General features: G+C 32.3%; 3 protein-coding genes and 1 pseudogene across 4 annotated transcripts; 3 read left to right on the forward strand and 1 right to left on the reverse strand.

Moving 5' to 3' along the window:
- Nucleotides 1-6,831: 6,831 nt before the first annotated feature.
- Nucleotides 6,832-21,658, reverse strand: LOC127714880 (sodium/glucose cotransporter 4-like). Its single transcript, XM_052220920.1, has 14 exons — nt 21,379-21,658; nt 20,359-20,430; nt 19,535-19,639; nt 18,574-18,633; nt 18,072-18,176; nt 16,862-16,967; nt 14,284-14,364; nt 13,704-13,918; nt 13,216-13,351; nt 12,612-12,719; nt 11,074-11,393; nt 9,944-10,165; nt 8,422-8,545; nt 6,832-7,114 (listed from the first exon to the last, which is right to left on the reverse strand). Exons 1-14 carry the CDS (start codon nt 21,454-21,456, stop codon nt 6,900-6,902), a joined length of 1,947 nt encoding a protein of 648 aa, XP_052076880.1. The 5' UTR covers nt 21,457-21,658; the 3' UTR covers nt 6,832-6,899.
- A 9,374-nt stretch (nt 21,659-31,032) lies between these two features.
- Nucleotides 31,033-39,068, forward strand: LOC127715752 (uncharacterized; annotated as a pseudogene).
- Nucleotides 39,069-45,609: 6,541 nt separating this feature from the next.
- On the forward strand, nt 45,610-55,962 carry LOC127714868 (sodium/glucose cotransporter 4-like). Of its 2 annotated transcripts, none has more exons than XM_052220902.1 (14): nt 45,610-46,021; nt 47,072-47,143; nt 47,710-47,814; nt 48,783-48,842; nt 49,544-49,648; nt 50,631-50,736; nt 51,210-51,290; nt 51,672-51,886; nt 52,182-52,317; nt 52,740-52,847; nt 53,173-53,496; nt 53,785-54,002; nt 54,644-54,758; nt 55,669-55,962. In XM_052220902.1, the coding sequence occupies exons 1-14, from the start codon at nt 45,944-45,946 to the stop codon at nt 55,881-55,883; spliced, it is 1,938 nt and encodes a 645-aa protein (XP_052076862.1). In that variant the 5' UTR covers nt 45,610-45,943; the 3' UTR covers nt 55,884-55,962. The 2 variants fall into 2 exon arrangements, with proteins under 2 accessions (XP_052076862.1, XP_052076861.1); XM_052220901.1 differs by having other exon boundaries at nt 45,615-46,021; nt 54,644-54,767.
- Nucleotides 55,963-57,718: 1,756 nt separating this feature from the next.
- LOC127715753 (sodium/glucose cotransporter 4-like) lies at nt 57,719-84,399 on the forward strand. The gene is made up of 14 exons (XM_052221903.1): nt 57,719-58,439; nt 59,024-59,095; nt 62,210-62,314; nt 62,998-63,057; nt 64,146-64,250; nt 65,652-65,757; nt 69,317-69,397; nt 70,081-70,295; nt 70,944-71,079; nt 71,947-72,054; nt 72,600-72,919; nt 80,176-80,397; nt 83,209-83,326; nt 84,166-84,399. Exons 1-14 carry the CDS (start codon nt 58,362-58,364, stop codon nt 84,390-84,392), a joined length of 1,953 nt encoding a protein of 650 aa, XP_052077863.1. The 5' UTR covers nt 57,719-58,361; the 3' UTR covers nt 84,393-84,399.
- The last annotated feature ends 19,600 nt before the right edge of the window (nt 84,400-103,999 follow it).

The following is a 103,999-nucleotide window of genomic DNA, read 5'->3' on the forward strand; positions in this document are numbered from 1 at the left end:
TGTAATTTTCTGTTAGAAGTAACACAACGGAAAGTATTTTGTCATCTGTATAACAGTGACTACCTGTACTATTGTAGCAAATAATCTTTCTTGAGATTTAGAAATAATGATTATGTCATATATTTCTAATAGATATTAATATTATTTTCCGCTATAAATATGTTGAATAACTGTACTGGTAGAGAAATAAGGATTTCTTTTTAGAAAGTCACGTGTTTGAGGCCAGTCATTGTTCATTACAGGACTTAAATCGTCATCAGTCAAAAAAGATTTACATTATTTAGCGCTCAAATCGACATTAGTTAAAATTCAAACTGCTTTTTGTATTGTTAAGGGACTTGTTTAAATAAAGGGTCAAACAGGTACCATGCACAGAGTAGGAAATACTTATTCTTCCGGGACACATGATTTCAACCCTAAAGTATGTAATCATTTTACAAACAGTTATGGATATGCTTCCTAGTAATAATCCTAATCCGTTTTTCTTATACTGGTTTTTACTTAAAAGCAGCTCTGTCGCTACCTTTGGACATTTCGACATCGAAATCATTGGTCAGAAATGTACTGACTAGTCCGACCTTTGCAGAAAATTTGTCATAGATTTGAAAACTAGAAACCCGCCATAGATTAGGAAACTAAAAAAATTGCCATAGATTAGGAAACCAAAAAGTTGCCATAGATTAGGATTCTAAAAAATCTGATATGGATTGGGGATAGAATGACGTCATATTTACCATAGATTAAGAATCTGCCATAGATCTGGAACCCACCATAGATTTGAGTCCTACATATATTATGAAAATAACGCTTTATAAATTTGGTGTGTCCGAAACACTTTTTTGGATTTACCTTCACCAGGAACTCTTCAAACCCCAAATTTGGAAACCAATGATGTTTAGGTACTTGGATAAACGAGGAGCTATATAACCAAAGGGACTTAATAAAAATAATAGTCAAATGCATCTAAGGTCAACTTTGTCTTAAGGAGTTTGAATCTTTGTTGTTCTTTGTTTCTTTAAAATTATAATTTTTTTCTTTCAGTTTTAGTCCACAATTTTTAGTATATACAAGTATGTAACATTTTCTTTCGAACATTTCTTCACGTATTCTATAAAGATGAAGTAAAAAAAAATACGATTGCAATTTCGAATATCTCTTTTCAGTGGCATACTACATTCAGGCATTTTGAACGGTGGAAATAAAATTTTTATTAGACAATTGCTTAACTAAGTATTGTTCGTGTATTTAAAATGTTAGTGCAAAGATGACGTTAACAAAAAACAAATAACATAATTATCATGAAACATTATGGCTTATGTTTATTTACCCAAAGTCCAACTGCCAAGACAACTCCAAAATACACGGCAATGGTGACATAGTCTTCCATTGCTAACATGTCCACCATATTTGGATCGTTTTAAGTAGGACATTTCTTTGTAAATTGTGATAAGGAATTATAGGTCTAGACACATAATGCCATGTATATCTATCATCTAAGTTCTGTTACAGTTAAGTAAAAGACAATATTCGATGATCAAAATGATTACCTTAAAAACTTAAATGAAATTGTTCTATTAAGGTAGCACAATACAAAAGCAACTAAATTTTATCAAAATTTCATTTTCAGCTGTTTTTGTTACTTCTTATATTCCAAAACCACAGAAGAAAAATTTATTTAAATATCTTGCACTGTTAATGAGATTTGATGATAATTAATTTTATAAACAAATAGACGTGTCTGACTGATACAAGATAAGAACATGTGGGCAGTACTTTGTGGTTAATCAATAGAATCATTTGATAGCTTTATGACCACTGACCAGCAATACAAATTACAGTTATGAAAAAGAGGTGGATTAGGGATTTATGGAAAAATGAAGATAATGAATTCCAAATAAAAATACATTTCTGTATTGGAGCTGTCAGGAGAAAAAAACAAAACAATAATTTGGAGATATAGAGGCAATCAAAATATAAATATACAGATATTAAACAAATGTAATTGTACAACAATTAATGTTTCTGATGTGTATACTAAAATTTCGTAAAGAGAATGTTTAGATATGAATCCTTTTTAAAAGAAAATACAAATTAAATATTTCATTTTAAAACTGTAAAAATGAAAAATATCTACTTTGTGTAAAACACCATTCTGACCATTTTGTCAGTGTATACAATTATAATTCTAGAAATCCCCCATAGCATCCTCTAGACTGACCAACTGACAATTTTGTGTCCACACGCAAAACTTACTTTTTGTAACAATGAAAAAAACTAAATATATTATTTTATGTACTAAATGAATAAAATCCATATTGAAAAAAGTAAATGCAATGCGTAATTAAACTTCTGAGATCATTAATAGTAAAGGTTTATCTTAGTGGGAGGAGTTTTGACCATATCAGTAGCAATTGACTTCCAGCAAGGTCAATAATGATATAACATCTCATGCCAGATCTGATTTCTGATGCATAGGGTGTGCATTTTCTTCATATATTTAGAATTGCTGAAATGGAAAATTATGCTTTCTTACTTGTCAAAACCTAATTGATTTATGATTAAAGGCCAATCCTGAAGTATCCCCATGGTACATGTGTAAATTATATTGAAGTTAATGGGGTACAAGTAGGAACATCCTCATTTATTCAATTGTGACACATTCATTTTTGTAATGAAAATGTAGTTTTAAATGAATTTAGCTCCTAGATGGGTGCCCCTATATGCTTGATTTTCACACATGTTGTTCCTTGACCAGTTATCTTCAAAAGGGTGTCTCAGATTTCCAAAAACATCTATAGAACAAATTTTATACCCAATTAAATTTAGTGATCTCTTATGAATTGAGGTTGCAAACTTCATTGAAGGTTTGTGAGAGAATGAAATACAATAGGAAAAATCTGAGACTTCCTTTTGGAGGTCAAACTGTGTTATACAAGAATCTATAAAATATTTTGGGATGCTATGAATAACAAAGAAGCTAATTTCATTCAAGTGTGGACATCACAATATAGCAACTAATTACATAATAATTAATTATGTAATTATTATGTCATAATGAAATTATCACCATTTGAAAGATTAATCTTTCTTCTTTCTTTTGGTACCTCATTTATAAAATTTAAAGCTGGATGAACGAAATTACATCAGTTTAAAGTTGTCTGATTGGGGGTGAACAAATCTTTGTATTGTGCTACCTTAACTGGTTTAATTCGGAATTAAATATGGGTTTACTGTGCGTATTGCTATGTGTTTCTTTATTCTACATTGGCTAAAGGTTTAGGGGGAGGGTTGAGATCCCACAAAACATGTTTAACCCCGCCGCATTTTTGCGCCTGTCCCAAGCCAGGAGCCTCGTGCCTTTGTTAGTCTAGTATGTTTTTTTAATTTTAGTTCATTTATATGTTTTGGAGTTTAGTGTGACGTCCATTTTCACTGAACTAGCACACGATTTTGTTTTGGGGCCGGCTGGGGACCGCCTCCGGGTGCGGGATTTTCTCGCTGCATTGAAGACCCATTGGTGGCCTTCGGCTGTTTTCTGCCCTTTGGTCGGATTATTGTCTCTTTGACATATTCCCCATTTCCATTCTCAATTTTATTATTATTTCACCCTAAGAATAAAAGGAGATGTAGGATATGAGTCAATCTATTCCTTATGAAGAATATTGAACTGATCATGAACACGTAAGATTATAAAAAATATACTGCTATGACTCAATTGGTTATTCGGATCCAAAGATCGACAAGTCATTTGTCGTAAACAAGAGATTCCTATGGTATTCAACATTAACAAATTATCCATATCCAAATAAAATGGAACTAGTCTCCTTGACTGTTGTGAAATAAGGTCGTAACTTAATACCGATGCGCTGAAAAAATATGATGTCTATAAGAGTAACAGCATTATAATTAAATATTAACATACACATATAAAAGACAAACTTACAATCAGTTGACGTCTAGAGTTTTTGTTTACGGCAAGCTAGATATCGTTTCTTTTTTTTAAAAAATAAACTTTGGTTAAGCCAATGAAAGTATTGTAGTATGACTGGCTATTGTATGAGTATTTGATCCGATGAACACCAAACTATATACCATAAATTACATGGCTAATATTGTGTACTTCATGAAGACGTTTTACTTGATATGAATTTGAGTTTTTGCAGTTGTTCTCTTTACAAACAAAAATATTTATCGGTTTCATCTTGTAGGTATCGAGGCTTAATATTCTCTAATACAGCTTGACACATTGGCAATTTCTATATAATGAAGGTATCTATTTATTGTGCAAACCATACGTTTGACATTCTGATATACTGTAGATTTTATTTGAAAGTTTTTAGTGAGGTAAAAAGTAAAATAACAAAAATACCAAACTCAAAGGAAAATTAAAAACGGAAAGTCCCTTATCAAATTGCAAAATAAAAAGCGCAAACACATCAAACGAATAGAAAACAACTGTAATATTCCTGTCTTGGTACAGGCATTTCCTTATGTACACAATGTTGGATTAAACCTTGTTTTATAGCTAGATAAACCTCTCACTTATATGATATTATTCTGTTTATTTTGATAATCATGACAAATCTTTATAAACCTATAACTAAAATAATAACATTAACTTTGATTTCATGTTAAATAAACTCATCATAGATACCAGGATTGAAATTTTATATTTACGCCAGACGCGCGTTTCGTCTACAAAAGACTCATCAGTGACGTTCGAATCAAAAAATATTAAAAAGGCCAAATAATGTACAAAGTTGAAGAGCATTGAGGACCAAAAATTCCTAAAAGTTTTGCCAAATACAGCTTAGGTAATCTATTCCTGAGGTAGAAAAGCCTTAGTATTTCAAAAATTCAAAGTTTTGTTAACAGTAAAATTATTAATTATGAACATATCAATGATAACTCAAGTCAACACAGAAGTGCTGACTACTGGGCTGGTGATACCCTCGGGGAAATAAATCTCCACCAGCAGTGGCATCGACCCAGTGGTTGTAAATAAACTCATCATAGATACCAGGATTGATATTTTTTTTTTACGCCAGACGCGCGTTTCGTCTACAAAAGACTCATCAGTGACGCTCGAATCAAAAAATATTTAAAAGGCCAAATAAAGTACAAAGTTGAAGAGCATTGAGGACCAAAAATTCCTAAAAGTTTTGCCAAATACAGCTAAGGTAATCTATTCCTGAGGTAGAAAAGCCTTAGTATTTCAAAAATTCTAAGTTTTGTTAACAGTTAATTTATAATTATGAACATATCAATGATAACTCAAGTCAACACAGAAGTGCTGACTACTGGGCTGGTGATACCCTCGGGGAAATAAATCTTCACCAGCAGTGGCATCGACCCAGTGGTTGTAAATAAACTCATCATAGATACCAGGATTGAAATTTTATATTTACGCCAGACGCGCGTTTCGTCTACAAAAGACTCATCAGTGACGCTCGAATCAAAAAATATTAAAACGGCCAAATAAAGTACAAAGTTGAAGAGCATTGAAGACCACAAATTCCTAAAAGTTTTGCCAAATACAGCTAAGGTAATCTATTCCTGAGGTAGAAAAGCCTTAGTTTTTCAAAAATTCAAAGTTTTGTTAACAGTTAACTTATAATTATGAACATATCAATGATAACTCAAGTCAACACAGAAGTGCTGACTACTGGGCTGGTGATACTCTCGGGGAAATAAATCTCCACCAGCAGTGGCATCGACCCAGTGGTTGCAAATAAACTCATCATAGATACCAGGATTGAAATTTTATATTTACTCCAGACGCGCGTTTCGTCTACAAAAGACTCATCAGTGACGCTCGAATCAAAAAATATTAAAAAGGCCAAATAAAGTACAAAGTTGAAGAGCATTGAGGACCAAAAATTCCTAAAAGTTTTGCCAAATACAGCTTAGGTAATCTATTCCTGAGGTAGAAAAGCCTTAGTATTTCAAAAATTCAAAGTTTTGTTAACAGTTAATTTATAATTATGAACATATCAATGATAACTCAAGTCAACACAGAAGTGCTGACTACTGGGCTGGTGATACTCTCGGGGAAATAAATCTCCACCAGCAGTGGCATCGACCCAGTGGTTGTAAATAAACTCATCATAGATACCAGGATTGAAATTTATATTTACTCCAGACGCGCGTTTCGTCTACAAAAGACTCATCAGTGACGCTCGAATCAAAAAATATTAAAACGGCCAAATAAAGTACAAAGTTGAAGAGCATTGAGGACCAAAAATTCCTAAAAGTTTTGCCAAATACAGCTAAGGTAATCTATTCCTGAGGTAGAAAAGCCTTAGTATTTCAAAAAATCAAAGTTTTGTTAACAGTTAATTTATAATTATGAACATATCAATGATATCTCAAGTCAACACAGAAGTGCTGACTACTGGGCTGGTGATACCCTCGGGGAAATAAATCTCCACCAGCAGTGGCATCGACCCAGTGGTTGTAAATAAACTCATCATAGATACCAGGATTGAAATTTTATATTTACGCCAGACGTGCGTTTCGTCTACAAAAGACTCATCAGTGACGCTCGAATCAAAAAATATTTAAAAGGCCAAATTAAGTACAAAGTTGAAGAGCATTGAGGACCAAAACTTCCTAAAAGTTTTGCCAAATACAGCTAAGATAATCTATTCCTGAGGTAGAAAAGCCTTAGTTTTTCAAAAATTCAAAGTTTTGTTAACAGTTAATTTATAATTATGAACATATCAATTCTTTAAAATTATTCTAAAGAATGTTAAACAGTTTAAATGAATGGATAGAGACTAACTCTTTCGAAAAGCAAAATATAAAACATATACACAAATACAGGTCGGATATTTTTATTTCCAGAGATAATTATCTATATTGTGCACTAACTATATCACTTTTAATAAATAAAAACACTAATAGAAAAAGCCAATTAGAAATGTAGTAAATATCGCAACTAATATTGCAGCAATGTTTAATAATTTTCGATAAAGTGGCTTCTCCTCTAGTGACGTCATTTTTTGACGCAATTGTAGCTGTTCTTCATGAGTCAGGTATTTTTTAGAATCTTCCACTGTTCCACAAACCCAGTCTTTGCAGGCTTTTCTAAGTCTCTTTCTCATACCATCATCTGTGGAAATAAAATGGTGCCATGATATATTCTTGTTTTATCATATGTGTACCGGTATATTGAATACATCTGTTGATTTTTGATAAATTTTAATTGTTAATGACTTTTCGATAAAAACGAATAAAAGGTGATGTTAAGTCAATCTCTATTAAACCGACATCCCACAACATAAATAACCAAAATACATCTTTAAAGTATAAAAGGCCTCGGTTGCCGAGAGATCTAAGTATTCTGTACCACTAGCCTATCAACACTGATGTTGTGAGTTTGAATCGCGCACGTGGCAGGTACACTCGACTCCAATCTTAATTGACTAGGTTGTCAATAATCCTGCCAAAGGTTGGTGGTTCTCACCCGGCACTCACGCTTCGTCCACCAATACAAACTGACCGCCACGTAATAGCCAATAGTGTTGAATGGGGGCGATAAACACCAATCAATCAATCATTCAATCTTTAAAGTAACATTTAGTGGACAATAGACAATTGTCCATGCATTCAATATGTCAAGATCTGCATCGCCCTGAGGCTAATAACTGTATGTTATTATTATTTTTTTTTTTTTTAAAGTAAATAACTTTTATTGCACATCTGCTGTTTTAACAATTTACTTGGATTACAGCGTTAGTCCAAGTATTCCTGTTATTAGTTACTGAATTTCCAGGGAAAAAGCTCAGTAAAAAGTTATCAATTAGTATAAGTAATATTAACATCTACATTCTTTTAAATACAGTGTATACATATATAGTATAGAATTCCATGGTATAAATCACGTGTTTACGGAACATCAATTTGCTTTCCGTTAATAAAACAGAAACTGTCAATGATCTGCCGTCAATTCCAACTTCTATAAATAACTAAAACAAAACAAAAACTATTAAATTAATTAAAAGATAAAACACGACATAACACATCCACTTAAGAGGTTCCATTAAACCTCTTGGTAGGAGATGTTAACATTCGATATTCAATCAATGACTTTTATATCGAAAGGCTGGCAGTATAGTCACTTTTATCTTCACTGTCGGAATGAATCTGTATTGTTAGTTAAAAAAAATCTGACTGTTTAGACTCAATATTTAAAAATTCACTTTGTTTTGTCAGTTGTTGTTATTCCCTAAATCGTGGTTTTTCACAAGAAAACTATTAACCGTTACTATAACCTTTTGAGTGTAAATGTTATTTGTATTATCAATGTATCATTGTTGTGCATTCAAAAGTAATATTGCTATATGATGTTCATACCATTTTCCTAAACTACAAATTTGATAAAAAATAATCAATAAGTCTATTAAAATATGAACATACTTTCGGTACCGTCGTCGTTTTCTCTATTCTTCCTTTCTTTTTCTCTCTCGTCTTCTTCATCGTCTTCTGACGATAGTTCTGGTTCTTCTTTGTCATTTTTTGTCCAAAAGGTAACACGTCTTAACTAAAACATCCCATTGTACATTTTGTATATGTATTACACACAACGAAAAAAAATATTTCATAATAGAGGAATGTGATGGAGTCATTACTGAGGGCCCGCATCATGCAAATGAGTATATTGTGATTAAAGTCTTAACATTATCAAAACATCTAATCAAAATCAAAGAACAATAAGGAACTACACATGATGGCAAACAAAATCCGTCGATTAATAAGACTTTTCTGACAAATGATATCAGAAAATTTGCGTTCACAAGGCTCATTGTTGAACGATATCCCCTCCGCCACAAAAAAAAGTCAAAGACCTTACCTTATGTATGAATGTTCTTATCAAAATGACAGTACGATATATTGTCAACAACACATTTTAGCAAAAAATCCTACTAAGTATAAAAGTTTTCTTCAATAAGGTCTAAGAGGAGAGTTGCGTTCAAAAGGGAGAGAGCGCATGACGGATGGACAAGCTGCTTACTTTAGGCCATCATCCGATTGACAAGCGGGAGCCTCAGTATGGCTATTGAAATTGGATTCATTAGCAACTCATCAAAGATATGTTCCATTCACGTACTCTTTCCATCGTTTATAACTGTCATAGAGTATCATAACAAGAGCAACTGATCAGGTGTAACTAATTGTGCCGGAACTGCTTAACCTTCTTAAGCACCTGAGTTCGCACCCAGATTTTGTTGGTTCGTATTATACTCAATATTTAATTTTCTTTTGTTGTTTTGTTGTTTTGTCGGCTGTTTGTTATTTTTTTGTTGTTATTTTTCTCGTATTGCATCTTTAGTTTTCGGGTAGTATTTTGTTGATTGTTTTTCATGTGTTCGTCTTTAGACAATATAGTTGTTGGTTTTGTTTTTCATGTGTTCGTCTTTAGACAATATAGTGGTTGGTTTTGTTTTTCATGTGTTCGTCTTTAGACAATATAGTTGTTGGTTTTGTTTTTCATGTGTTCGTCTTTAGACAAAATAGTTGTTGGTTTTGTTTTTCATGTGTTCGTCTTTAGACAATATAGTTGTTGGTTTTGTTTTTCATGTGTTCGTCTTTTGACAATATAGTTGTTGGTTTTTGGCTTAGGATTGGCTTCTCTCCTCGGTATCTTCTTACTTTGATATCCATTTATCTCTAATGTATTTGCTGATTTTATCTTTATTGGAAATACTGTTTTTATTTTAACAGTATTAAACTAAACTGTGTTCTTAATTCATCATAAAAAATGAGGTGCAAAGACTACTGTTAAAATAGACACAAAAGGTGTCAAACGGTGAATCCTTTTGATCAGCATAATGGCTATCAGTATTAATTAATTTAATATTATTTTCTTGTTTATTACTTGTTTCCTTGAAAAAGGTAAAATAAGATCATACTTTATATAAAATCATATACAACTACATACTTTTCTCTCAGGTCTTGGTTTTGTGAGTATGCTGATTACAAACATAGCAATAAAACTAAATATGGCCAAGATGGCGGCAAAATGCAGAAAGTCTACATCCTTGACGATAGCTGGTCTATTATCTGGTTCTGCACTACCACACACCGGCGCTACATAGGTGAAGTCTAACGCCATTCTCACGATGCCAACTATTAAACTTAACATCAAACCCCAAAATGCTCCCTGGATAACATAGAGTTCAGAGGTTACATGATAATGATGATGATGATAACGACGACGGCGAAGACGATAACGATGACGATGTCGATGATGACTATCATAACGATAGTGATGATGATGATGATGATGATGATGATGATGATGATGATGATGATGATGATGATGAGGATAACGACGACGACGATGATGATGACGATGATGACGATGATGACGATGATGATGATGATGATGATGATGATGATGATGACGATGATGATGATGACGATGATGACGATGATGATGATGATGACGATGATGATGATGATGATGATGACGATGATGATGATGACGATGATGACGATGATGTTGATGATGATGATGATGATGATGATGATGATGATGATGATGATGATGATGATGATGATGATGATGATGATGATGATGATGATGATGATGATGATGATGATGATGATGATGATGATGACAACGATGATGATGATGATGATGATGATGATGATGATGATGATGATGATGATGATGATGATGATGATGATGATGATGATGATGATGATGATGATGATGATGATGATGACGACGACGACAACGATGATGATGATGAATGATTTATTGATTTGTTTTTTCGTCATTTATAAACTATGTCGTTTTGGTTGGTGTGAAATATATTTAGATACATGGTATTATACACGGTTTATATATTGCGAAAGGTCCACTTCAACATAATGTCATCACCCGACGGATGCAAACACAGAGCAATTTACTCTCTTTGAGGTGCTTTTCACAATTAACTTTTTTCAAAAGCTGAAGTTTGAATAAATATATAAAAATCTTCAATGCCACTTGTTACAGATTGTTGATAACACCTCAGTACCTGTTTACTTTCCATTTGAATACAAAACATGTATCATACTTGCCTGTTCCGTTAATCGTTTCCAGAAAAATGCAAGAAGAAATAAAACGCACATGGGTGGTATCAAATATGCCCGGATAGCCTGCATGTAAAACCAGAACATTCCTCCCTCTACAGCTTCTAAAATAGGTAACCAGATTATACTAATGCCAACTAGTATCAGAACTGTTGCCCTGCCAACAATCATGAGTTCAGCCTGAGAAGCTTGTTTCCGGAACTGGCGCCATATGTCCATAGTCATAATTGCGCTTGCGCTGTTTAAAATGGATGTAAGTGAGCTCATGAGAGCTGCTATCAGGGCGGCCAACATCAATCCTTTTAAACCTAAAATAATATCAAGCAAATCAATATCAATATACAGAAATCTAAAAGGCACCATCAAGGCTGCTAACAGAGTAACAATCATTAAATCTTTTGTATCTAAAAATCCGTTACCTTTGTTTCACATCTTACTGACATTTTTACAAGTCTGAAATAGGCATTTTTTGTAATCGGCTGTACTGGTTTTGACTCGACCATTATGAATTTGTCTGAATTTTATTAGATATTATTCGACTGTAGTCTTAACCATATTAAACCAAGCTTGTAATTGACCTTTACTTGACCATTTCTTAACCATGCTAAAGAATCTGAATCATACTCGACTCAAGTCTGAACCATACTGAACCAAGTATGAACCATCCCCGACCAAGTCTGAACCATAATCAACTAAGTCTGAACCATACTCAACCAAGTCTCAACAATCCTCGACCAAATCCTAATCTATATCTCTTATTTCTTTTATTTAGAATGACAATGAGTTAAAACTGTTTCATCCTGGCCGAGTACGAATTCAGACTTTTTGGTATGGTCAAGATGAGTACAAATCAGTAAGTATGGTTAAGATAGGTGTCGAGGAGTATTAAGTATATTTCAGACTTATTCAGAATGGTCGAGTTCGCCCATTTCACAATTTAACTGGTTCTTTGTGTAGTGTTTCAGAAGAGCTAGAGATGAATGAAATATTGATACATGTATCTATATCGTAAACGGGAAGCTTAATACCAAAGTATTTGATAAAAGAGATGATTTTTCATTTCCTATTGTTATTTATCCATTTTTAGATGGTGACGTTCCCTTGTCACCATCTTATGTTGTTTATATATCTCAACTTGTTCGATTCGCTCGTGTATATGTAACAACGTATTTGATTTTAACGAAAGAAATCTCTGTATTACTGAAAAATTATTACACCAGGGTTTTCGATATCACAAACTAGTCAAAACATTTACTAAATTTCATCATCGGTACAAGGACATCATTCGTAAATATAAATCAATATGCAGACATCTTATACGTTCAGGTATTTCACATCCAATCTTTTATGGTAATATTCTATACAAAGCACAAAAATGTCGACATTCACCTCAAAAGCTAACGTCTTGTTTGAAATAACTTAGTTCTAGGCAAAAGTATAATACCATAAAACACAGAACAATAAATTTATGATTTGTACCATTTTAAACAACATGGAATTCATCCTAGTCACTTATATATAATTACCTCTCGGCAAAAGTCGCAGTACCAGTAATGAATAAGCGAAGTTACTACATCCTGCTGCATTGTTACAGAACTCTTCACATTTTTTGGGATCTGCACAGGCTATTTCATCTGTAGAGAACACGAACATAAACGGTTAATAAAAACTGAAAAATACACATTGTTCATTTGGTAACAGGACAATAATATCATCATCTATGCGTGCTTAACAAACCGCTTCGTTCTCTTATCCTCTACATATATTTGATCTAATCAAATTGACTGCTTATATATCAATAGTGTAGGAAACAATATAGGGTTGCAATAAACAGTTGTTTCACGTTATCAAAACGTAATTTCTGAACAATATCTAAAATCATTTTAAATTGAGTATGGCAATGGAATGCAATCAGACTTTATTCAGTACTCGAATAAGAAAAAAAAAGGTCTATTTTTTTCTTAAGGTACTAACATGTTAAATTGTTTGAAAACCCAACAACAAGAATACATATTCAGAGTAAAGTCACTCGGTTATTATCTAAGAGTTATTATTTACATCTGTGGAATCTGGAGTATAAGATAAGAATAATAAAAAAATGCTACAGAACATTTTATATAAAATCCCTACCTGGATATAATATTCTGCTTATCATTCCGGGAACAACAAACAAAAGAAGTCCTGTTATCTTCAGTAAAGCACCAAACAATGACCCAGCTTTAGCATGAACCATATTCTTTGCCGATAATGTCCTTTGTACTATCAACTATAACAGACAATGTAGGCATCACAAAACATTCGTTGGAGGCAATTTTAAGTATTAATAAGTGAAAGAGGATTTTCTTGTGTACATTATTGGTTCAACTGTTTACAAAGTAATTTCATATTCTCTGCTTTCAAAGTAATAAACAAATGAATCATCAATAAAAGAAAGAATGAAAATGATAGATTTCTGATAAAGTGAATGAATTTTTACGGGCATATTCTAAAGTCTAGAGATTAATTTGTCTATAAAAATAGTTGGCTTAATTTAAACAAATAATAAAACATTATTCGTGTCTCCATTCCAATTTATTTAAGATATCTTTCCTAAATAGTGTCTATCAAAGAAGAAATACTTGGTCCTGGCACCAAACATAGAATCCCAGGAACGATAATCCTGTCAGAGCACCTGTCCACGGTATATCGCCCGTCTTTGGGCTTCTAAAGATGTGCAAAGCGTCTTCCCTTGGCATACCACAAGAGTAAAATGACTGATTAAGTAATGTGTAGTTAGCAGCACTGTTCATGTACTTCTCCATCATAGCATTCCAACCCCCTACCTCTATCATACCTTAATAGAAACAAAAACATAACTACAATTTAAACATATACAATTTTAAATGTTAACATGAATTGTTTCGATCAATGGGACTTGATTAAATAAGTTGAAAAGAACTTTATTGACAATACTAGTATTTTTGGTTTCATGTTGCATTTTGCTTTTCTAGACTGTCATACACCGTTTAGTTCAACTGAACAAAAAGTGATGTTATCATAATTTATGAAAACAAATTGTGGTCTTCTGTCAAGTACTGTCTCATAGATATTTTATTGTGATTAGAATAAAATTAAAAGTTTACTTTTCAAATGACCAATTAACAGAAAATAAATTATGAGACAAAACAACCTTTTTTGCAATCACTGACCATTACTCACTCAAAATAAAGAGAACCGTTGCACTCGCAACCAATATAACGCACTGTAAAGTGTCTGTATATATGACAGATGCCAGTCCTCCTACAAACAAAAAATGTTCGATTGTCTCATTGCAGATCTTATTCATTCATATTTTTTAACAATTGTTTTGTATAAAAAAATGAAAATAACACCTTTTAAATTTTATGCGTCTGAATCACTTTTCTGGCTCTACCTTCATCAGGAAAGCTAAACTCCAATTATTTGAAAGTCAGGGATACATGGAAGAAGTATCGCACCATACTAATTTTTCTCACAAACCAAAATATTGTAAAATTTAATTTCATTTGTGACTCCAAGAGTATATACACAGTTCAGTTTATATTGAAAAGATCACAGGCAAAACAATAAAAAATATATTGTGAAGGAACATAACGAATTCAGTACAATGTTTGTTACACCCCACTTCTATTGTTATACTTCATAGTTTCTGTTTCTGAAACAAGAGTAAAGTGAATAGATCTATTGTTACGAATAAAAATGGATTTTGACCACAGGGTGTGACGAGCGTGGTTTCTGGAAACCCCTGCTTCTACATCCTGAAAACACAGTCCATTGTTATTCATTACATTAGAAATTGATTATTTTTAAATAGCACGAACATAAGAAATTACCAATAGTGTTCACTACAAGTTGTTTCAAGATATTAAAAAAACACATTTTAGGAAATTCCAATTGCGAAAAAAATATTAAGCATCTATTTTGAATAAAAAAAAATCCTTTAAGGGAAAAATAATTTTATTGACAGCGTTGAAAAACTAAATAAAATTGTTCGCAATTTGCAAGAATTTTTTTCTTCAAAAAACCATAACCCCCCCCCCCCCTTGAAGTTAAAATGGTTGCTCCCTAAATACTTTTTGAAGGTAAAATTGTTGATCCCAGTCATATGTCTCTATTCTAAAGCATTGATCTTTAAAAAAAATCGATGATTCTTACTCCCGGATCCCCCACCTGGATTGCCCCAAAAAAGGGAATTCCTAAATATTCAATATGTATTTTTGTATATTGAGCGTGTCCAGTCGTCGGGTTTCTAATCCAGACACACCTATCCCTCATGAATGTCTGTTTATTCTCGAGAAGAGTGGTGGGTGGGGGGCGGTGGGGGGTGGGGGGGGGGGGGGCGGGGCTCTTTTTTATAAAGCCGTAACATAAAAAATTCATTTTTGATTACCTTCATTAAACTGATACAGGTAAGTACTTTGGGTTATAATATTGCCTTTATCTTAAGTCTCTTCTACCAAATCCAACGCTTGACTCAAAATGTCGTCCGTCTTATACCCGTCCATATTGACAACTGCATACAAGGAGCATGATGTATTTTTTTTTGTAATAAGAATGCACGAAACGGTCAACCTTGAACTGCTGATCCATATTAGAACCAGGATTTAACGGGAATATGCAAAACAGCAACTTTGACATTTGTAAAATCTACTCACTTGTCAAAGTTTGAACGAACATAGCCAAAGTAAGGTTACTAGTGGGGTTTCATATAAAAAAAAATGTTTTCTTATAAATCATGGTTTTATTTTGTCAATAAATATGCTATCCGTTCTTTTTCATTTAATAATCAATGTTAACAAATATAGGGTTTAGCATTGGGTGTAAGTTAGTTATACACCTCGGGATACGGCGTGTCTGGATAAAAAACAGCCGGCGGGGTTTCTTATCCAGACACACCTATCCCTCGGTGTATAACTATTACTTAAACAAGGGAAGTCTTGGGTCCAAAAAATGAAAAAGGGTTTACTTTGGATGATAACAAGTAGAAAAGTTCAATAGCACAATTCTTTTTGTTTGTGAAAAAAAAGAGAAAATGTGACAGCGGTTTCAAAAACGCACATATTTACACGAATCACCGATTTTGTACGTCTTCTTATTCATCTTGGTTCAAACGTTTTTTTCAAACATTTTTGTTGTTGTTGTTGTCGTCTTTGCCATTCCTGATTAAAAGCCTGAGATAAATCATAGATTTAGTATACTTATCTGGGATATAATTGGTCTTGGTGTACGTCAGAATTCGATGATTTATCTCAAGCTTTGCAATAGGAATGGTACTCTTTGATCGGTATTTTGTGTCTTTTGTCTGTATGTTAGTTTTTTGATGTGCTTCGTGTAGATCTGGCGAGTCAAGCCAGTTTGTTCTTATGTTGTAATGTTACATTATTATCCCAGATTAGAGGAGGTTTGGGCGCTCACAAGCATGTTTACGTAAATGTCCAAAGTTAGGAGCCATAAATTGTAAAGTGGCATTTTAATAATAATCTAAAAGGGTATATTGATGTGTAGCATTTTAAAAATTATCTTACAGGGTATATGATAGCTCCTTACTGGGTTCATCAACGGTTTTCGGTTATCGATTGGGTTCGTGTAGCTCCATCTCAAGTGTTAGTGTAGTGTTATGTTGACAGTTGATTGTTTTGTTGTTTTTTGTGTGTCTTTCTTCTTCTTCTTGGCCATGTCGTTGTCTGTATATTTTTGTCTTATGGTTTTGATTGCCCCTTACTTTTTTCTCCCTATTTTTTAATTGTATGTATCTTACCTACTACAGTATAAACAGCTGTTACAGCTAGGATCACCACAACACTCAAATACATATTCCAATCAAGTATGTGTTGGAGAAAAATTGCACCAGAATAAATTTCGATCTAAAAAGTACCAAAAAATACAATATATATTAAATTATTATTAGAAATAGTGCACCAGAACGGATTATACCCCGAATGATTTATGTTAAAACTGTTTTATAAGTGTACATATTTCATAGTTGAATTGATGTTTTTATTTTTGAAAGGCTATTGTGATAAAAACGCACCCGGAAATACCAGAAAAACAAGGGTCAAGTCTTATTTACATTTAAAGCCATTTTTTAAATAAATGTTATATCTAAATTCAGTGGTGTTAAGGCATTTCGCTTGTAGTCAAATAAGTATTGAGGGTTAACCACAGATTATCAAACATCTACTGTACGAAACACATTGAAAACAAAATCGATATGTATTTCGAATGAAGTGCCAGAACAAAATATTATATCAACTTAAGTGGGGACTATACTATTCGAAAATTGACTGTATAACAGAACAGGATTTATAATTTCAATTTCTGACTGTTCACAAAGATACGATCAAAGTGACAGTTATAGTACAAGGCCTTATGAGGCTAGGCAATCTTATCTGAAAATTAGGATAAACAACCTTGTGACGTATTCAAATCATTTTCAAGTTGCCAAAGAATGATCCGCTTCGAAGGTCTCGTCTTGATTTTAATAAGTCGTGGTTTCGTCCTTGGTCGGGTCAAATAAATGACTAATAACTAGTATTTTATACCTCTTTCATTACCAAGTAGCATTTAGGAAGAATAGCTTTTATGCTATCTACTCTACCCTCCTTGGCTCTGCGGATCGAAGTTAGAATAGTGCGTTTCACTGGGAAGGCTGTTACTTTTGCCTAGCACGTTCAATGACTAAGCATGCTGATCTGGTATAAAGGAGGATATAATTAATTTACATTATTGTGTTATCTTCCTGAATATGTAAAAAGTAAAAAAATGTAAGTAATATTTGCCACTGGGCGTCAAGCACTAATGCATTAACCTACCTTGTAGAAAATATATATTCAGTCAGTACTAGCACGCTTAAAACATAAATTTTCATAGAAAAATATAATAGCTTTTTTAATATGTTTTTTTTTTATCATCAAATTACATAATTTCACTTATGAACACTACAACAAAGTATAAATGCCTTAAATTACCGTTATATTAAATAGGACATATCCAATGAGTGCATAGAATGAGGAGTACATTCGAATTCTTTTCCCGCCAAATCTCTTTCTGAGATACTCTGGCATAGTAAAAGCCTGAAACGAAAGATATTTGAGGGTTATATGAGTCTTCATAATAGCTAGGACGAACAGTGACTGGTGTCTTAACAGTGAGTCAATCTATAAGTCGTTTTGAGTCTTTAATAAATGCATTCATATAAAACATTTCTCATATAAAGTCCAAATATATTCTTTCCACATGTTTCCACTCATTTCGTCTGAACTTTATTTTCTTCGTTTTGCTCCTCTTGATTTTTCTTTATCTTCTGCGTATCTTCAGTTTATATGTATCATTCTGTTTGTTTTTACAAATTGGGTTAAAATATTTCTTCATTTTGATGAGTAAGGAACCAATACATAATGTTGAAAATAGGGGGTGTTGCAATACGTTTCCCATTCTCGTCTATAGTTTAATTCTTATTTCTTGTCTTACCCCACATGATATATAAACAGGCACACATATCCATCCCAAGGCAATCAGAAAAAACACAGCCTGCAATGAAATTCATAATTTTCTTATAGCAATGCTTTAGGGGTCACAATATTCATCTTGACTAAAATCGTTCAATGGAAATTATCTGTGCAAGGCAAAATGAATATCACGTTGACTCTCGGTTCGTCTTTATTTGCTTACACATCATTGTAAGTGTATTACATTGTTAAAATTCCCAAAAAGGTCAAGATATAGAGAAGAAATAAAATACCAATCCGAACTTCATTATAATAATGTCTCTTCACGATGCTCGGACCAAATTCTTTCAAAAGTCAAAGAGCAGATAAAGCCAAAAAGAACAAAAATAATCCAAACCAATTCAAGGAATCACAGCTATGCAATGACGGAGATACATTCCTAAATTTAAAATTGTATTATGTTTTTAGAAGCAAATTGCAATACAAAACAATATCCGAATTTTCATGCCAGTAAACCGGAGTACTGGCTACTTGGTTGGTTATACCTCCGGGGACTAACAGTTCGCCAGCAAAAGTATCAGGATAGTAGTAACATTTACTGTACCAATTAAGTGCAGTGTCGGTATTATTTTGATAACTTTAGTTTAAATTTTTGTTGGTCAGATTTATCGATAGTGGAAGGACAGACGCAAGCAAAACAAGTGGTTATTAGTTTTTTTAAAGGCATACTAAGAAACAATAAAAAAAACTTCATGACTTAAAAACGCAAAAAAAAGAAAAAGTAAAGATCGAGAAGACGCTTATCATCCAATAATTTATAGTAAAGACCATACAACTGATGCTATAAGCTGGACTATATTTTCATATTTATGTCTACAAAATATGTAAATCAACACCAAAAGTAATTAAAAATATAACATATACGAAATTAAAAAAAGTTAAATAATATCAATATATCATATGGCAAGATATAGTAAACTAACATGCCATTCATAGATAATAACGGCAAATCCTGAAGCCGCTGCTGTTCCAGCTAAACCAATAAACATTGGAGCTCCTATATCACTAGCATAGATTGATGCACCGACCTATAAGAGACAGACTTTATAGTTACACATATATATAGGTAGTATACTGGTAAACTAACTCTGCCCTAGTACATATATTATAAATTGGACAACAATAAACGTTAAAGATCTGGTATTATCGGAATCGTCAAATAAGACACACAACGTACACAAGACAAGCGTGTACGATTTGTTACTACTAATAACGATCAGGAAAATGTACAATACTCAAGTGACAAATCAACAGTTTGCAAATCCATCTCACCTCAAAACTACCACAAATGACTGACACTATGATTCCGTGGTGTTGTTTGCAGTTTTATAATACGTTTACATTGATTTAACATACAGCGGCAAATTCAAGCCGTAAAAACCTCTCTATTTGTTGAATCCTGTTTACAATGAGTTGTAGATTAACAAATTTTGATACGGACTTGTGGACGACGACACTACAAGTAACAGAAGTTATCCGTAGGTGTCCCCTATCAGGACGCTTTCACAAACACAACGATGAATGGGATCGAATTGGGGGATACTACACACCAATGCTTATATGAAGTGTTTTATGTTTCAAGAAATTTTGTTTTCACTTGCATACTTTTCTTCACATTTTTTATGCCAATATGAATAAGATCTGATAACACCTACATTAAAATTGATCTAGGTTAATGAATAACACTTATTCAACACAAATGTTGTAAAACTACGACTATCGATCACAATAAATATTCACAACTTACAGGTATCCAGTGCATTGTTTTTCCCGCCAAAAAATATCCAGTTGCGTTTCCTCTGTTTGGTCGAAATGTAGACTGAAATGTGTATGATATAATATTCTGTCAATGTTATGAATATCAGAAATCTGTTACGGCTTTTTTATCCTAATACATAAAAATAAATTTTTACAACTGTTATAAACTTCCCAAATTTTAAAGAAAGAGCTAACTAACTTAAAGACTTACAGTATAAAGTGCTGTCTCTGAATTGAATTGTTCAAACTGTTTCATATCTAAATCTATTGTAAGTTCTGATTGTGTTACGTATTTTCGTTTTAGGTGTGGAATGAAAAGAAGAATGCATGAAAACAACGCAAAATATGCTTCAAGTTGTGCAAGTTTCAGTTTTACACGTACATGTATATATACAACATTATTTATTTTGTTTGCTCAAAGGTAAAATCCAGGATTACGATCATTACATATAAAGGTAACAATATGAATTTATGAAGTTTTAACATTTATACATAGCATTACTAAGAAAAGTATAGTATTGTGTACGCAGTAATACAAACAGGTTAACAAATCTGTCATCAATATAATCTTATAATCTGAAATTTTCACTAAGTAGGTACTTGAATTATCAAAGCTTAATGTACAACATCGCTGCATGGATGAATTGAACAGACATTTAACAGTCACTGCTTGGTGAATGTGTATCGCGGATGAATTTGCTATTAAATTTTGTTCCTTTTTTTATCATATCGCTCCCCACGTATTTGATTACTAATACATCCCTGACACTCAGATGTTTGAGTTTGGGCGGTCTTGATAAAGGAAATCCAGTGCAGTGATTTGGACGCATGATGTTTACAAAATGTTATTTTCAGTTACAAATGTGAGAGGAATAAAAAGTATCCAAAAAAGACAAGTATCCGCTTGGGATTTAGGCTTAAAATAACAATTATACATATTTAGTTAAGTTGCATCTATAACATTTATGCAGAATTAAGGAATGTCATGATCCTAGTTAAAGTTACTTACCCACAGCCCCACTGCCAAGACAACCACAAAGTATATAGCAATAGTAACGTAGTCCTCTGTATGAAGTGTTTCCACCATGTTTACAAGTACAATGAACTCCTATTTGCACCGTGTTGTTACCTTTCTAACTGTCATTTTCAATTCATCAGTTTTGATTTTGAATAGTCTTCCTTTATTTGCTGTACGCTTTAGAAACTTAGAATATAACGACGGTTCGTGTTACTGAGACACTTTTTTTAACTGGTAAGTTAATATATGATAGATAGCCCAAGTGAATTAAAATTCAAATATTCAGGGACACTTGTACTTGTGCATGAATATATATATTAATAAACAGGTAAACGTGTTCAGGTGTAAAAAATAACAAGTACTAATTAGTAATAATGTTTCGTACAAAAACTAAAAACAGTACCGAGAAAACCGGTTCTTATGAGGATATTTTCTAATATGAAATTGTAAATATGCAGACACTTCATGAGGAAAAAGATGTGTTTTGCTTTTAAAGTATGTTTAATATTAAAAACGTTCAGTCCAAAATTAATTTACGCGACAAACAGAAGAGTTCTATGTATTACCATTAATCTAGAGAGTGTGAAATCGATTATTTCCTGCCTTTCAATGTTGTTCTAAAGTCAAAAATTCAAGTGGACCAGTAAAACGAGCAACAATGTAAGATTTCTCTATGGACATACAAATCGCTAACCTACCATTTAAATATAAACGAAAATTAATAGATATAAGAAGATGTGGTATGAGTGCCAATGAGACAACTCTCCATCCAAGTCAAAATTTATAAAAGTAAACCATTATAGGTCAAAGTACGGTCTTCAACACGGATCCTTGGCTCACAACGAACAGCAAGCTATAAAGGGCCCCAAAAATTACTAGTGTAAAACCATTCAAACGGGAAAACCAACGGTCTAATCTATATAAAAAAAAACGAGAAACGAGAAACACTTATGAACCACATCAACAAACGACAACTACTGAACATCAGATTCCTGACTTAGGACAGGTGCAAACAATTGCAGCGGGTTTAAACGTTTTAATGGTACCAAACCTTCACCCTTATCTGAAACAATAGTGTAACATCACAACATAGAAAGACACACTATAACATATCAATTGAAATGGCTTAACTCAATCAAAAGACATATTAACACCAGTGAACATACACTGAACAAATAAATTTGATCTATGATACAATGTAAATACAAAATAAATAAACTAAGGGAAGAATAATTAAAGTAACATGTTATACCGCTGTGAAATGTTAAACAATTTAAGAAAAACAATATGCTTGAACAAAAATATCAGCCATTTGCAATTACTTTAAACACAGGAAAATGAAAATAATTTTGTTGTAAGTCTTGAAATATACTCAATATCAAAGTAATAGCAAAAGTGAATTGCCTTGTAAAAATTGTACTGCTACATTTTTCTTTTCTACATAAATAATTAAATGCTATTTATTTTATTGTAGATGCGATATTTTTTTAATGTAGTTGCGGTATGTTTTTATTGTAACTATACGTTTCATGTTCTATGAGGTAGCAGTTTTTAGCCCACCTCTTACCGTCAAATTGAACTGTTGTGATATCTTTCGAAATTCTAAATTGTTCTTCAAAACATGTTTGTATTAGATAAAAGTCATATGGCAGATTTGTTTCACATGTTCCGTTAATTGGTAGCGTTTGATTTTGTTAGTTTGTATGGACTGCTCCTTTTTGAATTTGCCTTGGAGTTTGATATTTTTGTTATACTTTTTTATATGTGAAGAATAAAGTCAAGTCATCTTGTTTAGACCAACCCTAGTTTTCGTTCAAAAAGTGCATTTCCGGTATCCTTACTACATGTAAGCTGTATACATGGTGTTTAGATCCTAAACGCAATTCTAAATACATTGTTTGCCCCTTTTTTTTAACATGTTTAATTTCGTAACATGTTCAGTTCGAAGAAAGTGTTAAGGTAGTATGTATGGCACGCGGGAACCACATAAATGAGATAATCACAGTTTATCGGGGATAATGATAGATTATCGGTCGACCATTATAGATGTACGCCGTAAATTATGATTATCAGTCGTAAATGCATTTACGAAATTATCGTCGACAATCTATCATTATCTATGATAAATGAATTAAAGGTCGACAATCTATTTTAAATGAACGCGGGAACCACATTATTGGATAAGAACAGATTAACGGGGGATTCGTTAATGCATTTACGCCCTGTTTTCAATAACAATTCATATGTACCCAATCACAATGCGTAATCGACCATGCTTAATAATTTCATCCAATCATATCCATCGATTCAAATGACAACATTTTCAAGCCAAATGGATCGTCTAGCTAGTTATCACCAACCGTCATTTGCATGAATTGATAGTGTTTAAGAATTGAATAATTGGCTTTTGGTGAAATTAATACAAAATTAATATGATGCAAGTTTAAAGTTATTAATATTTTTACGTTTGCAACAGACAGGAATCCTAGGAATAGTATATTAATGATAATATTACTAAGTAAATAAATTATAACTGGCACTAATTTCGTATATAATTATGGCAATCCGTTGTTGCATTTATTCTCTATTTATTAATATTAATTTTACATTTTATAATATTAAAAAGTAATTTCTTGATATAAATAAATCTAATTTTTAATATAAAAAAATTTCAGTCGGATATATTAATATTTTCAAGGATTTGTATAGTAAGTCTTACTATTCAAATCCTTGATATTTTTAAATGCGTTTTTAATATCATTTTTTAATATTCAAAAATCGACATCAATGTAACCGTTGGCCTAACTGACGGATTTACCGGGGACACGTGCAGTTCAACAAAAACAAATTCTAATATAATATTGTATTGCTACTGAATCTAGAGAGGAAGTTAATCACAGCTTGATTTGACTTCTTAACTGGCCGTTAATTAACCCCAGCTTCAACATGTGTGATTTGTGACAACTTATCGGTAGATGTGTCAATATTGACACTTGTGTGTTATGTCTCTTTTCAAAAGATTTGATGTAAACTATTTACATGTACATTGATTGGGAAAGTACGAATAATTTTATTAGTTTTTAATACAATATCACAGTTTAAGATCGATTAACAGGTGATATATTCTGATCAGGAAAGAAATGACTACTAACAAAAATCTGTGTTTTGTACAAATAAGTATTTAGTGCCAAGAATGTTAGTTTAGTTTAAACATATTTTATTGTCTAAATATACAATATGATTGGATACAAGTTATAACAACTTAAAATAATCCTCTCCAAATAAGTACAATATACAAAATTTCAAGATGACTGCATATATATTTCAGTACAATATGAAAAATATATACAACAAATATATTATGTTAATACAGTAACAGTTGGATACGAGTACACTTTAAGAGACAGCAATATTCATAAAAGAATCTTTTTGTATGGCGTATATAACTATGTACATTTCTGAAAAGGATTGTGTTTTGTTCTACACTAATTTCGTCTGTTCCAAATAAAATATGTTCTATGGAATTAGCAACTAAGTGTTGAATGTTTTCAGAGAACTGGAATTGATTTCACAAAAAAACTTATCACTAAGATTGATCGTAAGTATACTGAATTGGGTGTCTTTTGCCATCTTGGATTGTAAATAACAGAGAACCTAAGGTCCAGATTTGCAATCAAATTAGCAAAATTTGATGAGGAATGCAGAAAACTAATGTGAATTTTCGTTTAAAAGAACAAATTTATAAGATTTTAACTTATAAATATTAATATTTTTTCAAGCGAAGATTATTTTTGCTTGATTTTTAATGTTTTTAAAATAGCATTTTAAGGGGAGGTAACTCTGAAATAGTGCATTTTCTGAAGGAATCTACATGAAATTTTGCTATTTTATATTTTAGCCGGAAAAAACGTACGGTGACCCTATCTTTTCTTTTGATATTCTCAAAGCATTTGCTAAAAACTATCTTCTCGTATTTTATTTTACAATTCTATCATTTAGTTTAGCTTCTAATCACATAATGATGTTTTTTCCTGTATAATCCATACAAAGTGTGTCATTTTGTAACAACCTGTAGCTTGAGAAAATGCTCGGTTACCTATCATTTTTATTATATTTTTGAACATATCACAATATATACTACGTTTTGGAAAAGTATGAACAAATTCTATCATTTTTAATTTATACTCCCATACCACCTTAAGGATTGTGTTTAGAATCATGTTCAGCTTAGAAATTAGTGTTTCAGGCCTAAAAACTTTTAATTCTAAAACACATTTAAAAGTGTTTATATTCAAGACATGTGTACATTTAATGTGTTTACTTGGAGATGTTTTTAGATAATATCATAATTCTAAACGCGAGTTTTCAGGCATGTTAAATAGATGATAGCTGGAAAATAAAACTTACTTTAAGTAATTGAAAAGAAAAACGATTCCTAGTTAACAACTACAAAATTATGTTCTTACTTTCCACATTTTAACCTATCGAATGCAGTTCTTAGTATTTTCAATCTTCAATAACATTACATTAGATATAGATTTTCTAGATATAAGAGGGCGAAAAGGGTTAGTATAGGTATTTTTTTCTCGACTCTATGTAGTTATGGAGGCGTGCTGTTTCCAGTGGCGTCGGCGGCGTCAACTTTAAAAAAAAAATTGTGATAAGGTAAGTTTTTTAAAAGGGGTTCACTAACGATAAGTCAATAGATATTTGGTATGCATTTGTATTAGCCTTGACATATTTTTATGGAGATTATACGGCCTCGCCCCCTGAACGATGTTTCATTGACTGTGAAAGTTTTGCATCACTTACAGTTAAATTTTGTGATTAGGTCAGTTTAAGGAGAACCATTAACAATTATAGGTCAACGTTATTTGGTATGCGTTAACAGCATTATCATATCTTATTTCAAGGGAGATTATTTGGTCCTGCAACTCCAGTCATGTTTCATTGACTTTGAACGTTTGGCATAGTCTTCATAATAAAGTATTGTCATTTTAATTTCAACAATTGCATTGAACTATTAAAATTACATATAGACATGACAGATGATACATATATCTGTGTCAACACTTTATTATTCTAGACTGACACTATTCAGAATTTTTTTTCCACCGGAAGTTGGAAGGTAGTAAATGTGCAATATTGATGGGAAAACCCAAAACTGATCGACGCGCAGAGGATATCGAACATCTCTCTACTTCTTTATAAGCGTATAATTGGTTTATTATACACGTACATCATCTATACGAAATTTCAGTGAAATTTTGCCTATCATGAATGATTGTCGACATTTCTACTTTGTTTGGGTGTATTGTGTCATATTATTTTTTCATATGAAAAAAAGTATCGCATTTCTATTAGAAAAATATTGCATTGGAAAAGTGTTTCATAATAAAAGCATATCTCTATTATATTAGAAAATTTTTAAACGTCGCACTCATAAAAGAAAATATAACATTATTATCCTATTACAAGTAATTATGGCGTAGAATGCAATCGAATAAATTCAATGGCCATTCCACCGTCTTTGGTACATCATTGTCAAAGTATTTGGACACCATCAAAATTACAGATCATGCAAGTAGGTTTTATTTAATGCAAACACATATTGACTCGTATGAATACAACTCATTTTGGATAAAATGTTCAAAATACATGACAAGTTGTATATACGTTTGTCCTGTTGAATACGTCTATGTTTTAAAAAGAATATACAAGTACTTTCCGATGAATTTTATTTTATTCCTACAAATGTCAACAATCGTCTGAGATTTCCCCACCATGCATCTCGTTTACCAAAAAAAATATCGCTACTCCACATAAGAAACGGTTTTCTCGATTCGCACTTTCCATAGACTGAGGATGTTAAGTTGCACTGTTATAGTATAAAATCTATTGCTTATTTTTTATGCAAGATGATGATGATGGATGACTGCTTTACGTCCAGCGGCAAATTAATATGCATATTAAGGACGAGCAAATGTTAATGTTATATGAAAATTTACCCTGCTTTGTACTAGACCGACACCGTGAGCCGGATTTTTAACGTGCTAGTTCACAAGGTAACAGTCCGCAGGAAGACATGTCACCTTACCCGGATACAGTATTCTGACTCCGAGCCGAACAGTCTTTGCTCTTACTCCTTAATGCCGCGTGCTTATAGCGGAGAAGCAGCAAATACCAATTTCAAAGTCTTTGGTTTGACCCGGCCGGGGTTAGAACCCAAGACCTCCCGCACTCGAGGCGAACACGCTACCCCGAGACCACCGAGACGGTTTTTATGTGAGAAATGTCAGTAAATATAAAGACAAGACGATTTGGTATGATTGTCAATAGGACAACTCTCCATAAGACCAAATGACATAGAAATTCACAACTAGGTCACCACTTTTACTTTCACTGTAATACTTCCCTTTCATATATAATTCAAGTCGATTCTTTTCTATGTTATTTAACTATAAAGTTATATTTCATTTTTTATAACGTTGGTAATTGTTTTGGAAGATAACACAATTTTATTATTTCGCAGCTTTCTGGTGAAAAATGTAAATAGTGATGGAGGAGTCCGTCCGTTTTCTCGTTTGTTCGTTCGTCCTTTCATCCTTCCGTCCCACTTCTGTATCCGCAACTGCTCCATAAATGCCAGATAGAATTATTATACTTTCATGATGTACTTTTGGACATCCCGTTTTATTTCTTCATCCAAATGAATTTTGCGGATTCCCTTGGAATGGCATGGAATTAGTCATATCCGAACACTACAGTACACATTTTGTGTCCGTTTTTTTTTTTTTTTCAAGTTTTTTTTTTTAATCTGAAAATATTAATCATTATTTAATGAAACTTTCTCACAATCTTTATGTTACCATACACTATTGTGCGCTCCCGTTGAGTTTTTATCTGAATTATTGTTTAGGATTTTCCTTAGCAAATTCTGGCTTTTGCCATTCATTGATCAGGGGTAAGAATTTTGTATTCACATCTCCCTCTAAATCCCTTATTTGAATTTATTGAAAACAGAATCACAACCATATAGTGATATTGGGCACCTATTGCTTTCCACGCTTTTTTTTTATATGCACCGCTTCAAATATTTCTTGCATGTGGAGGCGGCGTACCATTTTGTGAGCTAAGTGATTTTTTTCTACGTATATGTTGATTACCATTATTTGTTATAGGCATAGATGAATGCAATTTTATGTAAGAGTAAACACTGTAAACAATTGTTTAAAATCATATATTATGCACATTGTTCAATTACAGCATTAGAAACAAATTTTAGGCATGGAATTGAAAGAAAGTTTGACCCAAGGACATGTCGTAAGGTCAAAACATTTCCAATATGATCGACAACCTGCAAGATCGCCAAAGTAGACGAAAATAAAAAGTTTTGACATGGGCAGGTAAAACAATAATGTGGAACTTACATAACTTTTTTCTGAATATTACAAAATGGAAACCAAGTATGACAAGATTAAACAGGATAAATGACACGGTTTACACTTCCATCGATTTCATATTTCATTCAGCTTTAGATCTATTGAAATTCAACTTTGTACAAATGTATTTTAAACAATAAAGTGAAAAACACATCGAGTAGAAAGTGACGTGTACATGTACTACAGTCAACAATCGACTGTTTTTGAGTGAAAAAATATCGGATGGGCATTTTTCAGCAGCAAATGTGTTGACAATTTTGCACAAAAACAAATTATTTAAATGAAGGATCCTTTTATCTTTTCTATATATGCTAGTTTGCATCATCGAAAATATACTACAGAACTAGTAGTCCTTATCTTGCAACACCTCTCCGTAGACAAAACGAAGACTACTGGATTCGAGAACTAGGAACAGCGACACCCTATGGTTGCAATGACAATGATAGATGTTCTATCTAGTCCTACGTTCAGGTTACCGATTGAGACTCATCACCGACGGGAGCCTATGGTGGAGCAGGAATCAGCTTACACTTCTGAAGCACCTGGTATCACCACAAGCTTTTTGTGAAGGTCGTGTTGCTCAGTCTTTATTTTCTATGTTGACGTGTTTTTGGAAATTGTTTGTCTTTTAGTCGTCTTTCCTTTTTTTGGCATGATGTTGTCAGTGTCTCCTGACTTATGAGTTTCGATGTCGCCTTGGTATCTTTCATCATCTTTTTTAATTGCAGAAGAAACTAGATCAGTTGTCTATATCTTAGTACTATGTTATTAAGTTTATAAAAAAATCAAACAAGTAATGCAACCATACAAATGTATACTCCTGTCCAGAAAATTGCACCATGCAGTCATGGCAGAGCTGATAAATTCTTCAATCATAATTAAATCATCGAATAATATACATCATTGGTCGGGTTGTTGTCTTTTTGACACATTCCCCGTTTCCATTCTAAATTTTATCATCATTGATTGACATTGTAAATAAATAGTACAAAGTTCTCCATTTGTACCAAAATGGACCCTAAAATGGTTATACCTTTTCTCAAACGATCCTAATTTTTTAATAAAGGAATGACCGAATATTCACGTTATAATTTGTCGTTAAATCGACTTAGCTTACTCTTTATAACGACTTAAATAACTCGTTATAACGACTTAGCTTACCCGTTATAACGACTAAGCTAACTCGTTATATCGACTAAGTTACTTGTTATAACGACTTAACTTACTCATTATAACGACTTAGCTAACTCATCATAACGACTTAGCTTACTCGTTTTAAAGACTAAGCTAAATCGTTATATCGACTTAGATGACTTGTTATATCGACTTAGCTAACTCGTCATATCGACTAAGTAACTCTTTTTAACGACTTAGCTAATTCTTTATAACAACTAAGCTTAAGTCGTTATAACGACTTAATGTAATCTTTCAAAACAACAAAACAAGCACAAGGTGTTCCCGGAAGTGTTGTTTTGTTTAAGATATGAATCACTTTAGCAACAAATAAACAAAGAACGGAGATATGGTTAGCTTATACAAAGTTATCCTCCAGCTCAAAAACTTAAAGTTTTTGATAACCATATTTGTTTTTATGTAAATGGATTAGTTATGCATCTTGCATGGCATTTATATGTGTCTAAAATGTTTTAATGCAAGCATTCTGACTAATCGCAAAATGTGTTGTGTTTCAATGCAAAGAATCGCGATTATAATTGCAAAAAAATGATTGCGTTTAATCAGAATGAAATAAGGTTTACAAGTGTCAAGTGGCCCGAATAATTAGCTTATAAAAACTTAAGGTTTATTTCATTTCATTTTATTTGTTTTTATATAAATGAATTAATTTAGATAGATTAATATTGAATTAAAATATTAAACAGAATTATAAACTTATGCTGCTTTATCTCACTATGTTTAGTTACACAAAAACAATTTTCTTTTTATTTCAGATTCAGAAGAATGGATCGAGAAATTATTTGTCGTTTTTATTTTGATTTGAGATTAAGTTAAATCTTGGATCCTCTAGTCCGTGTTCGAGGTGTTTTTATTAGCATGGCAAATTTGAAAAGGATATTTCGAAAGGTGGGATCATTTAAACGTAAATTGTATACAGATCTTTATCCAGGAGCGGAATACATCAAACAACAAGTGGACCAAGGTAGTCAACTAAGGTATCGCTCTATACATTTAAAGTGTATCCAGAATGGAATGGGTGTTCCGAGAGATACAGTCAGTATATTAATGCAGATTTTGGACCCAATAGGACTGAAAACAAGACTTAAACGTCGTCTCCTAAGACGAAAGTATTTTGCAGCTGGTCAAGATTTCTTTGGCATGTAGATTCAATTCCAATGGGGACTAACTGTGCACCACTTATTGCGGACCTTTTTTTGTATTGCTATGAGTTACAATTTATGACAAAAATCAGCAAAGACCCATCGAAACAACATCTGATACACAAATTTAATAATACTTTTAGATATTTGGATGATATTTTGGCTCTCAATAATGACGACTTCAGTATGTATACTAAAGAAATTTATCCTGTTGAACTTACTTTAAATAAAGCTAATACTAACAATGACCACTGCCCTTTCCTCGATCTTGATATCTATATCATTAATGGAAAGCTTAATACTAAAATATATGATAAAAGAGATGATTTTTCATTTCCTATCGTTAATTATCCATTTTTAGATGGTGACGTTCCCTTGTCACCATCTTACGGTGTTTATATATCTCAACTTGTACGATTCGCTCGTGTATGTAACAATGTTTTAGATTTTAACGAGAGAAATTTATGTATTACGGAAAAATTATTACACCAGGGTTTTCGATATCACAAACTAGTCAAAACATTTACTAAATTTTATCATCGGTATAAGGACATCATTCGTAAATATAGCTCAACATGCAGACTTCTTATACGTTCAGGTATTTCACATCCAATTTTTTATGGAAATATTCTTTATAAAGCACAAAAATGTCAGTATTCACCTCTGAAGCTAAAAAAACCTTTAAATAGACTTATTAAGAAGGGATATAGTTACGATACTGTTGTCAGGTCATTAAAGAATGCATATTTTGGCGTTAATATTGATTCACTTATAGGGTCTTTGCATCGGCACTAAACACATTTATTTAAAAACCAGTTGTTGGCATGACACGGGTTATGTTCTTCTCATATATGTTATGATGGTATGATACTAAACCCCTAACGGGAAGGATTGTGCCTGATATTCATATGATGAAGACATAATCTTTCAATCAGTTTAATTGAAGTCTGGAGCTGGCATGTCAGTTAACTGCTAGTAGTCTGTTGTTATTTATGTATTATTGTCATTTTGTTTATTTTCTTTGGTTACATCTTCTGACATCAGACTCGGACTTCTCTTGAACTGAATTTTAATGTGCGTATTGTTATGCGTTTACTTTTCTACATTGGCTAGAGGTATAGGGGGAGGGTTGAGATCTCATAAACATGTTTAACCCCGCCGCATTTTTGCGCCTGTCCCAAGTCAGGATCCTCTAGCCTTTGTTAGTCTTGTATTATTTTTAATTTTAGTTTCTTGTGTACAATTTGGAGTTTAGTATGGCGTTCATTATCACTGAACTAGTATATATATTTGTTTAGGGGCCAGCTGAAGGACGCCTCCGGGTGCGGGAATTTATCGCTGCATTGAAGACCTGTTGGTGACCTTCTGCTGTTGTCTGTACTATGGTCGGGTTGTTGTCTCTTTGACACATTCCCCATTTCCATTCTCAATTTTATCATATAATACTAGTAAGCTTAGACCATCCGGCATTTGCATTAATGGTTGTATTGACGGTTTTTCAAGACATCTAACAAGGTTAAACGCATATAACACAAGCAATGCTCCTAAGGTTATAGTTGGCTATTATATGGAAGGAATCAATCGGAAACAGTGTCCACACGTAGTAAGAGAGAATATGGGAACCGAAAATAGTCACATTGCACAAATGCAGAAATTTTTTAATTGGGAGAGAAGGGAGCTTTATATATGGAAAAGTACAGGAAATCAGCGTATCGAAATGTTTTGGTCCTTTTTCCGTCGACAGTGTTCTCAAATTTTGATCGAAACTCTATTAACTCTTAATAATGATGGAAAATATACAGGAAAATTTGCTTCTTAAATCTAGTACCGGTATGAAGATTACAAGCACTTGACTGTACGAATTTCTGCAGCATTGATTGAAATGCCATTATACAAAAACACACTTTTTAAAGTACAATGACACTTTTGATCGACGCTGCACAAATTCGCCAAATAGGGTTTAGTGCCTGTTAATATGGTATAGATCTTTAAATGTTATATAAGTTTCATTTAGACTTTAAGCCTTTTTTTACATCTTAAATAGTTTATAAATGCGTATTATAAAAATTCAAAACATGTAACTAGTATCTGCTTTTAGAAAACAATTCTGAATTCTGTCGAATAAAGTGAGTTTATTGATTGATGGTGTTTAATGCCACTTCGCTGTGTTATATCATGGCGTGCAGTGTTTTGGTGGTGTAATCCGGAGTAAACGGATAGACTTGTAACCACCAATCTTCGACAGGAAAACTGGCATTCATTGTCTATTAAGATAAGAGTCGAACGCGCCTGCCTCGATCAGGGTTTAAACTCTCAACCTCAGTGTTGAACAGCTAGTTATCGGTGTAGTTAATCACCTTAGACCCTTCGGCAACATACATTTAAACCTACCACCGCGGCTCCTTCCAAATTATGAAATTGTGAACCATTAGTTTCAACAAAAAGCCACGTATAAGTTATAAATATTTCATATCTTTTGAATAGTTTTGCGGTGTTTCGTAAATTATACCATAGCTTTTGTTGAAACCCTCGGCAATAACCTCACGAGACGAAGTCGAGTGAGGTTGCCGAGGGGTTTCAACAAAAAACTATAGTATAATTTACGATACACCGAAAAATTATCCAAAAAATATGAAATATCTGTTTTAACCTATCGCATCTTTAGCTGTTAAAAATTGTATATTCCATATATTTTTGGTTGTTTACTTTAAACATAATTTCGATAAGAATAAGTTAAATAACCCTTTTCGGACCTTACACACAAAGCTCCGCCTACTTTCTAAAATAAGCACGGGCTTCTGAAACCGCGGGAATATCAGTTAGACTTGATTTTTCGACAGCGATGGATACACATTAACATTGGTGACGGATAACGTTACAGACGAAAACATGTTGAAGGAATTAGATTTTCTGGATATGGACGCAAAATAAGTCACAGATTTTCTTATATTTGGAAGTTTTCTGGAATCCCAGATTTAGGGCTAGTTTTTTAAATTTTATCTAAACGTTCGAAATGTTTTATTTTTTTTAAATATTAATTTCTAATAACGAGGAAATTAATTTCGCAAGAATCTTTCTGAGAATTTGGATGAATCATTCCACGTTTTGATTTGTACCAGAAGCTAGCTTTTACAGTAAAGTCGTACATTAATTAAAAGGGATTTCAAAATGATCACGATTATAATCATATGTTCACTATAGGTAATTTTTACAAAAAAATAAGCTTCATTTAGAGTAACCAAACGCTTATTTCTAATTTTAACGGTCCAACATTATTGGCAACCTCGTTAAGTCTAGGTGTCAGCAGTATAGAACAAATCTGTGCAATTCCAGGTTTTTGAAAGGGGGATCCATCAAGCCAACATTTTGAATAATACTTTAAAAAAGTATAATGTATTTACCATATATGAAGCTCCTTAAAAGGGGCGTGCCCTTGTTCCATCTCCCCTAAAAAAACGCCTCGGCAAATGTAAACCTATACATGTAGCTGTACAGTGCAGCCTATGAGGATACAATCTAAGTATACATTTCAATAACTGAAAATCAACTGATATTTTCCAGTTATATATATATATATGTAATCTTCACAAATTTATATATTTTTTAAACTTTATTCGTTTGTTTTGAGAGCGAATTTTTGTTCATTTAAAAATATAGGACAACGGAGTTGGTGTACGTGGGTTCGATTCCCACCCTAGGCATTCATTTATATTGGCTGGTGCAAAGCGGGCAGTTTAGCTTAGTGGCCCCACACTGACTCTGTTGTTCCTGTGTCAAATAATTCAAGAGGCCACGGCCATGTCTTCCTATCTTTCTTTTTCTTTTCGAAGACCATATACAACATAAACCATGGTATAATTGTGAAAATTATACTATAGATATCTATGGTATAATTTTCGGTTATTGGGATTTATACTCGGGTTGCATTCCCATATGTTCCATTGTACAGCTATAGGTTAATTTTAGCTTATTGGATTTATGAACCCAATAAATAAAGATGTCAGTGCTAAAATTGACGAGTTAGTAGGCCACGGTGTATCCAGTGTCAGTGAGATGCGACGTCATCTCAAAGTTTTTGTCAATGAGACATTGTTTTCAGGGAAGACTTTGCCATCCATCAATGATGTTGCATATTATCCCACAGACACCATCATTAGAAAGCACATGTATATGGCACAAACGAAGTTAAAGTAAGAAGTTTATAATAATTTGTATGAATTATTTGAAAATTATATGAGAATTATGTACATGTATTTGAAACAGTAGCAAATTACCAGCAAAACCAAGAGTCTGACAACAATCGATTATATCCCTATCAAACCCGTTAATAGGTTTCACTTAAATACAGCAGTAGGGATTGTTGGACTTGGATTGTCTTGTACATTTTGGTCGCGTCATTTTCCCCATGAAATTCACCGCTTTCATTCTTTATACCATTGAATATTTTGTTGTGAAATTTGGTATGTGAAATAAAATCATATTAAACATCTTTCACCTTTCCTGACAAGAAGTTTATCATACCCCGCTTTTTAAAGCTGGGATATATACTGATGGGGAAGTCCGTCATTCTGTCCGTTCGTTCGTCCTTCCGTCTTGATGGTACACTATGTTTCACTTTGAATCCGCAAACATTGCCTTATATCCGCAACTTCTCATTTACCACTTATCAGAATGAAATGAAACTTTCTCAGATTCCTAATCATGTAATGCCATTGTGCACCTTCGATTTTATTTAAGTAAAAATAAATTTAGGTTTTCAATTCAGAATCATGGATTTTGCGAGAGGCGGGCTATAATTACAATACCTCTATTTCTTGTATTTGAAGTTCCTTTTTGGTTTAATTTATGCCCTCTTCAACCTTCAATTTCGTATCTTTATTTCAATAGATATTCGAAAATAGATCAAGAAAATATGTTACAGTTGGTTGCAGAATGGCAACAACAAAATCCAGCTGATAACTTTGACTTTATGCCAGCAGCCGAAATTCACTCTGGTGAAAATGGAGTTTGCCTAGAAAACATAGAGGAAATAGAACAAGATGACAGTGATGAGGTGTATACTTCTGAGAAATCAGAAGCTAGCAATGCCTTCTTTTTTTGTCATCTGACACAATTTCAAAGGCATCTGTTTCAAAGGTAATCTTTATAAACATATAATATTTTTTGCTGCAGGATAAGTTCTTAACGTTAATTTATAATTAAATAGTAAGACTGAACAAAATATGTAGTATGAAATTCATAATATTAAATTTGAACAGACAAACTTATTTAAATGCTACCAGTTGAAAATTTTGAAACGGCAATTTAGTCCATTATTTAAAACTAAACAATCAATCTACAATAAGTATTGGTTTGATAAAGTACAATGAAGTAAAAAACAACATTACAATAAATTAGAAGGTCCCTTTAAGGGTGTTTTAGAATTATGAGAGCCATCTCGCATATAAAACACATATGGTCATTTTAAAATGTTGGAAGGTGTGTTAATGTTGCTGTGTGTAATAGCATCATAAGTACAAGTTTTCTTACTTTGAACTTTAACAGCAATTTGTACACTGATACAATGATAAAAAAGTTCTATCAGTGAAGTAGATCGCATACCATCTGAGATTTGCTTTCACATTTTACTTAGAAACATAACCATGATAACAAGTTATTTAATTTTAGGTATGGAAACTCACTGTGCATGTTAGGTGCTACCTACAGGACAACAAAGTATGCTCTTCCTTTATTTTTTCTTGCTGTTAAAACCAATGTTGGCTACAGTGTGGTGGCAGAATTTATAGTCCAAAACGAAACACAGGCGTCAATACAGCAGGGCTTAGAAACAATTCGAAGATGGATGGCAGAAGACACTAACGTACCCAATGGCTGGTCATGGAAACCCAGATTTTTCATGACCGACTTTTGTGAGAGGGAAGATTTATGCCATCGAAACAACATTTCCTTGTGTGTAAATAATTCCTGCTCTAAATATGTGTGTTTTAACTCTGAAGTCAATTTGACACATAAATGTAAAAGGTGGCAGAAATATCCCTATTTTTCTATTATTTTTTATAATATTGCTACTTTTTTTATTGAATAAGACCATTTACCACAATCTACAGCATGCCGTTTTAAACAAACAGTCTTTTAACACCCATACACTCCAAACCAGTTATTTTTATATGGGACTATTAAAAAATGTACATGTCAGATCTTAAATTTACAATCATAATATTAATTTGCTACTTTAATAATTATGATATTTTTTTTCATTTGAAATGGGAAAAAATGAAACTTAACTCAATCACAAACTAAAGTGTATTAAAAGTTATGAGCTCTTGGAGACTCATAATTCCGTATAAACGTAGGAAAATGAACTTTTGTTTGCCCCTGTGATGTCCTAAGATTAGTTTATAATCTCTATTTTTTGTTTTCTTAACCAAATGTTATGAAACTTATACACAATGCTTATCACCACACAACACAGATTAAGGTTGAATTTAATCAGCGTGACTTTAATGATTCTAGTGTTATGTTCCTTTATAATGTTTTATGCAAGCGTGGGCATCTGTGTCGCATGTTATATAAAATTGGACACATTCTTCATTTATTTTATTTTTCAGAAACGTTCGTTTTCCTCTGTGACTTTCATAGAGAACAGAGTTGGACCAGATGGATAACCAAAATTAGTAATGGGGTATCTGGTGCCAAAGACAAGGTATTGGCAATGCTCAGGAGGTGTGCACATGCAACTACCTTATCTGAATTTGACGATGCTGTTTTGCGTCTTAACCAATCATTTGAATGGAAAAGCAGTAAGAGGTTGCAAGATTGGATCAATAAAACGTGGATGCCTGAAAAAAAGGTGCAGAAATATATTCATCATAAAATTTTTTTCTTGATTGGAACTTATGAAAAATTATATTGAATGATACAAAATGGAAATCTTTGCGAATGCCTCCGTTTTATAACATTCATTTAATTATTTCCTATATTGTTTTGTACATTTGCACAGTTACACAGTGTTATTTGTTTTGTGTCCTGTTTTCATTGGCCGTTGTAAATAATAAATCAAAACAAGGTGCCAATCGAAGAAACTTATTGGAACGTTTTTAACTTCTGATTTCCATGAAATCGTTACCTTAAAAGCAATCCAAAACGAGTAAAAGATAAAGTAATAACGTCAATTTCAATAATTACTCGATGACATGTGTAACATATTGATATAGTGATCAATATTCTTGTGTAATTGAAAACAAGTTAGTAATGAATATCAATATGTTAAAAGACCATTAAAACCATAACCAAGGAGTAAACAAAGACTCTTTAAACCAAAAGACATTTAAAACAGTAAAAAATAAATAGAAAACAACACAAATTCACCCAAAACCGTGAGTGAAATCAGATGCTCCGGAAGGGTAAGCATTTCCTGCAACGTATACGGCACCCGTCATGTTATTTCTTTGTTCATTCCGATAATAATAGAAGGTTATTATGACTGATGAAAAATATCTGATATGATTTCTGACACACTTTTGTTATAATAGCCAATCAGCTTATGATGGCGACTGAAAATTTCTTGAGTGATGACTTTAATTTGACTGATGTTATGAAGTTGAGAACATATTCCACCAACTAATCAAACCATTTTTTAAAAAAGGAAACGTACAAATAATCAGACTGGACAATTCCTGTGACCATGTTATGATGGGAGTACAATTACCATTGTTTATGTTTCAGAGGTGTTCTTGGGCATTTCGAAATGGAAAAGGCTTGTTAGTAAATACTAACAATGGCCTGGAGAGACAAAATAAGACTTTTAAGTATAAATACTTAGAAGAAAAAAAAAAACTACAGTATGTCCGGAATTGTCACAGTGCTTGTTCAGGAATACCTGCCTGGGATGATAATGAGGTAATATTTTATGTTCATCACCATGTACTTCAGTTTCTCATTTTTGAAATCATAAAGAAAATAATTTTCCGACACATTATAATGATTGGTCTCGCCTTTGTTGTAATTATGTATTTCTGTTGTTTTCTTGTGTTTGGTGTGTTTCCCTCGGTTTTGGTTTGTTTCACGGATTTGTTCCATCTTTATCGAATTATGGCTTTTTGAACAGCGGTATACTACTGTTGGCTATATAAACTATACTTGTAGGATTTCATTAAAATGTTTTAGTGGGTTTGATCTTTTGTTTTTGCAATTGAAGAATGCATTGTAATGCAATAATTCAATTAACATTCAATATTAAGTTTGTATTGAGGGCCACAAAACTACAAATGCCTAAAAAGCTACTATCAAATGTTATTCGTGTATTTAATTTTTGTAAGTCTCATGATCTTTAAATACCGAAAGAGCTCAACCTATCACTTTTGATGTACGAAGAATGTATTCTTTTACATCAGACCATATCGTGCTTTTGTATTTTGTGTTCATATGATAACTGACATATATTGTAAAATGTACTTCCTTCAACTATTCCACCCTTACAGGGACAAAAGTTAGATCATACATTAGAAAATTAAATTGATTATTACTACATACAGTTGTTAATCGTCATGACTTTATGAACATGATTTCATTATTTTAAGCGGATTTTTTATTAAATGTAAAATTAACTACTGTACTTAGTATAAATAATATTATTTTTTAAAGTAAAACATCTTTGTCAATTACAAATGTATTTTTTCTAACATCTAAACTTATTTCATAACAGGTTTTCAGTACTGGTAAGTCTAAGATGTGGTGTTGGATGAAGCTTACATATTCTAATATTGGCACATACTCAATGCATACTATGTCCACCTGCTACTATAGATCACATATATCTTTAATACTATTAATTCACATGCTATTCGTGTGTTTTTTATGTACAAATACATACTATTTCATCACTCATGATTAGGTAAACATTTACTTGGCTGGAGAGTTGTCTCATTGGCACTCATACCACATCTTCTTATTTATATTTACTTATTTCATTCCCAAGAAAGTTTTATTAATTCTAATGATAACAGTTCAACAATAAAGTCTTTCCTTCATTTGTTTTTATACTTATGTTGTGGTTGATATATCTTATTCCCTAATTTTCTGGAAAAGGGTCATTGTTCTTTCAATTTTGCTCAGAAAATTATTGATTAAGTTTACAATTTTACAAATTAAGTACTACATTTAAGATTCTTATAAAAATTAACTCATTAGCTAATCCTTTTCAGTTACATCAAAGACAATGCTACATCAATGGAGACAGTAGGACGACAGTATAATGTACATGTTCCAATTTTTTTAAAGGACAGACCATCTACTTTCATCAGAAATTGTATGGACAAAATGAATTTGGCTAGTGCAGTGGATGCTACAGATGTGGAAAAGCTATCTACTACTTCATTTAAAGTAATTATTTTGGCTTCAATACCAGCTCTTGATGCGTTATACACAACAATGGTTTTTGGCATACAATTGGTTAAGCAAAAGCCTATCTGGTATTGTATGTGGTATACCAATGTTCATTGATATAGGGACTCAGCTTATTCTTCACATTAAACCAACAATAATATATAACATATAATAAATGTGTTCGCCATGTTTGCTCTTGGAAAAACGCTCACTTATAGTAACGCATGTAACAGAATTACATTTTAATCATATCAGTTATTATATCAACATATGTTTTTCTAAGGTTGTTTTTTCACATATATATATTCATTTTGTGTTTCGTAGTGTAGAGTGGCGTCCATTATCCGGACATAATATACATTAATATTTCAGGGCCTGATCAGGCCCGGGTGTAGGATTTCTCGCTTCGTTGAAGACCCATTGGTAGCCTTGAGTATGTTTTGTACATTTTGGTCGTTGTTGTTGACTATTTGACACATTCAGCGTTCCCAATCTTTATAATATTTATTATTTACATTTATCTATACCTGTGTATTCACAAATTTTTAAAGTGCGATGATATCAAATTAAAACCAAATACTAGTTAAAAGATGTTGCCATTTTGTACATGAAACTTTAGGAAATGTCATTCATAATAATAATATCTCAATCTGTCATTGCACATACACAAAATGTGGAATTGTAGCCCGGAGTATTACTAGATTTTTTTCAAATGATCGGGCGGTCAGTTGAAATAATTCTAGTAATATATACTCATAACCAATACGTATCAAAGGTACACAGCTTATATTTTTATCTACAAATTTGTAAACGTTGAATACAGTTATACATTATATTTTTAGGTAAAGAGTCAGTCAGGAGAAATATCTGGGTATTACGAAGTTCATTTCAGACCCCCAAAATGCGAATGCCACTCTTGGCAGTGGAACTTGCTACCATGCAAACATATGTTTGCAATTATGCAACACTATCCAGAAACAACTTGGGAAAATTTAAGTGAAGAGTAGACTGTCACCATTTTTTAATTTGGACAGAGCGGTAGCATCTTTCGCAGAAAGGAATGGAGCAAATCAGAGTACTAATATATTGATGCCATTGATGTATCCACCAGTAACGATGATACCGTAGAAAATGCAACATTCCAGGATTTAGCTAGACCGAAAACATTTAATTCCAGTTTAAAGGCAGCAGTGTTTCATGTAGGGAACTAACAGGTTTAATAATTAACTGTACACATCTCTGTCAAAACATCAATGCTTTAGATCACCTGTCAAACATGCTGGAAGAGGCAAGAGCCTACATTAGCGGCAATATTTATACGGATGGAAATCTTGCCCTTGAAATAGACACGTCCTCAAGAAAACGAAAAGCCAGACGACAACAGGGTTCCAGCCGAAAGAAAAAGCCGAAATCGTCCTTGAAGATATCTAAAACAATTTCCAAAACTAAGAGAGTTGGTATTGCTGTAGAGAAAAGAAAACAGCCAATTCGGGTTCAACGTCAAAATCAGAATGAGTATAATCAGACCATAGTAATTGATGGTCTACGTTTTCTCGTTGTATTTTATTTATGTATAATTAAATTGAGAATGGAAATGGGGAATGTGTCAAAGAGACAACAACCCGACCACAGAGCAGAAAACAGCTGAAGGCCACCAATGTGTCTTCAATACAGCGAGAAAATCCTGCACCCGGAGGAGTGCTTCAGCTGGCCCCTAAACAAAAATGTATACTAGTTCAGTGATAATGGACGTCATACTAAACTCCGAAATAAATAAAAGAAACTTAAATTAAAAATCATACAAGACTAGCAAAGGCCAGAGGCTCCTGAATTGGGACAGGCGCAAAAATGCGGCGGGGTTAAACGATGTTTTGTGAGTTCTCAACCCTCCCCCTATACCTTTAGCCAATGTAGAAAACACACAGCAATACGCACAGTAAAACACAGTTTAAAAGACTTTATACGCTTTTAAACAAAAATCCATGTAATAAAGTCTGTGCGTTGTTTTATACATTTATTAGTTTGATTGGCCACAAATTCGAAATTGACTGTCAAATGTAACAAAACAACTTGAACAGTATTGATGTGTTATATGTACAATGTAGCATTCTCTTTCTCTGGGAAAACAGGGGATCCTGCAAACCGCCAAAGGGATCCTAAAAGCCCTATAGTATATACATGATGAACAAACAACAGGGGAACCTACAGAAGGTCCCATCTCAGATGCATAATTTTTAAACAACAGGGAATCCTGCAGACCGTCCAGGGGATCCTGTAGAACGCCCTGTAGTATATATATGAAAAACAAACAACAGTCGATCCTATAAAACGTCCTATAGTAGATATATAATGTTCAGACAACAGGGGATCCCGTAGACCGCCCAGGGGATCCTTTAGAACGCCCTATAGTATATACATGAAAAACAAACAACAGGGGATCCTATAATCGTCTTATAGTAGATATATAATGTTGAGAAAACAGGGGATCCTGCCGACCGCCCAAGGGATCCTGAAAGCCCTATAGTATATACATGATAAACAAACAACAGGGGAACCTATAGAAGGTCCTATCTCAGATGCATAATTTTTAAACAACAGGGGATCCTGTAGACCGTCCAGGGGATCCTATAGAAAGCCCTATAGTATATACATGATAAACAAACAACAGGGGATCCTATAGAACGTCCTATAGTAGATATATAATGTTGAAAAAACAGGGGATCCTGCAGACCGCCCAAGGGATCCTAAAAGCCCTATAGTATATACATGATAAACAAACAACAGGGGAACCTATAGAAGTTCCTATCTCAGATGAATAATTTTTAAACAAACGGGGATCCTGCAGACCGTCCAGGGGATCCTTTAGAAAGCCCTATAGTATATACATGATGAACAAACAACAGGGGATCCTATAGAACGACTAGATATATAATGTTCAGAAAAAAGGGGATCCTGTAGACCACCCAGGGAATCCTGTAGAACGCCCTATAGTATATACATGAAAAACCAAACAACAGGTGATCCTTTAGAACGACTAGATATATAATGTTCAGACAACAGGGGATCCTGTAGACCGCCCATGCGATCCTGTAGAAAGCCCGTTAGTTGTACATAATAAACACACAACAAAGGATCCTATGAAACCTTCTATAGTAGTTCCAACATAAACAAACAACAGGGGATCCTGTAGACCGCCCAGGGGGTCCTGTAGAACGCCCGTTAGTATATATACATGAAAAACAAACAACAGGGATCCTATAGAACGGACTATAGTAGATATATAATGTTAAGACAACAGGGGATCATGTAGACTGCCCAGGGGATCATGTAGAACGCCCTATAGTATATACATGAAAACCAAACTTTAAGGAGTCCTATACAATGTCCTATAGTAGATAAATAATGTTCAGAAAACATGGGGTCCTGTAGAACGGCCAGGGGATCCCGTAGAAAGCCCTATAGTATTAACATGATAAACAAACAACAGGGGATCATACAGAATGTTCTATAGTAGATACATCAAAAACAAACAACAGGGCATCCTATAGAACGTTAAATAGTAGATACATCATAAACAAAGAACAGGGGATCCTATAGAAGGTCCTATCTTAGATGCATAATTTTCAAACAACAGGGGATCCTGTAGACCGCCCAGGGGATCCCGTAGAACGCATGGTAGTATATACATGAAAAACAAACAACAAAAGATCTTATAGAACGTCCTATAGTAGATATATAATGTTCAGACAACAGGGTATCCTGTAGGCCGCCCAGGGGATCCTGTAGAAAACCTATAGTATATACATGATAAACAAACAACAGGGGAACCTATATAATTTCCTATCTCTGATGCATAATTTTTTAACAAAAGGGGATTCTGTAGAAGCCCTAAAGTATATACATGAAAAACAAACAACAGGGGATCATATAGAACGTCCTATAGTAGATATATAATGTTGAGAAAACAGGGGATCCTGCAGACCGACCAAGGGATCCTATAGAAAGCCTTATAGTATACTAGTTTACATGATAAACAAACAACAGGGGAACCTATATAAGGTCCTATCTTAGATGCATAATTTTCAAACAACAGGGGATCCTGTAGACCGTCCAGGGATCATATAGAAAGCCCTATAGTATATACATGATAAACAAACAACAGGGGATCCTATAGAACGTCCTATAGTAGATATATAATGTTGAAAAAACAGGGGATCCTGCAGAACGCCTTATATACATGATAAACAAACAACAGGGGAACCTATAGAAGGTCCTATCTTAGATGCATAATTTTCAAACAACAGGGGATCCTGTAGAACGCCCTATAGTATAAAAATGCAAAACAATCAACAGGGGATCTTATAGAACGTCCTACATTTTTTTTTTTCAATTTGCCTACATCAAAGTACTCTTTTAAGCGGATAATAAAAATACTATTAACTCCATAGTATATTCAAAGCCATGGGACCACGTGCATGGGACATTTGCAGGTCTTTACAACATAATTAAGGCACCACTACTGTTTGTCATATATATATGAAATATCATGTATTTTAAAAAGGAAACTGTATTTGCTTAAAGAGGGCACATTGATTTATGCTACTGTAATGCGGTACATTTTCTTATTTTTCATGTGATAAAAAAATAAATAAAGCAAATTCACCTGAGTGTTACATGAAAGTCAATGATTTTGCATCTTTTGTTTAGATAGTTTCACATGTTGAGAATATTCTATTTGTAGCATTAGTATTTTCGGAATCGTTTATAAATAGCCTATAATAGAATATGCATAATTCATGAATCGTGACGTAGGGCGGTCTACGGGATCCCTTCTTCCGATATAAAACAAGGAATAATAAACCCTTTTTATAAAAGATGGATTGGATCGGGGTTCTGTGTACTCACATTATTTGTACAACTCTCCTTACTCTTGGGAATTTTTGGATTTTCCGTGACCTAAATGGTTCGAGAAAATTATTATTTTTATATATAGTATACTGAGTAATAAGCGGAAAAAATGAAATTTTACAGTATAATAGTGCAACTTAACTTACTATTTTTAGTTTGTGTATGGTTTACAGGGACAACAATACACAAGTACCTGTTATTTTAACAATTGAATACGTTTACCTGTTCATATATTATATTCTTGCACAAGTAAATACAAACGTGTTCCTGAATATTTGAATTTTAATTTACATGGACAATCTATTATTAACTGACCAGTTAGTCTCAGTAACACGATACTATAAACGATACCGTCGTTATATTCTAAAGTTTCTGAAGCGTAAAGCAAATAAAGGAGGACTATTCAAAATCAAAACTGATGAGTTTAAAATGACAGTTAGAAAGGTAACAAAACGGTGAAAATAGGAGTTCATTGTACTTGTAAACATGGTGGAAACACTACATACAGAGGACTATGTTACTATTGCTATATATTTTGTGGTTGTCTTAGCAGTGGGGCTGTGGGTAAGTAACTTTAACTAGGATCATGGCATACTCTAATTTTTCATAAGTTTTATAGATGTAACTTAGATAAATCTAAGATCTAAATCCCAAGAGGAAGCCTGTCTTATTTTGGATACTTTCTATTCCTCTCAGCTTTGTAAATGAAACTAAATTTTGTAAACATCCTGCGTCCAAAGCGCTTTACGGGATTTTCCTTTAATAAGACCTCTCAAACCCAAACATTTGAAAGTCAGGGATGTATCAGTAATTGAATACGTTGCACGCTATATGACCAAAAAGGAACATACATTTAATAGCAAATTCATCCGAGATAAATTTTCCCCAAACAGGGATTACTAAATGTCTGTTCAATTCATTCATGCAGCGATGTTGTACATGAAGCTTTTACAATTCAAGTACATGCTTAGTGAAAACCTCAGATTATAAGTTTATATCAATGACAGATTTGTTTACCTCTTTGTATAACTGCGTACAAAATATTATACCTTTCTTAGTAATGCTATGCATCAATGTTAAAAAACTTCATACGCTCATATTGTTACCTTTATAAGATTTGATCGTAAACGTCGATTTTACCTTTGAGCAAACAAATAACAATAATGTTTTAGATTCGTGTAATACTAAACTTTCATGGATTAAAACATATTTTTCGTTTAATACATGCATTCTTTTTTGATTCAACGCCTAAATTGAAAATACGTCATACAATTAGAATTTATAATAGATATACAAAAATGTAGATATAAAACAGTTTGAACACGGTTTCACTTTGAGTCTTAATTCTTTTTTTCAATGGGAAATTCATATCAGCGGATAAAAGTAAAATAATAAAAATACCGAACTCCAAGGAAAATTAAAAACGGAAAGTCCTTTATCAAATGGCAAAATAAAAAAGCTCAAACACATCAAACGAATGGAAAACAACTGGTTTAAATTCAAGGTTTAAGAATTGTAAATGTATATCCAGATAGTTTGTTTAAAATCAGTACAAATTATAGCTTATATTATTATTCATAAATTTGACAGAATGCTATATCTTAAACTTTTCAGTCTACCTTTCGACCAAACAGAGGAAATGCAACTGGATATTTTTTGGCGGGAAAAACAATGCACTGGATACCCGTAAGTCGTAAATATTTATAGTAATACAGCGTCTTAATTTTACAAAAGCTGTCTTGAGTTAGTGTCATCCATTAACCTAGATTAGTTTTAATGTATGCGTTATCAGATTTCAACATAAAAACTCGAACAATAAAATAGGAAATATGTAAGGGAACCAAATGTTTCTTTAAATTAAAACAAAAGTCATTTCCTTTAACCACTTTCATTGTTGTTTCGCCTAACAGCGTCAAGCTGGAGTGGCACACTTTGATAACTTCTGTCGTTGTAGTATGTCCTGATAGCGTCCGGTGCGACACATATGGATAACTGCTGTCGTCTTGTGTGTCGTTGTCCACATCGTCCGTGTCACCATTAATTTGTTAATCTGCAACACCTTGACAACGACTCGACCGAATTCAACATAAAAAGATGTTCTCATTTGAAAAATAGGGCGTTTTATATATAAATATGATTCCGATAATGTCAGACCTCTTACGTTTATTGTTGGCCTGTTTACAATTTTATGTACTAGGGTAGTTTCAGTTCATCAGTAAACTACTACTACATATGTCGCTTATATATTGTAGGTTGGTGCATCAATCTATGCCAGTAACATAGGAGCACCAATGTTTATTGGTTTAGCTGGAACCGCTGCTGCTTCAGGATTGGCCGTTACTATTTATGAATGGCATGTTAGTTTACTATAAGTTGTCATATATTATATGAATGCTTATTGACTTTTTAATTTCGTATGTGTTATATTTTTCAATTACTTTTGGTGCTGATTTACACTGTTTTAGAAATAAATATAAAAAATAAGCAAGCTCATGACGTCAATTGTATTGTGTTTGGCTATAAATTATTGTGACGATAAGCGTCTTCTCAATCTTTGATTTTTAGTTTTTTCGTTTTAAAATCATGTAGTTTTTTTTATTGTTTCCTCATGTTTGGCTTGCTTCTGTTCTTTCACTATCGATAATTCTTACCATTAAAAATTTAAACTAAAATTATCAAAATAACACCGACACTGCACTTAATTGGTACAGTAAATGTTACTACTACCACTGAGTCAATACTTTTGCTGGTGGACTGTTAGTCCCTGAGGGTGTTACCAACCCAGTACTCCGGTATGAAAATACGGATATTGTTTTGTATTGACATTTGCTGCTAAAAAACTTAAAACAATTTTAAATAATGGGCTGTATCTCTATCATGCTGTGATTCCTTGTTCGGGTTTGGCTTGTTTCTGGAATAAAGTTTTGACTTTGAAAGATGGCCTCGAACATCACTATTGAGACATTTAAAATCGTCGAACTGCGCATCTGGTGCAGTAAAATTGGTACCGTTAATGTTATTCTCACATTTAGAAACGTAGTGAATATCTACCACCCACAAGAACACATTTTCATGTGTCATTTTTAAATTTGGATTGACATTTTATTTCTTCTCTATATCTTGACGTTTGTTGGGAATTTTTACAATGCAATGCAATACACATGCAAGAATATATAATAAGCAAAACATGACGACCCGAGAACCAATAAAATTAGTACTCTTGAATAGTTATGTTCCCTTACACAGATAATTTGCATTGCAGGATTTTAAGATAAGATTTGTTACCACGAAACCTTTGCTAAATAAATTATGATTTTCATTGCAGGCTGTGTTTTTTCTGATTGCCTTGGGATGGATATTTGTGCCTGTTTATATATCATGTGGGGTAAGATACGAAACAAGAATAAAACTATTGAACAAGCTGGGGAAACGTATTTATCGTATGACACAAGTCATTATTAAAGTATGCTATTAATTATATATGTACGTGTTCGGATACATTTAGTTCATTGTGATTATATACATACATAATATATCTTGTTAGGTAATCTTTCAATTAAACAGTTTATTATACAGCATACAAATGTGAATTTATTGACATGACAAGTTTACAAGTTAGTCGTAAGTGTAATAAAATCAACTTTATGTATTGGTCCCTTATTCATCAAAATAAAGAAATATTTTCACCTAATTTGTAAAAATAAAGAGAATAATACATATTAAACAGAACATACGAAGAAGATAAAGAAAAATCATTAAGAACTAAAAAAAAAAAAACAAAAAAAAGAGGACAAAGAAGTTCAGAAGTAAAAAAAGAAACGTTGATTCATGTGATAAAACGAAATATTATATTTTGGACATTTATGTGAGACATGTTTTGTATGTATGCATTTATTAACGTTTTCTAGACTCGAAACGATTTATATGTTGATACATTGTCAAGACACCTGGCCATTGTTGAAGACTTTATGTTGCCCTCTAATGTGTTTCGTTAATTGTGTTGTTGGGTTGCTGTCTCATTGACGTATACCAACATCGTCTTGAATTCGCAAATAAATAACTGTATACTCTAATCTCTGATTTCAGGCTTTTACTATGCCAGAGTATCTCAGAAAGAGGTTCGGCGGGAAAAGAATTCGAATGTACTCCTCATTCTTTGCACTCATTGGATACGTCCTATTTAATATAACGGTAACTCAATGCATTTATACGTGTTACATTTTCATAGGTGGTGTTCTTGAATTTGATAATAAAGATATATATTCTGTAAAATTGGTTGATGCATTTGTGCTTAACATACAGTGACAAATATTATATATTGATCGATATAGCATAATGATGTAAATTAAATATAATTATCCTGCTCTATACTAGATAAACACTTTTATTCATTAAATATGCTAGGTAAAAGTAACAGCCTTCCCAGTGGAACTGTTTAATTTCAAGTGCTCCAATCTCTGTTTTTCTTCCTAAATACATCATGGTCATGAAAGAAGTATACATGCTATTTTAATTATTAGTCATTTAATTTACTCGACCGAAGATCAAAACCACGACATATCGCAGTTAAGGCGAAACCATAGAAGCAGGTATTTTTTTGGACAATTTTGAAATACATTTGAATACGCTATAAAGTTGTTTACACTAACTTTTAAACATGATTGAAAATGGGCATAGGACTTGTACTATAAAATCCACCTTGATAGTACCTTTGTGAAAAGTCAGAAGTTGTAATTATAATCATGTTCAGCTTTTCAGTCTGATTTTGAATAGTTCCCACTTAAGTGTATATAGTACTGTTCCAACATTTGTCAATTAATATTATATAATAGCAAAAAAATGATATGAGGTATCCATTCATGGCACAAAATCAGTTCAAGCACATAAAAATACGCAAAATACATAGGAACATTTCATCGGTGTTCTTCATCCTAATGCCACAGTGGAGCCTTCGACACGGAGAAGAACCTTTCCTCACTGCAAGTTAATGAAGGTCCCTAGCACCGGTTTGAGCGGAATTCTTTGCAAACTGACAATCACGCCACAAGTTTGAAATGAAGAACATAGCCATTGAATAATATCGATAAAATAAATCTGGTAAAGAAATCAAACATTGACCGTCATAATTTAGCCCGAACAATCAAAATAAGTATTTGTTTTTAAACTTTTTTAGATCGAAATTTATTCCGGTGCAATATTTCTCCAACACATACTTGATTGGAATATGTATTTGAGTGTTGTGGTTATCCTAGCCGTAACGGCTGTGTATACTGTAGTAGGTAAGAAATATACGATTGAAAAATAGGGAGAAGAAAGTAAAAGACAATCAAAATTTTAAGTCGAATAAAAACAGACAAGACCATAAGTATTTACAAATGTATAGCAATGAAATAGTTATGTTATGCTTGAATTAAAAAATTAAAAAACGATCCAAACAATATTCAGTGATCTTACTATGGTGTTAAAATGCTACACTTTACCAATGAATTTGTTCAAAGTTTGTTTGGATTGTATTTAAATTTGTATGCTTTTTAAACAACATTTAATTTACATTAACAATTAGGATGTGGTATCCCTTTTTTTAAGAATTCTACAAGTACAGCCAAACTTAAAAACCAAATCTATGTATCTATGAAAGAATTGAGTAAAAGTTTAATATATTTTTTTATTTTCATTTGTTATACAAAAAAATGTTAAAAATGTGTCTTTATATGATCTGCAAGGAGGTAATTATACACTTTTTTGTTTGTAGGAGGACTTGCATCTGTCATATATACAGACACACTACAGTCTGTTATATTGGTTGTGAGTGCAACAGTTCTGTTTATATTAAGTGAGTTATTGATAATGTTACAAGACCGGTTGTTTTGTCTTATCATTTATTAACTGTTAATAGGTCCTTGGAAAACTAACTATCACAATGAAATAATTCATGAGAAAGTATTTGACAGAAAACCACAATTTTGTTTCAGTGTATATGGAGACATCATTTTGTGTTTAGTGTTGAATTTAACGGTTTATCATAGTTTAGGAAGGCACAATGCAACAGGAAACAAAGAATACTGGTATGGTAAATAAACTGATTAAATCAAGTCCCTATGATCGAAACATTTTAAAAATGTTATTACATGTGATAAAATCAGAAATCTATTTTACATTTGCTCCAATACAAAAGAAAGTGTTGTTATGCAAAAAGCATACTTCTTTCTATTAGGTATGATAGAGGTAGGAGGTTGGAATGCTATGACAGAAAAGTATATGAACAGTGCTGCTAACTACACATTACTTAATCAGTCATTTTACTCTTGTGGTATGCCAAGGGAAGACGCTTTACACATCTTTAGAAGCCCAAAGACAGGCGATATACCGTGGACAGGTGCTCTGACAGGATTATCGTTCCTGGGATTGTATGTTTGGTGCCAGGACCAGGTATTTCTTCTTTGATAGGCAATATTTAGTATTAACATCAACTAGGTTCAAACTTAAATAATCAGGAATGCAGAAAGAAATTATGATTTAATATGTATCAGTATTCTGTTATGTATCAGTATTCTGTTAATTTCATTCATTCTTTCTTTTATAATGAATTCATTAGAGTATTACATTGAAAGTAAAGAATGTGCAAATATTTTGTAAATAGTTGAACCGATAAGAAGAAAATCCTCTATTAATTTTAATGCTTAAAGTTTGGAAATGTTGTGTAAGGCTTCATCGTCTGTTATAGTTGATAGTACAAAGGACATTGTCGGCAAAGAATATGGTTCATGCTAAAGCTGGTTCATTGTTTGGTGCCTTACTGAAGATTACAGGACTTCTTTTGTTTGTTGTTCCTGGAATGATTAGCAGAATATTATATCCAGGTAGAGAATTTATAGTAAATGTTATACAACTATTTTCCCCCTGATTCTTACTCCACTAATGTACATAATTCTTAGATGTATATAACTGAGAACCGTGAATATATATTATTGTTGTTTTGTTTTTAAAAAAATGTGTACCTTGAAACTTGTTCACATTTTTTTTCTTATTCGAATACTGAATAAATTCTGAATGAATTTTTAGTACCACACTCAATTCACATTTATTTTAGAAGTGATTCAGAAAATTATAGGATATTTTGAAAAAGTGAAGCATCTGTTCATTGCAACCCTATATTGTTTCCCTTTTTTTTAAATAAGCTTTTAATATGATAAGATCAAATATATGTAGATGTTAATACGTATACTGTTCTTCTGAAACCAAATTAACAATATATAATTTTCAATTTACGTGTTCTCTACAGATGAAATAGCCTGTGCAGATCCAAAAAAATGTGACGAGTTCTGTAACAATGAGGCAGGATGTAGTAACTTCGCTTATCCATTACTGGTACTGCGACTTTTACCGAGAGGTAAGTGACTCGGATAAATACCATGATGTTTAAAATGTTAAAATGATGAATCTATTATTCTATTTTATGATATGAAGCTTTTGTCCAGAATTAGTAAGTTTTAAACTAGACGAAAATCACTTTTCATATGCGAAGTCTCCATACAAACATGTCAATATTTCATCACCTCTAGCTCTTTGTAAACACTACTACAATACAATGTGCATGCTTTGTACAACATATGTCTTGTTATAAGTAGTAACTAGATTTGAAACAACGATAAAGGATGTTAGATTAAAAAGATTGTTAGCAGCTTCGTATTGATTAGCTTGATGTTATTTTTTAGGTTTGAAAGGACTAATGTTGGCCGCTCTATTAGCAGCTCTCATGAGTTCACTGACATCCATTTTAAACAGTGCAAGCGCAATAATGACAATGGACATATGGCGTCAGTTCCGGAAACAAGCTTCTCAAGCCGAGCTCATGATTGTAGGCAGGGTAACAGTTCTGATACTAGTTGGCATCAGTATAATCTGGTTACCTATCTTAGAAGCAGTAGAGGGAGGAATGTTCTGGTTTTACATGCAGGCTATCCGGTCATATTTGATACCACCTATGTGCGTTTTATTTCTTCTTGCATTTTTCTGGAAAAGACTAACGGAACAGGCAAGTATGATACATGTTTTGTATTTACATGGAAAGTAAACAGGTACTCGGGTGTAATAAGACAATCTCTAAACTTTGCCTTTGAACATTACCATATATTTAATCAGGTTTGTTTTCCAAACGTCGGTTTACATTTAAAAGCACCGCAAAGAGTAAATTCCAATGTGTTTGCATCCGTCGGGTGATTAACATTACACAAACGCAACTCTGTGATGTAAATTTAAACAAAAAAATTGTCACATCATCATCATCATGTAACCTCTGAACTCTTTGTTCATTGTTTTCCAGGGAGCATTTTGGGGTTTGATGTTAAGTTTAGTAGTTGGCATCGTGAGAATGGCGTTAGACTTCACCTATGTAGCGCCAGTGTGTGGTAGTGGAGAACCAGATAATAGACCAGCTATCGTCAAGGATATAGACTTTCTTCACTTTGCCGCCATCTTGGCTATATTTAGTTTCATTGCTATGTTTGTAATCAGCATGTTTACCAAACCAAGACCGGAAAGAAAAGTATGTTTATCTAGTATCATATTTTGCTTTGTAAGGTACATAAACGAGAACAAGAAAATAATATTTAATTAATGAATATAAAAAGCTGTTCTGGTAATTTAAAGAGGTAAACCGTTTAACACTTGTTTGTGCTTTTTTTGTCAGTAATCATCCCATCTCATCTTTTCATACGAATAAATAACAACATTTCGTTTAATAATTGAATCCGTCAATTTAGATATTGCATTTTGCATCAAGATATAATCAGCAAATGCATTTAACATAATGATGGATAACAAAGTAAGAAGATATCTAGGGGTAATCAAAAAATTAGAAGTCAAATACCGAAAACACTGATGTAGAGTCCAAAAATACCACATAGAAATCTACAGAATATGCAAAAGAAAAGAAAAAAACAAAACAAAAACAAAAAACAGACAAACAGTTGACAAATCACAATACTGAAAATAAAGATTGAGCGATACGAAACCCATCGCAACTGGGGGTACACTCAAAAGCCTAGGAATGTTAAGCAATTCCTACTTAACTAGTGAAAACCTGTCATGTACTCATGTTGTGATGGTTGATTATAGTAATAAACAAGGGAATAAGTACATGAACGGAACAGAATAAGATGTAATATGTACTATGCAATGTTTCAGTTAAGACGTGTTACATTTTGGACAAAAAATGACAAGGAAGAACCAGAACTATCGTCAGAGGACGACGAAGAAAACGAGAGAGAAAAAGAAAGGAAAAATAGAGAAAACGATGACGGTACCGAAAGTAAATTGATATTTCAATAGGCTTATTGAAGATATTTAGTAAATTTGTATTTCAGAAAAATAATACTTTTACTTATCTGTAGAGTATAAACAAATAAAAAGTCGTTTTTGGGACATCGTATAGCAATATTACTTTTGAATGCACAACACTTATTAAACTGATAATATGAATTAGTCATTGTGCGCTCAAAAGGTAAAGTAAAAAACACAATCCATGAAACAACAACAACTGCCGAAACGAGTCTTAATATTGAGCCTCATATCGTCAGCCTTAATCAAATCAACTACACAGGTCCCTGCATTGTAGTTACTGTATTGTCCACTTTAATTTAAATATCCCAATCCTTCATTAAAACGTTTCTTGCTTGATAAGATTTCGAAAGTTCAAAACATATGTCTATCATAAAACCAAGATACAAAGTAAATCCTGACGTAAGTACTGTAGTAAACATTGTCAGCCACACCGTCAATGGTTGTCATCGTTCATGTCATATCTTTTAAGGTTTTATTTGTCATTTGGAGAACTAAGTATTGATGACAATTTCTGTTTCTTTTTAATCTATGTACAACTTATTTTAAGACTGGGAACGATCTAGATCATGACATGTTGAATGGACACCTGTCTAAGAATGGGAACGATCTCGATAATGACCTGTTGAATGGATACCTGTCTATTCTTGATAAAATATCATGTTAACCTCTAGATATCGTTTGGTTATTTGTGTCGTATGACAGCTGTCTAATAGACTTGGAAAAAACATCTTCCTCTATTCATTATTGTCATAATTTTCTCAGAATAGTAATTAACAATTAAAACTAAATTATTTTTAAAAATTTAGTAGTATTCAATAGTATTACGTATTTATACAAACCCATATCATTACACAATTTTATCTCCACAGATGATGGCATGGGATGGAGACTTAGAAAAGCCTGCAAAGACTGGGTTTGTGGAACAGTTGAAGATTCTAAAAAATACCTGACTCATGAAGAACAGCTAAAATTGCGTCAAAAAATGACGTCACTAGAGGAGAAGCCACTTTATCGAAAATTATTAAACATAGCTGCAATATTAGTTGCGATATTTACTACATTTTTAATTGGATTTTTCTATTAGTTTTTTAGTTTTTTAAAAGTGATATAGTTAATGCACAATACAAATACTTATTTTTGGAAATAAAAATATCCGACCTGTATTTAACATTGTTCATATGTGTTATATTGGCGTTTCGAAAGAGTAAGTCTCTGTCTATTCATCTAAACTGTTTAACCTTCGTCACTTGAGTAACCTTGTTATGGAATCAAGGTAAATGTTATAATTTTAGTTAGAGGTTTATAACGATTTGTCATTATTATCAAAATAAACCGATTGTTAAGCAACACTTAAAACTTTCGCATGAAATCTACAGCTTATCAGAATGTCAAAAATATGGTTTACACAATAAATGGATACCTCCAAAATGTAGAAAATGCAAATGTGTCAAGCTGTATTGAGAATATACCTCGTGACCTACAAGATGAAACTTTTTTTTTTGTAAAGAGAACAAATTGCAACTTGCAAAAAAACACAGATTCTCAAATACAGAGTTATGTTGTCATGAAGTACACAATGTATGCCATGCACAAATGTTCATACGCTAGAAACTTATGGTATATATACTGATGTTAATGAGGTCAAATAACTATACAATAGCCAGTCTTTCTGCGATGCTATCATTGGCTTAACCAAAGTTTAGTTTTGAAAAAGAGAACCGATATTAAGCTTGCTGTCAAAAAATCTAGACATCATCTGATTGTAAGTTTGTCGTTTATCTAAGAGATAACTGTTTTGTATTTGAAGCTTTGCTGACGTCCATCGGTAGTTTTACTGTCGCAAATTAAGTTTACCTGGCGACGCGTAGCGGAAACAGGTAAACGGATATTTGCGACAGTAAAACTAACGATGGACGTCCGCAAAGCTTCAAATACAATACAGTTATCTCTTTTATAATGCAAAATAATCAAATCATTCAATTTTAGTCATTATTTCGGTGTAAAATGTTCATTAAACGAAAATTCCACGAAATGATATTATCTTCTTTCGCACCCATATCCAGAAATCAACGCCACTTTGCTTATTTGAATATTATACTAAAGAAATCGGATACGGGTCACGGAAATTATATTGAAATGATAGGGAATTTTGAAAAAAAGTGTCTGTTTTAACGTTAATTTAAGTGATAAACAGGTTGCGGGGACAGAAAATAAATATACACAACAATATACACCATTTAGACGAAACATAATGACTGTCGTTGCAAAAATCAAGGTTCCTGAGCTATCTTAAAAATCGAAGCGAGAGGCTTTTAACATTGCAGTATAAAATACAGGCTAAAATGGCTGAAATGTCAAATTTGCAAACTTCGTGTTGAAAATTGGCTAACAAGGTCATTACAAAAACAGGTTCGGCGGGGATGAAACTTGAAACTTGAATGTCCAAAGAATAAGCAAGTCCCAACCTTGTATGTGTAGTCGTTGAACTCTAGGTTCCCACGTAAAGTTAAAATGCCCCTATTTCAAGAAGAATAAACTCACGAAAACACGAAAAATTCACTAAATTCGCGTTCATTGTTTTGATTTTGACCGCCTGAAAACTTTACGGAAATATCAGAGTGATTATAAACAAGGACTCTGTGACGGGCAACTTATAATATCCGTGTTTTAAAGATTTTAATGATATCAAGCCAGTCCAGTTCAAACTAGTATCACGTGGTACAATTCTCATTTACATATTATGAATATTAATTAGCAAAAGTACTACTAATTTCTGGCTATGGCAAAAATAGATGACGTCATATGTATGTTTCCGGTGTCAAACGTAACACCGGGCGTGTAATGGCTTCTTGTCCGCCTCAGAATGTAATGAGGTTTGATAAAAAGAAGATTTCTAGGTGCAAACACTGAGTTTTTTTTTGTTTTTTTATTGGAGAATTTACATGCCTATACATTCCGGAATTCAAAATGTCGGCTCCCCTTTGTTACAGACAGGGAGATAGAAAATTTTGCGTTGATTGTCATCCAATCAGAACCATTGAAACAAAATAAATGCATTAGAAATGTGTATGTTAACATATCATTATATTGCTGGCAACATATTTCTTTTTTCAACGTTACGACCTTTTTTCACAAGAGTCAAGGAGACTAGTTACATTCTATTTGGATATGGATAATTTGTTCATGCTGGATACCATTGACATCTCTTGTACGACAAATGACTTGTAGAACTTTGAAATAATCATTTGTGTTTTTATACATTATACTTTTTGCATCATACATGTTCATTTTAATATTCCACGAAAGAAATAGATTGACTAATATCCTACATCTCCTTTTATTCATAGGGTGAAACCCTTTTTAATTCCTAATTAAACCAGTTAATGGAACAATTTCATATAAGTTTCGATATCGCGTATGAAGGTTATCATTTTGATTATCATTGTCGTTTACTTAACTGTAACACAATTTAGATGGTAGATATACATGGCATTATTTGTCTAGACCTATAATCACTTATCACAGTTAAAAATAAAAATGCCCTACTTAAAACGATCCAAATATGGTGGACATGTTAGCAACGGAAGACTATGTCACCATTGCCGTGTATTTTGGAGTTGTGTTGGCTGTTGGACTTTGGGTAAATAAACATAAGCCATAATGTTTTATGATAATTATGTTATTTGTTTTTATAAACGTCATCTATGCAATAACATTTAAATTACACTAACAATGCTTAGTTAAGCAATTATCTCATGAAACTATTTTGTGTCTAACGTTCAAAATGCCTGAACTATGTATGCATCTGAAATGAGAGATTCAAAATTGCAACCGTATTGTTGTTTTTAAATTGAGCCCTTCCGTAGAACATTTGTATTACTTCATAATTATAGATTACGTACAGAAATGTTCTAATACAAAAGAAAATGTTACAATACTTAATATACTAAAAATTGTAGATTAAAACTGAAAGAAAAAAATTAAAATTAAAAAAAAAAAGTTCCAACCCGCAGAGACAAAGTTGACCTTAGATGTATATGGCTATTTGTCATATAGCTCCTAATATATACCAGTACTTATACATCCTAGGCTTTCAAATTTTGTATTTGAAAAGATCCCGATGAAGGTACATCCAATAAAGTGCTTCGAACGCACCAAATTTATATAGCGTTATTTTTATAAAATATATGTAGTTACATATATAAGCTTTATTCCATTTTATAGTCCACATTTCGTCCAAATCGTGGGAATGTTACTGGTTATTTTTTGGCGGGAAAATCGATGCACTGGATACCAGTAAGTATTTTAGATAGGCAAATTTTAAGAATTAGAATTATTTCCTTCCTGCTCGTCTTAAAGCTCCATAAACATGTTAGTGTGAATTTTGATTGCATTACTACGAAAGAAAATGTGTATCAGCCAAAGGGCAAAAAGCTATATAATAAATTTCACTTTTCTTGTTCTGTACTGTTTATTATAAATACACAGTGGATCTATAGTATACAATGTGTTTCGTTTACTGTCAAAGGATAGCATAAATAGCTAATAACTTTTCCAAGTCTAATAGAAAGGGTAATATTTATATTTATCGCTATTTTACGAAATTTTCCTTTGATCTTGCTGACTGATAATTTCCTTTCTCAGCGGAGTCGAGTGATATGAATAATTATCGCTAGAAACTAAGGGGGCACGTGGCGTTGCTAATGAAATTGACATGAAATTGACAACGTCGTCATCTAGGTAAAATATCGATAAACAGATTATCATTGGTCATCTCAACTCGATTGCTTTTCTCACTTTCGCCGTACCGGCTCAAGCGAGAAAATCAATCTCGTTGAGATAATCAACGATAATCTATAAGTATTTAAATTTTTGACACGTAGCGAAGTTGTACCCTCACGATCGAAAGTGAATCATTATGCTGATGTAATTTGGTTATTCTAACCATCTCATATAGAAAAAAAACGGATTTGTTCATTTGCATTTGTACAGTTTTACAACTTAGGACTGACTGGGTAATAAAAATATGGTCACTTAGGTCTTCTTCCGACTGGCAGTAAAATCATTGCCATAGTGGGTTGTGCGGGATGTAAAAGTACCGTCCGGTCTGTCTTCGCGGAGAGAGAGTCCCACACTCTCTGCACGTTACGAACCCTTGCAACAACTCTTTGGTGGGTTCATAGGTGGCCTGTTGCAAGGCCAAATGTCTGTCCCTATCCGATATACCCTCATTTTACATGCAGTCCAAATTTTCCGACCTTCATCCCGGGCGCCCTCTATTACAGGACCTACCTATTTATTGTTAATTTGTTCTCGTCCTAAACATCCATGACATATCATCAACTGGTGTTAAGCAACCACAAATCAATCAATCAATCAACTCACTTTAGTAACTGTTGCAGTTTACACAATATTTTTGGTATTTGGTATTTTATATTGTAATCTTGAGCTTGGAATACAAATGTTTAATGTCTTTAATTAGGTAAATGTAATATTTTTATCAAACCTCTGACTGAAATAAGTACAAATGTAATAGTATTATGTAGTGAAGTAGAAATTACGACATTGTATAACTTGTATACTGTGTGTCAGCTAGGGTTTCAATTATTGGCTCATTGTACAAATGAAAACGTATGATTTAAAATTGTCTATCATGCAGGCCTAAGTCCAAATCATTTAACTTAACCCCACCCCATTGTAATGAGCGTTGACATCGTTCGAAAAAAAATCCTGATGAACAGAGCTTCAGTGTTTGCGTGTAAATTGTACCTTTTATAGTTACTTTTTATATATCACAGCTTCAATGTTAGTGTGCAAGTTGTACAAAACATTTCTTTTCTTTAATATTAAAGCACAAAGGCTTATGTGTAAATTGTACAATTAAGGTTGGTTCCAATGATTTCCTTTCTTTGATATTAAAGCACCATGCTGATGTGTAAGTTGTACATTTGATTTTACGTCGATTACTTAGTTCCTATCTTAAACATCAATTGAAAGCTTCAATTTTTGCGTGTGAATTGCATATATACATAATAACAAGGAACATGATCTCTTAAGAGCTCTTTAACCGACTGATATTAATAAACAAAACATACATGTAATAACATCAGATTCATATACAACACAAACATACAGACAGCACATACATGTATTAATCATGTTAATACATAGATATCACATGCAAAATAAAAGCTAAGCAAGATATATATTAAAACAGATGTCAAATATCAGCACATAGTAACACACAATATGTGTATCCAAGTAGCACATGCAAAATTAAACACTATAAAGCACAAGCAAAAGACTGCAAGCAGCAACAGCACAGATAATGCATAAGCAAAGCAAATAAATATTAAATAGAAATAACTGCAAAGAATAAAAAATAAAAACATAAAACAAACAGCAGGCTTCAAGGTCAAGTCATGTGGCAGCAAGGAGTTACATTATTTACAAGAACTGCAGGTACAACTTTCTGAAAAACACCAGGTGGAGACAAAATTTTTGAACTGGCCAAAAGGTGATAAGCTCCTTGCCTCATTTGGCAAGGAGTTCCAGAGTCTTGCTGCCTCATAACTAAAGCTTTTCTTACCATACCTTGTTGTTTTTGGCCGTGGTATATCCGCTATGCCTTTGTACCTGAAGTTATATGAATTTTCTTTAATGTGTATTAAATTATGTAGGAATTCTGGACTTGATTTATTAACTATTTTATAAGTCTCTAATGCCATGGATCTCATTCTTCTGATTTTTAGTGCTGGGAGCTTAGACTGTTCAAGGAGTGTATCGTAAGAATTTTTGTAGTCATCATAAATGAATCTGAGTGCTCTTTCTTGTATTTTTTCTATTTTCTTTGTGTTTTGTTCACTGCAGAAGTGCCAAGTGAGAGGACAATAGCTGAGGTTTGACAAGATAAATGAGTGGTATATTGTAAGTTAAGAAAGTCTGGTGAGATGAGTGCCGATCATTTCAGTACGTTTAGTTGTGCGGCTTTTTTTACATATATTTGAAATGTGAGTGTTGAAATCCAGTTTAAAGTCTATTGTTACACCTAGAAGTTTCACCTTATCGTCACATTTTATGTTGAATCCATTTAGGTTGAAGACCATATTTTGAGTGTGTGTTTTTTTTACCTATGGCAATTGCCTGGATTTTTTCTGGGTTTGCCTGCATTTTGTTGAAAGAGAACCATGATATTAGGGAGTTACTATCTTCCTCTAAAGGTTTTATTACTGATTCCAAAGTAGTACCTGATTTAGAGAGGGTGTTATCATCAGCATAATTATATAAATCACAGTGTTTGACAAAAAGAAAGATGTCATTTATGAATACATTAAATAATACAGGGCCTAATATAGATCCCTGAGGAACACCTTTATAGAGATTACTTTACTTTACTTTACTTTATTTCAGGTCGGTGCATCAATCTATGCCAGTAATATTGGAGCTCCAATGTTTATTGGTTTAGCTGGAACAGCTGCTGCTTCCGGGTTGGCTGTTACTATTTATGAATGGCATGTAAGGTTTGGTTGTGAATACACTACATTTCTTATGAATGAACATAAGGTCGCATGGCCGGCAAAATGGACCCCTCCTCCCGGTCGCATGTATTATGTATTGATTGAGACATAGAAAATTACATACTTTTTAAATCTCGGATTTGAAGGGCAACAACAATATTAATTGATGAGTCTAGAATTTTCCAAAAGTAAACGGGAAATCTTCAAAATATTTTAATCTGTCAATAAAGTATAACTTGAGGTAAATGGGTAATAAGTGGCATCCTTTGTCGCAGAGAAATTACAGTAAGTGTTAGGTGTTTTCTGTATACATAACTGCAGGATGTCTTGAAGACAGTATTCTGTAGTATTATCTATACTCTCAAAGAATTCGGTTCGTATAGTCTAGATTGCATTCAAACAGAAACGCCAGCATTTTTTATCTGCATTTTTTGAAATATCAGACCTTCTATTGTTTACAAATTTTCATATTACCATTATTTTAATTGAATACGTGCGTTATCCGTTACGCAGTCGAAATTAACCACTATTTTTTATCTTGATAATAAAGAGAATATTTTTGTTCAGAGAAAAAAGTCCTCCTTAAGCCACTGCAACACTGCAGCACAAAGAATATGTTTTGTTTGTTTGTTAAGCTTTCATTGTGTCATAATATAAATATATTATTTTCTTTACAAACAGGCAGTGTTTATACTGATAGCTCTGGGTTGGATCTTTGTACCAGTGTATGTATCAAGTGGAGTAAGTTGTTTCTTTTCGATACCAAAAAATTACTAGATACTAATATTGTCTAGTAACCGCACAAAATCGATGAATTGCTGTTGTTTTCGTGAAAACTTATCCATCAAACAAAGTAACTACAAAATGTCAAAAATAAATATATAATACAACAGTGAAAAAGAGAGAAAGCCTGACACGGTACACACATTTTATATACCGAAATAAACATAATGAAATACAAATTGAATAGTTGTTTCTGAACTTCAAAGAATAAGAGTCTGATTGTACAACTTCTATAATGGACAAAACGCCAAAACAACTATGTTTATGATAATGTTAAAAAAAAAACAAAGAAACAACAACAAAACAAATAGTTGAAATAGATACATGTAAATATTATATTACTTTGAAGTTCGTTACTCAAATGTCGTCAGTTTACCCAAAGAAAAGCAGGGAGTGTCAAGTAAAACGACATCGTAAAACCTGTTACGGACATTTGGGAGAGCTCTATGACTAAGTAAACAGTCGCGTGTTAGGAAGGTGAAACACTGAAACACAGAAATGATGAATCAGTCCGTGATGGGGAACGTAGCCGTTGTGATTATTGATTTTAATCTTAACTCAGGAGAAACTTAAGAGTTGAGAGTATGACAGTATGTGTCTATACAGTCAATAAAGACACCATGCTCTGACATGTTGTGAAAAGGCTATCTTGACCTTGTGTTGTTCGTTGTTCGTTGTTCGTTAATTGTCTTTGTTTTTACGTCGAAGGAGTCGAGTGTTGGTGACTGATGTGGTGCATTGTATTTTGATTGAATTGCCATATTATTTTGTGTTATGAACACAAAACGCTCGTCTGGCGTACAAAAGTATAAGCCTGGTATATTTTATGAGTTTATGAAAATTAATTTAAAAGACGCAAGTTTGACACAACTGTCATTACCAATCTCGATCGCAGTTCGTATTTAAAATCCAACCTTGGTTTGCATTTATACACACCTCTGCCAATTCAGACTTAGAAGCATACTTTTTGTTCCACTGTTAATGTTCAGCATCCTCACAAATAGATTGATATTTTTTGTTAAATTAACATGACCATTCAATTACAGGCGTTTACTATGCCGGAATACCTTAGGAAGAGATTTGGTGGAAAACGAATTCGAATGTACAGCTCATTTTTTGCTCTTATTGGATATATTTTTTTCAACATTTCTGTAGGTATAAGTAATTTCTAAGATGGATGGAACTATTTTATACGGAAGCGTATTAGCGCCACACGTTTTTTTTTTTTTTAATATTTCTTCCTATGTTTGCGTTATAACGCAAACATTTGCGAAATAACGCAAACCTTTGCGTTATAACGCAAACCTTTGCGAAATAACGCAAACCTTTAAGGAATAACGCAAACCTTTGCGATATAACGCAAACCTTTGAGGAATAACGCAAACCTTTGCGAAATAACGCAAACCTTTGCGTTATAACGCAAACCTTTGCGATATAACGCAAACCTTTGCGAAATAACGCAAACAGTTGTTTTATTTTATTTCTTATTTAAGTTTCAAAGGAAGCAGCTGTTATAAATGGAGGAGGCTGCATATATTAAAATTTATCACCCTTTGTACTCATTGCAATGTAAAATGCTTGAGTGTTTAGCACACATCATGGGATAATAATGAGCAGGATAATACATGAATATATATATATATATATATGTTACAAAGAAAATTGAGTAAATTGAAGTTATACCGAAGAAAATAAAAAATCAACCCCGCTAGTGTAGCCGAATTTAAGTATACTTCCGAAGTAAGCGCTCGTTTGAGCATTGTGTAAGATTGGTTAGATTCAAACCAGCAACCCTTTTCCATAAATGTATACTGTTCCCAGGTTGGGAGGGGGCGGTGGTTGCAGCAAACCTTTGCGTTATAACGCAAAGGTTTGCGTTATTTCGCAAAGGTTTGCGTTATAACGCAAAGGTTTGCGTTATAACGCAAAGGTTTGCTCCAACCACCGCCCCCTCTCAACCTGGGAACAGTATATCTAACATTACAATGTTTGTGTATTATAACGCAAAGGTTTGCGTTATTTCGCAAAGGTTTGCATTATATAACGCTAAAGGTTTGCGTTATAACTCAAAGGTTTGCGTTATTTCGCAAAGGTTTGCGTTATAACGCTTCCGTAATTTTACACATCATGTATCGAAGCTTATAATATAAAAAGATTACATTTATTTTAACTTTAAACAAATATTCAAATGCATGAATTATTACGTTTTGATGTAAACAAATCTCAGGTTATGAAAATCCGATTTATTTGTATTGTATTTGTAGAGCAGCAATCAATCAATCAATCACATGAAAATTAAATTGGAATAATGAATATGATGAATATGATGAATATGAAAGCTAACATTTAAACAGGAATAAAGTAGAATATAGAATAATATATTTTATTTTTCCAAATTACGGAATCCATAAAGAGCATATAAATCAGATACAACGATTGAAGTAATTGGGTCAACAATTGATTGAATACGAAGGTAATGCCTATAAATGTGATGATATTTTGAACAATAAAAAAATATTAAATAGACAAATGTTTCTGTTTAATTACTGCAGGCAGAGATATACTCAGGAGCGATATTTCTCAGACACATACTCAAATGGAACATGTACCTTTGTGTGGTAATCATATTAGCTGTCACAGCTGTTTTTACTATTGTTGGTAAGATAAATTGCATTGTTCGACTGATTAATTATATTATACTGGAGTGAAATATCCCGGTTAATTGTGCAATTTTATTAGTTACATAGTGTGGTAGTGACCTAATACGATATATATATGGGGTCAGTAAATTCCATATGGGGTGAGAGCGAAGATATGGAATTATTGACCCCATATATATCGTATTAGGTCACTAGCACACTGTGTAACGAATTTATCTTACCGACTATCTTAACATGTGTCATTTAGACTAATGCCTTTTCAAAGTGATCATTTCTTCAATATAAAGAACATACTTCCATTGGTCTATACACAAACATATGCCAACAATAACAACAAGTTAGCTTGTTGCTATCTGCATTTTATTTCAATCGTTCATCATCAATGGCTTTGTTTGTTGAAACGTTTCAGATGTTTCATCAACGCCGTGTTGTTTTTATAAAGGGACGTAACACCACTACCAACCGTGTATTAAAATAAGCCACGCCTACTAACCCCATATGAAATATACACGGTCTCCATGTGGTAGCTTTTTACCAATGATATTCCTAGAAATGTATAGGAGGTAAGATAAGATTGGTTACCTAACAGGGGATGTGAGCCCATATCCCCTGTGAAGGAAAAACAAAGATAAAAAATGATAACTAGTGTTGAAATTAGGATATTCCAGTATAATATAATTGTTATTCAGGCTTCATGGCTGATACGGACTCATATTCCCTGTCAATGCCCTATACCCCTTCGCCTGGCGCCCAGGAGATATGAAACACTGACAGGGAATATGAGCCCATATCCCCTGTGAATAATATATCTGTATATTTAAGGGGTGTTTCCTTTAAGGAAAACAAAAGAAAATAAATCGAGTGTCCTTATTTAGACGTAGACTTTTTTTATTTTTTAAATCCAAAAGTACACCTTGTGTCTGTAAGGTGACACATTTAAATGTCTATCAATCAAGAATATATCCATTAGATAACATGTCCCACTTTAATTTGCATATATTTTAAAAGTTCAAATCATACTGAATATGTGAACTGTGCTACATTTGTTTACGTTTCAAGATGGTGTGATTACAAGTTCATGGTAACCTTAAAACCTGGAGTTGAACTTGGCACGGCACGAAACTGCAAGGACGGACGCATACACATAGTCGGAAAAATAGATACCATCCCTTTTAATCGTACGCGGGGTATAAAAACTAAAGGCTCTAAAGAGCCTGTGTCGCTCACCTTGGTGTATGTGCATACAATGTATCAAACAAAGGACACTCTCCAACATTGTAGACGAGAATAGACTTCATGACAAAAATCTCTATTTTGTTGATCTTGTATTACTGATCTTTTAGTCTGTTTAGTTTCTCTCTATTTTCTTTAGTTTTTGCTCAAAACACAAAAGAGCGTAAAAACAATTCTCATTTAAGGGCAATCACTCCTTTAAGAGTGACAGTCTACTAACTATATCGGCAAAATTTGACTTTTAATAGATCTTGCCTTGCTGATCATTTTTGTGATTAAAAGTGTTTATTTATCTATTATAATTCAAATCATATAAGGCATAACGGAAAAAAATGTTTCTCTCTAAATATCATAGTTTTCATGATAATAGGCAAAAATGAAAAAAATGGTAAAATTTGTCATTTATGGGCAATAACTCCTATAAGAATGTGTCTAACAGTTTTGACGTATACATATGGACAATTGGTTGAGCTCATTATTCTGAACATTTTTGCTCCTTTCAGATTTTGTCTGTTTATAACGGTTAAAAAAATAATAGACAAAACTTGCATTTTACCCCTATGTTCTATTTTTAGCGATATCGACACATTTTTTAAAACTATATACCCTAATGATGATTGTGGTCAAGTTTGGTTAATTTGTCTCAGTAGTTTCAGAGGAGAAGAATTTTGTAAAAGATTACAAAAATTTACAAAAATTGTTAAAAATTGACTATAAAGGGCAATAACTCTTTAAGGGGTCAATTGACCATTTTGGTCATGTTGACTTATTTGTAGATCTTACTTTGCTGAACATTATTGCTGTTTACAGTTTACATGTATCTCTATCTATAATAATATTCAAGATAATAACCAAAAACTGTAAAATGTCCTTAAAATTACCAATTAAGGGGCAGCAACCCAACTACGAGTTGTCTGATTTGTCTGAAAATTTCAGGGCAGATAGATCTTTACCAGATGAACAATTTGACCCATTATCAGATTTGCTCTAATTGCTTTGGTTTCAGAGATATAAACCAAAAACTACATTTTACCCCTATGTTCTATTTTTAGCCATGGCGGCCATCTTAGTTGGCGGACCGGGTCATCGGACACATTTTTTAAACTAGATACCCCAAGGATGATTGTGGCCAAGTTTGGTTAAATTTGGCCTAGTAGTTTCAGAGGAGAAGATTTTTGTAAAAGTTAACGACGACGGACGACGGATGCCAAGTGATGAGAAAAGCTCACTTGGCCTTTTAGGCCAGGGGAGCTAATTAAGCCTTTTAAAATATTTATTCTTGCAGGCGAATGAGCATGGCCTTATTTTCTTACAGTTCTTGTCCAATTCATTCATGATCGTGTTGTTGTTTTGTCTTATGATGATATTAATCATACTTCCATAGTGCTGCTCATGTTCTGCTGTCACGGCGATGTCATATATTTGGCCTTTTAAACTTTTTGATTCGAGCGTAACTGATGAGTCTCTTGTAGACGAAACGCACGTTTGGCGTACACAATTTTAATCCCGGTATCTATGATGACTTTATTTATATAAGTTGTTGTTTCGAAAATCTCGGTAACAAAAATTTTTTGCAAATCTCTTCTTTTTTTCACAAAGTGTGGCAACAAATCTATATTAAGTTGTGGAATGAGTTTTGATGTGAATCCATGATAAACTTAAGATACAAGTCGTAATATTGAAAAGAAATAAAACAATATGTTTAAATTAAAACATTTTTCCCATTCTACTATTTTTTTACTCCTTCTACTAAAAACTTAGTACATGTAAGTTAAACAATTTTCTGTTTAGATCTATGAAATGTGTTAAAATATATCAAACTTTTTAAAAGATCTTGAAAATATGAGAATAAAAACATACATGCCTGTCCGTTTTTCAGTATTGAACAAGATATTGAAAAAATAATTAAATTAAATTAATACCATTTGGCTTCTTGTACTTAATTGTTAAGGATGTTTGCTGCTCGAATTTTGTTTGCCAAAAAATTGCCAAATGCATTATTGCCTAGCAACCCATTTGTATATTATGTAAATACTATTCCTCATGTTTTTTTCTGTGCGTTGCATAAAACGTTATTGCAGAGCAACCCATATGTATATTATTTTACATTTCTTTCTTCCAATTAATTTCATATGGAAATGAAGATTCTTCTCGCGTCGAAAAGTCAAGATCTTTGAATGCTTGTACCTGAGAAACAAAAAGATTTAAAAAAAAAAAAAACCATGAAAGATGGATTATATCAATTTGTGAAAATAACTTAGTTGAATTTGAAAGAAATGTTGACTATTTTCGTAATAACAGCCTGTGGTAAATTTTGTTTGTAGGTGGTCTTACAACTGTAATCTACACAGATACTCTACAATCAGTTGTTCTCATCATCAGCTCCATTATATTATTTGTCATTGGTAAGTGGCGTATGCATATTTGTCAATTGTGGATTGAGAATATATTATGTAAATGTAGAAATAGAGAAGTAGACACCGTATTCCTCGTTGTACTCGGACCAGAAAGCAAACATGTCCCAGGTTAGGCGAGGGTTGGTGGACAGTTGTCTCATTGGCAATCATACCGCATCTCCTTTTTTTTTTATATGAACAATGATTCCCAACTCACAATCGGTGGCATCGGATTTAACGTCCCCAATTAAAGCTACCAGCTGACAAAGCTACGTATTTAAACGTCCCGAACAGCTAACTCAAACGTCAAAAACCATCCATCAGCACTGCTATTACCGTTAAAAATATGTAATCCAAGAGCTTGTCATTGATTTCCATTACCACAGAAGTTTCTTTTTCGTAATACAGAGTATTAATAACGAAATGGACTTCTATAAAAAAAAATTTAAAAGACGGATAAAGAAGTAAAAAACTGTTTTGATTTACTTTCAAAAAATAAAAGATAATACATTTGTATGTGGTATATGTCAATGAAATAGCAACTCAACTAGTGTACACAACAAAAACAACTAATGACTGGATGTCCGCATGCAGTCTGTCTTCCAAAGAAAACAGCTTCCTAGATTAAATAAAGCAAAGAGTGAAAGATACCAATGTTTTAAGAAAATTAGCATGATTAATTTAACCTGCAGGTATAATACAGGTCGGCGGCTGGAACGAAATGACGGAAAAATATATGCACAGTGCTGCAAACTATACACTTATGAACCAGTCATTATACTCATGTGGAATGCCTCGTGATGACGCTTTGCATATATTCCGAAGTGCTACGACTGGTGATATTCCATGGACTGGGGCTTTGACAGGATTGTCCATTATGGGACTTTATGTTTGGTGTCAAGATCAGGTTAACAACTTATTCTGAATACGATAAAGAATTGTCGTTCTTATTTTTAGAATATAAAAAGATACTAGATTAAACCTTATACAATAGATTATAATTTGTAACACATTGAAAATATGGAAAATGAAGGTATGTTTCATCAACGGTTACCTTTTATACACAGGGTAATCGTCAACATTTGTACCTCAGTGTTTTTTTCTTTATGACTATATTTGATAGAAAGTCTTATTTATTTCAATATTGCAGTGTGTGAAGGATTGATTTATTGGTTGTTGTTTGCTTTACGTCCAATGGCAAATATATGTGAAGAAACACGATAGATTACACAAAGCGTTATCAAGAAACTTTTCATGATGTGGACAGACGGACAATTATATTGCGAACAGAACAAATAAACACAAAAAACCACAAAAACCACAAAAGACCCGGAATGTACGTATTACTACTCCCTAAAACTACACAATTAGAGGATAATCCTGATCATACAGAACCATAACCACGAAGACATTCACAACGACAACAACAAAATGTACAGATGTAATGCTTAATATAATTTCATTTTTTTAATCAATTTTTCACATTTGCGATGCTGTTTTCAAGTTGACTTTGTTGAATCGAAATACACAATTTGTGTGCCGTTTCTTTTGATAGCTTACCGTACAGAGAACACTATCAGCCAGAGACATGGTTCATGCTAAGGCTGGTACACTATTAGGTGGCGCTTTAAAGCTATTGGGGTTACTAACATTTATCGTTCCTGGTATGATTAGTCGTATCTTATATCCAGGTGAGCAAAATTAAATAAACCTAATAAATTCTTGGTCTGACAGCTCATGACAGTTTGTTGCCTGCAGTTTGTAATCCCGTTCATGTTCTTAGTTTTATGCTTTGTCTATCAGCATTGCAAATGTCTGTTTTCTTATAGTGCTTTTGCTTTTTTTGCTTATTTTAGCTAATCTCTATTTATTTGTTTTTATTATGTTGCAAGGCCCTTTACTTTGCTTATTGTGTTTTACCGCATGTGTGCATGCTTCAATATTTTTGTTTAAAGTGCTTGATTGAACCTTTGTGTTTTATGTATTCATAATATAATATAAACTCTTGAGTTCTATGTTTAATTGTATGTGTGCATGTTTGTAATTTTCTTGTACCGACTATAAATAAATCTTAATGTCTTATGTCTTATTAATTCATTTATAATTTGAAAACAGCAAATGAAAATTGAGAACAATTAAATGTGGGCTTCATTTATTGTGTTGAAATTGAGTGTATAAGGTATCGATGTGTTCCTTTGAGTACATTGTAAATACTATAGAGTTTGTTTTCCTTGAGGTGACATTGGGACTGGAACTAATAGAAAATTCTGATGACGTGACAAACTCCCATTTGTAATGGCCGACCTGATATTCTATATAAATATGGGTTATCTTCCTTTTATCGTAAACAAAAAATAACATGACTATGAAAATGTTACAAATAGCATGCGCTTTATAAGAGACTTTACTCCCAGTCTCCAAAACTTTTAATTGTTTAATAAAAAGACTTGTGGTTTTCATATGTATCTTTTCTCAATTGTATAGCCTATATTGTATAGACTATTGGCTAAGCTAATTAACAGTTCGATAAGGACTAATTTGCCAAAAATGTATTGCAGATGAAATTGCCTGTGCTGACCCAGACAAATGTGAAGCGTTCTGTAACAATAAAGCTGGTTGCAGCAATTTTGCCTATCCTGTTCTTGTTCTTCGGTTGATGCCAAAGGGTACGTCAAATCAAAAATTCTAAAACAGACATTAATGTTTGTGCGCAATGCATTACAACGCAGAGAGATTAATTAGTAAGTTTGTCGAACTCGCGAGTTTTTAAATACAAAGTGGTACCTCAATTGCATGTGTCTCTGGTTGATTGAATACATTAACTGAAATGGGACTTATAAAATGAAGAGAAAGCTCGAAACAATCAAATTGTATTGCTTTATAACTGGAAACGACAAAATACTAATATCGCCTTGTTCGTCACAAATGTTAGTCACTTTGAGTTATTTTATACAACATTGTCACTAGCAAGTGATCTCAATTAAAAACTATAAAACTAATCTTGTCACTATGTCTTTTTCTCAAGTTATTTCAGCTTTTCAAATAAATAATCATAAATATGAAACAAAGCAACTCTGGACTCTAGATATTTTTCTTCTGCCTACTTGTTTTGTTTGGTTGCTGTCGTATACACTACATCTCCCTTGCTCAAACAACTTGCGCAGCATTGTTTATCATTCATACTGCATTTTTTTTATCACCTTACTGGTAGGTCTAAGAGGATTAATGCTGGCTGCACTATTGGCAGCACTTATGAGCTCATTGACATCTATCCTTAACAGTGCAAGCGCCATTGCCACCATGGATATCTGGAAACAGTTCAGGAAGAAGGCAACACAAGCAGAACTAATGGTTGTTGGCAGGATAACCGTGATGATTCTGGTTGTTATTAGTATAGTATGGTTACCAATCATGGACGCGGCTCAAGGAGGAATGTTTTGGTTTTACTATGTGGGAATACGGTCGTACTTCTTACCACAGATGTGTGTCATGTTTGTTTTAGGAATGTTTTGGAAAAGACTGACAGAACAGGTACGTACTTCTTACCACAGATGTGTGTCATGTTTGTTTTAGGAATGTTTTGGAAAAGACTGACAGAACAGGTACGTACTTCTTACCACAGATGTGTATCATGTTTGTTTTAGGAATGTTTTGGAAAAGACTGACAGAACAGGTACGTACTTCTTACCACAGATGTGTGTCATGTTTGTTTTAGGAATGTTTTGGAAAAGACTAACAGAACAGGTACGTACTTCCTACCACAGATGTGTGTCATGTTTGTTTTAGGAATGTTTTGGAAAAGACTGACAGAACAGGTACGTACTTCTTACCACAGATGTGTGTCATGTTTGTTTAAGGAATGTTTTGGAAAAGACTGACAGAACAGGTACGTACTTCTTACCATAGATGTGTGTCATTGTTGTTTTAGGAATGTTTTGGAAAAGGCTGACAGAACAAGTACGTACTTCTTACCACAGATGTGTGTCATGTTTGTTTAAGGAATGTTTTGGAAAAGACTGACAGAACAAGTACGTACTTCTTACCACAGATGTATGTCATGTTTGTTTTAGGAATATTTTGGAAAAGGCTGACAGAACAGGTACGTACTTCTTACCACAGATGTGTGTCATGATTGTTTTAGGAATGTTTTGGAAAAGACTGACAGAACAGGTACGTACTTCTTACCACAGATGTATGTCATGTTTGTTTTAGGAATGTTTTGGAAAAGGCTGACAGAACAGGTACGTACTTCTTACCACAGATGTGGGTCATGTTTGTTTTAGGAATACTTTGGAAAAGACTGACAGAACAGGTACGTACTTCTTACCACAGATGTGTGTCATGTTTATTTTAGGAATGTTTTGGAAAAGACTGACAGAACAGGTACGTACTTCTTACCACAGATGTGTGTCATGTTTGTTTAAGGAATCTTTTGGAAATGACTGCCAGAACAGGTACGTACCTCTTACCACAGATGTGTGTCATGATTGTTTTAGGAATGTTTTGGAAAAGACTGACAGAACAGGTACGTACTTCTTACCACAGATGTATGTCATGTTTGTTTTAGGAATGTTTTAAAAAAGGCTGACAGAACAGTTGTTTAAGGAATGTTTTAGATGTGTGTCATGTTTGTTTAAGGAATGTTTTGGAAAAGACTGACAGAACAGGTACGTACTTCTTACCACAGATGTGTGTAATGTTTTTTTTAGGAATGTTTTGGAAAAGACTGACAGAACAGGTACGTACTTCTTACCACAGATGTGTGTCATGTTTGTTTAAGGAATGTTTTGGAAAAGACTGACAGAACAGGTACGTACTTCTTACCACAGATGTGTGTCATGATTGTTTTAGGAATGTTTTGGAAAAGACTGACAGAACAGGTACGTACTTCTTACCACAGATGTATGTCATGTTTGTTTTAGGAATGTTTTAAAAAAGGCTGACAGAACAGTTGTTTTAGGAATGTTTTGGATGTGTGGCATGTTTGTTTAAGGAATGTTTTGGAAAAGACTGACAGAACAGGTACGTACTTCTTACCACAGATGTGTGTCATGTTTGTTTTAGGAATGTTTTGGAAAAGACTGACAGAACAGGTACGTACTTCTTACCACAGATGTGTGTCATGTTTGTTTAAGGAATGTTTTGGAAAAGACTGACAGAACAGGTACGTACTTCTTACCATAGATGTGTGTCATTGTTGTTTTAGGAATGTTTTGGAAAAGGCTGACAGAACAAGTACGTACTTCTTACCACAGATGTGTGTCATGTTTGTTTAAGGAATGTTTTGGAAAAGACTGACAGAACAAGTACGTACTTCTTACCACAGATGTATGTCATGTTTGTTTTAGGAATATTTTGGAAAAGGCTGACAGAACAGGTACGTACTTCTTACCACAGATGTGTGTCATGTTTGTTTAAGGAATGTTTTGGAAAAGACTGACAGAACAGGTACGTACTTCTTACCATAGATGTGTGTCATTGTTGTTTTAGGAATGTTTTGGAAAAGGCTGACAGAACAAGTACGTACTTCTTACCACAGATGTGTGTCATGTTTGTTTAAGGAATGTTTTGGAAAAGACTGACAGAACAAGTACGTACTTCTTACCACAGATGTATGTCATGTTTGTTTTAGGAATATTTTGGAAAAGGCTGACAGAACAGGTACGTACTTTCTTACCACAGATGTGTGTCATGATTGTTTTAGGAATGTTTTGGAAAAGACTGACAGAACAGGTACGTACTTCTTACCACAGATGTATGTCATGTTTGTTTTAGGAATGTTTTGGAAAAGGCTGACAGAACAGGTACGTACTTCTTACCACAGATGTGGGTCATGTTTGTTTTAGGAATACTTTGGAAAAGACTGACAGAACAGGTACGTACTTCTTACCACAGATGTGTGTCATGTTTATTTTAGGAATGTTTTGGAAAAGACTGACAGAACAGGTACGTACTTCTTACCACAGATGTGTGTCATGTTTGTTTAAGGAATCTTTTGGAAATGACTGCCAGAACAGGTACGTACGTCTTACCACAGATGTGTGTCATGTTTGTTTTAGGAATGTTTTGGAAAAGACTGACAGAACAGGTACGTACTTCTTACCACAGATGTGTGTCATGTTTGTTTAAGGAATGTTTTGGAAAAGACTGACAGAACAGGTACGTACTTCTTACCACAGATGTGTGTCATGATTGTTTTAGGAATGTTTTGGAAAAGACTGACAGAACAGGTACGTACTTCTTACCACAGATGTATGTCATGTTTGTTTTAGGAATGTTTTAAAAAAGGCTGACAGAACAGTTGTTTAAGGAATGTTTTAGATGTGTGTCATGTTTGTTTAAGGAATGTTTTGGAAAAGACTGACAGAACAGGTACGTACTTCTTACCACAGATGTGTGTCATGTTTGTTTTAGGAATGTTTTGGAAAAGACTGACAGAACAGGTACGTACTTCTTACCACAGATGTGTGTCATGATTGTTTTAGGAATGTTTTGGAAAAGACTGACAGAACAGGTACGTACTTTCTTACCACAGATGTATGTCATGTTTGTTTTAGGAATGTTTTAAAAAAGGCTGACAGAACAGTTGTTTTAGGAATGTTTTAGGTGTGTCATGTTTGTTTTAGGAATGTTTTGGAAAAGACTGACAGAACAGGTAAAAATGCAGATAAATATTTTTGACATTGAACAGAAATATGAAAATAAAATTCAATACAAGCAATAGTGAAAATAACATTTTATAAACTTGGTGTGTTCGAGGCGATTTTCGGAATTTATCTTCATTCGGAACTCTCAAACCTCAAAATACGATCGTACTTCTTACCACAGATGTGTGTCATGTTTGTTTTAGGAATGTTTTGAAAAAGACTTACAGAACATTCAAAAATGCAGATAAATATTTTTGACATTGAAAAGAAATATGAAAATAAAATTCAATACAAGCAATAGTGAAAATAACATTTTATAAACTTGGTGCGTACGAAGCGATTTTCGAAATTTATCTCCATTCGGAACTCTCAAACCTCAAAATTTGAAAGACAAGCTTGAATAGATACTTAAATATTTGAGGAGCTAAAAGACTAAAAGTGACACAAAACGAAGCATAACCAGGTAAGCTCATCTTTACTTGAGGAAGTTGGAACATCAGTGTCTTAATATTTTCTCATCTATAAACGGAGAATTTTAGATTTTGTATATCATTTGATGGGTATGGAAAATTCAATTACCTGAAATATAAATGTTTAAATTTAACCTCCAAATTCACTTTGTTGACAACGAATCGAAGGAAAGCAACGACAAAACTGTTTGAAATTATTAATTAAATACGCATACCGAAAAGATATCAAGCAAAAATTAATTGATTTTTAAACAAAAGTATGTTTTTTTTTTCTAAATAGCTATGACTTTAAGCTTGCTTAACGTCAGGGTTAAACAAATTATATCTCCATAAGCAAATTTGGAATGACTTCTTTCAAATAAGAAATGAAAACAAATGTATAAATTACATTCCATTTAAGAATTATCTTAAGAATTTAAAACCTTAAGTTAAAAAAAAATGTAGCAAGTTTTTTGTAAGTCTTAGTAACAATAGATGTCGAGATACTGAAGATAAAATACGACAGATTTTTGACACGTTTGTCTGTAAAAACTTCGTTAGAAACCAAACAGGAATTGCAAAATCTTAACTGGAAAGAGATTTTTTTAATTCAAAACTAGATGGATTGATTGGGTGTTGATTGTTTAACGTCCAGTGGTAAATATCTCATGCATAATCAATGTGACTTCTTTAACTTTGTAACATCTTGCTGTTTAAGAAAACAAAGAGTACTTTTTGTTGTCATGTTAGTTTCTCACATTATCAACTATTCCTTCATACGTGTATTTTGTAAACTATTTGACTTTTACCTTAGTAAAACGAATCGTCCTTGCATTTGTAAATATTTTTAAAGCTTACGTCTCGAATACATTTATAATAAAAATGTTTTAAATGTTTTGATATTTCTTCTACACTTGTGATATGTTTTATAGTTCCTTTATCACAATACATAACATGTATCTCAGAAAAATAAAGAGAAACCATTTCTAGGCAAATATTATGATTTTCAAATGTTATCTCAAAAACAAACTCGCGTGTGTATCTCTATTATCCCATAAATTTCATTTTTGATACAGTCTATTTAAAAAAGTCATAAATTTATGAAATCTATTGTTAATTTATATTCCAACATGAAACACTGGTGGGTATAATTCATATCTAAATTGACCCAGCCAACCATTTCTTTGAGAAATAAATGCTATCTAAAATTTCTGACATCTTAATTAAGTTTCCCAAACGAAGTTTGGGAAGACTTATTGTTTTTGCTCAGTTCTTATTATTATTATTAAGGTCTTTCCTTTTTCAAAAGGGAAAGACCTTACTGTATTTCTTCTGTTTATTATTATTATTATTATTATTATTATTATTATTATTATTATTATTATTATTATTATTATTCTTTTTCCGCCAAACTTTGACGAAGTTAGCAGCCTTAACTGTAAGACGTGTCGCTTTCATGTTCACACTTTGTATCGGTGTCATGAATACCTATCCGGAACTCACCCTTTGAGTCGAAAAATTTTGTCGGTTTGGAGTAATCCCTCCGAAACCAAAAAACCTTGTTACCGTTCCAACACCGTAACCGTAATAGGTAGAAAAAAACCTAATGGTGAAATTTGTTCAGGACCAGACCCCGGTTCTTCGTTACATTTGGATAGAAAAGATTCAACTACTCATTGGTAGGGTTATGCCCCTATGAAAATTAACCGGTGTCGGTTGGCCACCAAAACTCAGAAACCGTAAGTCGTAGACACCTAGGATCTTCACCAATCATCATCAATTCATGTGACTTTGAAAAATTCCTCAAGGTCAAATTGGTATGATGACCTTGACCTTTGACCTAACACATTGTTATGGGAGAATCTCAGAAACCTTAATACTTACAGTAGTTATGAATAGTGGAAAATGTTTGGGTCATGAATGCGCAACTTCGTTACATTTTGACCGAAGAGATTTGACCTTTCTGTAAGGGGCATAACCCCTGTTTTAGGTTTCTGAAAAGACAAAATCAGCTTTTACTATATAACCAAAGGTCCTAGACCCATTGGGTCTTCAGCAATGACATTGGTGACTAATGACCTTGACAAAGGTCACAAGGTCAAAGGTCAAGGTCATGTCCCAGATAGCGAATTATGTGTTTTTGACCTTATTTAAAGGATTTTTAGTGTGTTTTAAAAGTTTTTAAGGTTGATCTTGACCTTTGACCTTTCAACTTTTTCGTCGATATCTCAAAAACCGTTAATCTTACAGAAATAGTAAACAGTGAAAAATGTTTAGGTGACTGAGGCACAACTTTTTTACATTTTGACCGAAGAGATTTGACATATTCTTAAGGGGCATAACCTCCGTTAACGGTTTCTGAAAAGGTAAAATTAGCTTTAACTCTTGAACCAAAGTTCTTAGACCCATGGGGTCTTTTACAATGACATTGTCGACCGATAACCTTCACAAAGGTCACAAGGTCAAAAGTCAAGGTCATTTCCTAAAAAGCGAATTTGTTGATTTTTATCATGTTTTAACAGTTTTTTGTGTGTTTTAGAACTTTTCAATACATTCTACGTCTATTGGAACATTTATTTTACATTACAAAAGGAAAGACCTCTCAATTGTTCAAGAACAATTGACATTTTAATTATTCTTCTTCTTCTTCTTCCGCCGCTTTTAAATTTGAACTTGTCCGCACCCGTTCTCCAAAACCGCTTGTCAGATTGACTTAGGGTTTCACAATAAGTTAGACTAACATGTCTAGTGGTGCAATCAGGGTTTTGTTTGTGCAATGGGGTTTATAAAGGGGTACTTTAAGGGGCAAAAAGAAAAGAGGGTTTTACTATAGAACCCTATGGGATTTTATTTTTAAAAATTTTCAAATGAGTATAAATTGAAAACCGTTTGTGATAGACACAATCTTTTTAATTGAAAATGTTCTAAATGATAAAGCCCATTTAATGAAATACAGGGTTAGTCCCCAGGGGTCACCCACCCCCTGCCATTTAAAAAAGTTCTAATACCTTGTAAGTGGTCAAGATCCCCACCCCTAAACCATTTATGTTTTGGTTTGTCAAGCTAAGATGGTTTGAATGATATACAGGGTTAGTCCCCAGGGGTCATCCCGACCCCCTGCCATTTGAGAAAGTTCTAATATCTTGTAAATGGTCGAGATCCCCACCCCTAAACCATATATATTCTGGTTTGTCATGATAAAGCACATCAAATGTAATACAGGGTTAGTCCCCAGGGGTCACCCCCACCCCATGCCATTTAAGAAAGTTCTAATATCTTGTAAGTGGTCAAGATCACCACCCCTAAACCATATATATTCTGGTTTGTCATGCTAAGATGGTTTGAATGATATATAGGGTTAGTCCCCAGGGGTCATCCCGACCCCCTGCCATTTGAGAAAGTTCTAATATCTTGTAAATGGTTGAGATCCCCACCCCTAAACCATATATATTCTGGTTTGTCATGCCAAGATGATTTGAATGATATACAGGGTTAGTCCCCAGGCATCACTAATGCATATAACTTTACTGGACCAAACCAATTTTCACTGGACTTTGCCCAATGTCAGGCGACGCTGGGAATTACGAATTATGGGAGCTTCGTTTGGGAAACTTCGTAACAGCATCCTGTTACAATCATTTCTTGTTAGCTTTTATATTGATACAATGTTTTTCATTTTTTCATATTTTAGGGTGCGTTTTGGGGTCTCATGATCAGTTTGGTTATCGGCTTGATCCGAATGGTTCTGGATTTTACATTTATAAAGCCATCGTGCGGAAGTGGAGAACAAGACACTAGACCATCAATTATCAGCAAAGTCGATTTCTTACATTTTGCAGCCATTTTATCAGTTTTATGTTTTATTTCTATGGTAGTTATCAGTCTTTTTACGAGACCAAGGCCGCCTAGAAAAGTGAGTTAATTTCTTATGGTTGATAAATTTGGTAATTTCTTAGGGTTAGACAAGAGACATTGGCCAATCGGCTATTGCATGATGCCTAGGATATGACTATCAACGTATTTTAACAGGATTCATGCGGCGGGTGTTATCGGTGTAGTAGGTACTGCTAACCCTTCTAGGGGAACTGAGTGCATACCCGTTTTTGACGGGGTTCGTGTTACTTAATCTTTCTGCGTAGTGTTTTATGGATAGTTTCTTGTCTGTAAACATAAAGATTGACAGACTTTTTGAAAAGGGTCCTGGTGTGATATAAAGTAAGAGAAAATTGGCCCGCCCTCTTTTAACAAAAAAATGTAAAAGTTGCAATATTGTTTAGTAGCATTGCATTTTTATTTTTATAATACATGTACCATTGGTGACAAACTTTTCAATTGTATCATATAGACAATGTGATATTCAAATTCCAGTAGATTGCAACGGCCTTCATTTTTAATATCTTGCGAAGGAAACACATAAAGAAGAAATTGACCCTACAACTTTGATAACAAAACTACAACCAATTTAGGATTCATCCTTTTCAGTCTCAAATATTGTACTTTGCGTTCATTAAAAAGAATCTCCCATTTTTATTTTGGGTTTAATTGGAAGTTAATGATTGAAAAAAAAAGTAATGGTCAACTCAAAACGCGTTTGTGTTCTTGGCTTCCTAAACATATGGTATTGAGCTTATCTAACTTTAAGGTTTAATAATGATTATTCAAGAAACAAGTGTCAAGTGCACTTAGGTCAGTGAGTATTCAGTATTATTTGTTTATCATAGTGTAACCATTATTATCAGGATCTCATGTTATTATCATGATTCTTTAAATCAAAACGGTTTGATATAAATGGAATGCTTTATATTTCCGTATCTCAGAGTTCCGTGTAGCTATTGCGGTTCATTATAATCTTCTTAAAATCTCCCTCTGGAACAACATACGGATGTTTTTATTAACATACTTAGTTAAAGATGGATTATGCATATCCTTAATACATATCCCTACATTTATTAATTTATAGAATATGTTTCTATCTGGCGAAGGTCATGCATACTATCATGATAGAAATATTATATCACAAATTTATAAAACTTTCATCTCTTTTAAAGTAATGCTAAGTTTGCTAAGCTTTATAATCCCCACGTTGATGAATATTGTATCGAGTAATTTCTCGCCATATCCATTCGGAATATTGCACTCGGTTTTTTTAATAAATCTTCAGGCAAACATTTTCTAAAACTTTATCCTGTGACTACAATATTAAGGTGATGGGAATCAGTTATTTAATATTGGATATTTATGTTTCATATTTTCTTAGAATTTATTAAAGCATATTTACCGATAAAATTTGAGTTTACATGGTAACTTAGATATGTAGGCGGTTCTATGAATATAAAGAATAGCTGTAAATTTCGCGGTATCCTTCTAGTAAGTAGACTTAAAAATCATTATAAAAAAAAAATAAGAACAATATATTCAATATATTCAAAAGGAACAACATATGCAAAGGAAAGAATAGATAATACGCAATAGGAACAAGATATGAAAAGGAAAGAATAGATAATACGCAATAGGAACAAGATATGAAAAGGAAAGAATAGATAATACGCAATAGGAACAAGATATGCAAAGGAAAGAATAGATAATACACAATAGGAACAAGATATGCAAAAGAAAGAATAGATAATACGCAATATTCAAAAGCTATTCAAAAGGAACAAGATATGCAAAGGAAAGAATAGATAATACGCAATATTCAAAAGCTATTCATTGAAAAATGTACATACCAAACTATTCATAGGCATTCAAAAGAAAATGTACAATCAAACCATGCAAAGAAACATTTTTATTTTTTTCACCAAACAATTAAAAATAATGCTGTAATTTCATCGGCTATTTTCCTTTTTATTGTTCTTGTAAATCTATTTAGAGATTAATATCTTAATGAAATAACTTTTTTTAATAAGTAGTTCACTTGATCTATCAATACTAAAATTGTAAGACAATATTGAAATATCTGATCCCTTAAAACTACTATAAGAAATGTATTAACAGAAAGTACCAGCTCCAAGGTATATTAAAACAGAGGGAGGCTCATCAAACCTGACAAAATCAAACGCTAAACTAAAGGAACGATCGGAAAACAACTGTTCTTATGTTGTACTGTTACACCACTGTTCCAGGTTAGGGAGAGGGTTGGCGCCATCTCACATGTTTAACCTCGCCACATTCTATATGTGCCTGTCCCAAGTCAGAAGCCTGTTGTTCAGTGGTTGTCATTGGTTCATGTCTGTAATATTTGTTTTTCATAAATTGTTTTAATATATATCAGGCCGTCAGTTTTCTTAATTAAAATGTTTCATATTTTTCATGTCTGGGCCTTTTAAAGCCGACTATACGGTATGGGTTTTACTCATTGTCGAAGGCCGTACGGTTGCCTATAATTACTTGCATACACTTCATTTGAACTTTGGTGGATAGTTGTCTCATTGGCAATCATACCACATCTCCTTATTGTTATATATGTCATATTCCTGACAGGTACAGGAATTGTCCGAAGAAAATCGTGGGTTAAACCTGGTTTGATAGATAGATAAATCTCCTACTTGTATGACAGTTATAAACAGTTTATTATTTAAATTATATGACTAAGATTTAAAAACATTTGAAAGAAGCAAAATCAGTTTGATTTTTAAGAAAATAACCAAAAAAAATACGGACAAGTATCTTTCCATGATAATTAATAGTTCTGTGTATGTTCTAATTATACAAATTATATCAACAGCTTAGAAGGGTAACTTGGTGGACGAAAGACGACGAAGAAGACCCTGAATTGTCTTCAGAGGAAGATGAAGAGGTAGACGAACAGAGAATAAACAAAGATGAAATCATTGAAGACAAAGGTATATATGTATACAAGTACTATAAGCTGTATGTCCACTAATTAGTTTGTTGCATCATATCCATCGATCAAAATTATGTGTTACAACATAGTCGACTCTGCACTAGAATAATAACATTATGTGTTACAACATAGCCGATTATGTACTAGAATAATAACATTATGTGTTACAACATAGTCGATTCTGTACTAGAATAATACCATTATGTGTTACAACATAGTCGATTCTGTACTAGAATAATAACATTATGTGTTACAACATAGTCGATTCTGTACTAGAATAATAACATTATGTGTTACAACATAGTCGATTCTGTACTAGAATAATAACTTTATGTGTTACAACATAGTCGATTCTGTACTAGAATAATAACATTATGTGTTACAACATAGTCGATTCTGTACTAGAATAATAACATTATGTGTTACAACATAGTCGATTCTGTACTAGAATAACAACTTTATGTGTTACAACATAGTCGATTATGTACTAGAATAATAACATTATGTATTACAACATAGTCGATTCTGTACTAGAATAATAACATTATGTCTTACTCAAAACATACATCAGAATTGAAAACTCCAATTATGTACGGTAAGTCTTATTTCAGTGGTTAGCGTCGAGACAACGAAAAATGCACAGAAGTATTAACACGTTTCATGAAGTCACGTGTGTAAAATTCTACACAGGAAAAAATATTTCTATAAGTGATACATGTAATGAAAGTTTTGATCTGAACAAAGTATTTAGACTCTAAAAATTCTTATAATTATTTGGTGTATCACATTTCTCTTTCATTTCTCGTCAGTTTTAATCTGACTTTATTTTTCATTTAGCTGTTCCTGTATCGTTTGGACAACGACTTTGTAAAGCATTTAAAGACTGGGTTTGTGGAACAACAGATGAAGTACACAAACATCAATATTTGACACAACTTGAGATTATCCAGCTAAGACAGAAAATGAAATCAATTGATGAATCTGCTCTGTATCGTAAAGTGTTAAATGGTGCCGCTATAATTATGTCTTTACTGACAGCATTTCTTATAGGCAAATTCAGTTAGATATAAATAGATGTAAAAATTCGCATGTATGCTGATTTTGTAAAAATGTGTACAATTGCAGATTGATAGATCTTTCTATGAAAAAGCTATCTTTTAAATGAATCTAATATGTTTTTTTATTTTTAATTTCAACATGTATGATATATCGAGTTTCGTCTAGTTGTTATTGTAAAATACTTTCGCCAAAGTATGTATGTGAAGGCAGCATTCCGATACAAGTTTCTTTAATGCTAACTTGTAAAAGAAAATGTAATTAACATTTTTAAAAGTCATGTTTATACACCAAATCTTAATTGATCGACAAATCAATCAGTGTAGATTGATTTCCTTTTTGTGGCTTCGCCGTAGGTAATTGGGCATTAAGTGTTACCCTTGGCCGTCTTTCCGTCCTTCCATCCTTCCGTCCGCCTTTCTGTCCTACCGTCCGTTCTTCCGTCTTTCCGTCCCAATTTTTTTCGTTTCCGTACTCTAACTTAAGTTTCCTTATCCAAAGTTTATGAAACTCATACACAATGCTAAGAACCAAGACCTGCAGACAGAGTTCGAATTTGGGCAGTAAGTCACTTACTAGAGTTATACCCCTTTATAACTTGGGAAATTGCAAAGCTTGAGTGGGGGGATTCGTGTCGTCAGACACATTCTTCTTTTATTTAAAATTTATTATACCGTCATACAACTTGGCTGATTTGCAACATATTTTTTATAGGATCTTGATTACCCCACCATTTTCCTTGGAAAGAACCAGAATCTGTAAAAATACAAGATTTAGACTATATCAATGATACAAGAACCCACCAACACAGAAAATTTGAAAAGGCACCTAGCAGTCAAAAAAGACAAAATAAGTACGTATCGAATTGCCAGATGTTTCAAGCTATCTCTGTTTGTATCCGTCTTTTGCTTTGTTTCTTAACATCTGTCGGGTCTTTGCTATGCCTCGTATGTGTACTGTCCTCAAGATTTCTTTTTTTTTTAATTACCCTTCAAGCATATGTGGTTTGATATGTTTTACCTGTTTTGGTAATGGATGTAGTAAAATACAGGGTGATTATCGACAAACACCCGGTCACAAACATCTACATATCAACAGTATACAAACCTGGTGTCTTTGATGAGTTGTTTTAGACTTGGTGAATCACTGTTATAATTGAAACGCGATTACTAAAACAACGCAAGTACAAACATTAGAACATTTTAGTTTTTGTATATTATGACATTACCTTTATAGAAAGGTAAGGATTCAGGGCTATAGACAATAACATAAAACTATGCCAGCTACAATTGTTGCAAGCTGGTCAACGCGTAAATTAAGCACTAGCAGAAAAAAGCTTTATTTAACAAAATGTTTATAATGAGTAAGCCTACAATAAGAAATGTAAATGTAAACGTAAGCTACCTATTTCAGAGCATTTCTATTATTTCTAATTTAATTAAGGCGATTGTAGTTAACTGGTGTTCAAATCTCGTGATCGGTTAGATAGAGACAAATCAGGTACCGATCAAAAACCGAGGGAACCAATGAACTAACGCCGGGTGGATTGACAGGGTAAGCATCTTCTGTTAAGCATGCATCAGCCGCCATTCGAATTCACACTCTGTTAACATGTATCAATCAGGAATAGGACACAATCAATTATCGTTGATACAAAACTAAGGTTCCAAATCTCAAAGGGAATTAACCTTAGATAAATTTGGCCTCGCTTTTAAGTCTTATTTTATCATATAGCGCTATAAGAATTCACGTTTTGTAACATTCCTGGCTTTAAAAAAATTTGGGTTTGGGCGATGCTGATGAAGGTAAATCCAGAAAAGCGTTTCATAAACGCACCAAATTTAAAAAAGTGATTTTAATATTCTAAATGCATTCTTAAAATGCTTCCCAATATTTATGCAGAAGCATGTTTTGCCAATCCAGACTACAATGGAACTCACATTAGACAATATTACAGATATGGACCAATGTATTATATATCGTAATCTGTTGAAAAGTGCAAAGTTTACAAAAAAATAAATATAATTAAAGTTCACTCTATTGCATTATTAAAAAAACCTGCATTGGGATTATAAATTTCAAGTTGGCCAGTAAACATCAACTAAGTCCAGTCGGTTATACTTGTGATTATGCTTTAAGTTTAAAGTACGCTGAATTTTTTTTGTTCCCATAATTCAACATGCTAGTAACCAACAAGTCACAGCTATCTCTATTTAGTATTGGGGAATAATAATATTTGTACAGTTAAAGTAGACGGTTAACCCATATATTACATTTTATTTTAATTTATTTGTATAAAAAAGATAAGTTAAAATTGCTTAGATGGAAACTATTTCACTTCATCTTGCCAGTAGAAAAGCACCTTTGCAAATCGAATACATTAACGGTACCAATTTTTCTGCACCAGATGCGCATTTTGACAATAAATGTCTCTTCTGTGAATATCAGTAAAATATTAGAAAATCCAAAGCTTATTAAAGATATGAAGAGCATACAAATCAAAAATGACAAAAGAGTAAAGCCAAAGTCGGGCAGGGAATAAAGTAATCTTTAAACTTGAGATCTATGTGAAAGTGGTGGATACCTAATACCACTATTTGAAAAATGTACATACAATGTACTTCAATGATTTTTGGAATAAGAATACATCCTTAATGTTTAAACTAAAATTATTACCTATGTGGTTGACCTTTAAAAACTTAGTATTTGGATAGAAAATGAAGATCAAACTTAAGCATACTTTCATAAAATTACTTCCTAACAATAATCCTATTTACTTCGTATAAGAATAATGTTGTCTCTAATAAAAAAAAAAGAAAATGACGTACGTATTTTATTTAAGAGTGAGTATGAATAGCGATATTATATTGATCAAAATAGAAACAATAAACCAAACAGTTTACCAGAAAATATTGTTAAGATATATATTTAAAAGTTATTGTTTTTTTATTAGTGCCTTCCACATTTGAATACTAGTAGATTAAATTAAACAAGAAAAAAATAGTAGTACACACTAAGATGTAAATGCATTAAATTGACATGGCCGTCGTGTGTATATCCATCTTTATATTATATACGAGATTTTTTTTACATCTGTACTTTTTCTATATTTGTAATATTTCTTACTCCGAAATATTTCTCACATGTTCACGAATTAACCGTCCAAATATTAATTGAAATATAAATATAAATCTCTTATTTGATATGACTTAAATATTAAAATTAAACTTGCAAAAAATATATAATAAAAATCAAAATTAGTTTCAGGGTCTTCGGAATAATTCCTTCTGCATTTAACATGAGACAGAAGATCTAGGTACGGTTCCACACAAAAACATTCAGTCAGTTGATAATTTTCGGTTACACGCCATTATTCCGACAGTCCATTAGTCCGACAGCTCATTAGTGCGACGGCCCATTGTTCCGACAGCCCATTGGTCCGACAACCTATTAGTCCGACAACCCAATAATCCGACAACCCATCAGTTCGACACTTAGAAATAATTATTGCGCGGCATCAGTGTAAAAAAAATATGTTTGTCTGTGTTATGGCCTGTGTTATTTCTTTTAGATAAAAACCGCAAATTAAAAAAATCGCACCTGCTCTATCCAAAAAAGATTTTTACAGTGTAGTGTACTACTTTTGGGACAAATTATATCAAAATTATAGAAAAGTCTATCGGCTCTAACTCAAAATATGGACAATTTTATGTTAAGGGGGTCTGTAATTCAGTTTGACAGCTTCAGACATACTAATTTTTGACCTTTTCAAACTGGACCAAATCACTACTTTACCTGAAAATTCATGCCCCAATTTTTTTTTACATGTAATTTGGAAGGTAGATGATTTTTTGCAAGTTATACACTGTCCATACTAAGGACTCTATTTGTATAACGAAAATCAAAGGACGATAACTGTGTCCCCGGAACTTATAACGTATATGTTATTACAGATGTACAGAAATAATTACGATATATTATATAGGTAGTTCGAATACTTTTTATACTCTTAATTCGAAATCTGTACATACGTAATTAAAATTTGTGTATAGAGGTATATTATTCAATTATTTATTTATATTATTCAATTATTTATTTTCGCGCCTTTACAGAAATCGTTTACTCAGTGTACTTACAGAATTAAAAAAAAAGAAATATTTCCGTATGGATAGACTTCGAATTCCGTAAATACGGAATTATATCGTAACAATTCTTTGCATACGCAAATACAGACTATACAGAATTTTAATTACGTATATATATGCAGAATTCGAATTACGTTATACAGGGAATTGTTCATACAGATTCTCATCAAACTATTTCCAACAAATTAGGAAACTTGAAATAGATATTTAACCAAATTTGATTACATAATACTTTTTATTTATTATTAGTGGCCAAAGTTATGTATACCACATGTATTGAAGAAATGAAATCAATTTTGTTTTAAATCGTTCTCAATTTTAAACTTGCATTGTTAGATTTCTTATATGCATTTCGCCATCTTGCAGTTCAGAGATGAAAAAAGAAGCAAACATTTCACTAAGTTCGTTAATAGTTAAATTGAGTTAATATGAGTTTATAATTTTTCTCTGTACCGATGTAATGCATTGTCTGTATAAGAATCAAAATATATATAGTCATTCAACCAGACATGGCAAAATTCAATATTTTAGGTGGGCAGATTTCTTTTTCTTTTTTTCTCTGTGTGTGTTTTTTTTTTTTTTTTTTGTCTTATAAAATCAAATACTTCTTTTTTACTTATCAGAGTTTGCATGTTTAGAAAAATGTTCAAAGATCTCGTATAATAAAAACTAATTGAAATTATTATATATAAACCGTAATAATTCTAATTTGATTCTAAACTCGGTTTCCTATTAAGATTACAAATTATTATACTATTGGAATTAGGCGTGGATATCGATCATCAAACATTGAAAACCTGTTGTGATCCGATATTTGATTATTTATGTACACAAGCTGGCGTGCAAAAACCAACATGTTCCTCGGAAATACTGATAAACTCGTTTCCCTTTATAAAAAAATTGAGTTACCTCCCTTTTTTTAGTACGAGTTGTCTTTCTTGACCGAACTAATAGTTCAGTATGAATTGGTTTTTAATTTTATCTTAATTTATTTACATAATAAAGATATTAGTAAGTTAAAATTGCTTAGATGGATATCAATAAAACATTAGAAAATCCAAAGCTTATTAAAGATATGAAGAGCATACAAATCAAAAATGACAAAAGAGTAAAGCCAAAGTCGGGCAGGGAATAAAGTAATCTTTAAACTTGAGATCTATGTGAAAGTGGTGGATACCTAATACCACTATTTGAAAAATGTACATACAATGTACTTCAATGATTTTTGGAATAAGAATACATCCTTAATGTTTAAACTAAAATTATTACCTATGTGGTTGACCTTTAAAAACTTAGTATTTGGATAGAAAATGAAGATCAAACTTAAGCATACTTTCATAAAATTACTTCCTAACAATAATCCTATTTACTTCGTATAAGAATAATGTTGTCTCTAATAAAAAAAAAAGAAAATGACGTACGTATTTTATTTAAGAGTGAGTATGAATAGCGATATTATATTGATCAAAATAGAAACAATAAACCAAACAGTTTACCAGAAAATATTGTTAAGATATATATTTAAAAGTTATTGTTTTTTTATTAGTGCCTTCCACATTTGAATACTAGTAGATTAAATTAAACAAGAAAAAAATAGTAGTACACACTAAGATGTAAATGCATTAAATTGACATGGCCGTCGTGTGTATATCCATCTTTATATTATATACGAGATTTTTTTTACATCTGTACTTTTTCTATATTTGTAATATTTCTTACTCCGAAATATTTCTCACATGTTCACGAATTAACCGTCCAAATATTAATTGAAATATAAATATAAATCTCTTATTTGATATGACTTAAATATTAAAATTAAACTTGCAAAAAATATATAATAAAAATCAAAATTAGTTTCAGGGTCTTCGGAATAATTCCTTCTGCATTTAACATGAGACAGAAGATCTAGGTACGGTTCCACACAAAAACATTCAGTCAGTTGATAATTTTCGGTTACACGCCATTATTCCGACAGTCCATTAGTCCGACAGCTCATTAGTGCGACGGCCCATTGTTCCGACAGCCCATTGGTCCGACAACCTATTAGTCCGACAACCCAATAATCCGACAACCCATCAGTTCGACACTTAGAAATAATTATTGCGCGGCATCAGTGTAAAAAAAATATGTTTGTCTGTGTTATGGCCTGTGTTATTTCTTTTAGATAAAAACCGCAAATTAAAAAAATCGCACCTGCTCTATCCAAAAAAGATTTTTACAGTGTAGTGTACTACTTTTGGGACAAATTATATCAAAATTATAGAAAAGTCTATCGGCTCTAACTCAAAATATGGACAATTTTATGTTAAGGGGGTCTGTAATTCAGTTTGACAGCTTCAGACATACTAATTTTTGACCTTTTCAAACTGGACCAAATCACTACTTTACCTGAAAATTCATGCCCCAATTTTTTTTTACATGTAATTTGGAAGGTAGATGATTTTTTGCAAGTTATACACTGTCCATACTAAGGACTCTATTTGTATAACGAAAATCAAAGGACGATAACTGTGTCCCCGGAACTTATAACGTATATGTTATTACAGATGTACAGAAATAATTACGATATATTATATAGGTAGTTCGAATACTTTTTATACTCTTAATTCGAAATCTGTACATACGTAATTAAAATTTGTGTATAGAGGTATATTATTCAATTATTTATTTATATTATTCAATTATTTATTTTCGCGCCTTTACAGAAATCGTTTACTCAGTGTACTTACAGAATTAAAAAAAAAGAAATATTTCCGTATGGATAGACTTCGAATTCCGTAAATACGGAATTATATCGTAACAATTCTTTGCATACGCAAATACAGACTATACAGAATTTTAATTACGTATATATATGCAGAATTCGAATTACGTTATACAGGGAATTGTTCATACAGATTCTCATCAAACTATTTCCAACAAATTAGGAAACTTGAAATAGATATTTAACCAAATTTGATTACATAATACTTTTTATTTATTATTAGTGGCCAAAGTTATGTATACCACATGTATTGAAGAAATGAAATCAATTTTGTTTTAAATCGTTCTCAATTTTAAACTTGCATTGTTAGATTTCTTATATGCATTTCGCCATCTTGCAGTTCAGAGATGAAAAAAGAAGCAAACATTTCACTAAGTTCGTTAATAGTTAAATTGAGTTAATATGAGTTTATAATTTTTCTCTGTACCGATGTAATGCATTGTCTGTATAAGAATCAAAATATATATAGTCATTCAACCAGACATGGCAAAATTCAATATTTTAGGTGGGCAGATTTCTTTTTCTTTTTTTCTCTGTGTGTGTTTTTTTTTTTTTTTTTTGTCTTATAAAATCAAATACTTCTTTTTTACTTATCAGAGTTTGCATGTTTAGAAAAATGTTCAAAGATCTCGTATAATAAAAACTAATTGAAATTATTATATATAAACCGTAATAATTCTAATTTGATTCTAAACTCGGTTTCCTATTAAGATTACAAATTATTATACTATTGGAATTAGGCGTGGATATCGATCATCAAACATTGAAAACCTGTTGTGATCCGATATTTGATTATTTATGTACACAAGCTGGCGTGCAAAAACCAACATGTTCCTCGGAAATACTGATAAACTCGTTTCCCTTTATAAAAAAATTGAGTTACCTCCCTTTTTTTAGTACGAGTTGTCTTTCTTGACCGAACTAATAGTTCAGTATGAATTGGTTTTTAATTTTATCTTAATTTATTTACATAATAAAGATATTAGTAAGTTAAAATTGCTTAGATGGATATCAATAAAACATTAGAAAATCCAAAGCTTATTAAAGATATGAAGAGCATACAAATCAAAAATGACAAAAGAGTAAAGCCAAAGTCGGGCAGGGAATAAAGTAATCTTTAAACTTGAGATCTATGTGAAAGTGGTGGATACCTAATACCACTATTTGAAAAATGTACATACAATGTACTTCAATGATTTTTGGAATAAGAATACATCCTTAATGTTTAAACTAAAATTATTACCTATGTGGTTGACCTTTAAAAACTTAGTATTTGGATAGAAAATGAAGATCAAACTTAAGCATACTTTCATAAAATTACTTCCTAACAATAATCCTATTTACTTCGTATAAGAATAATGTTGTCTCTAATAAAAAAAAAAGAAAATGACGTACGTATTTTATTTAAGAGTGAGTATGAATAGCGATATTATATTGATCAAAATAGAAACAATAAACCAAACAGTTTACCAGAAAATATTGTTAAGATATATATTTAAAAGTTATTGTTTTTTTATTAGTGCCTTCCACATTTGAATACTAGTAGATTAAATTAAACAAGAAAAAAATAGTAGTACACACTAAGATGTAAATGCATTAAATTGACATGGCCGTCGTGTGTATATCCATCTTTATATTATATACGAGATTTTTTTTACATCTGTACTTTTTCTATATTTGTAATATTTCTTACTCCGAAATATTTCTCACATGTTCACGAATTAACCGTCCAAATATTAATTGAAATATAAATATAAATCTCTTATTTGATATGACTTAAATATTAAAATTAAACTTGCAAAAAATATATAATAAAAATCAAAATTAGTTTCAGGGTCTTCGGAATAATTCCTTCTGCATTTAACATGAGACAGAAGATCTAGGTACGGTTCCACACAAAAACATTCAGTCAGTTGATAATTTTCGGTTACACGCCATTATTCCGACAGTCCATTAGTCCGACAGCTCATTAGTGCGACGGCCCATTGTTCCGACAGCCCATTGGTCCGACAACCTATTAGTCCGACAACCCAATAATCCGACAACCCATCAGTTCGACACTTAGAAATAATTATTGCGCGGCATCAGTGTAAAAAAAATATGTTTGTCTGTGTTATGGCCTGTGTTATTTCTTTTAGATAAAAACCGCAAATTAAAAAAATCGCACCTGCTCTATCCAAAAAAGATTTTTACAGTGTAGTGTACTACTTTTGGGACAAATTATATCAAAATTATAGAAAAGTCTATCGGCTCTAACTCAAAATATGGACAATTTTATGTTAAGGGGGTCTGTAATTCAGTTTGACAGCTTCAGACATACTAATTTTTGACCTTTTCAAACTGGACCAAATCACTACTTTACCTGAAAATTCATGCCCCAATTTTTTTTTACATGTAATTTGGAAGGTAGATGATTTTTTGCAAGTTATACACTGTCCATACTAAGGACTCTATTTGTATAACGAAAATCAAAGGACGATAACTGTGTCCCCGGAACTTATAACGTATATGTTATTACAGATGTACAGAAATAATTACGATATATTATATAGGTAGTTCGAATACTTTTTATACTCTTAATTCGAAATCTGTACATACGTAATTAAAATTTGTGTATAGAGGTATATTATTCAATTATTTATTTATATTATTCAATTATTTATTTTCGCGCCTTTACAGAAATCGTTTACTCAGTGTACTTACAGAATTAAAAAAAAAGAAATATTTCCGTATGGATAGACTTCGAATTCCGTAAATACGGAATTATATCGTAACAATTCTTTGCATACGCAAATACAGACTATACAGAATTTTAATTACGTATATATATGCAGAATTCGAATTACGTTATACAGGGAATTGTTCATACAGATTCTCATCAAACTATTTCCAACAAATTAGGAAACTTGAAATAGATATTTAACCAAATTTGATTACATAATACTTTTTATTTATTATTAGTGGCCAAAGTTATGTATACCACATGTATTGAAGAAATGAAATCAATTTTGTTTTAAATCGTTCTCAATTTTAAACTTGCATTGTTAGATTTCTTATATGCATTTCGCCATCTTGCAGTTCAGAGATGAAAAAAGAAGCAAACATTTCACTAAGTTCGTTAATAGTTAAATTGAGTTAATATGAGTTTATAATTTTTCTCTGTACCGATGTAATGCATTGTCTGTATAAGAATCAAAATATATATAGTCATTCAACCAGACATGGCAAAATTCAATATTTTAGGTGGGCAGATTTCTTTTTCTTTTTTTCTCTGTGTGTGTTTTTTTTTTTTTTTTTTGTCTTATAAAATCAAATACTTCTTTTTTACTTATCAGAGTTTGCATGTTTAGAAAAATGTTCAAAGATCTCGTATAATAAAAACTAATTGAAATTATTATATATAAACCGTAATAATTCTAATTTGATTCTAAACTCGGTTTCCTATTAAGATTACAAATTATTATACTATTGGAATTAGGCGTGGATATCGATCATCAAACATTGAAAACCTGTTGTGATCCGATATTTGATTATTTATGTACACAAGCTGGCGTGCAAAAACCAACATGTTCCTCGGAAATACTGATAAACTCGTTTCCCTTTATAAAAAAATTGAGTTACCTCCCTTTTTTTAGTACGAGTTGTCTTTCTTGACCGAACTAATAGTTCAGTATGAATTGGTTTTTAATTTTATCTTAATTTATTTACATAATAAAGATATTAGTAAGTTAAAATTGCTTAGATGGATATCAATAAAACATTAGAAAATCCAAAGCTTATTAAAGATATGAAGAGCATACAAATCAAAAATGACAAAAGAGTAAAGCCAAAGTCGGGCAGGGAATAAAGTAATCTTTAAACTTGAGATCTATGTGAAAGTGGTGGATACCTAATACCACTATTTGAAAAATGTACATACAATGTACTTCAATGATTTTTGGAATAAGAATACATCCTTAATGTTTAAACTAAAATTATTACCTATGTGGTTGACCTTTAAAAACTTAGTATTTGGATAGAAAATGAAGATCAAACTTAAGCATACTTTCATAAAATTACTTCCTAACAATAATCCTATTTACTTCGTATAAGAATAATGTTGTCTCTAATAAAAAAAAAAGAAAATGACGTACGTATTTTATTTAAGAGTGAGTATGAATAGCGATATTATATTGATCAAAATAGAAACAATAAACCAAACAGTTTACCAGAAAATATTGTTAAGATATATATTTAAAAGTTATTGTTTTTTTATTAGTGCCTTCCACATTTGAATACTAGTAGATTAAATTAAACAAGAAAAAAATAGTAGTACACACTAAGATGTAAATGCATTAAATTGACATGGCCGTCGTGTGTATATCCATCTTTATATTATATACGAGATTTTTTTTACATCTGTACTTTTTCTATATTTGTAATATTTCTTACTCCGAAATATTTCTCACATGTTCACGAATTAACCGTCCAAATATTAATTGAAATATAAATATAAATCTCTTATTTGATATGACTTAAATATTAAAATTAAACTTGCAAAAAATATATAATAAAAATCAAAATTAGTTTCAGGGTCTTCGGAATAATTCCTTCTGCATTTAACATGAGACAGAAGATCTAGGTACGGTTCCACACAAAAACATTCAGTCAGTTGATAATTTTCGGTTACACGCCATTATTCCGACAGTCCATTAGTCCGACAGCTCATTAGTGCGACGGCCCATTGTTCCGACAGCCCATTGGTCCGACAACCTATTAGTCCGACAACCCAATAATCCGACAACCCATCAGTTCGACACTTAGAAATAATTATTGCGCGGCATCAGTGTAAAAAAAATATGTTTGTCTGTGTTATGGCCTGTGTTATTTCTTTTAGATAAAAACCGCAAATTAAAAAAATCGCACCTGCTCTATCCAAAAAAGATTTTTACAGTGTAGTGTACTACTTTTGGGACAAATTATATCAAAATTATAGAAAAGTCTATCGGCTCTAACTCAAAATATGGACAATTTTATGTTAAGGGGGTCTGTAATTCAGTTTGACAGCTTCAGACATACTAATTTTTGACCTTTTCAAACTGGACCAAATCACTACTTTACCTGAAAATTCATGCCCCAATTTTTTTTTACATGTAATTTGGAAGGTAGATGATTTTTTGCAAGTTATACACTGTCCATACTAAGGACTCTATTTGTATAACGAAAATCAAAGGACGATAACTGTGTCCCCGGAACTTATAACGTATATGTTATTACAGATGTACAGAAATAATTACGATATATTATATAGGTAGTTCGAATACTTTTTATACTCTTAATTCGAAATCTGTACATACGTAATTAAAATTTGTGTATAGAGGTATATTATTCAATTATTTATTTATATTATTCAATTATTTATTTTCGCGCCTTTACAGAAATCGTTTACTCAGTGTACTTACAGAATTAAAAAAAAAGAAATATTTCCGTATGGATAGACTTCGAATTCCGTAAATACGGAATTATATCGTAACAATTCTTTGCATACGCAAATACAGACTATACAGAATTTTAATTACGTATATATATGCAGAATTCGAATTACGTTATACAGGGAATTGTTCATACAGATTCTCATCAAACTATTTCCAACAAATTAGGAAACTTGAAATAGATATTTAACCAAATTTGATTACATAATACTTTTTATTTATTATTAGTGGCCAAAGTTATGTATACCACATGTATTGAAGAAATGAAATCAATTTTGTTTTAAATCGTTCTCAATTTTAAACTTGCATTGTTAGATTTCTTATATGCATTTCGCCATCTTGCAGTTCAGAGATGAAAAAAGAAGCAAACATTTCACTAAGTTCGTTAATAGTTAAATTGAGTTAATATGAGTTTATAATTTTTCTCTGTACCGATGTAATGCATTGTCTGTATAAGAATCAAAATATATATAGTCATTCAACCAGACATGGCAAAATTCAATATTTTAGGTGGGCAGATTTCTTTTTCTTTTTTTCTCTGTGTGTGTTTTTTTTTTTTTTTTTTGTCTTATAAAATCAAATACTTCTTTTTTACTTATCAGAGTTTGCATGTTTAGAAAAATGTTCAAAGATCTCGTATAATAAAAACTAATTGAAATTATTATATATAAACCGTAATAATTCTAATTTGATTCTAAACTCGGTTTCCTATTAAGATTACAAATTATTATACTATTGGAATTAGGCGTGGATATCGATCATCAAACATTGAAAACCTGTTGTGATCCGATATTTGATTATTTATGTACACAAGCTGGCGTGCAAAAACCAACATGTTCCTCGGAAATACTGATAAACTCGTTTCCCTTTATAAAAAAATTGAGTTACCTCCCTTTTTTTAGTACGAGTTGTCTTTCTTGACCGAACTAATAGTTCAGTATGAATTGGTTTTTAATTTTATCTTAATTTATTTACATAATAAAGATATTAGTAAGTTAAAATTGCTTAGATGGATATCAATAAAACATTAGAAAATCCAAAGCTTATTAAAGATATGAAGAGCATACAAATCAAAAATGACAAAAGAGTAAAGCCAAAGTCGGGCAGGGAATAAAGTAATCTTTAAACTTGAGATCTATGTGAAAGTGGTGGATACCTAATACCACTATTTGAAAAATGTACATACAATGTACTTCAATGATTTTTGGAATAAGAATACATCCTTAATGTTTAAACTAAAATTATTACCTATGTGGTTGACCTTTAAAAACTTAGTATTTGGATAGAAAATGAAGATCAAACTTAAGCATACTTTCATAAAATTACTTCCTAACAATAATCCTATTTACTTCGTATAAGAATAATGTTGTCTCTAATAAAAAAAAAAGAAAATGACGTACGTATTTTATTTAAGAGTGAGTATGAATAGCGATATTATATTGATCAAAATAGAAACAATAAACCAAACAGTTTACCAGAAAATATTGTTAAGATATATATTTAAAAGTTATTGTTTTTTTATTAGTGCCTTCCACATTTGAATACTAGTAGATTAAATTAAACAAGAAAAAAATAGTAGTACACACTAAGATGTAAATGCATTAAATTGACATGGCCGTCGTGTGTATATCCATCTTTATATTATATACGAGATTTTTTTTACATCTGTACTTTTTCTATATTTGTAATATTTCTTACTCCGAAATATTTCTCACATGTTCACGAATTAACCGTCCAAATATTAATTGAAATATAAATATAAATCTCTTATTTGATATGACTTAAATATTAAAATTAAACTTGCAAAAAATATATAATAAAAATCAAAATTAGTTTCAGGGTCTTCGGAATAATTCCTTCTGCATTTAACATGAGACAGAAGATCTAGGTACGGTTCCACACAAAAACATTCAGTCAGTTGATAATTTTCGGTTACACGCCATTATTCCGACAGTCCATTAGTCCGACAGCTCATTAGTGCGACGGCCCATTGTTCCGACAGCCCATTGGTCCGACAACCTATTAGTCCGACAACCCAATAATCCGACAACCCATCAGTTCGACACTTAGAAATAATTATTGCGCGGCATCAGTGTAAAAAAAATATGTTTGTCTGTGTTATGGCCTGTGTTATTTCTTTTAGATAAAAACCGCAAATTAAAAAAATCGCACCTGCTCTATCCAAAAAAGATTTTTACAGTGTAGTGTACTACTTTTGGGACAAATTATATCAAAATTATAGAAAAGTCTATCGGCTCTAACTCAAAATATGGACAATTTTATGTTAAGGGGGTCTGTAATTCAGTTTGACAGCTTCAGACATACTAATTTTTGACCTTTTCAAACTGGACCAAATCACTACTTTACCTGAAAATTCATGCCCCAATTTTTTTTTACATGTAATTTGGAAGGTAGATGATTTTTTGCAAGTTATACACTGTCCATACTAAGGACTCTATTTGTATAACGAAAATCAAAGGACGATAACTGTGTCCCCGGAACTTATAACGTATATGTTATTACAGATGTACAGAAATAATTACGATATATTATATAGGTAGTTCGAATACTTTTTATACTCTTAATTCGAAATCTGTACATACGTAATTAAAATTTGTGTATAGAGGTATATTATTCAATTATTTATTTATATTATTCAATTATTTATTTTCGCGCCTTTACAGAAATCGTTTACTCAGTGTACTTACAGAATTAAAAAAAAAGAAATATTTCCGTATGGATAGACTTCGAATTCCGTAAATACGGAATTATATCGTAACAATTCTTTGCATACGCAAATACAGACTATACAGAATTTTAATTACGTATATATATGCAGAATTCGAATTACGTTATACAGGGAATTGTTCATACAGATTCTCATCAAACTATTTCCAACAAATTAGGAAACTTGAAATAGATATTTAACCAAATTTGATTACATAATACTTTTTATTTATTATTAGTGGCCAAAGTTATGTATACCACATGTATTGAAGAAATGAAATCAATTTTGTTTTAAATCGTTCTCAATTTTAAACTTGCATTGTTAGATTTCTTATATGCATTTCGCCATCTTGCAGTTCAGAGATGAAAAAAGAAGCAAACATTTCACTAAGTTCGTTAATAGTTAAATTGAGTTAATATGAGTTTATAATTTTTCTCTGTACCGATGTAATGCATTGTCTGTATAAGAATCAAAATATATATAGTCATTCAACCAGACATGGCAAAATTCAATATTTTAGGTGGGCAGATTTCTTTTTCTTTTTTTCTCTGTGTGTGTTTTTTTTTTTTTTTTTTGTCTTATAAAATCAAATACTTCTTTTTTACTTATCAGAGTTTGCATGTTTAGAAAAATGTTCAAAGATCTCGTATAATAAAAACTAATTGAAATTATTATATATAAACCGTAATAATTCTAATTTGATTCTAAACTCGGTTTCCTATTAAGATTACAAATTATTATACTATTGGAATTAGGCGTGGATATCGATCATCAAACATTGAAAACCTGTTGTGATCCGATATTTGATTATTTATGTACACAAGCTGGCGTGCAAAAACCAACATGTTCCTCGGAAATACTGATAAACTCGTTTCCCTTTATAAAAAAATTGAGTTACCTCCCTTTTTTTAGTACGAGTTGTCTTTCTTGACCGAACTAATAGTTCAGTATGAATTGGTTTTTAATTTTATCTTAATTTATTTACATAATAAAGATATTAGTAAGTTAAAATTGCTTAGATGGATATCAATAAAACATTAGAAAATCCAAAGCTTATTAAAGATATGAAGAGCATACAAATCAAAAATGACAAAAGAGTAAAGCCAAAGTCGGGCAGGGAATAAAGTAATCTTTAAACTTGAGATCTATGTGAAAGTGGTGGATACCTAATACCACTATTTGAAAAATGTACATACAATGTACTTCAATGATTTTTGGAATAAGAATACATCCTTAATGTTTAAACTAAAATTATTACCTATGTGGTTGACCTTTAAAAACTTAGTATTTGGATAGAAAATGAAGATCAAACTTAAGCATACTTTCATAAAATTACTTCCTAACAATAATCCTATTTACTTCGTATAAGAATAATGTTGTCTCTAATAAAAAAAAAAAGAAAATGACGTACGTATTTTATTTAAGAGTGAGTATGAATAGCGATATTATATTGATCAAAATAGAAACAATAAACCAAACAGTTTACCAGAAAATATTGTTAAGATATATATTTAAAAGTTATTGTTTTTTTATTAGTGCCTTCCACATTTGAATACTAGTAGATTAAATTAAACAAGAAAAAAATAGTAGTACACACTAAGATGTAAATGCATTAAATTGACATGGCCGTCGTGTGTATATCCATCTTTATATTATATACGAGATTTTTTTTACATCTGTACTTTTTCTATATTTGTAATATTTCTTACTCCGAAATATTTCTCACATGTTCACGAATTAACCGTCCAAATATTAATTGAAATATAAATATAAATCTCTTATTTGATATGACTTAAATATTAAAATTAAACTTGCAAAAAATATATAATAAAAATCAAAATTAGTTTCAGGGTCTTCGGAATAATTCCTTCTGCATTTAACATGAGACAGAAGATCTAGGTACGGTTCCACACAAAAACATTCAGTCAGTTGATAATTTTCGGTTACACGCCATTATTCCGACAGTCCATTAGTCCGACAGCTCATTAGTGCGACGGCCCATTGTTCCGACAGCCCATTGGTCCGACAACCTATTAGTCCGACAACCCAATAATCCGACAACCCATCAGTTCGACACTTAGAAATAATTATTGCGCGGCATCAGTGTAAAAAAAATATGTTTGTCTGTGTTATGGCCTGTGTTATTTCTTTTAGATAAAAACCGCAAATTAAAAAAATCGCACCTGCTCTATCCAAAAAAGATTTTTACAGTGTAGTGTACTACTTTTGGGACAAATTATATCAAAATTATAGAAAAGTCTATCGGCTCTAACTCAAAATATGGACAATTTTATGTTAAGGGGGTCTGTAATTCAGTTTGACAGCTTCAGACATACTAATTTTTGACCTTTTCAAACTGGACCAAATCACTACTTTACCTGAAAATTCATGCCCCAATTTTTTTTTACATGTAATTTGGAAGGTAGATGATTTTTTGCAAGTTATACACTGTCCATACTAAGGACTCTATTTGTATAACGAAAATCAAAGGACGATAACTGTGTCCCCGGAACTTATAACGTATATGTTATTACAGATGTACAGAAATAATTACGATATATTATATAGGTAGTTCGAATACTTTTTATACTCTTAATTCGAAATCTGTACATACGTAATTAAAATTTGTGTATAGAGGTATATTATTCAATTATTTATTTATATTATTCAATTATTTATTTTCGCGCCTTTACAGAAATCGTTTACTCAGTGTACTTACAGAATTAAAAAAAAAGAAATATTTCCGTATGGATAGACTTCGAATTCCGTAAATACGGAATTATATCGTAACAATTCTTTGCATACGCAAATACAGACTATACAGAATTTTAATTACGTATATATATGCAGAATTCGAATTACGTTATACAGGGAATTGTTCATACAGATTCTCATCAAACTATTTCCAACAAATTAGGAAACTTGAAATAGATATTTAACCAAATTTGATTACATAATACTTTTTATTTATTATTAGTGGCCAAAGTTATGTATACCACATGTATTGAAGAAATGAAATCAATTTTGTTTTAAATCGTTCTCAATTTTAAACTTGCATTGTTAGATTTCTTATATGCATTTCGCCATCTTGCAGTTCAGAGATGAAAAAAGAAGCAAACATTTCACTAAGTTCGTTAATAGTTAAATTGAGTTAATATGAGTTTATAATTTTTCTCTGTACCGATGTAATGCATTGTCTGTATAAGAATCAAAATATATATAGTCATTCAACCAGACATGGCAAAATTCAATATTTTAGGTGGGCAGATTTCTTTTTCTTTTTTTCTCTGTGTGTGTTTTTTTTTTTTTTTTTTGTCTTATAAAATCAAATACTTCTTTTTTACTTATCAGAGTTTGCATGTTTAGAAAAATGTTCAAAGATCTCGTATAATAAAAACTAATTGAAATTATTATATATAAACCGTAATAATTCTAATTTGATTCTAAACTCGGTTTCCTATTAAGATTACAAATTATTATACTATTGGAATTAGGCGTGGATATCGATCATCAAACATTGAAAACCTGTTGTGATCCGATATTTGATTATTTATGTACACAAGCTGGCGTGCAAAAACCAACATGTTCCTCGGAAATACTGATAAACTCGTTTCCCTTTATAAAAAAATTGAGTTACCTCCCTTTTTTTAGTACGAGTTGTCTTTCTTGACCGAACTAATAGTTCAGTATGAATTGGTTTTTAATTTTATCTTAATTTATTTACATAATAAAGATATTAGTAAGTTAAAATTGCTTAGATGGATATCAATAAAACATTAGAAAATCCAAAGCTTATTAAAGATATGAAGAGCATACAAATCAAAAACGACAAAAGAGTAAAGCCAAAGTCGGGCAGGGAATAAAGTAATCTTTAAACTTGAGATCTATGTGAAAGTGGTGGATACCTAATACCACTATTTGAAAAATGTACATACAATGTACTTCAATGATTTTTGGAATAAGAATACATCCTTAATGTTTAAACTAAAATTAATACCTATAAGAACTCACGTTTTGTAACATTCCTGGCATTAAAAATTTTGGGTTTGAGCGATGCTGATGAAGGTAAATCCAGAAAAGCGTTTCATATACGCACCAAATTTAAAAAAAGTGATTTTAATATTCTAAACGAACGCATCACTATGTATGCAAGTTCATTCAAGGATTGCCTAACCATACAAGAACTGATATGTGCCTTTCTCTTATTGGTTGGTTTAACCTAGACAGTTTTATTAATGAACGTAAGTTACTGTTCTTCTGACGAATTTGTAATTTACCACAAACAGCAATTTCATTCCGTATTCTTGTACGTAGACTTTTCGAACTAAAGTATTATAATCAACAGAACATCAATTGTGCATCAGATTTTTCAAAGGACTGTGTAGATTTACTCTACAAATACCATTTATCGAACTATTTAACAAAGTTTATGACTAGCGGAACTTTTCCGTCTCAGCGTATATGGAAACGAATAGTTTACAAATCTATTTTTGAATATAAACTAAAG

This window comes from Mytilus californianus, unplaced genomic scaffold (assembly GCF_021869535.1).
Source record: "Mytilus californianus isolate M0D057914Y unplaced genomic scaffold, xbMytCali1.0.p SCAF_9, whole genome shotgun sequence".
Lineage (NCBI taxonomy): Eukaryota > Metazoa > Mollusca > Bivalvia > Mytilida > Mytilidae > Mytilus > Mytilus californianus.

Coding starts and splice junctions, on each gene's coding strand:
- LOC127715753 (XM_052221903.1), top strand. CDS start 58,362: ATGGTGGACATGTTAGCAACGGAAGACTATGTCACCATTGCCGTGTAT. Junction 62,315..62,997: donor TTACTATTTATGAATGGCAT/GTAAGGTTTGGT, acceptor CTTTACAAACAG/GCAGTGTTTATACTGATAGC. Junction 63,058..64,145: donor CAGTGTATGTATCAAGTGGA/GTAAGTTGTTTC, acceptor ATTCAATTACAG/GCGTTTACTATGCCGGAATA.
- LOC127714868 (XM_052220901.1), top strand. CDS start 45,944: ATGGTGGAAACACTACATACAGAGGACTATGTTACTATTGCTATATAT. Junction 46,022..47,071: donor TCTTAGCAGTGGGGCTGTGG/GTAAGTAACTTT, acceptor TAAACTTTTCAG/TCTACCTTTCGACCAAACAG. Junction 54,003..54,643: donor AACCAAGACCGGAAAGAAAA/GTATGTTTATCT, acceptor GCAATGTTTCAG/TTAAGACGTGTTACATTTTG.
- LOC127714880 (XM_052220920.1), bottom strand. CDS start 21,456: ATGGTGGAAACACTTCATACAGAGGACTACGTTACTATTGCTATATAC. Junction 14,365..16,861: donor AGCTGTTTATACTGTAGTAG/GTAAGATACATA, acceptor TTTTGTTTGTAG/GAGGACTGGCATCTGTCATA. Junction 7,115..8,421: donor AAACGACGACGGTACCGAAA/GTATGTTCATAT, acceptor TTATTTCCACAG/ATGATGGTATGAGAAAGAGA.